This window comes from Pecten maximus, chromosome 3, assembly GCF_902652985.1.
Source record: "Pecten maximus chromosome 3, xPecMax1.1, whole genome shotgun sequence".
In the NCBI taxonomy this organism is placed as follows: domain Eukaryota; kingdom Metazoa; phylum Mollusca; class Bivalvia; order Pectinida; family Pectinidae; genus Pecten; species Pecten maximus.
The window spans coordinates 15,713,213-15,828,820 of record NC_047017.1 but is presented as its reverse complement, the minus strand read 5'-3'; the positions used below and the strand labels follow the sequence as shown (position 1 = coordinate 15,828,820).

The following is a 115,608-nucleotide window of genomic DNA, read 5'->3' as shown; positions in this document are numbered from 1 at the left end:
ATAAACACGCGTGTTTATATTATTTGAAATTATTATTCTACCGAATTATAAGTATGCTTATCGGAAACCATATCTTGAATGATTTTTAACGAAAAAGTGTATCATTCACAATTTACTTTCGACTCCACATTCATGTTTTCAATTCAAACAAACATAATTCACATTTTTTGTCGACTCCACATTCTCGCTTTCAATTCAATCAAACATCATTCACAATTTTGTCGACTCTACATTCTCGCTTTCAATTCAAACAGATATCATTCACATTTTTTTTTTCGACTTAGCATTCTCAATTCACACAGAAGGTATACCCGGCTTTAATAATATCTGTTTAACACCCTAATGCATATCGTCTCATCTTATAGGAACAAAACATCGCTGTTTTGTTATTGTGTGCTGTTCAATTTTTTTTTTTTTTCGTTTCAAAAAGGGTTTTGTCGTTGTAACATGAAATAAAATTGTATATTTCCGTTGATGAAATAAAATCAATTTAAACCCAATGAGCTGTCTTTGTTCGATGTCTTGAAATCCAATCATGCCGTCCGGTGAAGCGCTTTGAACGTTCCTTTGTTTCCACGAACACTGGAAATCCATTCAGCATAGCTCTATCCTTAGATAAACCGTCCAAGTGATCATTATCGCCCTGAGTTAAACGATTACCAGCCCGATTATCTATACCTATATCTCTTTATCTTCAACCAAGATACAATGTCCTTGAGTATGTCCACTGGAACCATGCGTAGGCTTACCATTGTGTTGAAACAAAGAGAGGCCCGTTAATTTGGGTGCATGTATGTATTAACATAAACTCGTGCGGCTCTGTTACTACCTACCAAATGTATATATAAAATATGAAGAGATCCGTGGTAAAGTAGACGACGATCACGATTGTAAGCTCGGAAATAAACTTGGTTACACTATGGTATATAGAGTTGATCACAAGTGTGTCGTAAAACTGCACATATATATGATTTATAAAAAGCATGCACAAATAGATGATAATTTTTTTTTTTTTTTAATTCACAATTAACAACACGAACATTTTATGTAACGTGCTACAAATTGTATTATAAATTTCTCACTGAATGAAAACCCAGCTTGGAATATTTAAAAGGGGCACTACATAATTAAGATAAAACAAATGTAATGACAAACCAATAATGTTTTACCGTCAAACAATTTAACAAACAGTTAAAAGGCGATTATTTACAAACCACAGCAAAGAGGTAATGTGAATGTACAAACCATACATTTAAATTCGTATATAATTAATATCTCATTGTTATCATATACACAGGAGTCTGATTTCGAACGTTAAAATTAATCTATTTCTTGAATATACAATAAACAAGAGGCCCACAATGCTTTTATTGCTCACCTTAATATTTCAGTAAATATGGGAAAATATTCTACAGAACAGTACAAATTTCTACAGAAGAAGGATACAATGAATAATTTGGTCCCGCCCCTCAGGACCCAGGGAGAAGCTAGACCCGACGTTTATATAAAATTGTTTCTCTTTCACATAAGGATGTCACAGGCCACTAATCCTTCAAAGGCACTGCTATATATACCCTGTATTGGGTCCCGTCCTTCAGACCCGCCATTTATACAAAACTGATTTCCATTCACCTAAGGATGCTTCAGACTAAATATGGACCGAATCCTTTCATTCCTATAGAAGAATGCCCCGCACCTTAGGCCCACCGTTTATGCAAAACTGGATCTCCTTTACCCAAGGATGTTCCACACAACATCAGCTCAGTGTTTCATGACTAGTAGTGTAAAGTTGTCGGACGACGGACGACAGACGCATGACAGTGGATGTCGACAGACGCCGCACCATATCATAATCACACCAGTCCTTTGGAACTGGTGAGCTAAAACTACTATATAACAAGTTTAAAGTTGTCGGACGACGGACGACAGACGGACGACAGACGCATGACAGTGGATGTCGACAGACGCCGCACCATATCATAATCACACCAGTCCTTTGGAACTGGTGAGCTAAAACTACTCTATAACAGGTTTAACTACCAGTATGGTTTAAGTATTCTGATACTTCATTTTTAATTAACACACCATTCGTCTGTTTCCGATTGCAGCTCCCCCTTTTTGGATTGACAAACATGACACGAGAAGTACTACTAGCGTAGGTAAACCTAACTCTTTTTTTACTCAACTATTGGGTTCAATTAGCGGTGTATCAACACAAACATGATTCGAGTAGAACGGTTATAACAAAGTAAGTTATGAGGTCGCCAAAATGGTACTCCATGCTACTTAATTCGATTTTCAGGTCGGATTACGAAACGGAACAATCTGTGATTCTTTTTAAAGCTTATGCAAATAACTTTTCGAAGATACTGACTAATTTGATTAACAATTTCAGTTATGAGTATCTACAATACTGACGGTTAGTTGATGAAGAAAAGAAACCAACATTATTTAACAAATATTTTTTATTTTGTTCTTGGTCTTTCTGGGTCGATCGACTAGTTATACGTTAAATAACTGCTACTTTATTTGGTATTTTTAAATGATTGTTTTAAATCCATTTTATGTTTACGGTAATTCATTCAGATAAACATGCTTTGTGCCCCCCGTCCCTCAAGTCTTATCTTTATTTACAAACAACAGCAGTAATTAAATGGTCATCTTTCAAACAAACGTGCCACCCTTTGTTAGGTTGTAAAATCCGCATAGCGCAGCAGGTCTGTCAATGCTGATATAGACATTTTCTGTCGCACTTTATCAGATAAATGTGTCTGGTAAATAAATAAATAATTCAAGTATGAAAATGATTTTATCCTATCAGAATATCTACTGAACAGATGGGAAACCAATCGTATGCTAATCTCGAATTCGACACATTTTATCTAATCGAGATACCTTTTCCCTACCCTACTAATGGTGTCGTTTACAAAGTCGTTGCAGACATTTATATTATCAGGAAATCTTGAGGAGAACCTAAGCCTGCATTGCTCTATGGTGTTTAATGATCCGGAACGACGAGGTACATGTACATACGAGAATACGTATACACTATTATAAAGATACAATTAAGAAACACAATACGGTGTAACATATACTTAGTATACGACTACATGCCGGAAGATCTGGACATTATAGTCATTATAGTACATATAGTATGTAAACAGAGAAGTCATAACGACAGTGCGGGCACAGAAATATAGCGAATTTCCATAGTAATTCTTCCTTTTGTAAAGACACAAATATGTCATTATTTCATTACGTTAGAGTACAGGGAAAAGAATTCGGTTATCCGTTAGTATCTAAATTAACAAACATAAAACAATTTTGCAATAAAGAATATGGAAAAGAAATCATGTAGATGTTAAATAATCTCCTTGGTTGGCTGGAAGACGAAGGCTAATTAAAATTTATCTAATAACCAAGAGAGTTTAGGAGTATTTTTCTTCTTCTTCCTTTCTGTATTGTTTATGTTGTACCTAACATTCAATATTGAGCAAAAGCATATATTTCTAAAATACGTCATTAACTGATCTTTTCTTTTCTGATTGGTTAATTTTGGTAAATATTTAAATAATGCAAATTACATATCTATACGTCCGAACACAGGTTGGTGGAGGGATTCACAATAACATTAGCTTTTCTTTGATATCGTCAATCCTATTTTACCTATCAATAACGGTTTGACTGGAACATGACGAGAAGTACAATAGATACACGTGCCATTACAGACGTAAACATGTGTATGCTTTGTGTGTGATTCTGTGTTGCTGTCAAGTCTTTGGGAGACCCAGTAGCTTATGTCCAAACTGAATTACTGACATTATCTCTCTTCATTCTGTCAAATCAAAATCATCGCATTAGCCGTTACTACGGAGAGCACAAAATAATCGTCAGCAAGTTCCCACAAAAACAAAAACAAGAAAATAATAATAATAATAATATCGCTCTAAAATCATAATTGAAGTATGATATAATTCCCAAAAGTAGACAATATTACTCAAAACGCATCATGAAGCATTGTTAATTCTTTTTGCATTTAAGGAATTCGCAACTAGCAAGAACTTTTAAAAATCCTAAAACGTAATCAATATCATGCCTTTAAATCATATAATTATGTTTATGTTATAATCATGTGTACGTTGCTGTCATTAGAATTTTTCTATAATATTATTTTCCAACAAAATATCATGAATATCAACTTGCATCACTATTATGATAATTGATACTGCGCACTTTCCCTGACGGATATCATTACACCATATTGAAATGGCCGATGATCGAAAAGTTGAGCTTGACAACTCAACCGATTGATTTAAAGAGACATATAATGAAGAATCAATGAGTAGACCAATGGAGGATTTCTGTTGAATCATCGTGACACCTGGCGGAATGCCAGACCGATCTGGTGTTTGGTAGTTCAATATAATGTTAGTGTAGACTGTGGGTGTCTCCTAGCAGTTTCTTCTCTTCCACGAATACAAAAGGATGGTGTGGAGAGCAAAAGGTAACCAATTTTCTGTAAATGTCATCACTTTCGCAAAGAGTTGATTTGTTTATATAATTCCAAAGGTAAGTGCTTCCTATGTAACTAATTTATGATTGATACATATATTGCTGAATCGTTTATCTTGAGGTTTCATGTATGTTACACTTTCCAATTGCTCAATCTTTGATCTTGAGATACATAATGTTGCAAAGTTTAACAGTTTTATAGAAACACAAACAATAACGTATTTTTCGGAAGAATATACTAGAATACATCACGAATACCTCAATAATATTTCATATTTATCAAGAAGGAGGTCCTGACAAATCGTTTCAGAAATTCTATTGATAATTATTGAAGTAAATGAATATTGTATCGTTACATATATCAATCTTTTATGGTATATTATTTACGTTGATGATGGCATTGTGATAGAATCAAATGATTTATGATAATTGGCTATTTAAATTAATAATGTCGAGGTATAAGTTGGAAAGGAATCAAAACCACCTCGTGTGCCTTTTGTCATCAAACACTGTTTGAATGATCATGATGTATACCAAAGTTTGTAAATCCCACTTATTACAGGGATAGTACGGGTATATATGACTGAACAGCGAAAACGCTACTAATCCCGATACGTTGAGGTAAATTGGTAGTGTCATTACAATTGTGTGGTTTTTCATTGAATTTGATTTCTTAGCTTTCTGTTTATATGTTTCTTAATCATATGACAAATATATGACAATCATCTTACGTAGTACTAAAGGCTACATATTAACATATTTATGTACCTAATATAATATTCTCAATTAATGTATTGCAGAGAGAAGCAGACAACAAAAGGAATGACTACTCCCCCTTCGAATGTCAAAGCAGTGAGATTCAATGAGGAAGTAGAGGAAACAGAGCTGACAGGGAGATGGAGTTTTCTGAGGTATGTGATTTATTTACATAGAAATATATATTTATATAACACATTTATAACAATATGAAGACATAAAGTAAAAGTAAAAGAGTGTTACCCTTACATGCGATATGTTATTGGTGGATTATATAAAATAGACAGATTTATCACATCAGTAAATCTATGAAATGAAATCACCAAACTAATATCTTATAATATATTGATTTATTGGTTCAGTATGTCTGTGACATCATGAAATGATACTAAAATAAAGAAGTGTTTTCCAGATTCCATTATGACGTCATAATGGCGAACATTTATATTCAGAAAATATCTCAGTTCAGATGACATGGAAATCAGTATGAGGATTTTTTAAGGCATGTGATTGCATTGGTCCTATTTTGATTTCCATTTCATAGAAATGAGAGAGAAATACGTACGTATAACATGACAGGTCTGCCCGGTATAAACATTTGTACTTAAGGCTGTTGATTAGAACCAAGAAACTTAATACAACGAAATAAGTTAATTAAATTACAATTCAACTGTAAGACGTATCCAGGAACATTTCTACCACGAACATATCTAAAATAGCTTGAAACCATGACAGAAAGTAACGATGAATATTGGATATCATACAATATATCTAAAATATATTCATGTTACAATCATACTCAATCAATATGTATACGGATATATATATGATATACAATTCATTCATCAATATATGTATTTAGCATCCAAATTCCGTCTGATTAATAGTCATTTCCAACCCATTTACGTATTACAGAAAACCAATCTAGGTATTCAGTACATTGATAATAGTGTACAATTAGCTGACATTATATTGAAATATATTCCACACGAATCTATTCACACAATCGACCTATTAGTCTTAAAGAATCTGTTACATTCAGTCAACTTATGAATCAATTTTACCAAATCACCCTAAGAATCTATTATATATTTATGACCGATATGGGTTGGGGAAATAGGTTTATTAGGACAATATTGAAATACCTTGATTTGATCTTGATCTGCAATCGAGGTGTCGTCTTTATAGCATATGACGCTTACCCTGTCGGAGCGCATGACCTTATTCTCCTTTTTAAACGGTATCCATGACAATCTGTTTTATTGTTTACATTTTGTCCTTGTTTAACTGTTTTTTAGTTATACATGTAATTAGGATTGCGGTTACATGTATATATGCCCTTTTTATACATTATATTATTATATTCTTTTGAGGGGACTAGGGTCTGATGGTGTTGTTGAGGGATGGCTCAGGTCGAGGGTACTATTCCATCTTGCTATTCCAGGGCATTATCAGGCCACAGTGCCCATATAATATCACACTTACATTTTACTTTGATAATTTCAATATTCAACTGAATATTTCGCTAAAGGGTGGACTGTCATCATCCATTTCTTTCTGTCGTCTGCGTCATTCACAAAAGTAACAGTGACGTCACAATAGGTTCACGTTCAGTCTCCCGTCATATTTGAGGAGGAACGGGCATTATCGCCTCAAAGTACCCAAGCGTTTATATTATAGGAAGTCTGTATTTTGTCATGTGCTGTACGTATGATACTTAATACAACAAACATGATCACTTAATTAAAAATAATCTCATACATAGTCGATAGGTAACATTGGTTATGATGATACGATAATGATGATGGTACATCAAAATGTCGAAATTTGATTTTCAATCAATCTTGTTTATTCTAATAATGTCGATGACGTCTTTACCACGATGTATTTGCAGTGTGTAATTCTTTTGTCTTCAGCAGATAACATAAATCGCATGATATTCGCAATGCGTGTATTTAAAAATAACTGGGAAATGTCAGTTGACAAATGACCGCCAGAACGTGATCAGGTATAAAACATGATGTTATGATATTATAGAGGAAATATGAACCATGCCTGTCGAGGGGGACTTGCTTTATGACCAATGATCCATAAAGGGCGCACATACATGGGTAACAGTTTATGCCCCCCTCCCCCCTCCCCAAACGCCACCACCTCTCATTTTTGGCAAGAATATGATATATGCATTATATATCAGTAAGAAATTACAACTTTAACGCATGAATCTATTAAGTGTATCTTTCAGGAACCACTGACGATTCCTACAATGTAGTTGTATCGTGCAAGTTAATTCATTATTAATAGCCATGTTGGCCACGCTCTGTTTACTTTGCCCCTTAGCATCACTGACGAGTCTTAGAAAGACGACCCAGCAGTATGTTTCACTTCTATATTTCGGTAATATAATTATTCGGTGGACTATTATTAATAAATTGAAATATATTCCTTTCTGTGTCTATTATATAATTGTTAAATATTTCAGTGAGTTAAGTGCTTAACTGTGCATCTATTTATAAAAAAAAGAATTGCAAATCATCAGAAAGAACAAAATAAAACAAGATAATACGAAAGTGAATAAGAAATAGATGTTCTGGGGGAGTTAGAATCTTCAGCCAAAGTCAAAAACGCTGGCCATGTACATAAATATAGGACTAAAAAAAGAAACGATATCAAACAATAGAACCAGGATGATGTTGACAAAACCAAAAGAAATATTTATATTGCAACATATCTCCATTTGGATTAAGATGGTGACTATTTAACTTCTTCACAAGCAAAAAGGAGAATTTACAGTCTCAAAGTTTTTGACTTTTTCAAATGATATAATTTCTTTGAAAAAAAATCACATAGAGATCGAGTATATTAATCAGTTCAACTGCTAAAAACGAGATATCAAGTATAAAAACCGTTTTCATTGTTAACCCTCTTTTGAAAGGTAAGTATGTAAGAAACATAATCAGGCATGGGTCTGATCCGTGGACAGAAATACTTCAACCATTGTGTAAGCCTGGTGCTGACCAGCCAAACTCTTACACTCGGGTAGAGAAATTCCTGTCCACATAACACACTGATGTATATACGATTCTTCTGATATTAATGCTAGAATAATACGTACGTTATATTTCTAAAGCCATGGGAAATACAGACGTGTGGGAATAAATCTATATCTGGTTTTCTGTATATAGATACAGAGTTAAAATATTCTTAAACAAGTAGACGATATTGTGTTGGCTATACATATGCTGATATTAATATCGATACTCTATGTGATAATACAGGTAAGGCAGACGGATCCTTCCCATGTGTGTGTCTAGGTGTCATTGTGTCAAAAGATTTATCAGATTGTCAGCTTATTGTCATACCAATAACTCCTATCGCTCTATTACACGTGTTGTTCGGTAACATGAATGTATTTGAGTAACCAGTGGTGCACTGTTGGAAGGTATATTATATTGTAATAACACGGAGTTATGAATGTTTTACCTACACTGGTATAATTGGCAAGATAGCAATATGTAAAATATAGTTAATCAAAGCTTAAAATATATGTATAATGTAGCAAACAAATCGTATATTACCCCAACGATAAGGTTAGATGGTTATAACAAAAAAATGTTGAAGAGATTTGTTGCTAAATATGCATGTATTGAGAACATACATTGGCGAAAAGAAATGCTAGTATACAAAATCTGACACATGGACCAAACCTGACAATGGGCTGACGGACTGACTGAACAGACTTCATGGATATTATACCAATTAACTATTTATAAATGTGATACTCATACTGTAGAAATATATAACATTACTAATATAGATAGTAATTTACCGTCATAATTTCATTATTCATTTTTTATGAAAATACTAAAGTAGATTAAGCCGGGGAACGTCACTCCTTGTTAAAGCTGACAACGCAATGGATTTGCAGCTTTCATTTTTGCTCACTTAAGATTTAGGATTGAACCCGTTCCTTAGGTTTCCCTGAACAAGACGTAAGAACGAGTTTTTACGTATTTACCAAATGCAAAACCTGATTTTAACCTATACATGCATGGCGTGTGACGTAATTGAGACTGGCGACGCTTATCCTTCTAGAACACTTGGTATTACTCTGCTTGTGCTTTTTCATGAGTCTCCGAGTAAATATATCTTATTCATATTTTGCGAACCATTTTATAGATTTACAGATTTATAGAATACCATCATGCAAATGAAATAATAATTTTAACTTTTATAAATGAAACAGGGGGGAAATAGGAATGAAATATAAACTTGCATAGAGACATTTGAAAAAGTACGAAAGAATAAGATCGAGTGTTCCGGGAGGCTAAGCGTCTTCTGTTTCACCGACGAAAACCGACAACTGTGTTAAAGTAAACATTACTTTTGACAGATACCTCCTCACTCTTAACGACGAACTGAACCTACAGAGAGTGGCGGATACTTTGGAGGACCGAGGAGCATTGACTCCGTCACAAAAAGACCAGATCCTACAACAAACTTCCGACCGGGAAAAGACCGAGAAATGCCTGGAGCTGGTAAAGAAGTCCGGTTCTAAGTCTTACAGTCTATTGTGTGAAGTATTGAAAGACTGTGGTTACAGTCATATTGTAGAATCCCTTCAAGCTGAACAAGGCGAAGACAGTGAATGTAAGTGTATGAGAGATGACGAAGCCTTCTAACAAACATAAAACGTAGATCCGTGGAGGTAGTAAATATATAACGTAGATCCGTGGAGGTAGTTAATATATAACGTAGATCTGTGGAGGTAGTTAATATATAACGTAGATCTGTGGAGGTAGTTAATATATAACGTAGATCCGTGGAGGTAGTTAATATATAACGTAGATCTGTGGAGGTAGTAAAGATATAACGTAGATCTGTGGAGGTAGTTTATATATAACGTAGATCCGTGGAGGTAGTAAACATATAACGTAGATCCGTGGAGGTAGTAAACATATAACGTAGATCCGTGGAGGTAGTTAATATATAACGTAGATCTGTGGAGGTAGTAAAGATATAACGTAGATCTGTGGAGGTAGTTAATATATAACGTAGATCCGTGGAGGTAGTTAATATATAACGTAGATCCGTGGAGGTAGTCAATATATAACGTAGATCTGTGGAGGTAGTAAACATATAACGTAGATCTGTGGAGGTAGTTAATATATAACGTAGATCCGTGGAGGTAGTTAATATATAACGTAGATCCGTGGAGGTAGTTAATATATAACGTAGATCCGTGGAGGTAGTTAATATATAACGTAGATCCGTGGAGGTAGTTAATATATAACGTAGATCTGTGGAGGTAGTAAATATATAACGTAGATCTGTGGAGGTAGTTAATATATAACGTAGATCCGTGGAGGTAGTTAATATATAACGTAGATCCGTGGAGGTAGTTAATATATAACGTAGATCCGTGGAGGTAGTAAACATATAACGTAGATCCGTGGAGGTAGTTAATATATAACGTAGATCTGTGGAGGTAGTTTATATATAACGTAGATCCGTGGAGGTAGTTTATATATAACGTAGATCCGTGGAGGTAGTTTATATATAACGTAGATCCGTGGAGGTAGTTAATATATAACGTAGATCTTGGAGGTAGTAAACATATAACGTAGATCCGTGGAGGTAGTAAACATATAACGTAGATCCGTGGAGGTAGTAAATATATAACGTAGATCCGTGGAGGTAGTTAATATATAACGTAGATCTTGGAGGTAGTAAACATGTAACGTAGATCTGTGGAGGTAGTAAACATAAAACGTAGATCCGTGGAGGTAGTAAATATATAACGTAGATCCGTGGAGGTAGTAAACATGTAACGTAGATCTGTGGAGGTAGTTAATATATAACGTAGATCCGTGGAGGTAGTAAACATGTAACGTAGATCTGTGGAGGTAGTTAATATATAACGTAGATCTGTGGAGGTAGTTAATATATAACGTAGATCTGTGGAGGTAGTAAATATATAACGTAGATCTGTGGAGGTAGTTAATATATAACGTAGATCTGTGGAGGTAGTTAACATATAACGTAGATCCGTGGAGGTAGTTAATATATAACGTAGATCTGTGGAGGTAGTTAACATATAACGTAGATCCGTGGAGGTAGTAAACATATAACGTAGATCCGTGGAGGTAGTAAACATCTTACATAGATCCGTGGAGGTAGTAAACATATAACGTAGATCCGTGGAGGTAGTAAATATATAACGTAGATCTGTGGAGGTAGTTAATATATAACGTAGATCCGTGGACGTAGTAAATATATAACGTAGATCCGTGGAGGTAGTAAACATATAACGTAGATCCGTGGAGGTAGTAAATATATAACGTAGATCTGTGGAGGTAGTTAATATATAACGTAGATCCGTGGAGGTAGTTAATATATAACGTAGATCTGTGGAGGTAGTAAACATGTAACGTAGATCCGTGGAGGTAGTAAATATATAACGTAGATCTGTGGAGGTAGTAAATATATAACGTAGATCCGTGGAGGTAGTTAATATATAACGTAGATCCGTGGAGGTAGTTAATATATAACGTAGATCTGTGGAGGTAGTAAACATATAACGTAGATCTGTGGAGGTAGTCAACATATAACGTAGATCCGTGGAGGTAGTTAATATATAACGTAGATCCGTGGAGGTAGTTAATATATAACGTAGATCCGTGGAGGTAGTTAATATATAACGTAGATCTGTGGAGGTAGGTAGTTAATATATAACGTAGATCCGTGGAGGTAGTTAATATATAACGTAGATCTGTGGAGGTAGTAAATATATAACGTAGATCCGTGGAGGTAGTAAACATCTTACATAGATCCGTGGAGGTAGTAAACATATAACGTAGATCCGTGGAGGTAGTTAATATATAACGTAGATCTGTGGAGGTAGTTAATATATAACGTAGATCTGTGGAGGTAGTAAACATATAACGTAGATCTGTGGAGGTAGTTAATATATAACGTAGATCCGTGGAGGTAGTAAATATATAACGTAGATCCGTGGAGGTAGTAAACATATAACGTAGATCCGTGGAGGTAGTAAATATATAACGTAGATCTGTGGAGGTAGTTAACATATAACGTAGATCTGTGGAGGTAGTTAATATATAACGTAGATCCGTGGAGGTAGTTAATATATAACGTAGATCTGTGGAGGTAGTAAACATGTAACGTAGATCTGTGGAGGTAGTTAATATATAACGTAGATCTGTGGAGGTAGTAAACATGTGACGTAGATCTGTGGAGGTAGTTAATATATAACGTAGATCCGTGGAGGTAGTAAACATGTAACGTAGATCCGTGGAGGTAGTAAACATATAAGGTAGACAATTTTACTCGGTAGTAAATACAACTGTGCAATGCTGACAGAGTTGCTATTCCATAGACCAGGATTTCATCAGTAGACACCATCCATACACGTACCCGGGAACCTGTTCACGACCTTAATTTGTTTTGGGCAGCTGTCTCCTTGGTTAGCAGAATTGTCATTTTGTACAGATTTCATTTTCGACCATTTTTGTAGACACTGCTATCTTTAATGTTTTCTTGTTTTTATTCATCACCAGCCTATATTTATATGATCGTTATAGAAACAATACAACATTGTATTCTACTTTCAGATACTGACGAGTCTGAGCAGCTTCTGTTAAATATTAAAGATTTAGAGGTACAGTATACATGTATGGCAGAAATTTGTTAAACAACAAAGTATAATACGGAAATTTTCATTAGGAAAAGAAAATTTATGAATTACAACTTTTTTGAAATCCTAATAAAGTAAACATTAGTTTCATCCCCCGATATCATGAGACTGAAAGTCCACGACTAGAAAATCGCTCATTGAAAACCTTGACCGGACTTGAAACAAATTTGAATTAACGAGACCAGTTTATAATGTTACAATCAAGATGAAAACCTGAACCACTATAGGATATCGCTCTATTTTATAGGATTTAAACCATGATACAAGTGCTCTATTTTGTAGAATTTAAATCATTTGATGACAAACCATAATAGGTGTGCTCTATTTTGCAGAATTTAAATCATTTTAAGACAACCCATAATAGGTGTGTTCTATTTTGCAGATCTCAAATATCACGTTCACACCAGACATAGGAACAACACCATCCGGGGATCTCTCCGTAGTAGGAATGAAAATGTCGTTAACCGATCTCGCCAAAGATACAAAAGCATCACAGAAAGACATCGCCATTGTGATACAGAAACAATCCGACTTGGAACACCATCTCGAGGAAGTCATGAAGTCACTGGACCACGCCAAGGAGGCACTAGCACGCGAACGCGAGGAGAAATTGCAACTTCAAGAGCAATTGAGTACCAGAACTGACGATTTGGAGGATATGCAGCGGAAATATCGCGAGTTACAGAAGGCTATGGGAAAACTTAAGGAAACTAACAATAAATATCACGAAAAAGTGACAAAACTTCAAATTGACAATGAAGAGTTACGAAAAAGCACAAAGGACAAAGGAAACTTACAGACAGAGCTAGAATCGAAAAAGGAAGAGATAACTTCCCTGAAGAAGCAAATTGAAGAACAGAAACTACAGATCACGGACCAGCAGTCCTTGATCAGCGACCGGCTGGGAGTGATCGATAACATAGCAACTGAACACCAAAAGTTAAGTGATGGACAATCAAAGCTTGAAAGTTTGATCAACAGACAAAGCGAGCAAATAACGACTCTACTGACAGAAAAGGAGGAGTCACAAGGTACATTTGTCCAATCAGCAGCAGCAACTCAACTTCCAACACAACTCCATCCTGATGCTGCAAGAGAGCATGGAAAAGCTGCAGCAGCAGCTAGAAACGCAGGCCGAGCAGAACGTTATAGGTATCTACCCGTCAGAACAACATCATCGCCCAAGGCGCGGGGCGCCCTCCAAACAACCTGTCTACTACAGACCCTTCAACTCTACTGGCAAACCAGAGAACTCCAAGAATACGTTCTGGAAACACCCACAAGATAACAGAGGCAGGCATAAATGACAACTTAAAATAGTTATATGAAATATAAGCTTATTGTTTATTTATATGAGGTACATTGCCGACAAAGTGTAATAAGGATCGATTGAAAACAAAAATTAGACTGATGTATATTTTTTATACAATACCAAAAGTTACATACTTCATGTTCTTAACACCACTGGGCCAAAAGATTTAATCTAAAAGTGGATTAATATTTAACTGTATACCAAAGAATTGCAATAAAACTTACGGTCCTTTTTTTTTTTTTTTATAAGTGACCATAATTAAGACGCAGCCATCATAATTTAACCTGCTGGTGCACGATAAATTTCTATAACGTGAGTGCTATTTTTTTTTTTTTTTATTTTCTTTTTTCATTTTTGAATTTTTGTAAAAAGTAGTGCTATATCATTGCAGAAGGGGAAGCATATTTAAAGGTATTCCAGCGATTAGAGACAAGTCGGGAATTAAATTACTAAAATATTTGACTTTATTCTAGAAAGTAAATATAGAAGCATTATGATAAGGAAAATACTTGTTTGTGCATAATATCATATAGTTTTCAAATTTACCATTTTCTGCACTAGCGATAATATGTAATTAAATGTTACTAAAACTACACGAAAGAAAGCCATCAGAACTGCTCATATCGTGACGCTTATCATAAAAACTTGAAAATAACTTGACAAGAGTACTACTTGCAATTTAGCCACATATGTTAAGCGTATTAAAGGATCTTCGGAGTAATCCTTCCATGTCGTCAGTTGGTTTTTAAGGCAAGATGGAAGTACGTAATATGATAATATATTTTACTTTTAATTCATGCAACCTGAAGACATCGAAACGTATTTAATTAAATTCCAGAATAGCAAATCAATAAACACGAAAGTCTGGACTTGTCTGATGACAAATATAGATGTTAAACCATTTTTTGTAGAATTCTTGAACTTATCTATAATGTCTGTCTATATTCAAGTTATATATGTGTTAGATATAATATGAACCCTCGTAATTTATTTCTATGGCAATATGTATCATATATAAGTAAGAACTGCTATTGTAAAATACACTGTATCACCTAAATATTAAAAACCATGGTTTCCATTTAGTTTCCATTTCTTTATTCCAAATCGTCGTATTTCGCTGGCAGTGCAAATTAGAAACCGATTCTGACGTCATATGGACAATGAAGTTTCATTATAAATTGAAGATGGATTAATAAAATAGGTACCTGCATTTGATTTTGTCCTCTTCATTATGACTCGCACATGTCAAAATCCAAGTTTTCTGTGTTATATGATATGAAGTATAATAAATGAGTTTTATTCTATATGAGATTTCATGAAACAGTAAGTTTTTCCTTTGCCAATGTAAAAATAATGTTTTTTAAAAGATATGTTTCATAAACTTTATGTAAAATAAACATCATGGATACTGGATACTGCAGGAATCTATATCTATCTATAGGAATATTGTTCATATCACAGCAAAGAGAATAACATATAAATCTATATTATAAATATAGGATAATAACCGCAACATACTAAAGTGTTACTTAGAAGTTGGATCTTTTATTTGTCAACTAGTTTCGACCCTGTCGCAGGATCTTCATCAGGACCCCTGAGATAGGGTTGAAACTAGTCGACAAATAAAATATCCAACTTATTAGTAATGCTCGAGCATGTTGTGGTTATAATCCTATATTTATAATTAGTTTATCCGCTCTAACTGCCCGGCATACTTCATGGTATCTATACTCAACGTGAAGTACCACACTTAGAGACCCACTAATTTCCAGCCGACGTTGGCTCATATCTTTAGTACTAAGTCTATGTTGGTATTACCAAACAATTCTGATTCAACTGCCTGGTGCCTAGTTTTGCCTTTTACTCTAGGTATATCAACCTTCAAGGCATAGGTCAAAAACAAATTCAAATGTGAAACTCTTTTCATTACAAATTTTTTTTTTGTCCAAACTTATCACGTACTTACCAGCTAACTTTATGGAAATATTGAACTACAATTTAATATAAAATCTCAGAAAAGATGCTTGTAAAACTCTGTAATCATAAAATTCTATCCAGACTTTGCCTTAAAACTTACATTTTCAATCAGTCATTAATCTATTTGTCTTCACCTAATACTAATGTTAAGGTATAAGCATAAAAAAACAACAAATTGATTTCAAAATTTTATTCATTTTTCCTACATCAGATTTAACAGCTTAATTTTGTCATTCTGATGATAAAGATTCCTTCAGTTTCTCATATTTTGCTTGATCCTGCAAAAGAAAGAAAAAAATCAATGAAAAATAAATATTATCATTAGAAATCTTAAAGAATAAAATCAGATTTAATTTTCTTTAGTATGCTAAGATCTTTCAGATGGTGGCTGGTTGGCACAGTGGTAGCAAGCCTTTCACCTGGGCAGGACTCCGAGGATTAATACAAGTTGTTATAACTTGTTTTAAAATTGTTGTAAAAAACACATAAAGTTTACATAAAACAGTTTTCAGAAAAAATCTTGGTAATTTTCTCCACTCTTCAAAATGTTGATCAAACCACCATTATATTGGTACTTTACCTTTGTTGAAACGGACGGTCTAACTCTTGTGAAGGCCAATTCAAAGTGTTGCTTAGTGACAATGAGGGAGGGCTTATTATCTGCTGTAGAGTTGATGATTGTCTTTAATGCACAAACTGAAGCCTCCCTCACCAATGCTGCCAAATCTGCACCCCTGTATAACACAAAAAGACTGCAGTAATGAGACTCAACGTCCAAAGGAAATATTGTCCTACAAGTGTCTCAGGCCACTTGGTATGCATGGGAAAAAGATATACTTAAAACAAGAAAATATCTGTAAGACATAAATGCCCCCTTTGCCAGTTCCTCGAGTTTCTGAAATTAGCTAGTCATATTACATTGGGACAGAACATAACGGGCGGACAGGGGTAACACTATAGAATTAAACTGTGTATTAATTGTCTAAGCAGGAATTACCATGCTATTGTCAAAACAAACAGAAGAGATCTGGACTCATTTAGAAAAAAATATTTGTATTTTTTACTGTATCTTTTGTTGTTTTTGTGTTTCAAAAAGTTGTGCTAGTTAAAACTTAATTTGTGTAAAAGGAGACAGGAGATTCAAAAGCATGTTGGGTATTGTTAAAGCAAAATACATGTCCCCCACCTGCCCCCACTAGAAAAAGAAACAGTGGCTTTGACCCAAAAACCCTGAAACTCAAACTTGATCTGTAGCTACTCATACTGAGCTTACATACCAACATTCATCAAAATGGCTTGAATCATGGCTGAGAAAAGTAGAGAAAACTGAGTAGACGGACGGATGAACGGACAGACAGACATTGTTCTATACAACAAACTTTTTTGGATCACAAATCTGAAGACTTGTTTGTGCATGACCCATACAATAGGTGTAAACAAAATCCAGTCAATAGCAGAAGACATTCTTTTCAACAACCAATAATACTGGCCATATTGTTAACATATGGGACACAATTCCATTGAAAATATACAAAACTAGATATCCAATTTTAAAAGCTTATTCATAGAACATTATTGAGTCATCATCCTCATCCTAAAAGTTATGCTAACAAATCACAGAAACACATAATGAAACATTCAAAAAGTATTTGGAAGGGTATGTGTACATACGTGTAACGCTGACATCTTGGGTCATTGGCCACATCCTCCAAATTCACATCCTCCTCAAGCTTGGGCTTCGTTCCCTTCTGTATTAATGTAAGAGACCATCAGTAATTAATTTCTTATCCAAAGTGGCATCCTTCTAAAATTCTTACTTACAGTTTAGTCAGCTGTCTGTTCATGTTCCAGTACGGAGGGGGATTTGAATACAGGCAGACGAAAGATTGTGAAATAAGAAAGAGAAGGGAGATACACGATATAATATGGTGAATTCTTTCACTTTTTAATAGATAGGTGTTTGCCATGTGGTTTTAACAGTGTGCAGTTGAAAAGGATGTAAAGACAGCTGAGGTTTTTAGGGCATTATTTGTTTAATTTAAGTCACTAATTTCATTGAAATTTAGTTTGAGATGCATTTTTATTTTATGATGAAATTTTGCAACACTTTTTATTGCAGCCAAGTCATCACTTTGCATGCAAGCAAGATATATTCCTGAAAGAATCTAATCTATATTTATTGTATAAATGAGCAGCATCCTTGTATGCTTACTTTGTAGGTACCTACACCAAACACACTTAAATTATAGTCATAGTACATCATTTTAATCAGATATCACATTCTTTCCAAATGTTCATACATTTCTAGTATCAAAATACCTTACTATTAGCTTCATTATTTGTCTTTTTATCTGTGAGAGAGTTTACCTGTTGTTAAATACAGTACCAGCAGAAACTGTATGCAGAAACTGTATAAATCTTAATTACCTTTGTAATGGTCATCAAGATATCCAGGCGGTCAGATGAATTGGGAAGCCCCACATAGATAGTCTTGTCCAGTCTTCCAGGTCGCAGGACAGCAGGATCTATTATGTCTGAAAGGCAATGTCATAATATCGTCAATACAATCAATCGAATGATACTCTTAAGAATATTGTATACAAGGAAACAATTGCCCAGCATAAAACATAATATCGTCCAAGCTTAAAACTATAATAATAATAATTGTTGTTTGCCAAGTGTTTAATTCATCAAGTACAATTTTTGTATCTGCCTTCATACCATTCAACTTTAACGTCAAATATAAGCCCTACTTTCATTTTTGCCATCTTGTCATGGGTAAAAATTGGAGTAAGTTAGATTGGACTGAATGTTTCCCTATAATGCGTATGTGAAACCAAATCAAACCAATCAAATCCTTAAGTTTTATCCTTTGAACAAGAACAGCTACAGCATTACTTTCATCAGAAAGGAAATAATATAGTTATACAAACCTTCAACTGTACATTACCAATATACGAATGGATTTTTTAATCTGATTGCAAGTCAAATGTCATATCAAAACCAAGTTCATTTTCAACAAAAAACATGTCATATAGATCACATCTGAATCTGATGGAGGAACATACAGAATTTTTGTTTTACCTGGCCTGTTTGTAGATCACGTCTGAATCTGATGGAGGAACATACAGAATTTTTGTTTTACCTGGCCTGTTTGTAGATCACATCTGAATCTGATGAAGGAACATGCAGAATTTTTGTTTTACCTGGCCTGTTTGTGGCTCCCATGATAAACACCTGCTTCCTCTCCTCAAGGCCGTCCATTTCCGTCAAAAGTTGGTTCACAACTCGTACACTGGAGCCACCCTGTACAGAAGTAGCCATTAATGAAAACGCTGTGTGGATATAGCTCACTGAAAAATCATAAATGTATAGTATCCTTCACAGGATTCTACAGACAGTAAAAAATCATGAATAAGAAATCTAAGAAACTTTATTTACATGTATTTAACCAAACTTACCTCCCCTCCATCTGTTCTACGTGGACAAAGGGCATCCAATTCATCAAAGAAAATGACACAAGGTGAGGAGTTCCTAGCCCGCTGGAATACTTGTCGGACTGCTCGCTCGCTCTCCCCTACGTACTGTGGTATAAAATGCAGATCTATCAATTAATCAATGTATCAACTTCTGAAAGTAAACACATCAAATTTTCTTCAATTGTTCAAATTTTCACAGTTTTACCAAGGAAAGATTTCGAGTAAAAAGGAGGTTTTTTCTTTTTTTATATTTGGAAACAGCAAAACTTTCTCTATTGATCTTTTCAGGAATTTTATCTGCTGCAATTTATTCTGTCATCAAATGTAGTAAAAATAGAATACATTGCAAATATCAATCCTTACACTAATGGTCAGATCTGAATTTTGAGCAAACCAGAAAGTATTGGTTAAACTATTATGTCTAAGCTCTTATTTTGACAGATACAGAGCTGAACGCAAAGTCAGAGGAATGAATAATAAGTCAACATGCATCAGACATTTCACACAATTTTTAAATGCTTTAAACTCTGCACTTAGAACAGTGAAAGACAAAAGTGTTTTACACTACATCAGATTAAACTTTTGAGATATATTGATATTTTTTCAAGGAAAAAATAAAACTACACAAAGACACACATTGTAAATTGTCAAGATAACCAAACGTACCATGTTCAGGAGCTCTGGTCCCTTGACAGAGATAAAGTTGATACCAGATTCATTCGCAACTGCCTGAAATCAGAGTCAAATACAACACTAAGTATATTTAAAGATTCTTTTGCGACTGCCTGAAATCAGAACCAAACATAACAATAAATATATCTATAGATTCGATGCATGCTTATCTAATGACTGTCTGATACGAGATTCGCCTAAAAAGTAAATACAAGAGATCCCAGAGGGATCTTGGCGCCCACCATTGAATGTTCTTCATTGGTTCCATGTCAGATTGATCTTTTCCCTACTTTTCTCTTCTTCTAAGTCTTACTAATCTGTGTAAATTCAGAAGAAACCTCTAGTACTTTTCAAACAAGGGAAACCTATATATAAAATTTAAGATTTAGGCACCAAGGGAAACCTATATAACATTTAAGATTTAGGCACCAAGGGGGGCCTATATATGGAATTTGAGAAAGATTCCTTCAGTACTTTCTGAGAAATAGCGATAACAAACTTCAATTGTCAAAATCCAAGATGGCTGCCTGTCGGCCATGTTGTTTTCCGATTTGTCTCAAAATGCAATATGCATAACTAGGCACCGAGGGGAACCTATATATGAAATTTCAAAAAGATCCCTTCAATACTATCTTAGAAATAGCGATAACAAACTTCAATTGTCAAAATCCAAGATGGCTACCTGTCGGCCATGTTGTTTTCCGATTGGTCTCAAAATGCAATATGCATAACTAAACACCGAGGGGAACCTACATATGAAATTTCAGGAAGATCCCTTCATCAGTTTCTTAGAAATAGCGATAACAAGTTTCAATTTTCGAAATCCAAGATGGCTGCCTGTCGGCCATGTTGTTTTCCGATTAGTCTCAAAATGTAAAATGCATAACTAGGCACTAAGGGGAACCTACATATAAAATTTCAGGAAGATCCCTTCATTAGTTTCTTAGAAATAGCGATAACAAACTTCAATTGTCAAAATCCAAGATGGCTGCCTGTCGGCCATGTTGTTTTCCGATTAGTCTCAAAACGCAATATGCATAACTAAGCATCAAGGAAAACCTACATATGAAATTTGAGAAAAATCCCTTAAGTACTTTCTATGAAATAGCGATAACAAACTTCAATTGTCAAAATCCAAGATGGCTGCCTGTCGGCCATGTTGTTTTTCCGATTAGTCTCAAAATGCAATATGCATAACTAAGCATCAAGGGGAACCTACATATGAAATTTGAGAAAGATCCCTTCAGTATTTTCTGAGAAATAGCGATAACAAACTTCAATTGTCAAAATCCAAGATGGCTGCCTGTCGGCCATGTTGTTTTCCGATTGGTCTCAAAATGCAATATGCATAACTAGGCACCAAGGGGAACCTATATTTAAAATTTGAGAAAGATCCCTTCAGTGCTTTCTGAGAATTAGCGATAACAAACTGCATTTGTCAAAATCCAAGATGGCTGCCTGTCGGCCATGTTGTTTTCCGATTGGTCTCAAAATGCAATATGCATAACTAGGCACCAAGAGGAACCTATATATGAAATTTGAGAAAGATCCCTTTAGTGCTTTCTGAGAATTAGCGATAACAAACTTCAATTGTCAAAATCCAAGATGGCTGCCTGTCGGCCATGTTGTTTTCTGATTGGTCTCAAAATGCAATATGCATAACTAGGCACCAAGGGGAACCTACATATGAAGTTTGAGAAAGATCCCTTCAGTACTTTCTGAGAAATAGCGATAACAAGAATTGTTTACGGACGGACGGAGGGACGGACGGACGGACGGACGGACGGACGGACGGACGGACGGACGGACCACGGACCACGGACGCAGGGCGATTTGAATAGCCCACCATCTGATGATGGTGGGCTAATAAACCATAACCTTTATCTTAGCCAGCATGTAAACAGGCATGTCCACAATGGTCATACAAGATTGGTGCAGAGTTAAAAGAAAGTCTACCTTGGCCAAAAGGGTCTTCCCACAGCCCGGGGGTCCCGCCAGCAGGATTCCCTGTGCTCTGTTTAATCCAAGTTCACTGAAGGCTTCTGAATGTTTAACAGGTGCCTGTAATACATAATAATCTCGTTAACTGTGATCAACACCAATGTCTGAAACTATTTGGCCAATATATTATACTCTTCTGATGTTATAAATCTATATTCATTAGATGTTCCTTTTATATTTAATTCCTGAGATGTTTACATGTATTTTTGACTTAATTGACAAGAAACAATTATGACTTTTCAAGAATCTAGTTAATATTTATGTAAATCATGCAGCTGTTTGGATTTCATGATTTTATATCCCTGGTAAATGGTGATGTTGGAAGTCATATATCACTGTAGAAATTAAGACAAACAGAATAACATGCATACTGACTTAAATGTATACTATTTGAAATTATATACTGATATGAAATAAAGAAATGATGTATACAGACAATATTATCTGTCGAGACATTTAAAAATTAATTTCATTTTTCATATGGTATATATAAGGATAGTTGTTGCATTTAAAAGTTTTACATTGTTTCATTGAAGAATTTTTTTATCATTTTTGAAATTAAATATAAACCTGTAGTGGCATTACATACAAGGATGGCAAGTTGTAGATCCTCTCGAACAGTATGCAGGGCTCCAATGTCGTCCCACGAGACATCAGGGATGGTAGCAAAGCCTTCTCTCTTGGCTGATGGCTGAACATACTTCAGAGCTTCCTGTATACAAAACAAAGGTCTCTGTGACAGGGAGACTTATATATCGTAGTACAATTTTACAAACATACTTCAGAGCTTCCTGTATACAAAACAAAGGTCTCTGTGACAGGGAGACTTATATATCGTAGTACAATTTTACAAACATACTTCAGAGCTTCCTGTATACAAAAAAAGGTCTCTGTGACAGGGAGACTTATATATCGTAGTACAATTTTACAAACATACTAGAGACTTATATATCGTAGTACAATTTTACAAACATACTTCAGAGCTTCCTGTATACAAAAAAAGGTCTCTGTGACAGGGAGACTTATATATCGTAGTACAATTTTACAAACATACTAGAGACTTATATATCGTAGTACAATTTTACAAACATACTTCAGAGCTTCCTGTGTACAAAACAAAGGTCTCTGTGACAGGGAGACTTATATATCGTAGTACAATTTTACAAACATACTTCAGAGCTTCCTGTATACAAAACAAAGGTCTCTGTGACAGGGAGACTTATATATCGTAGTACAATTTTACAAACATATTTCAGAGCTTCCTGTATACAAAACAAAGGTCTCTGTGACAGGGACACTTATATATCATAGTACAATTTTACAAACATACTTCAGAGCTTCCTGTATACAAAACAACGGTCTCTGTGACAGGGAGACTTATATATATAGATATCGTAGTACAATTTTACAAACATACTTCAGAGCTTCCTGTATACAAAACAAAGGTCTCTGTGACAGGGAGACTTATATATCGTAGTACAATTTTACAAACATACTTCAGAGCTTCCTGTATACAAAACAAAGGTCTCTGTGACAGGGACACTTATATATCATAGTACAATTTTACAAACATACTTCAGAGCTTCCTGTATACAAAACAAAGGTCTCTGTGACAGGGAGACTTATATATCGTAGTACAATTTTACAAACATACTTCAGAGCTTCCTGTATACAAAACAAAGGTCTCTGTGACAGGGACACTTATATATCATAGTACAATTTTACAAACATACTTCAGAGCTTCCTGTATACAAAACAAAGGTCTCTGTGACAGGGAGACTTATATATATAGATATCGTAGTACAATTTTACAAACATACTTCAGAGCTTCCTGTATACAAAACAAGAGGCCCATAGGGCCTGTATCGCTCACCTGGTTGGATTTGACCAAATGTCAAAATAATGTTCATGTTCAATTCCTTTTGTTTGTTAACTTCAAACAATGCTATATATGGTTATAGCGTGGGGATCCCAACTGCTTTAAAGAAATAATGGAGTCCAGACTCTCTGAGTTTACAACATGCATTTATAACTTTATGACTAGTAGTGATTTAAAGAAATTACCTCTATTTCCCATATGAGGCCCCGTCCCTTTTGACCCTCGGGGGTCAGAGTCACCATTTATGCAAAATCTGTTCCCCTTCCCCCAAGAATGTTTCTTACCAAATTGGGTTCAAATCCATTCATAACTTTATGACTAGTAGCAATTTTAAGGAATTACCTCTATTTCCCCATTAGGCCCCGCCCCTTTGGCCCCTTGGGGGTCAGAGTCACCATTTATGCAAACCCTGTTCCCCTTCCCCAAAGAATGTTTCTTACTAAATTGAGTTCAAATCCATTCATAAATTTATGACTAGTAGCGATTTAAAGGAATTACCTCTATTTCCCATATGGGGCCCCGCCCCTTTGGCCCCTCGGGGGTCAGAGTCACCATTTATGCAAAATCTGTTCCCCTTCCCCAAAGGATGTTTCTTACTAAATTGGGTTCAAATCCATTCATAACTTTATGACTAGTAGCGATTTGAAGGAATTACCTCTATTTCCCCATTAGGCCCCGCCCCTTTGGCCCCTTGGGGGTCAGAGTCACCATTTATGCAAAATCTGTTCCCCTTCCACAAAGGATGTTTCTGACCAAATTGGGTTCAAATCCATTCATAACTTTATGACTAGTAGCGATTTGAAGGAATTACCTTTATTTCCCCATTAGGCCCCGCCCCTTTGGCCCCTTGGGGGTCAGAGTCACCATTTATGCAAAATCTGTTCCCCTTCCCCAAAGGATGTTTCTGACCAAATTGGGTTCAAATTCATTCATAACTTTATGACTAGTAGCGATTTGAAGGAATTACCTCTATTTCCCCCATTAGGCCCCGCCCCTTTGGCCCCTTGGGGGTCAGAGTCACCATTTATGCAAAATCTGTTCCCCTTCCCCAAAGGATGTTTCTGACCAAATTGGGTTCAAATCCATTCATAACTTTATGACTAGTAGCGATTTGAAGGAATTACCTCTATTTCCCCATTAGGCCCCGCCCCTTTGGCCCCTTCGGGGTCAGAGTCACCATTTATGCAAAATCTGTTCCCCTTCCCCAAAGGATGTTTCTGACCAAATTGGGTTCAAATCCTTTCATAACTTTATGACTAGTAGCGATTTAAAGGAATTGCCTCAATTTCCCCTATTGGGCCCCGCCCCTCAGGCCCCTTGGGGGTCAGAGTCACCATTTATGCAAAATCTGATTCCCTTCTGCCAAGGATGTTTCTGACCAAATTTGGTCAAAATCCAATAAGAACTTTTTGACTAGTAGCGATTTGAAGCAAATGTTGACGGACGGACGCCGGACGCCGGACGCCGGACGACGGACGCCGCACCATGGCATAAGCTCACCGGACCTTCGGTACAGGTGAGCTAAAAAGGTCTCTGTGACAGGGAGACTAAGATATCGTAGTACAATTTTACAAACATACTTCAGAGCTTCCTGTGTACAAAACAAAGGTCTCTGTGACAGGGAGACTTATATATCGTAGTACAATTTTACAAACATACTTCAGAGCTTCCTGTGTACAAAACAAAGGTCTCTGTGACAGGGAGACATATATCGTAGTACAATTTTACAAACATACTTCAGAGCTTCCTGTGTACAAAACAAAGGTCTCTGTGACAGGGAGACTTATATATCGTAGTACAATTTTACAAACATACTTCAGAGCTTCCTGTATACAAAACAAAGGTCTCTGTGACAGGGAGACTTATATATCGTAGTACAATTTTACAAACATACTTCAGAGCTTCCTGTATACAAAACAAAGGTCTCTGTGACAGGGAGACTTATATATCGTAGTACAATTTTACAAACATACTTCAGAGCTTCCTGTATACAAAACATAGGTCTCTGTGACAGGGAGACTTATATATCGTAGTACAATTTTACAAACATACTTCAGAGCTTCCTGTATACAAAACAAAGGTCTCTGTGACAGGGAGACTTATATATCGTAGTACAATTTTACAAACATACTTCAGAGCTTCCTGTGTACAAAACAAAGGTCTCTGTGACAGGGAGACTTATATATCGTAGTACAATTTTACAAACATACTTCAGAGCTTCCTGTATACAAAACAAAGGTCTCTGTGACAGGGAGACTTATATATCATAGTACAATTTTACCAGCATACTTCAGAGCTTCCTGTATACAAAACAAAGGTCTCTGTGACAGGGAGACTTATATATCGTAGTACAATTTTACAAACATACTTCAGAGCTTCCTGTATACAAAACAAAGGTCTCTGTGACAGGGAGACTTAGAATTATCATAGTACAATTTCACAAACATGGTCCTGTATAGAAAATGAAAGTCTTTGGGAGAATAAGAAATCAAAGTACAATGTAACAGAGTGCCGAGATAACAGAATCGAAATGTAGGGTAGCTCATCTACCATCTTTGTATGACCTCAGCTGTTGTAAAGAACTAAACCCCAACTAAAACAAGTCTTGAAACAGTAAATTACAGTATATCCTACTCAATTTCATTTCACAGTTTACAAAACACAGCAGTATCCAGTCTCAAACAGACAGTATTACAGAATGAAATTTTCACAAAAACATTTTTTTCATTTGTAAATACAGAATCCATAAGCACCAGAGGAATGAAAATATTGACGAAACATTTCTGTAATTTACTACTTAATTATTAATTATGTCATCATATTTAAATGAAAAAGACTGGTCCCGTCACTCCCTACCCCCAAAAAGGACTCAGTATGTGGCAAGAAGAGGAAACCAAACAGTACCATAAAATCTTCCATTGTGATGTAGAGGTTCTCCATCTGCTGTGGACTCAGGGGAGGATGTTCCTTCAGCCAACTCAACACTGAAACATAGACGATCAGTTTTAACAACCAACTACTGTAACAGCATTACATTACTGCACTATCCAATGCATGTAAATAAAAGGATTCACGTTATATATACACGATAAACTTTTACCTGTTTCCAATTCAGCATGGATTTCTTTCTGTGTGTCTCGCTTAGCTGTTGTATCATTGGTCGATTCATTTGTACATATTTCCATGGAAACGTCTGTCTGTTCTTCCTTTGAGATTTCTGTCTGCCTCTCCTTAGAGATATCTGTTTCTCCCTCCTTGGAGGGTTCTGTTTGTCCAGTAGTGGATATGTCAGTTTGTCCTATTATGGAGATGTCTGTTTGTCCTTCCTTGGAGATGTCACTGGGTACGACTTTACTGACAGTGTTTTGACTGGATGTACCAGGTATCCCATCACTGGCTTGTAGTTTCTGGAACACTCTAGGTGATGAAGAGGAAACTCATTTTTCTTTTTCTTAAATTACCGTAATTCTATTTACTGACATCAATTTATACCTAAAGATATCGTAAATATTATGTTTTCAAGGTATAAGCTATTAATTACATATTGTCCTTCAATTGTTTATTAGACTTTGACCTGCTTCAAAACCATTACAGACAGTTTTTGAATTCCAAGAATTTTACTGCTACAGCAAAAGTAAAATGCTTGATGACAAGTTACAAGTCTATAGTAGTCCTTGTTAATAGTTAATGATATACAAAATGCAATCTGCTACTGATACGATAATTAGATATGCAGTTGGTAACTTAGTAAAGTAAGCTAAAAGTGTAATAACTTGTTTCACACATACCTGTTAACAGCTGTCATTGATGCCTCTCTTGCAAGGGACATAAGATCTGCCCCCACATACCCAGGAGAGTTTTTGGCCAGAAAGTCAAAATCAAAGTTCTCAGTCAGCTTCAGCTCTCTACACAGCACTAGCAATATTCTGTAAAATATCAACATTGTAAGAATTATTGTCAGTATTTTTACTTCGGGGGGAAAAGACATGCAATTGTGTCACATCTGTATTCATTTTGAGGTACCATGTAAACATACACATCATGTCCAAATTCATTATTTCATAATACAGGAATCATTTTCATAATTTGCTTGAATCCATTATTTGATGTTACAGGTAAAAGTTAAAAAACTTAAATGCTGCCAAATATACAAAAATACTGACAGCTAAAAAATCAGAACAAAAAACAAAAAACAAAACTCTGACAAACCTAAGAGGTTAATTTTGAAATAATATCTGCAGTATGCTTTACCTTTTCCTGGCTTTTTCATCTGGTATACCAAGACAAATTTCCCTGTCAAATCGGCCAGCCCTTCTGAGAGCAGGATCTATTGAGTCAGGTCTGTTAGTTGCGCCAATCACCAGCACATGGGAATCGGTTTTACTGCCAAGATCTAGAGAAGAGGGATGACTCAAATATCACAAACAACAATCCCTAGTACACATAGTTATGACTTAAACCAACAAATTTACGATGAGACATGAGTTAGTTAAACAAGAGGCCCATTGGGCATATATCGCTCACTTGGTTGAATTTGAACAAACTTTAAAATAATGTTTATGTTCAATTCGTTAATATGTATGCTTTATTTGTCAATGTAGAACAATGCTATATATGGTTATAGTGTGGGGATCCCAACTGCTTTAAAGAAGTAACGAAGTACAGACTCTCTAAGGGCGTGAAAAGACCTCAGGGATTGTTTTTACAACATGATTGTGTTCAAAGAAACCAAGTCCCTTAGGGTGGGGAAAGACCCTTGGGCCTATTTTTACATCAGAATTGTGTTTATCCCGTACATGCTATACATGGTTATGGGATGGAGGATCACAGCAACCATTTACGCAAAATCTGCAGTTCGCCTTTCCCCAAGCATGCTTCTGACCAAATTGGGTTTAAATCCATCCATAACTTTATTACTAGTACCAATTTAAAGAAATTACTTCTATTTCCCCTATTTGACCACCTTCAGTCCAGGTGAGCTAACAAAATGAAAGAAGATTTTTTTAAATGATATTACAGGAGGCAGTTCTCTAACCTTACCGTCCATACAGGTAAGGAGTTGGGCCACAATCCGACGCTCCATGTCTTTAGAGGCAGTCTCTCGTTTTGGTGAAATGGCGTCAATTTCATCAATGAACACAATGCACGGTGCAGAAGTCTACAGAAAATAATGTTGTATAAGAGAAATTTATAAAACATTTTATTCTAGTTGTTGTATTATTTTTATCAACATATTTAAATAGTACAAGGATATCAGTTATTAAATCAGAAATATATTTCATGTTTGTTTTCAATCTTTTTTTTTTATTTTGTCCCGACAGGATCTATAGCTCATGTTGTACATCAACCTCAAGGTTCATGATACACTGTAGTAGGACTAGACATATATCTATAACAGTACTTTATTATTTGATCTAAGACCTTTATATCTGGGATCTGACAAAATCCAATAAATAAGTTAAAAGTTGCTAATGATATATTGTCTAGTGAACTGTCAAACTGATAATTTTTGTCAATAGAATAATTTTGCTTTTTTTTTCGTAAATGCATATATTCATACTTTTTATTCACACATCTTTCACTTTTTAGAAAAAAAACAGTGATATAGGTCAAAGTTTGGAAAATATTTGACACCATTTTTGTGATTTCTTTCCAAAAAAATATGTCTTTTTTTTCATTTGTTTTATTTTTTTGTGGTTTTAATACCAGAACTGTTTTGCATAACACGTACATGTACTACCAGCTGAAAATTGGGCTTTCATAAGAATGAAAAGGAAGACTGCATATATGTCCTGCAAACACTGTGTGGCCAAATATCATCATGTTACCATACTTCATAAGTTCATATAATATAATTTTTTACCATACTAATCAAGTGAGGCTTCTCACAGAAATTCCAATTCATATTAAAGAATTTTCTGTGACTGAAAATGTTGAGATCATAATATATGCACCCACGAAAAAAAAAAAAATCCTAACCACAAAATTTAGCCTAGTGTCTGTCTCTTCTATTTACAGTTAAACATTTATTTGGTTATCTGTTATGTAAATGTAGAACTGCAGGATCTATCCCTGGAATTCGTAAATATCTTATAATTTAATAAAACAATTACCACAGCTTTGTCAAACAGATCTCTGATCTTCTCCTCGGATTCCCCAGACACACCCGACACCACCTCTGTGGCTGCTATCTTTATGAAAGGTAAACCCAACTCCTGGTCAAATAAAAACATAAATGGAAGAATAAAATTATGTTAACAATTTAAAGTTTGAAGCTGATACACTACAAAATTGTCTATTTGAAATTTCATTGTCAAAATACTGAAATTTAATTTGTATAAATTTAATACTGAATTAAAAAAATGTTATCTTTTTAATAGTGATGTAAATACATTGTACTTGCTAACAAAACAAATTTGACTAGTTAGAGATTTCAGTACTTTCACAATCTCAACCGCACCATACAAAATGTACATGTTTACTCAAGCTATTACATCAGATGAAATATTCATGGATGTTTTCCCCTGTTAGTATTTAGACCGTTTCATCATGGTACAAATTCCAATGCATACTCCATATTATCAAACTGTATCTTAACTAAATTCATTGTATTTATATTTGTGATTCCTTGTCAAACAAGAAAATTGCAAATACTATACACTACAAATATTTCATGTAAAACAGTAATACATATTTTGTTTACATCAGTATTCTCTCTGATTGGATGCCTCCAATTCTTCTTTGTCATCTCTCTAGTATGTTTATTTCTGCAAGCATTTTAAAGCTGTCAATTTTATCAAGAGTGCTACTTACCCCAGCAATGGCATTTGCCAGTAGAGTCTTGCCACAGCCTGGGGGTCCGTGCAGGAGGAATCCTCGAGGTGGAGTCACGCCTAATTGCTGGTATACCTCTGGATGTTTCATATGGACAAGCAGCTTACATACCTCCTGAAAAGAACATTTAGTTCATAATGATAATACAGAAAACATATCAGATTTGATATGTGACAGCGAGATAGATTGAAATTAAATCCAGATTAGGTGATCAAATGTTGTAATACAGCTAGAGTTTGACTTTGGTTTTATTAACACATCTAAATATTGTGAACACATGCTTCAGCAGACTTCAGTTTTTAATCCCTTAACCTTTTAAAACACAACATAAGCTCAAAATGATGTTAAAACAAGAAGTAACCTTGTATGATTAAAATGTAAATGAATAAATGACAATGAAATCTACAAAATACACTGAATTCATGAAAAAAAAAAATATTTGTACGCCAGTATTCAAAATATAATTGCTTAACTATCTTTTTTTGTAATTTTTCATGGTCTTTATATTAAGGGAAATAAAATCATACATTACCATCAAACACTCTTCATTGCCGCCGAAATCAGCAAATGTCGCTGATGATATCTGCACTTCTGGCCCTGATAATCAAAATCACATGACTATTGTCCGTTTGTCCACTTCAATCGATAACGTCAAAGACTTATAAATTAGTAGAAATTAATATGAACATTTGAACTATAGAATTCTTAATTCACAAAATTCTAATTCCAAATTCTGTCTGCATTCATCAGAAGTCTCTGTCAAGTATTAATCATCTTGTTTCAATTAATCTTCTTTTTTTTCTTCTTTCTTTCTCTTCCACAGTTAAGAAACAGAATAAAATGTTTACCTTTGCTTTTCTTTCCTTGATTTTCATCACCACTATCATCATCCTTCTTTTTCCTTTTCTTTATAACCTTTTCAATGAACATTTTAAGAATAATTAACGTATAAGGGAGATGGATAATAGTTCTCTCTATCATCAGCAGATTATATCTGCACATTTATCGGTGAATACTTGAATTTATGAAGACAAACTGTACTTTTTCATTTATTTGTATGAATTTCAAAACAAATAAAACAAATGATAGTCAAAAATGTGATTTCCCTATAACTATAGTATAGTAAAGTTTATCCCCTCCCATGGGGCAAACGCAAGACCCCAGGGCTAGGAAATTCACAATTATGGTAAAGCACCTTAAGACCCTTCGATCTGTGAAGAGTATTTAATTCTACCTTATTTGGGCTGTAAGAAGAAGATTTTTAAAATTTCTGTTAATTTGACCCTTTTTGGCCCCGCCCATCAGCCCCTGGGGGTCAGTCAGGGCCAACATGTACATACCATCAAACTGTCATCCCAAGCTGATAATGTTAACGAAGTTAGAATGAATTCCAATAAAAATTCAACAAATAATAGTCAAAAATGTGATTTCCCTATATAAACTATAGTAAAGTTTACCCCCTCCCCAGGGGCAAACATGAGACCCTAGGGTCATGAAATTCACAATTTTGGTAAAGCACCTTAAGATCCTTCCATCTATGTAGAGTATTTTATTTTACCATATCTGAGAGTAGAGAAGAAGATTTTTGAAATTTTAGTCAATTTGACCCTTTTTGGCCCCGCCCATCAGCCCCTGGGGGTCAACTAGGGCCAACCTGTACATACCATCAAAGTGTCATCCCATGCTGATAATTTGATACAAGTTAGAATGAATTCCAATACAAATCCAACAAATAATAGTCAAAAATGTGATTTCCCTATATAAACTATAGTAAAGTTTACCCCTTCCCCAGGGGCAAACGTGAGACCCCAGGGTCATGAAATTCACAATTTTGGTAAAGCACCTTAAGATCCTTCCATCTATGAAGAGCATTTGATTCTACCATATCTAAGAGTAGAGAAGAAGATTTTTGAAATTTTTTTGTAAATTTTACCCTTTTTGGCCCCGCCCACCAGCCCCTGGGGGTCAACTAGGGCCAACATGTACATACCATCAAACTGTCATCCCATGCTGATAATTTGATACAAGTTAGAATGAATTCCAATACAAATCCAACAAATAATAGTCAAAAATGTGATTTCCCTATATAAACTATAGTAAAGTTTACCCCCTCCCCAGGGGCAAACATGAGACCCTAGGGTCATGAAATTCACAATTTTGGTAAAGCACCTTAAGATCCTTCCATCTATGTAGAGTATTTTATTTTACCATATCTGAGAGTAGAGAAGAAGATTTTTGAAATTTTAGTCAATTTGACCCTTTTTGGCCCCGCCCATCAGCCCCTGGGGGTCAACTAGGGCCAACCTGTACATACCATCAAAGTGTCATCCCATGCTGATAATTTGATACAAGTTAGAATGAATTCCAATACAAATCCAACAAATAATAGTCAAAAATGTGATTTCCCTATATAAACTATAGTAAAGTTTACCCCTTCCCCAGGGGCAAACGTGAGACCCCAGGGTCATGAAATTCACAATTTTGGTAAAGCACCTTAAGATCCTTCCATCTATGAAGAGCATTTGATTCTACCATATCTAAGAGTAGAGAAGAAGATTTTTGAAATTTTTTTGTAAATTTTACCCTTTTTGGCCCCGCCCACCAGCCCCTGGGGGTCAACTAGGGCCAACATGTACATACCATCAAACTGTCATCCCATGCTGATAATTTGATACAAGTTAGAATGAATTCCAATACAAATCCAACAAATAATAGTCAAAAATGTGATTTCCCTATATAAACTATAGTAAAGTTTACCCCCTCCCCAGGGGCAAACATGAGACCCCAGGGTCATGAAATTCACAGTTTTGGTAAAGCACCTTAAGACCCTTTCATCTATGAAGAGTGTTTGATTCCACCTTATCTGAGAGTAGAGAAGAAGATTTTTGAAGTTTTAGTCAATTTGACCCTTTTTGGCCCCGCCCCTCAGGCCCCTTGGGGGTGGGGACCATATAATTCACAATTTTGGTTCACCCTCAGCCATGGAAGCTTCCTGTAAAATTTCATTGAATTTAGTTCAGCAGTTTTTAAGAAGAAGTTGAAAATGTAAATTGTTTACGACGCACGACGGACGACGGACGACGCACGACGCACACCGCACGACGCCGGACAAAAGGCGATTGCAATAGGTCAACTGAGACTTCGTCTCAGGTGACCTAATAAAATCATACATTACCATCAAACACTCTTCATTGCCGCCGAAATCAGCAAATGTCGCTGATGATATCTGCACTTCTGGCCCTGATAATCAAAATCACATGACTATTGTCCGTTTGTCCACTTCAATCGATAACGTCAAAGACTTATAAATTAGTAGAAATTAATATGAACATTTGAACTATAGAATTCTTAATTCACAAAATTCTAATTCCAAATTCTGTCTGCATTCATCAGAAGTCTCTGTCAAGTATTAATCATCTTGTTTCAATTAATCTTCTTTTTTTTCTTCTTTCTTTCTCTTCCACAGTTAAGAAACAGAATAAAATGTTTACCTTTGCTTTTCTTTCCTTGATTTTCATCACCACTATCATCATCCTTCTTTTTCCTTTTCTTTATAACCTTTTCAATGAACATTTTAAGAATAATTAACGTATAAGGGAGATGGATAATAGTTCTCTCTATCATCAGCAGATTATATCTGCACATTTATCAGTGAATACTTGAATTTATGAAGACAAACTGTACTTTTTCATTTATTTGTATATATATATTTATTCTTAAAAATTACAGGTACTGCCTGACCACAGTAGTTTTTCTACATGAAAATTTCACAATAAACTCAAAAACAATTCTATATTCTATACACCTTTCTAGCACTTCCTTCCTTCGTACGTTTCTTTTTAGACTTCTGGTCATTCAGATCACCAGCATCAGCACCAGGTTTATTATGATGTTGAGACTTATCATTAGGTGTGGAGTTACTTCCCTTTGACCCTACACGATCAATAAAGAATGCAGGACTGTCGCCATCAGCATCCATTTCCTCAGGTAATCCACTTTGATTTGTATTTCCTTCATCCTCTTTCGATACAAATGAGCTAGGAGAACCAGTCAAGTCAATTTGGTCACAAAATGAAATTGCAGAATCCTTTTTAGAAGTTTGTGAACTAGAATCGTACCAGGGTGAGGAAAGTTTGGAGTTACTGTTATCTTTACTAGGCACAGACCTGGGGCTTTTCTGGTAAAGACTTGTCATCATGCTGTTCATTCCATTTCTATCCTGAAATATACATACTGATTCATCAAATAGAAGTCGAATGGCAAAAACATGATTTGGTTAGGGGTTTTCAGGTCATTTATAACATAGCTTCGGTCACATGACAGTTAAGGTCAAATACCATATTTGCACTCAAATAAAACATTACAGTCTTGGGAAGACTTATTTGTGAACATTTGTGAAGAGTATCTTTAAATTAACAATTCTGCAAAAAAAAATGAAGGGGCTTAAGGTATTTGTGAGCAGGGATTAATTTGCAGATAAATACTTTGAAGAAAATATTAACTGTATAGAGTATTATATATATATATATATATATATATATTTTGTATCAGTTTTGTATGATTTACAGTTATGACAGGCACCACAATAATGTAAAATAACATTACTGGCAGTTATATTCAATGTTCCAATAATTGATACATGTATAAAGAGGTTGTCCATTAAACAGTTGCAGAATAAAATATCTAATAAACTTCAAAGTTACTGAATAGCATGTAAAATAAACAATTACTCACTTCATATGACACATAATTGTCAGGGTTGGAGGAGAAACTTGCATCTGAATCCGAGGAATCACCATCACCGTCGAATTCTGGCAAACTGAAAATTGGCATTCAAACATCATAGATATGGAGGAACATCCCTTAGCTCTACCTGTACACGATAATTTTTAAATATAATGTTACTTTAAGAATCTAAAGCTTTGAAATAAATATTGTCCATTTTGGTACTATATATAATATAGCATAGTATATATGCTGTTTATGTCTATTTATATTCGATTTCTATGAGATTCATTTGACGAAACATGCTTTTATACATATCGACAGGATTTACTTATATTTGATTTCTAAGAGATCCATTCGATGAAAACTGCTACTTGACATGCAGGTCTGATTTTCATCTACATCAAACACTCTGACACTCAGGTTTTAACTTCTTCATTAATTTGATTAATTCTTTAAAGCATTACCTTTGATTATTTGTACTAGTTTTTTGTCTTTTTCGGAGATGTTGGTCTTCCAGTTGGTTGGTGTTGTCCACATCGGTTTCCTTTAGGACAACTGTGTATGCTGTGGATAGTGAATTGACAGTATATTATGTAATACAGAGAATGCATGATGGAAGTTTGGTATTTCTTAAAACTATTTTAATATTACAAAAGAACTGAACTTCAAACAACCGCTGATAACATATTTTTTTCAATAGATTTTCTATGTACAAATAACAATATATGTATACATATATTTGTGGTAGCTTTTGATCATGAGGACCAATTTACATTGTTACTTTAATATCAAACCTTGTGACGTACATTGATCATACTAATACTGATACCTTTTTCAACTGATTTTGTGAAAGCATTTTTTTTCTTCCTGGAATATTCGCTGAAAAGAAAAATGTTATCAAAATATTGTAATTTTATAATTAAGTCAGACATAGATCCTATTAATAAATGCACCAGATCTAGATTCTAGACATAAAAATTAATTTTTCATAAACATGTGTATTAATAATATATCATGCACTTCTGATCAAAAAGTTATTACAATATAAAATTGTTTTGTGTAGATTTTACAGTGGGTTTGTTGAGAAAAAGACTGTCAACGTACTCTACCTATTATATGTTCTAGTGCCAGAGAAACTGTATGTCCATCTCCTTCGTATATTATACCGACAAAACAAGAACAACCTTTATGATAAAGTATAAAGCAATATGAATTTAAGGATGGTATTACCTGAATTGATTCTGTAGGTCATCTGCCATAACACTTGCAACAACAGGTTTCCTTGAGGCATTAGCATATTTGACATACTGAAAAATATGTACAAATAATTCAATATAATTTACATCATTCAGCTTACTTCATGATATGTTTTGATAAACTTTCAGCAGACTAGCAGACCATCTCCTGACCTCCAATTTCTTTGATGGTTTCTGTAAAATTTCATGCACAAAACTCACAGGAATATACAGCATATGTACATTGCATCTGGACTTTATTTCTTCAGCATGCACATTCTCCAAATAAATACATACATAAACCCTGGCTTCCAATTTCAAACTGTAGTGTATGTACCTAAATTATTTCAAAATTAGGTAACTAGCACAGTGGTCTGCCAGGCTGCTCATGTCGTTGGCATACAATTGTACTTTATAAATGAAGTTATAACAATAAATAATCTAGAGCAGATCCTTACATAGAATTATTCTATAAGGACCTGTATCATGCATTGTATACAAAAGCGTATATTATTACATAGAATTCAAGAATACAAATGTCTGCGGCCAGGCCATTGATAGCAGTAAAATCTTAGTGTCAATTCCTGAATTGTAAATAAATTAATATATCAAATGTTGATGTTTTTGTTTATAGATATATATAAAACTTCATCTTAAGCTACCAGAATGGGAATTTAGTTGTATTATAGCTAAGTTTGTGTAATATCTTAGTGCTAAGTGCAAAAAGGGTTTAAAAAATGAAGAGTTTATCCATAAAATAATAAAATTATTATTTGGTAACGTTATTTTGAGCTTTATATATATTGGTATATGGGACTAACGACGTATCTCCAATTAAAGCATGATGTGCAAGTGAAGTAAATTAATATTTTTAATGTGAGCATTTAACCAAATTAATGAAATAAATTATTATCATCTTATAACTTACTCCTTGAATTAAACACTAAAATATTGTACACACGTTATAATTAACGCAGTTATCATACACATAAATTACTCCACTAGATCCCATTCAGGTCCCATTCAAGTCCGCCATGTTTGCTGATTCAATTATCACCGACACATTGCTTGATGATACATCTTTTTTTTTTAATAAAAATGGTATTGTAATATCCTAATAGATTCTACCCCTTTGGGCCTTTTATGAAATGACACATTTATCATGATCAGCGATCGGTGGACGGTGAGCCTGTTGTATTCGCTTTTACGTACCTGTCGAACACGCGACAACAACCGTGGATCGCTGAAATAATGTCCCTTTTGCTTCTTTTGGCCCGACATAGTGGAGGAAAATCAAAAGCATTAATTCATGATAAATATTTCGAGTTCAGCTAGCTAGAAATCTTGACACTGAACCCACGAGTTTGTTTCCGGATGTAGCAGAACATATGTAAGCTGCTTCTGGAAAATGCGGATAAAATTTCCGGAAATTCCGATACAAAATTAAGATTTTTCTAATACTTTTTGGTACAGTATGTCTGACCGGTGAATAGCGACTGTTTTTAAATGCAAAACTGATTTGACCATCTCATTATCTGTTGCGATAAATTCTTTTGAAAATGAAATGAAACAAGAAATATCTTTAAAAAAAAGATAAACAGCATAGTTTAAATGCTGGTGTTAATAATATAAAATTACTGGTGAAATAAATGAACGACCTAATGTGTTTCAGCACAGATAACAAAATGATATCTGTTTGAATCATTTTGGTGATAATACCATCCGCATAGCCAAGTTATTTTGTATGTGTATGCAGAGAAATGAAATGAGGGGTGAATGAGTTAAGTTAAGTGTTTGGTCAATTTAAGTCCGTCATTTAACGATGTCCGAATAGTTACGTTGTCCTGTTTTCTTGAAACGACGAACCTTATACAGCATTTAGAATGATAATTTATGTTGACTTTACCTTATTTTGCACGCTTGGAACATGTTTACATAATGTCCGAATATGTGTTCAATAACCATACGTACATAACCATAGTCCATTGGGCAAAGCAATACCTTTCCTGTGGGAAGGGCTGTAAAAGAAAGAAATCAAGACCAAAAACCTGAGATCAACCTTGTATTTAAGTGGCGTTACCGTAACACGACGTTTTGGGATGATCATTGTGACAATGGGTGATCGATGTTTTCATGACGGTATTGTAGGTAAAATACATTTATATATAAAAATACAGTTGCAGTTATAAAAGTTCGATTCCAGTAAAGTCGAATTGAATTTAATATAAATGAAACTTTCAACTGTACCGGTGGTCATAACATAGCACGACATTTGTTCTAGAGTTAAGTTAAAAGTTGGAATTATAACGATCATCATTATACTCAGAGAGGAGTTGATTGACGAGGATTAATGTCCTTGTTCCGGTTATAGCCGAGCCTAGGACACTCTCACAGATAGGGGTCAGAGTTCAGAAGCTTACCTACAAGGGAACTGTGTTCATGTGACAACCCATGGCCAGGCTTTTTTTTTATTAAGTTTCATAAAATTTTATTCAATATTTACAGATAAAAACGTCATTCAATAATTGGAAAGTAATATGAAATCAACATTGTAATCATTATCAATACATAACTCCTTTAAAAAAACATTTTAAATAAATAAATGAAGCACAAAACCATCGATGTAATTATAAAAGAAACAGATCGGATACCAGTTTACCCTCTTGGATGGAGCAAAATATATTTGTAGTACACCAGTACTCAGAGAAAATCATCTGGGGAAAACGGGAAAAATCAGATTGCATACGCATACAGATGCTGTTAAGAAAATGGCAGACAAGAGAATTAGAAGTAGGTGACTTTTGGTACAATTTCTTGGAACAACGGATAAACCAAATCGATGATAGGGATTCTGCCATTAAATACAGAACAAGAGACTTTACTTTTAGAGTGAGACCCACAGGGGCATGAAAACGCCAAAGCTCTGAATCAGTAGGGACCTTTCCATCTGAAATCTGGTGTACCCAAGAATTAACTAATGCAACTAAAGGTTGAATAAAGGAGCATTCATAAAATAAGTGCGAAATGGTTTCAAAACCATCACAAAATGTACAATTTTTCGACGCATCGACACCAAATTTGTACATGCGAAAATTAACAGGTAATATTTCATGAACAATTTTAAAAACTACATCCCTAGAGCGGGTATCCAAAAACTTGTTGCATACATTCAGAAAAACAGACTTGAAGTCAACTATTGGAAAACGTCTAATAACACGTGGTGCCTTAACAATGCCAGACAATATTTGTAAATAAAAATCTTTAGTCGACGATGACTCAAAATTACTATCCGGAAAATCCGTTTTATACTTTTTGAACAGTTCATACATACAAGTATAAAAAGGGGGACACCACTCATTATGAGGGAAATTATTATCAAAAGAATAAAAATCACGAAACTGAATAGAGAGCCAATACATAGTAAAAAATCTCCACTTGGCTTCAGACTGTTCACAAACAAATTTTTGACAGTGCCTCAGCCGAATAGCTTGTAGTTTTACATTAATATTAACAATAGAGAGTCCACCACTAGCAGGATAACCATAAGCTACGGAGCGCGCAAGTGGCTCCGCCCTGGAATTCCACAGAAATCTAAACAGCGTTCTCTAATAAAGTGCCAAATAATACCTAGGCATTGTGACAATAGTACCAACATACCAAATTTTACTGCACGCCAGGACCTTTATAATAATTGATTTTTGTGTCAAAGATAAATTTCGCATTTTCCATAAATCTAAAGTCCTTGAAAATTTAGGAAAACCACACTTGGTCTCGTTTGGAGACGTTAATCCCACTATTTAGCAGCCTTCATATATGAGGCAAAACATTCGTGACAGCGTTGGTGTGCAAACCTAATGATTTAAAAATACATTAATTTACTAATTTCATTGAAGATCAGACAAAGAGTACATATATAATATCAAAATCTGTACATTTGAAAATTAGATTTCGATTCTTAAGCATACGTATAGTAACGTTCACCAAACGTTTGAAAGCAAACGATTTCCTTAAAAGTATTGATTTATTTCTGCATCTTACCAGCTGTCATGTAGTGAGGAAAATTCCAATAGTGAATTTTGTACTCTATCCGCATATATAACTCCGGACCTGTTCTTTTGGTTAATGTTTTATAATTCATTTAAAGATTAACAGTAACAAATATGTAAATCAGTCATCACCCTGGTTTCCGGTTGTATGTAGTCCTTTATAGGAATGACACCAAAGGGGGCTAGATCAGACCCCAGAAAAAAAATTAAATGTTACTATGCCCAAATTTTAAATCAAAATCCAATTTTCACTATTCGCTCATTCACTACAAGTACGTTTAACAATAGATGATATAGGCGCTTATTTTACTGTTCTTAATTGAGAAAGTATCAGATTATTTTTTCTACAAGTTTCATGCAATTTGTGCCGAAATACACCCACACATAAAAAATTATTTGAAAAAAAAAGTTTTCCGTGTTGTGTATAATTGTTATAATGGAATGAGTTAAATTATAATTCTATGTTGTATTGTGTTTCGGCATATTATCGTGATACCATATCTTATATAAGATAATGAATACATTTTAAGGGATAGGAGATCTAACAATGCTATATAGTTTACATTCAGCACGTATCTGAATATAGCCGATAGATTGTCTGACATGTGTAAAAGAGCTTTCAGATACCCCTTTTCCTCGTGGAATCAATTGAAATCTACTTTTACCTGAAATGGTTTTACATGTACGTCTAACTGCAAAAAAGCAAATACGTGTATTTGAGACATATTTAAAAATATAATCTGTTTAGTATAAAAAAGATATTCTGAATTGTATAAAATAAATATATATTGTAAAAGGGAATGGTAGGGGAGATAAACAGAAGAAAACTAGGAGAATTTAGAAAATAATTTGCTCTATTTTGAAGGTACAATACCAAATAGACAGATTGATCAAGACAAGAGAGGTGGAGGACGCCAAACCGGAATCAAGTTAATAATCATTTGGTGTACTAGAGTAAAGTTACAAAAAATATTATTGAATTATTCCATTTTTTTTCGTTTTATTTTAGTTTCCTATGTTTAGGACTTAACGTTTTTGTATCAAAGCTCATTTTAAACTTATCGAAACACTTTTAAGTCTATATTATGTTTTTAAGTCTTATTAGTATATATATATCTGGCATCTTTTTTATTTGACAACTAATTTTGAAATTATTTGGATTTATTTTCATTTTCCCATATTTTGTGTAAACCGTTGGATATCAAAACTCAGTTTTGTGTGCTATTTAGAATTTGCTTCTACACATATCTTAAAATGCACAAATTTGGAATTGATCTTTAATGTCCTGAATGCTCTAAAATGTTAGCGTAAGCATTTTGCAATTCTGACAACCACCAGGGAGCTTTGTTACATCAGGTGTACCATTTTGACTTGTTTCTGATGCTGATGGTTTCTGCGGGGCGAGCTGAAATTTCTTCCAAAGAAACAGGTCTTCGGATTTTTCTTTGTCCCACTTTAACCGACCGATTGATTGCGTTCCCTACCAATGACTAGTTATATCAATTAGTGGGTTTGACTATAGAACCATCACCTAGGGACAGCATTCATAGTTTGTGTATAGATAAACTCATATTTTATGACTATATTGTCTGAAATATCAAATGATTTAGAAAGTTTTGACGTCACTTATATTGTATATAGTACCTCTTGTTACACGAGTTGAAAATAATAAATCTTATAAAACGAACAGCGACTGTTTCACACTCTTATCCTCATCCTTTCCTTACAGGACATCTCCAATGAATGAAAACACCCACTTAATAGTTAATTAGGAAGTCCAATGGCTGCCTTCATTCAATGGAAGATATGCAAAAGTAAATTGTAGATGATACGGTGTACTAACAATGTGATACAGTGTACTAATACTGCATCACAGTGTTAGTACACTGTATCACCTTACATTTGCCTCATGTCAAGCATAGGAAAGGCCAATTGGGGCTTAGGGGACCTTTGATTACACAGCGGTACATATTCGCACCTGTGCTTGAAAATAAAAGTGCAGTTGTTATTGCAAAAACCTACACATTTATACCAAAGGAAATCGATTTTCCTATATGTACATATATTTTCGATATATTTTTATATCGCTGGAGCCGTTTCATGTTCAAAAAATTTGTTTAAATACGTTTCAGAGTATTCTAAACATTCACATATTAATTTTGTTTCAAGAAATAAAATTGAAGTACTGGGATGAATTGAATTTTACTTCATTTCCTGACAAAAATGTAGGAGGTAACTCTTGTTTTGTCCCCTCAGGTAGACTAAGTACAGTTCACCCCTCCCCAGTACTAATCCCTACCCAAGTCAGTTCCTCTATATACTAATCCCGACAATTATCTCCGCCGGACACTCCAACCGCCCCGGTAAACGGTGACGAACTACAGTCAGCACTCAATGTATGTAGTATTAATTATTTCTATTCTTTTTACATTTTATTTGAATCGCCCACTGCATCACGCGGTTCACGTGCTGATAATCGGCGTTGGTCTTCCAATGAAACTGACCCGGAAGTTCCACGACGTTCGTATCGCGACGCGGTCGATACTACTCCCACCTCTCGCCGTCCCGACTACAAACGGAGGAGGAGGAACACCGCCACTCCAGTTTAGGGGTGTCAGAGAGATTGCTCTCCGAACAGACTCTCTTGTGTAGATGGTGAGGTTAAGATTTTATCATGGAACGTGAACGGTGGTCTGGACAGTAAACTAAACACCCCGGCTTTTAAAAACTATATACTCACCTATGACATTGTGTTTCTATCGGAGTGCTGGATCCCGAACGATTACGAATTGAACATTGATGATTTTAACACCACAGTCATCCCCAGAAAATTGACAAAGCACACTCAGGGTGGTGGTATTGTTCTGTTAGTTCGTAAAAACATCAGTAATAACATATCTGTTGGTAACCCAATCTTTGATACTATAGTACCGGTGTGTTTGCATAAACAACTTATTGGTAAAGATATGGATATCATGCTTATTTTCGCATATGTCCCACCTAATTCTTCACAATACTATGTATACTATAATTGTGATGTGTTTGCCGAATTAGAAAATTTAATTTTGGATTTAGTAGGTTCAAAACATGTTATGTTGTTGGGCGACTTTAACAGTCGAACAAGAAATCAAGATGATTTTATATGCTATGATTTCGTTCATAATGGAATCCGTAATAATTTTGAATCTATATTTGATTATGTAGTTGATATAAGTGATGAAGAGTTACCACCACGAAACAATCCTGATGCAGGTATTAATGAATACGGAAACAGACTAATCAAGTTATGTAAGTCAACTGGTGTTAGAATTAGAAACGGTAGAGAAACTGATGGTTATTCATCTAACGATTTTACATTTTGTGGCCATAACGGTATGAGTGTTATTGACTATCTTTTAATGCCTTCTACCTTATTTGCAACTGTGAAAAAATTTATTGTTTCAAATTTTACAGAATTTTCTGACCATGCCCCTTTGCATGTTCAACTATTTTCCAAACGTTTAAGTGAATCAGATAATACAGGCGAGTCTAATTCTAATACCAGAACTAAATATATATGGAATGACGATTTTAAAGATCAGTTTCTGGAATCTGTAAATGTCAATGTGGACAAACTCAAAAATAGTGTTTTGATAGCTGATGAATTGAATCAAGAAAATATTGATGCCAGTGTTGAACGATTTACCAATGAATTACAATGTATTATGGAACCCTTTTTTATGAAAAAGACAGTGTCTGCTTCCTGTAAGAAGTATGTAGACAATAGGTCTGTGTATCCAAATGATCAAACAATTGAAGATAAGCCCTGGTTCAACGGCGAAATAAAATTATTGCGTAAACAATATTTATCTGCTCTACACACGTTCAATAAGAATAAAAATGCAGCAACGCACGCGGCTTTAGTTAACAAAAAAAGACGATACAAAATTTTGGAAAAAAGATTGAAAAAACAATACATGTTGTACGAAGGCGATATGTTAGAATACTTGCGAAAACACAACCCAAAATATTTTTACAAAAAATTCAGCAAAAGCAAACGTAAAAACTCGCCGCAGATGCCGATAAATCAATTGTTTGATCACTTCCAGGCCATAGCTAACAATGTTGATCGCACTGGTAATTCTCTCGATGATGATGATGTACTTTTAGTTGATTATCCTGTAATATATGAAGATTTAGATTCAGTTATTACCAGAGAAGAAATTGTAACAGCTATCAATAACCTCAAACGTGGGAAGTCGCATGGTAACGACTGTCTGTTAAATGAAGGTTTTATTGACGGTAAGCAAATGTTTCTTCCCATGTTGCAAATTTTGTTCAATAATATTTTAAATTCTGGATGTTTTCCGTCTGAATGGTCAAAAGCTGTAGTGGTACCGGTACATAAGAAAGGTGATCGTTCAGATCCCAATAATTTCCGTGGCATCAGTCTTATAAGTTGTCTTTGCAAATTGTTTACCTCTATTCTAAACAAGAGATTGATGGATATTTGTATAACTTACGATCTTTTAACGGATGCACAATTTGGTTTCCGACCAGGGGTTAGTACTATCGATGCTATATTTGCGTTGCAAACTATAATTACAAAAACGCTTTCAAAGAAAAAACGCCTTTATTGCTGTTTTGTTGATTTTCGGAAAGCATTCGACTATGTAGACAGAGTAAGCCTGTGGTATAAAATTTCTAAATTGGGTATACGGGGTAATTTCTTAAAAACAGTGAAATCTCTATATAATTCAGTAAAATCATGTGTCTTGCTAAACGGGAAATGCTCAGATTTCTTCTCAAATGAGGTCGGTTTATTTCAAGGGGAAATTTTATCACCATTACATTTTTCCCTGTTCATTAATGATTTTGAAAACTACTTTATTGAAAACGAGGCCCCAAGTTACGATTTCGGAGAACTGAGTCTCTTTCTCCTGTTGTATGCAGATGATCTTGTACTGATTTCCGAATCAGTCGAGGGATTGCAAAGCCTTTTGGATAATTTAAGGTATTACTCAGATAAATGGAAAATGACAGTTAATACAGATAAAACAAAAATCGTAGTTTTTCGGAAGGGCGGGGTAAAGTCAAAGATAACGAAACATGGACATATAACGGTATAAATATCTCAGTGGTAGACCAGTTCTGTTATTTAGGATTTCTTCTTAAGTTTAATAATAAATTTAACTTTATGTCTAAGCATTTAGCCGAACAAGGTCGTAAAGCTCTTTTTGCCCTACGTTCAAAGTGTAATAATTTGAACTTAAATATAAAAACTATGTTGCATTTGTTTGATACTTATATTAGCAGTATTCTTTGCTATGCCTGTGAAGTATGGAGTACTCATAATGCTTTGGAAGTTGAAAAGGTACATTTAGAATTTTGTAAAAACTTACTGGGCGTTAAAAAATCTACCTGTAACGCTATGATTTATATCGAACTTGGGCGACTCCCACTGAAGAATATGCAACTTAATAGAATGTTAAAATTTTGGTTTAAATTGTTGAATTCTGATAATTGTATACTAAGAGAGGCTTACAACTTGCTCTACATGGAAATTGAGAAAGAGAATCCAAAACAGAATTGGCTCTTGCATGTGAAGCACAAATTATTTGAACTTGGATTTGGATATATATGGTTACGTCAGTTACCTTCTGATTTTGTTTATATGCCTATTATAAAAGAAAGAATTAATGACCAGGCCTCTCAGACATTGTTTAACTCATTACATATGTCGAGTAAATGTGATCTATACAAACATATGGTTAATAAAGTAACACTGCAATTCTACCTCACCAAATCATTACCAAGTCAATTGAGAAAAATGATAACAAAACTGAGACTTTCAGCACACAATCTAGCTATAGAATCAGGAAGGTATAGGAATATTCCCAGGTGTCATAGGTATTGCATTAACTGTAATTCTTTAGAAGTTGAGGATGAATTACATTTTTTACTCGTATGTCAAAAATATTCAACTCTTAGAGGAAAATATATAAAGAAATATTTTTGGAAAAAACCTTCAGTCTTCAAAGTAATAGAATTACTGAACACAAATAGTCTTAAAGAATTGAATTTGCTAGGAAGATTTATCAAAGAAGCTTTTAGTTGCAGAATTGTGTAAATATACTCGGTTTGTGTAGGTGTTGAGTTTTGATGTAACACGTTATTGCATAATAGTGTGCTTATACATTGTTGAACCTCCCGGTGTCCGTCTGTCGTGTTTACCAAATGGTATTATCTGATACTTTGTTTTCCATGTCTCTCTGACTGACTGTTATAAAAGTTCTCCTAGAATCCTTATTCTGTAACAGTGTATTATAATTAGTATCAATTCTGTGATTGGGCGCAGCCCTTGTAAGATTAAGTGGTTACAATGTATTTTTTTTTTTTTTGCTGATGTTGCCAGTAGACAATATGGTTGATTAATATTCCTCATAATATAGTACATATGTCGGTTAATCGGTTTCCGTATTTAATTATAATAAGTCAATTACGTTTTGTAATTTTATTATAATACATGTTGTATTCATATATATATATATACATATATAAATACATGTATATTAATTTATGTACTGATGGGTCATAGACCTAAAGTCAATAAATGAATTGAATTGAATTTTCACGTTAACTGCAACTAGTCAAAAAAGAAAAACAGGGCATCATCTTAAAATAACCGAAACCATATTCAAAACAATACCTTGATGTACATCTTACAAACCCTTCACCGACACAATATCTCTTCTTTTGCAGAATTATTTCGTTGGCATTTCCCATTTATATAGATATCAGTCAGGTTTCCAATCAGGGAATATTACTGTTAATCTGTAACAGAATGTGGGAAACAGCTACTGTCTAGTTTTCTGTGACATTTACAAGACATTCAACAGAGTGTCAACTGTGGCGAGTAAATTATTGTCAATCGCATGCTTAATTTGCGATTATAATGCAATAATTTACTCGTCTTTAATGTAACAACATTTTGATTAAAAACTTCATAATCATGTCCACAAGTACATGTGCTTATATGCAGCCGGGAGCGGGTTCTTTAAATTGTTGAAACTGCATGGGGTTTTTTTTGGTTTTTTTTTTTTTGTTGTTGTTGTTGATAGATATGGATATTTAAAACACTATGAACTAATTTTAACACAATATATTGATATGTTTCATATTATGTGGGTAGCTCAGGACCATTTACAAGATCCACTGACAGAACCGGGAGGCTAGCTTGTGTGAGTGATTGATAATGCTCATTTTGATATAAAATGGTCATATCAAATAAATTGAATTAGTAAATTAGTATGACCTAGCTTTATCGAAATGATATAAAATACTGACATTGTTCACTATCATTTGGAAAATCGTGCCAAGCCCCTGTGTAAAAGACGATCTACCAGGATGCTTGTTATGTACATTTGTATATTTTTTTATTGCATATAATTAAGATATGTTTTCTAATTTGAACAAAATGATATGAAATGTTGGGATTCTTATGCATGACGCACAGAGTCTCGCAGGGCCAAAAGACGATTTACAGGTCGAGCAGAATCGGTCGGCTTATGAGCAGCATCGATCGAGCCTTTACACGTTAGTTATGCATTCATTTTGATTGTAAATCGTCATATTTGACACATAATGAGCCTTAAAAAATAACTTATGTATTCCTGGATTTTAAAATATCTTTCTTTTAATTTTTTGAATACATTTATTTTTTAATTCGAAAGCCAGCTGCTACGGTGATATAATTATGATAACCTTATATCAGTAAAATATCACCACATTGCCCAGGTCTCGGGATCGTGGACCCTGCTTTCGTTGAGACCCTTATTTCTTAAATGTACGTTTCTAGTAAGAATCAAAGAAATATGTTTATAGCAATCAGATACTTAATTATAAAAGTTTATTAAAATAAGAAACCAGAGAGTGCCCTTGAAAATCATACATCAGTTTTTATATTTCCAAAAAGTAATAAGAAAAATAAAACAATTGTGACATACAGATAGAGTTAGATTGCCGGTACTCATAAGCCGACGACTGCGAGGGGCCGCGGTGGTCGAGTGGTTAAGGTGTCCCGACACCTTAACACTAGCCCTCCACCTCTGGGTTGAGGAGTTCTAAACCTACGTGGGGCTGTTGCCAGGTACTGACCGTAGGTCGGTGTTTTTCTCCGGGTACTCCGGCTTTCCTCCACCTCCAAAACCTGGCACGTCCTTAAATGACCCTGGCTATTAATAGGACGTTAAACAAAAACAAACAAACCGACGACTGTGTATATTCTACAGTCGATAACTGTTCCCAGCATCTCTGTCGATCAAGACGAAATGTACAACAGGGGATTTTTTTTCTCGAGAATTTTTAAAGATCGTTTTTCATGTCATCAAAATCCCGGGATTACGACCTAGATTAGATATTTCGTCGAACGTGAACACTTTCACTGGAGTTTTTAAGATACAAATTTCATTCTAAACGTATTTCTAGTTTTATCGAGTAATTATTCTTAGAGAAACACACTTGCGGGGGATATGAAATTATGTTCCGCCTGTCCGTCCGTACTCGTACTCACTGCGATATACTTGTTGGGTGAATAACGATTCATTCCGTGCAAATATCTTCGTCGCTTATATAGTAGATGAAATTTAATGTTATTTTGTGTTTCATTTAATTCTCACTGCGCATGTGCATTTTAGCGACGGAATGAACGGAAATTATATGTGATGTCCATAGCTCATTAAAACTTGTGCGTTGCACCCCACAAGCTCACAGACAAAGGAATGCACCCCATAACTCAATCTTGTATGTCCGTTCGTCCGCTAAGCTTTGCGGGCTATAACTGAGAACCGTCCACCTTACCAAGTCTTCAAGGCTGTGTACACATATTAGACAATTAGTTGGGCGTTTTGCTTTTGTGATAATTCACTTTTGATATTTCTCTTTTAACATGGGAACAACTGCAATGTCGTCAGAAATACTAAAATTACTACAAGCTATTCCGGGCTTCTATTTTCTAATACAAATAGCCAGTAACATAAAGTTTTTTGTTTGTGAGCTTTTTCCGGACTACGTTTATTCTACTGATTTCTACAAAACCTTCTTCACATAGGCCTACATGTGCAGTATCATCCAAGTGCTATGGCTGTGTCTTTTGCTAACACATGGCGATATTTATTTCCTTAATACCGTTTGCAACTTGGGGTTGGGGTTAGGGGTTAATTTGGGGGTTAGTAAGGAAATCCACTATCTTGAATTATTATTAGCTATCACAATAATTCTAAGCATTCTGTAACAATATCGAAATGATGATTTCCCACGTTTAATGCCGGGTGTATACCATTTAAGCAGCTATAAAGCGTAGCTACCATGCGCCAATGGATACTCAGATGAAAAAGCTACTGACTAATTACTGCTGTTGGCTATACAATGTACATATGTAAGTACCTTTGGAAACTTAAAGTGTCTATTGCGATATCTATCTACAATATTTTCTAGTGTGCACTCTCGTTCTCTTCTCTTTTTGTATCATATTACCACAATGTTTACAATCATTAACGGAATAACTAATTTACATCTAAATTTATACGAGGGCTGATTGATATGTTGTGAGCCTCGTATTGAAGGAGGTACTCAAGGATGTTCTGTTTAAGTCCTACTATTCTCTGACTATATAGGGCCGTGTACCAAAGGACTGGTCTCATTTGGTTAGTTTATATTGAGGTGGTAGCACTCTGAAGTAAACAAAACAAACAGCTTTTGCAAATTGGACAAAATTGATAAGGGTTAGGTGTGAAAGAGTCTGTCATTGCCATGACTGCCATTCACGATTGTGGCTCAAAATTGATTGAACATCCGCCTTCTTTCATCTATTTCCAAAACCGAGAACACAACTATTTCAGGCACCCTAGCCCTAACCCTAACATGTAGTGGATGACTTTCGGAACAGCCAAAACAAAGGAGTTCTATAAAAGTGGCATCGAGGCCCTTAAACACCGCTGGCAAAAGGGTATTATGTTGAAAAATAATACAATATGTCCAGCAAAATTCAAATCCTTCAATACGATGCTCACAAGTTAGCAATCGGCTCCCGTAATTCAATAAGTACAGTAGAAATATCTAATTCGAATTAATAATCACTCACTTTTGTCCTTATTTGCCGTCATTTTGCCCTATTTTTCCTTGTTTGTCCTCATTTGTCTACTGCTTCTAACTATTGAGCTTATCGGACAAATTCAACAAGACATACGAGACCGCATGGCTACGGGTCCCCCGGGATTAATTTTCTTGTTTTTTTTTATCCCGTATTATCCGATCATACTCGGGGGTATCATCAGTCACCAACCGACTCACTGTTGCCCGCTTTTTCACTTTTTAAAGCTATTTTAATTTCCCCTTTTTATACATTGATAAATGGTCATTTACATAATCATTTGGTTTGGTTTTAATATTGCTTAACGTCCTATCAACAGCTAAGGCCATTTAAGGACGGCCTCCCCTGTGTGTGGGAAGCATGCGTGAGGTGGATGCGTATGTATTTTAGGAGCTTGTGATAGCGCGGTCCTCATGCCGACTTCATAGTGCTACCTCACTGGCGCATACTGTCAAAGACACCCAGCAGGACACCCCACTCGGTCACATTATACTGACAACCGGCAAACCAGTCGTCCCACTGCCACAATGCTGAGCGCTAAGCAGGAGTAGCAACTACCGTTTTTAAAGTTTTGGCCAGGGGACAGAGCAAAAAGCCTTCGTCACAAGGGCGAACGCTCAACCAAATGCCAAAAGTGAGGCATTTTTAATGGAGACATTAGGAAGAAGAAATTCGTTATGAAAGAAGAGAAAAGATAAGATACCAAAATTCAGTCTTACGATCATGCAATGGTTGCAGCAGGTTAAATTCTTACGCCCTACCAGCAGGGCAGTTATTTAAGCAATCCTCCCGTCATCCAGTCCGACTAGTCGATTAGTTGGCATTAGGAAACGCAATCGGAACACCTCGCCTCCGTCTGCGAACGTCTAGTTTCGGAGAAAATGACGAGGGTTCCGATTGTAGGAAACGATGACATCACGAAACAACTGATCTAACAAAGTCATCTACTAAATATGCATACAAATCCGTTAATAAGGATGTGACGTGTGACATTGCTTTTCCTTTTTATCTCTGTACTATGTAGAAAATGCGATGTTGCCCACACTATTCCGAGGAAGCGTTGTACATGTACTTCGTTATACATAACGTCCAACTTCGACACTGTTTGTCTCTGAAATTAGTGAATACTTTGTTCGTTGGTCGAAATCCGAAGGAATCATAATATTCACTTTGGCCATTAGCCTCCATCAGCACCGAAATTCTGTGTGTCGGGATAACTATTTATACTTTTGCACATGGCATGCCTAGTCACCAGGCAATAAGTGTCTGGCGTACACGACTTTGAAGAGGAGGTTTTCATTCGAACAAAATCTTTTTGTTATGTTGATTTCTATGATGTTGTCAAACTACATGGATTACAACGTTGACCGTCGCTATCAAAATCTCGTTGAAATTAAGATGTAAACTCAAGTTCCTGCTTTTAACGAGATGAAGGTGGCCGGGTCGTGAGGGCGAATCCGAGAACAGGATATTATAACCTTTTCCGAATTCTTCTCGAGATATGTTGTTTCCCTCGTCATGGTATTTTGTTCCCGTACCGCGTGCTCATGTAGCTGCGAATGTACTGACCATTGGTGAAGTCAAGCTTGACGGGAATCTGTTTCCCTTCCATATTCAGAGCCACGAAATCGATCTTGTGAGGTATGAAAGAACTGCAGCTATTACACTAAGCTGACCACACTATTCATAGAATCTGTGAATCCAAGACGATCCTCTTAGGCGTCTATCAGGACTATGAGCAGATCGTTCCGTAGTGAAGTCCATATCAAATCGAGACACGGATCCCGACGTAACTCTTTTATTTCGGAATTTTGGCGGGATTTTTTCCCGTGGCTTTGGCGTGACCAAGACGGACGGTCAGACGCACTTTGCTTGCGTACAGAAAATATGTTTTGCACGGTCGCTGTAAACGTATCGCCTTCGGTATTGAGACTGAAGTCGCCTTGCTGGTGACATGTTTATCTATACATGTCTACGTCGACGATGTTGACCAAGTACTGTTCCTGTGCGATCACTAACAGATCCGAATGGATTTTCCCTCATTAAATCGACATGCGGCTCTCTGACGACATCGCTTTCCTGGCGATGTGGCCTAGTTTTACATCATCCGTGGAAATGGCGGCGTCTTTGTACCACACGGCGTCCGCCTGCTGAGTTTTTAGCTGCCGTAAGAAATTATGTGAAAATTAAAATTAAACATCTTATATTTACTTAAAGGAGAAATAATCCATTATATACGCATAAAATAAGTTTAAAGGTGACAATTCTGTCAGTAATTTGGGGAGGCGGGGAGTAACACTTAGCACAATTAATTCCACCCCCTATATGTGCTTATCAACAAATTTTGAGAGGCTGCTGGATATGATTTGAATCGCCTGTATTTCCATTCTTGATTCCACATGTACGCTCTAATATGGCAAAATAACAAAAAGATAAAGTCTGGTTAAACCATTTTTATTCATTTAAAGCAAATTAGGAAATATCACAGTAATTACTACTACAATAGTGATACAACGAGAAGGATGAATTAATATTCATAAAGCTGGAAACAGCTGATTTAGGTTATGTCAGACAGTAGCATATCAAATATACTTTTATATACTAGACACCAAACAGCTATTGTTAACACATGATACAATTCAGACTACATAGTTGTATGTGTACAAATATTTACAGAAAAAAAAACACCTACTGCTCACAATTAAATGTGAATTTCAGTTTTGATTCTGTGTAGAGATTTTCAAAATCACATGCGGTCATCATTTATTACAGTAGAAAGCTTGCTAATTTGATATAAGTTGAAAAATGTTCAAAATAAATTGCAGTCTTGCCAAAATACAATTACTAACTGCAGGGTGCAAAGGAAGCTAAATGCTAATAAATGCATCACAAAACAAACAGCATGATTAAATACACAAAAGAAAAGCACAGTAAAAATGATAAAGTGTTGAACCTCTCTTGAAATAACAGTGGTATATTAACTCATTTTTAATGGACATAACTTTATGAGAGAAAAAAAATTCGGAAAATGGCACAGAAATTTTGACATCACAATACGGCAATTGACGTTGCATATTGATTTGTGAAAAAGAATCCCTTATAAGATCAGTTCAATTGTACATAAAACATGTATTCATCTTGAAAATCAATTTAAAAAATTAATCATAAGCGTTGATGTCAATTATTTTTTTAGTTTAATAGGGGTATGAAAAAACTTTTGTTTGCAAATCGGTTTGCAAACAAATTTTTTATCACTTTACCCTGCAATACTATCGTATAGAACTTCATTATAGTAGACATACTCAAAAAGTGTCCTTTATAGATAGGTGTCTTTTATACAGAGGTTAATTATATAGTAAATTTGAAGGAGTGGGTTTGATGAGTCTGTCCTTTATCGACAGGTGTCCTTCATACAGAGGTTTATTATATAGTAAATTTGAAGGAGTGGCTCTAATGAGTTTGTCCTTTATAGACAAGTGTCCTTTATATAGAGGTGTCCTTTATAACAGGTTTAACTGTGTAATTTTGATTCTCTCAGTCCCTGCTACATTAATACACTTGCTGGTTCATGTACATGTAGGTACATGACAAATTGATATGGATTCAACAGACCACATTTATGAGAACACTCAAGTCAGTTTGTTTCTTCTCATTCCAACTTAAAGGTACTGTATTCAAATGTGTATATCCTTTGTATATATTTTTCAGTCCTGTTTTCAGTATCAAATAATATACATCATGTACATATACATTGTATATACGTTTATATAATATGTGTGTGTATTTGAGGTGTAATTCAGTTTTGATCTGAAAGGTGTGACATTCCAGGCATCACAATTAAAATAAAACTGAAGATCTCCCGAAATATTGTTATTATAATACCAGATAATGAGTACCTTAAACTGAAAATCTTGGAATAAAAAAAAATTAATTTACATCTTTCAACATTATAAAATAATTTTGCATTATTTTGGCATATCATCATCATCCGTTAAAAAAAGAAACAAAAAAAAACTGCGGAACTTGTATTGTTAGAAATAGTATGACCACAATCTAATGGTACAGACTCGTAATGCATACAAATTAAATCTGCCTGGTTTCAGACGTACACTGAGTGACCCCTCTTACATCTAATACACATGTTAAAGTTGTTATGGTTTAGTCATTTCTTTGTCAGAGAAAACTGAAAGTTGGTTACAAGATAAAATAATCAGATACAAAAAATTGAAGTCGAATAATTTATAACCAACTCATAAAGAACCCTGCCAATCATTAAATCAGGGCCTAAAGAGAAACATGGACAGAGGTGTTATCAGCAGAATTTAAGATCCTAAAGGTAGACAATTTGCAGGTGAATTATAAAGCAAACTTTGCAAGGTACATTTTCATGCAGAACATGCCATGTAAAAGTCTCTGAAAGATTATACCCTACCTGCATTGCGACATTACTAGTCTTATATCATAAAATTAACCATATATATATATATATATACCAGAAGTTATTTCTGGCTAATTTTATTACACAAGACTATCATGTCCCAGTGCTACAGGTATGTGCAACCCTAGAAATCACCCATGAATGTGTTTGCAAACAAAATCATGGTTTTATAACAATACTGTTAACACAAACGATTTTATGTATACCCTGGTAATTGATCCTCTCTTTTATGACTAATTAAACAATTTCTTTGTCATAAGATTTTTCTAATTAATTGGTAGATAAGATTTGGCTAGTCTGACGACCCTAACATTGATAATATCAAATACATATACATGTATATGCACAAACACTAAAATTAATTCATTCATTGTGGAAAACATTATTAGATTGAGGTAATTGGAAAGCGTAGGCCTAATCACTCAGCTGACAGTTTAATCAAGATCGATGCAGAGAATGCAGATCGCTCAGTATGAACAGACAGTAGACGATGTGCCATGGTATTCATGTTATTCTTCAATGTACATGGCATTCAATTTAGTATGCAAGATCTGTCATATTCAACATCATAAGTTTAATACACACTTTACATTTTCACCTGATGACTAGTAACAATATCCCAATATACAGGGAAAGTTAACCACTTATCAATTGCAAAATTTTCAAGGCCACAGTAGACCTATGCAAAAGACTTACAGTAAGTTTTAGTGTGTAATATAACCATATATTTTGTTTTTTCTTTAATAATCTTATGTAGCGCCGAATCTGGGGTATAGCGCTGAATCTAGGGCACCATAATACGTTAGATGTTGATAAAACGAAAGACACAAGTGATACATAAGTCTCCGATATAACTTGTTACATGTTGGTAAATAATTCAGTAAAGTAGTACTGTACAATCTTTTTATATGACATGTATACTTTCTGTACTCAACACGTTATATTTTACTCACCAAGGTCTTGACGACAGCTATCCAGCTTTACTGGTGTATTGGTGGACTTGCATATCCGATGGTATTCATATCATGCACATTGAAGAATCTGGCTGGTGACCAATACAACAGAATAGTGCTGTCAAGTAAATTGAATGATCAGACAAATGTTTGATATACCGGTCACCAGCCAATGGATGCTGTTCCAGGTAGCTCTAAAGTAGAGAACGGCTTCACATACTCAAATACAAACAAAAAAAATACAAAAATATAATTATGTACATATAAAGTAGATAACATCAACGTTTAACATATGTATATGTATATAAAATATATAATAAAACTAAAAACAGGACTAGAAAACCTTAACAAAGGATAAAACACCTACCGGTCGGTATATTAGTAAATATATTACAAGTTGTAAATAGAAATACCTACATGTCCACCAAAACAACAGGGACAATTAGTTACAACATGATCATTTTATAGTAACTGGTAAAAAAACTTAAACACGATACTGCTTCAATTTGAATGTGAATGTCACTACATGGTATATTTACTGTCGTGATAAACAGTTAAAAAACACCGAACAAATGTATAGAGTTTGAAGTTTGAGACTGCACTAATTCAACGTAGGAGAAAGATAACCCAACATATTATTGTTTTATTTTTTGTTTGTTTGTTTTATTTATTTATTTTTGTTTTTTAATGTTTTTTTTTTTTGTGTAATCATCGTTATAAAAAATGAGGCAAACACAATAGAATGCGTCCTCATCATCCTTTTCACCTGACCAGGTACGAAGTGAAAACCTGTGAGTGAAAGTCATGTCAATTGGCTCACTAGCCCGAGTTTCCTCTGGCCCCGACACCATGTCTGGTGTAGGTGTCAGGGCCAGAGAAAACTCAGGGCTATCGGTTCACTTTCCTTTGTGATACACTGTATAATTACACAATATTTAGCAAAACTTCAATCATTTTATCTTAATTAATATATATACATTCTCAATTGTTATATGAAATGATCTCTCTGAGACAGCAAGTTGATCAGGTAACCCACAACACGGGCATTTGGCTTTGTTTTAATCTCTCAAAAAAAGCTGCTACTGATGTGATTTGTATAATATTTGATATTGGGCGATATATCCTGCATAACAGGAGGATTTCATAATGACAGACAGAAATGAGGCGTTTCCAGCTGATATACTGATAATTACCTTGTCAATGGCTTGGAAGATGAAAACATCATGTTGGTATGGGGAGTATGAACACCTTACTGTTGGGGTATTGTCAGAAATTTGGCTGAGCCCTGTGAAAATTCTGTACAAAACCTTCATACTCATATACCCATGAATCATACAGTGGCACAATTTACTCTTGCTTTAACATCAGACAATAATTTTTTTTGTTATTTTGACAGGTAGATGTCGATTCGGAGGCAAAACATGTATAGGTATCAAAGTCATGGCAATTTTAAGTCAAAGATTGTCTTCCTTCAGCATTTGTGTTTCATGCTATTTTCTAATTACAAAACAACGTATCATAGACACAAGTGTTGCTGATCTAAAGGTTTCAGAATGTGAATTCTATTTTTGTAAATGTACTGTGTCTTAATTGTCACCGACCTACATTGTAGTTCACAGTTTGAGAATATGACTTAACCCAGATATGACAAAGATTTGCATGGCAGGTGTCGTAGATGAAGTAAAAAAATGCTAAGGATCTTTTGGAACACCTGGGGCCACATTCATGAAACCATTTCCATGCAAAAAATATGAATTCTGTGCTCAATTCAACTTTCTTTAAACTCACTTAAATCATGAAGTAACAGTTTTAAAGAAAAAAAATATAAACATCAAAAAGCATATCTCACCTGAAGTCTTTCATAAATTCCTTCAAATTATTGAAAAAATGTCGATCGAGATATGTCTGTATTAGATTCATCACCAAAAATAGCCAGAGCACAAAATGTGTACTTGAGCATGAGAAGTTTCATGAAAGCAGGCCTGCTGGTCTTACTTTGGCAGTAACGTTTCAAGGATCTCCATGCAATCTTTATTTTTTGTTAATATATTGCCCTGATTTGACATTTTCTTGTTAGAATTAAAGTCTTGTTAACGTGTCAGTACATTGTATATCTCTGAAACCAAAATATTCACTGTGTTTGAATCAAATTACAAACTTTGTGGCACCCAGTGTTTCCTTGAAACATATTTTCATGGAACATGTGCATTTTGGCTCTGCGACAAATACCTGTCAAAATTTGCTTGGTGTTTGTAAGAGAGAAAACTGGATCATATTGTATGTCATTATTTTACAAAACACAGTCCAAAATATCATTTAAACAAAAATACTGGGATAAAACATGTGAAAGTAGAGAGAATGAGGTCCCCTTACTAGCTCACACTAGTGGGAATTTCCCTTTAGCCTAGTGATAGGATGTTTGCCTTGAGAGCGAAAGGTCGAAAGTTCAAAGCCTGGCATGGGCAGGGTATTTTCCATCAATCCTTCCTATTACAAACAGTTGAAAAAAACAACTTTCATTCATAGCTGTAATATATATAACTATGGTAATTGTTGAAAATATTTCAACATGTATTTCATTCAAAATTGTATATTGTAAATGGACATTACAGAACACAAAGGGAATTTGTCTAGAATTTTTCAAAACATTATTAATAATTTTTTTGACTGTGTTTAGTATAACCCTCATTATCCTGTTTTTAAATGTACAGAAGGTTATCAAGCTTCCCAACCACGTCAAGGTATCAGTCGCCCGGGAAGGAAACTGGAAGCGCCTCATTTCCTTTCTTTTAACAGCCAGATATTTGTCTCTGATGGAAGATGAATTCCCATGAAGGTACAGGTGTTGAAACATGGGGAGGAGACAAAGTGAAATTGGATATGGAGAGTGGTACATGAAAGATATGCTGCAGGTGATCATAATTTGCTGACTAAGAGAGATAGATTTCACACATTCACTGATTAAGCATATTTTAGTAACACCGCCACTATTATTACAATAATCATCAATGTCCTCCATATCGCAGGCTGCAAAGATAGCACAATCACCGTGCTTAAGGAAATGGGGCGAGCCTTTGTCAGGGAGGATTAATGCCATTAGTGTCCACTTCGATTTTGATAAAAATTGTGTCATCTTGAAGATACGTTCTCGTTTCCAGTACAGTATGAGAGACAAAAAGAGGGCAGCCTGATGCGATATTCATTTCTGTTTGTGGCTTTCGAAAGCTGTTGCTGTTGGGATCCGGTCTGAACGTGTCCGATAGGTGTCTTGTTCCGGCTTCCTGATCAAGCAGCATCATAATCACCTTCTGCTGGAACGGCCATCGAAGAAGACCGTCAAAATCGCCTCTCATCACCACGAAGAACAGTGACATATGTGTACCTGTGGTTCAAATACTGTCTGATTACTTTGTACATTACATTAGTTTAAACATAATTATTCAAAACAAGTTAAATACATGTACACATTGTATATACATTTTGTAGTTAACAACAGATTAAAAAAGAGCTGTTGGAGAACAGCATAGCTCGTCTCGCAAATGTTTGTCAATAAATAATTAAAATATATTAATTGGTAATGGTTTTGCAAATTTGCAGTAATATCTATATTGTTTACTTGATCAGTTGTGTATTGTGTATTCATGCAATTTTCAAAACCATACCAATATATATATACATATGCATAAATCATTTATTGACAAACATTCGGGAGACAAGCTATGCTGTTGTAAATTGAATAAATATATTAGATAATTGCTTTTAGACCTAGACACTATTTCTTTTAATTTTTGATGAAAACTTAATTATTTTAATGAGAGTTGTCTCCCTTGAAAAATGAGGAACAGTATCAATTGTCTAACATGAGCATTTTCCAATTGTTTTTTTTTTTCAGTTTCACTCCAAGAAGGGATCGTGTAACTTTAGAAGGACTCTTTTACCAAATGTCAGCACTCTAGTATATTCATAAAGAGATGGGTTAATAGCTTTCAACACTTACACAAAAATGTTTAAATATCTGTGTTTTTTTTCAATCTTTCACTTTAACTCCCGCAAAGGATAGTTTAACCCCCACAGGGACCCTAATACCATGTATTACTATGCTGCCTTTCAACACTTGCAACAAAAAATTAATGCAAAAAAGTTCTAAGTCCAAAAATTAAAAAAAAAAAATTGATTTTATAAACTAGCACCAAAAACTTGAAAAATCTGTTTTTTTCCCAAAAAAATCTTTTAGTTTAACTCCCGCAGGAAGTAGTTAAACTCTAGAGTGACTCTATTGCCAAATATCAGCACCCTAGTACAATTATAAAGTGATGTATTAATACAGTGCCTTTCAACACTTGCACCAAAAATTTAACGCAGAAATATTTAAAAAATCTGTTTTTTTTCCCAAAAAATCTTTTAGTTTCACTCTGGCTAGGGATAGTTTAACCCTCACAGAGACCATATTACCATAAATTACTATGCCTTTCAACACTTGCACCAAAAACCTAACATTTGAAAAACCAACATATATTTGAACAAATGTAGTAGCCTTTCACCCCAGAATACTAATGACCAAATATTAACTCCCCAAGCTTCTTGTTTATTGAGAAGATTTTAAGATTTTAGCCTATGTGACCCCTTTGACATTGAATGTAGGTTAAGGTCATTTACTCGAACAAAATTGGTAGCCCTTCACCCAAGCATGCTATTGACTAAATCAACTCCCCAGTCGTCTTGTTAATGAGAAGAAGTCGTTAAAAGGTTTCAGCCTATTTGACCCCTGTGACCTTGAGAGTAGGTCAAGGTCATACATTTGAACAAATGTAGTAGCCTTTCACCCCAACATACTTATGACCAAATATTAACTCCCTTAGCCTCTTGTTTATTAAGAAGACAATGTTTAAAGATTTTAGCCTATGTGACCCCTTTGACATTGAATGTAGGTCAAGGTCATTCATTTGAACAAACTTGGTAGGCCTTCATCCCAGCATGCTACTTGCCCAATATCATAGCTGTGGGCCTCTTGGTTATTGAGGAGACGTTGTTTAAAGATCTTTGTACATTTGACCACTGTGACTTTGAAAGTAGGTTAAGGTACAGCTGAAAGAGTTTTACCTTTGCCCATGCCATCTCCATTGAGATAAACACGAGCGCACATCTTATAGCCGAACTGACTGGTGTAGAAAGGCTGACTATACAATGAAAGGGTTCTGCCATTGATTGCTTCCTGTTTCCTTCTCGCATAATCCCTTATTTTCCACATCAAGACACCATTGAAGGAAGCAGTCTCATGAATCTGGAGTCTGAGGTCTAATTCAGCCAGACGAACATCCATCAGGCCAATCTGTCTCTCGTGATTCTGTACCTGATTAACAACATTGCCTACAAAACAAAAGGATCACATCTTTTAACATTGTTGAGGACTCCAATGTAATCTTAAATTTCTCTAAAATATGTATAAATCCAAAATGAGTGTCTGAGGCTTACATATAGATATCCCTCTCATCAACAAGAGACCCAGGGGCCTTAATGGTCAACTGCATTATATGTACACTGAAAGATATTTTGTTTTTAAACCAAAAATTAAACACATCTCAGCTGTGTGACCTTGAAAGTAGGTCAAGGTTATTCATTTGAACAAACTTTATAGCCTTTCATCTCAGCATGTATATACTGGCCCTGACCCTGGGCCTCTTGGTTATTAAGAAAAAGAAGTCGAAAATGTAAATTTGTTTACGACAGGTGTGTTATGTTATGTTATATTAGCTCAGAGGTTACATTAAATCTTTCATTCTAAAAGTGGTCTAGTGTGACCTTTGACCTTGATCGATGACTGTCAAAATCTATTCATGTATAGAACTTGGTGTGATATGTTAAGATATGAATATGGAACAATACTAAGTCCCCCACTGGATGAAAGGCTATACAGTTTGTTCAAATGGATAACCTTGACCTACTTTCAAGGTCAAATGTTCAAATGATGTTAACATGATTTCCACACAGTTCATAGTGCTCTTACTGATTTTGTAAGATGCTAGGTATATATGGACCCATTACTGCAGAAAGGCGACAACTCCATTTTTAATGTTGTTTTGAGAAAAAACGTGTTTTGAAGTTTTGATTTGTTGTTGCAGATAAACCATTCAGAGTATATAGTAATGCAAACGATGACAGCCATGCAACAAAATAAATATGTGAATAAAATGAAGCTCAACTATCAATAGGGATTTGATTAATTTGTACAGCATTATATAGGAAGCATTTGACATAGCGAGAAAATCGTAAAGACAGACTTACCATTTTATATAACTTTCCAAACCCGGTATATATGCTTGTTTATAACAATACCTATGTACTGATGTTCCATAAGTTGTTCAATTGTATCCAATTCATGAGGGATACATACAAAATATATAAGTGCTTCAGCAATAATTGTTGTGTTGATATTTTGACATTCACATCTATATGACACAGTTATTGTTCTACTTTCACTTTTAAATTACTGCCTCATTGTAGTTACTACCATCAATATCATCCAATCTGTCCTTCAAAACTTCGTTGTTTCCATGGAGTCATCATAACTATGAAATTCCTCTGGAATGATTTTTGATTCACAACAAGACAAGTCATTCTCCTTTGCCACAAAGGTGAGAAGTTTTGCCTGGAAGCAGTTGGTGAGCAGAATATCTGATTGGGGGTTGCAATGTTCTCCAGTGACATGAATCTTGAGGAACTGTGTAGGATTAAATGTATAATTCACAAACAACTATTCAGATGTTTCTTGACGAACTGGATTCACATGATATTTAGCCAATTCACTACCATTCAGGAAACCTTCACTTCAATGTTGCTGGCAATACCAAATTTCAGAGATTTTAAATCATAGAAGTCCTCAATCCTCATTGGAAGAACGACATACAGTTTATTCCGTCGCCCCATACCATCAATATTGCCCACTGACTTGGAACAAAGGTTTGTGTATTCTTCTTGTAGAGTGGACTGAATCCGACGTCATTTGACCACTGGCAATAAACTGATTTCTGTTTTAACCTACGCGAGTATCCAAGTAGAAAGTTATTTCTTTGACATTGTGTTGTTCCACAATGCTATCTATCACAGGATCCAACTTCATTGTAACCTCTATCTCCTTGCATCTCATCCAATAAATACCATGTCACTATTGTGTGGTTAGCCTTGAAAAAGACTGTCGTTTGAGTTAGCCTTGAAAAAGACTGTCGTTTGAGTTAGCCTTGAAAAAGACTGTCGTTTAAGTTAGCCTTGAAAAAGACTGTCATTTGAGTTAGCCTTGAAAAAGACTGTTGTTTGAGTGAGCCTTGAAAAAGACTTTTGTTTGGATAAGCCTTAAAAAAGACTGTTGCGTGGTTTGCCTTGAAAAAGACTGTTGTTTGAGTGAGCCTTGAAAAAGGCTGTTGTTTGAGTGAGCCTTGAAAAAAACTGTTGTTTGAGTTAGCCTTGAAAAAGGCTGTCGTTTGAGTTAGCCTTGAAAAAGACTGTTGTTTGAGTGAGCCTTGAAAAAGTCTATTGTTTGAGTTAGCCTTGAAAAAGGCTGTTGTTTGAGTTAGCCTTGAAAAAGGCTGTTGTTTGAGTTAGCCTTGAAAAAGACTGTCGTTTGAGTTAGCCTTGAAAAAGGCTGCTGTTTGAGTTAGCCTTGAAAAAGGCTGTTGTTTGAGCTAGCCTTAAAAAGGCTGTTGTTTGAGTTAGCCTTGAAAAAGACTGTTGCTTGAGTGAGCCTTGAAAAAGGCTGCTGTTTGAGTTAGCCTTGAAAAAGTCTATTGTTTGAGTGAGCCTTGAAAAAAACTGTTGTTTGAGTTAGCCTTAAAAAAGACTGTTGTTTGAGTTAGCCTTGAAAAAGGCTGTTGTTTGAGTTAGCCTTGAAAAAGACTGTTGTTTGAGTTAGCCTTGAAAAAGACTGTCGTTTGAGTTAGCCTTGAAAAAGACTGTTGTTTGAGTGAGCCTTGAAAAAGTCTATTGTTTGAGTTAGCCTTGAAAAAGGCTGTTGTGTGGTTAGCCTTGAAAAAGTCTATTGTTTGGATTAGCCTTTCAAAAAGATTGTTGTTTGAGTTAGCCTTGAAAAAGACTTTTGTTTGGTTAGCCTTTAAAAAAGGTTATTGTTTGGTTAGCCTTGAAAAAGGCTGTTGTTTGGTTAGCCTTGAAAAAGGCTGAGGTTTGTGTCAAATTTTGTTTTTTTGTACTTCTTTTTTGGTAAGCTAGTTGACAAAATTGGCTTTGAGCTTTAATAATACATTTATCAGGAAACAAAGTCCTTGGCATGCATGTCTCAAAATGAACAAGACAATTTGCCAAATTACAGCCCAGTGCCAAATGCAGGGTCAAAGTTTAAAATGTAAGTCAGAAAGGCAGGCTTTTGATACATGAAACACCACCTTACCAAGGTGAGCTCATGCCCAAAATATGAAATTCCATTAACAAGTAGTGCAGCATAGAGCACAGACAAGATTTGTCTTTGATGTAACTTTGTAACGTTAAAATGTATTGATGGATGGACAGACATGACACAATCCCATAGTCCCCCTCCTCACTATTCCCAGTGATCTCTCTCCTATTGGTCATGATTCAGTAAAGATTAAAATCCATAAAGGAAAACTGACATTGAAAATTATCAAAAATCATTAAAGACTTAATTATTAAAAGGTTTTTTTGACACTGAATTTTGAACATTTCAGCCTAACAGTCAAAAAAATGTTCATGTTCGAATCGTTATTAGCTTTATTTGTCAAACAATGCTATATATGGTTATGGGGATGGAGATATCAAATGCTTCAAAGAAATAACCCAGAAACGAAGTCCACACTCCCTTGGGGTGTGTGGAAAAGACCCCAAGGATTCTTTTTTCAACATGATTGTGTTTATCTCTTGATATTGACACAACAAGGAACCAAGGGGAACCTACACATGTAGTTTGAGGATTATCCCTCCAGTACTTTTTAAGAATGCAATAACACGGCCTTTTTATGGATGGACGGCCGACTGAGGGATCTAATATAGCCAAATTGCTTCCTTTTGGCCCCACCTCTCAGCCCCCTGGGGGTCAGTCTCGCCATTTGTAGCTTTTTGAATTCCCACCATCAGGGGATGCTACCAGTCAAATATGAGTGATATCCATTGCTTAGTTCCAGAGAAGAAGTTTATAACGCAAGCAATATAGCCAAATTGCTCGCTTTTAGCCCGCACCTCAGCCCCCCCCCCCCCCCCCCCCCCCCCCACCCACCCAAAGGGGGTAAGCTCACTATTTGCAACTTTTTGAATTGAGGAGGAGTTGTTTGTTAAATTGTTGATTGACAGATGACAGATGCCACTGACTGACAGACAATTGGTTGTTATATCTCAGTACCTGGAACGCCCTCACCGATTCCTCCTCCGCCTCCATTTCGCTCAATCTGTGTCACTCGGTCGGAAATGTTGGTCTGCCCATCCCGCAGGGTTTGGATGTCACGGCCTTGTTTTTCCACAGTGTCTTTCCTTGCCAAGTCTTCCACTCTTCTTTCAAGGTGGATAACTCTTTCAGTGAGAGCAACAGCTTTTAACTATGATATATAATTACATAATAATCAGAATATATCTTAACTACACATCTTAACTAAAATCAGAACACATCTTAACTATACATCTTAACTAAAATCAGAACACATCTTAACTACACATCTTAACTAAAATCAGAACACATCTTAACTATACATCTTAACTAAAATCAGAACACATCTTAACTATACATCTTAACTAAAATCAGAACACATCTTAACTAAACATCTGAATTAAAACCATTTGTAAAAAAAAATGAACAGAATTGGTATATATAACGACCAATATTGATTTTAAACAGTGTAGTCTAATGGACTTGTAAATATTGTAGTCCGGCAGACAAAAACTGTTGCTTAGATCAAAATTTTGTACACTTTCATGCTGCAGTATAAGTTTCATCAGTCACTTGATGACTGTAATACAGTGAATTCACTGAAACATGAAAGTAACAGAGTTGTATTCACTGAAACATGAAAGTAACAGAGTTGTATTCACTAAAATATTGTGCATAAAAATCATTACATATAACATACTTCCAAACCCGACAAAATTATTGTATACAATTGTATTTATATATTTTCTCTATAAATACCCAACACAAAAGAAAGAAAAGTGTTCACAGTGTTCACAGATATTTTTTTTTGTATTTGTTTTATTTTTGAAGAAGATCATTTATACATAAATACAAACAAATCACACATCTCTTACATTCTCTGAAATGTACATCATAGAATTCTTTCTTTTATACATTTTAATATTTGTCACACATCCATCTACAGAGGCTACTTACACACTTGCAAATATATAATGACATACAAAACAGTTTATACACATACACTTACTCACATGTCTGCTCATGTAGTTAGAAACAAACAATAGCCAAATACATATCACTCGCATGCACTTCCTTACATACATCTACATTCATTTAACAGACGTAAAGAAATTTTTATATACTTACAGTACACATATACACAACCAATCTTACACATGCACTCACTTACACACACAGAAAATAAAAATGAAGAAGAAAGAAAAAAAGAAAAAGAAAAAAAGAAAAATGAGAGGATTGAAATTCCTGTAAAATCAATTCTTTTACGAAAAAGAGAGAGAAAAAGAAGAGAGGGAAATAGAGCGAGAGAAGGATGGAGAGACGATGGCAAAACCTAGATATAGGCACTACTGACATATCAGGGCTGAGGTCATAGACCTAAAAATTATATAAATAAGATGGAGGAAAATAATTATAACAATGTTCAACTGGATGTAAGAAATAAACATGTCTTAACCAAAAATTTGTATTAGTTTTTCCCATTTCTTCCAATCATTTACAAATTTGTATTTTGTAACCTGGCATTTCTTGTTGGTAATGAATTTCTGTATTTTATAGTGATCTACAATAGAATACAAAAATGATTGAATATTTAGCGATTTATGCAAACATCTACACCTATAAATGTACTGCTTAATCAGTAAAATAATTAGATTGTCCACTTTAAAAGCTGGATTGTTGTTATTATCTATTTTACCAAATAACAAAGTTTGTTTATTTATTGTGAAAGGGATGTATAATGCAATCAACAGCTCATCAAAGCTTTCCAAAAAATTTTGTACTTCATCACACTCCCAAAATAAATGCACAATTGTTTCTCTATCCGAATGGCAAAGGTTACAAAAAGGGTTATTTAATAATTTTGTTTTAAACAGTAGAGAGTTGGTTGTTAGAATGTGATGAGAAATTCTAAATTGTAGCCACTGCAGTTTAGAATTTTTAGTTATTTTATAAGGAAGAGTATAAATAGTTATCCAATCTTCATCATTATATTCAAAGTGTTCTTCCCATTTTTCTTTGCCCTTGGCTTCAAGTGTGTTTTTGGTATTCAATAATTCGTATATTCTTTTCACCCCCTTGATATTTCCAAGGAATACTGAAATATGTGTTGGCAACACAGGATATAACAATTCAATATCACTTGTATCCAAATTTTGTAAATATTTTCTAATGGCAGATAATATTCCATTATATTTCAAAAAATTTGTATTAATGTTATATCTAATTGAAAATTCTTCATATGAGAAAAAAGATTTGGATCTGATATCTTTTAAAAAATCACTAATCAGATAAACACCCTTTTCATGCCATTTTGAATAAAAAACAGTCTCACCACCAATTCTTATATTGTTATTGTACCATACTGGGGTTTGTATGAGTGATCTCCCTTTGACTACTTTCATATTATAACAGTTTTCCAGTCTTGACCATGCCCCTAGCACATCTTTCCAAAATATATTACTTGATATTTCTTGACTTATATTTATAAAGTTTCCTCCGAATTTCAAGAGTTTATTTAAATTTACAGCTTTTGACAACAGTGATTTCCATTTTCCTGAGGATGAATATAATCTTTTTACCCAGCTAAGTTTTAATGAATCAACAAAATTGTGAATATTTAACATTTTTAAGCCACCTTTATTATATTCCTGCATTACAACAGATCTTTTCACCTTATCTACTTTACTATTCCACAAAAATTCAAAAAGTACGGAATTGATATTTTTTGTTGTTTTTTCATCTGGGTTAGGTAGTGTAATAAATAAATGATTAAATTGTGATATCATAAGGGATTTGATTAAGTGGATTTTCCCTATTGGTGTTATGTTTCTCCTTTTCCAAGCATTGATTATACATTTTAGTTTAACTATTTTTTTATCAAAGTTCATTTTAACCATTTTATGTAGATCCACACAGAAATCGATTCCTAATAATGTAAACCTCTCTTTCCCCCATTGTAAGTTATATTCAGGTAAAAAATTTTCCTGGCTATACTTTTTACTACCTATCCATATGATCTCTGTTTTATCAATATTTATTTTCAAACCTGAAATAGATGCAAACATATTCAATTCCTTTAATGATTCTTTCAGAGACTGTTCCGTTCCATCTAATGTCAAATAAGTGTCATCTGCATATTGCGATAGTAAAATATCTGTATTTTCAATATTAACACCATGTATATTCCTATTATTCCTAAATCGAATCGCAAGGATTTCTGCACATAAAATGAAGATGTATGGTGCAATCGGGTCGCCCTGTCTACAACCTCTATTAATTTTGAAAAAAGACGAAAGATTTCCCCCTTGATTTACAGTGGCCCCCACATTAAAATTGAAAAGTTTAACCCATTTTAATATGTCGTTTCCAAAACCAAAAAATCTTAAAACTTTAATTATAAAATTCCAGGAGACCGAATCGAAAGCTTTTTCAAAGTCAACCATTAAAACCATTCCTGGGATGTCATTTTCTTCTGTATATTGCATTACATCAAATAAAAGCCTAGTATTTTCCCCTATGTACCTCCCCGCCAAAAATCCTGTTTGATCCTTGCTAATAATTTTATTTAAAACTGACTTAATTCTATTGGCTATTACCCCTGATGCTATTTTATATATAATGTTCAATAGTGTTATAGGTCTCCAATTCTTAATACAAGAGGCCCAGAGGGCCTGTATCGCTCACCTGGTTTCATGAGATATGAAACAAGAATGATGCTTAAGTATATTTGTCGCTGGTATTGCTATGTCAATATATATCATAAGCATTTTATATGGGTACATGTACATTGGTTTTATTTTAATACTAAAATGCCAAAAGGTACATTAATCCATGAAATGAAATTGACTTTTGGCGCGACCCCATAGGGATGCTACCACACAAATGTGAGTGATATCCATAGCTTAGTTTCAGAGAAGATCTTGTATAGACCAATTGGCCCCTTTTGACCCTGCCCTCTGCCCCCTGGGGTCAGCTCCTTCCTTTATACAATTTTGAATCCCTACCCCAATAGGATGCTAATAGTCAAATATGAGCTGTTTCAGAGAAGTTGTTCATATCAATTTAGCCAAATTGACCCCTTTTGGCCCAGCCCCTCAGCCTCCAGGGGGTCGGCCCCATCATTTGTACAATTTTGAATCCTTAACCAAAGTGAATGCTACCAGTCACATATTAAAGATATCCATTGCTTATTTTCAGAGAAAAAAGTTGTTTATATCAATTTTGCCAAAATAACCCCTTTTGGCCCCACCTCTTAGGTCCCCTGGGGTCAGCCCTGTCATTTGTACAATTTTGAATCCCTACCCTAGGGTGTTGCTACCAGGCAAATATGAGTGATATCCATTGCTTAGTTTCAGAGAAGAAGTCGTTAATATCAATATAGCTATATTGACCCATTTTTGCCCCGCCTCACAGGCCCCTAGGGGGTCAGCACCACCATTTGTACAATTTTGAATCCCCACCCGATAGTGATTGCTTCCAGGCAAATAGGAGCAATATCCTTTGCTCGGTTTCAGAGAAGAAGTCGTTAATATCAATACAGCAAAATTGACCCCTCTTGGCCCCGCCCCTCGGGCCCCCCGGGGGTCAGCCACACCATTTGTACAATTTTCAATCCCCACCCCATATTGTTGCTACCAGGCAAATATGAGCAATATCGTTTGTTCGGTTTCAGAGAAGAAGTTGTTTATATCAATATAGCCCAAATGACCACATTTGGCCCCGCCCTTCCGGCCCCTGGGTTCAGCCCCATCATTTGTACAATTTTGAATCCCCACCCCAAAGTGATGCTACCAGGCAAATATGAGGGATATCCTTTGCTTGGTTCCAGAGAAGTAGTTTATATGAATATAGCTATATTGACCCATTTTTGCCTCGCCCCTCAGGCCCCTAGGGGGTCAGTCCCATCATTTGTACAATTTTGAATCCCCACCCCAAAGTTATGCTACCAGGCAAATATGAGTGATATCCTTTGCTCTGTTCCAGAGAAGAAGTCGTTTATATCAATATGGTAGCTATATTGACCCATTTTTGCCTCGCCCCTCAGGCCCCTAGGGGGTCAGCACCACCATTTGTACAATTTTGAATCCCCACCCCATAGTGATGCTTCCAGACAAATAGGAGCAATATCCTTTACTGGGTTTCAGAGAAGAAGTCGTTTATATCAATATGGCCAAATTGACCCCTTTTGGCCCCGCCCCTCAGGCCCCTGGGGGTCAGCACCACCATTTGTACAATTTTGAATCCCCACCCCATAGTGATACTTCCAGACAAATAGGAGCAATATCCTTTGCTCGGTTTCAGAGAAGAAGTTATTTATATCAATATAGCCAAATTGACCCCTTTTGGCCCTGCCCCTCAGGCCCCTGGGGGGTCAGCCCCATCATTTGTACAATTTTGAGTCCCCTACCCATAGGGATGCTTCTGACCAAATTTGGTCAAATTCTGATCAGTGGTTATGAAGAAGAAGTCAATTGTTGACGGACGGACGGACGACGGACGACGGACGACAGACGACGGACGGACGGACGACGGACGACGGACGCCACGGTATGGCATAAGCTCACCTTGGTCCTTCGGACCAGGTGAGCTAAAAATGACGTGGTTTGTCCTTTTTTGGAATGCAAGTAATTATCCCATGGCGTTGTGTAATAGATAGTTCCCCCTTCATATACCCATAGTTTAGAGATCGCACAATAAAGTTACCTAACTGCTTCCAGAAAAATTTAAAAAATTCTACAGTGTATCCATCAGATCCAGGGCTTTTGTTATTTTTCATTTTTTTCAAAGTTCTGCCAGCCTCTTCTACTGATATCAATCCTTCTAATTTTATAGACTCTGAAGCGGTAAGTTTTGGAATATTCTCAAAATCAAGTATAGAATCTAGAGTTGCGTCTTCTAGGTTATCATCTGAACTATAGAGCTTTTCATAAAAACATCTAATTTCTTGTAAGATTTCCTCTTGATTTGTTATAACTTTACCATTGTCAAGCTGAATTTGGGGAACAATTTTTGATATATAATTTCTGTTTTCTAAACTGAAAAAATAACTGGTTGGTTTCTCCCCTTCTTCTTCCCATTTAGCCCTGGATCTTACAATACAACCTTTAATCTTTTTTATTCTAATTTCTTCCAGGTCCTTTTTCTTATTATCAATTTCTGCTAAATTTAGTATATTTTGTTGTTCTAACTCTTTAATGGAATCTATAAGCTTATTTTCAGTCAAATTTTGTAATTTCTTTTTATATACTGCATGAGATATAGTTTTTCCCCTTATATTCATTAACAAAGTCTCAAGAAAAAGTTGATCATCAATAGTCATCTGTAGTTCTGAATCAGGTATATCAGTAATATTTTCAAGATTATAAACTGGTAAACAATATTGTTTTTTTGTTTCAAAAATAATGGTATTAACTACATCTATATATTCTTCGTCATATAGTAGAGAATTGTTAAATTTCCACAATCCTTTACCCTTCTTAAATTCATTAAGCTTAACAGTTATTTTTGGAAACGAGTGATCTGAACGGTAACCTATTTCTATTGTAGAGTCTTTTACATGTGATAGTAAATTTTCGGAAACTAAAAAAAAATCTAATCTTGACTGCTTCAATGGGTTTGATTTTCTCCATGTGTATCTAATGATTTCTGGGTGCTGCTCTCTAAAGATATCTACTAAATTGTAATCATAAATAGTTTCTAAAAATTTTTCCCTAGCCTTTGGATTGTTCACAGATCTATAGCTTTTATCATAGTCTATATCTGGATTGATGACAAGATTAAAGTCTCCACATATAATTACCCTATCATTTCCAAAACTATCAATGGTTTCACTAATAATGTCGTAGAACTCTGGCTCATCTGAATTTGGACCATAAATTGTTATAATTGTGTATTTCGTATTTTTCAACTCAACTGAAATAGCTAGAAAGTTCCCTGTCATATCTTTTTTAATTTTATTTACTTTAAATTCAAAGTTATTATTGAATAAAATTGCAACTCCTCTGGCATTTGATCTAAAAGAATTAAAGTAACAGTCATAGCCCCATTCACTACGTATAATATTTTCTTTTTCCTCTGTGAAGTGTGTATCCTGTAAGCAATATATGTTATAATTTTTAGATCTTAGATAGGAAAACGTATCCTTTCTCTTAATATATTCCCCCAGGCCCTGACAATTAGCTGTTAAGATATTTAAATCACTCATCTGTTATGCTCATAAAAGTTCACTATACAAAGGTTACTCACAGGGGCCTGCAATGAATAATAATGAAGATAGCAACAATCCAGACTCAAGACCAATATACAATTTTATTTAATATTGATCTCGAGCCCGGACCGCTACCTCCACTACTACTCACTACAAACTCCTGTGGGACAATTGTATCATACATGTTTGTCAATGCTAACATTAGCGGGTGAACGTTAGGGTTTACCATCGTAGAAGAAGGGATAGCTGAAAAGGTGAAAGACAGACAAAAGAAAAAAGATAATGTAAAACAAAACATTGGTGGTTACTTGGAAATCAACTACTGCTAACTCGCACTCACAGCCATTCTTCATCCGTACTAGACAGGAAGCCAATATTTACCGGAAGTACATTACTATTATATAAAACATACGGGTATTTTATCCGGACTTGTTAAAAAATATCAATTAATAAATAAATAAAAAATAACACCATTTTAGCAAATATTTTAAACAGGTGTTTTGACAAAGCAACATCTTTTATTCTTATAAAGCGTTTACCATCGACATTATATCACAGAAATTACTTCATATACAGTGTCATGACATTACCGGTTGACTGCCCGCGCCGGAAGGGAGTGTCTCAACGAAAAATACGACTAAACTTTGCTGATATGACCAAGTGTAAAAATAAATTCCGTAATTTATTAATATAACTTCTAAATTTAATAGTTAATTACACTTTTGCTCCCATGTGTACATATTTTAAATTACAATACGCTTTTAAAAATAGGATTGTAAAACATGGAATCGACTTCCCACATCAGTAGTAGATTCCCCGTCCAGACGGGGGCATCTCAAAATGATAATCGATATATTGCATATTGCATAGGAAATAACTTGTGATATTATTGTCATGTACTAAATAAAAAGAATATAGCCATATTGAACATTATATGCATCGCAATTTGTCCTCTAAAAAAAAAAAAAATCATAATTTTTGCTTTCTGATTCCGTACGATACGGCCATTTCAAAATCTTTTACCGATAGTTCAAGTGTGAAATAGTACACATCAATATAACCATGTAATCGCATTTTATGCAAGTCTGTACCATTAAAAGACTATGAATCATTTGCTTATACCGAAGTAGGCTCTTTTGAACAAAAATTGCATTTATGTTCAAACAACTCGCATTCATAAGATCTTATTACAAAAATAAATCCAGTGTACATAATAAAGATACACTGAACGAAATCTACAGATTTGAAAAAAAATTATGATGATTTTCTTTATTCATAATATACAGTATTAAATAAAACTTCAGAATTTGTTACAGAACCACATTAACGTAGGTAATATTCAAGGGAGAGCCTACTCAATAGTTTATCTGCCAGTCTTACAAATCTTACTAAATTATGCCGATAGTGGTACGGATAAAGGTTTAATCTGTAGCGTACTAATCTAACTTCTGTTTTCATAATACATGAAACTTTTGCTCCAATGTGTGCATATTTTGGAGTACAGAAACACTATTCTGAAATATACACACGGGGGCATCTCAAAATGAAAACAATACATTGTGTACTACAATAATAAGTTCTTATGATATATTTGACATCTAACGAAAACTGACTCATCTTTACCCTATATATACATCACAATTTGTCATCTTGGAAGTTTTTCCCGATTCTTTCTCTCTATACCCGCATGTGTAGCTAATAATCTGGGAAGGGTTTTCTCAAAACCAAATGGTCTTATATACGGCCATCTCAAAACGCTACTTATACTGATTTATTTTTAAAAATACATACGTATACAAATATGTTCTCGTTTAGGACTATCAATTGATAACATGTTATACATGGCAACATAAAATAAGTTCTTTTGAACAGTACTTTGAACTTATATTTTTCTAAAGTATTAACATCAGAATAATTGATATAGGTCTTTGATATAGGCCTATATATCTAAACTCTATAATATACAGTGCTGCGCATGTACATGTAAAGTCTCGTATTTAAATATAATATACGTATGGGCATCATTTTAAAATATATATATATTTGTATATGAACTATAATACGTACATATGTACTAACTAATATGATAAGCTCTTTGAAGTGTTTACCGTTTAATCAGGTTTACTGATACTTTTGTACCGGTTTGCACAGCTATGCACATTTACGACTAGTTACATATATAATTATATATATATATATAATTGATATACAAAAGTACAATGGCTTACCTGCATCATAAGGTATATGAATCCACGTTTAAAACTTCCTCACTGAAACATTTTCACAAAATAACACACAACCAACACTATAAACTATTCACAACCGATCGGTAAACTGGGCACCCAATCATGCCCTATTGTCACACACCGATCATTACAGTTAAGTTGACCTTCGTAAGAAGTTGGCGTCATCAAGTAAAAAGTTCTCCTCTAGCGGAGTGTCAAAGCGAAGTAGTCTCTTTTTACCATTGTGGAGTACAACAAACAATTTCCCATCTAAACTGTAGGAGGATTTCACACAGTTAAGATTAAAGGCATTGCGAAGTCTACTTTGGTTGTAGGGTGTTAAATCCTCAAAAATCGTGGTCCCAGATTGTCTCAGCTTTCTGCGTTCTTTGATGATCTCATGTTTCTTTCGTCGATTCATAAATTTTACTATAATGTTTCTGGGTTTATCCTTGGAGTAACGTCCTAATCTGTGTGCGATATCGATATCATCGCTACGTAGTGGCACTTTAAGTTTTTCGTTTACAAGTTTCACAACTTGATCAATACACTCCTCCACCGTCTCCTTTTCCGATGGGTCACTCAATCCTGTGATTCTGATAGAATTTTTCCTTCCGTGTTGCTCGAGATCGTTGTACCTGGCTTCCAGTTCCCTTTGTCCGAGTTCCAATTCATCCGACCTCGCAGCCATATTGGATATTGTCTGCCGTAGTTCCTCATTTTCTGATTCCAAATCAAAAATCCTGCCCTCGAGTTTTTCCATCATTTCTTTGTTCTCTGTCCTGATATCGGCCTTTAGTTTAGTAATCACCGTGTCCATGTAGTCTCGTGTTATGAGTGTCCTGAGTACCCTGTTTATCTCGTCTAGTCTATCGTCCGTACACATGTTTCCGAAGTCTACACTTCCACCACTTTCTCTACTAGCCTTCTTTCCTTTGGTTCCCGTTGTCGATGCAAGTCTCCTCTGTGTCATGACGACTGGATAGACTAGTATATAAATATCTATATGTATAAGTCTCTATAATACAATTCCTGGCTGTGTACGTATGTTTTTTTTTCCCTACATGTATAGTGCGTACATGTACGGTTAGCAGTAGTCACCGTGCGGTCAGGTTAGTCCATTGTTCAAAAGGAAGAAATAGAAGTTCCAAATCTCACTTTTCCAAAACGATTTTGGTCATAAATCTCCACTAGGTTGATTCAAGAGTGCATCATACACATGTCTGACAGAAAGAAGTGTTCCATGTTTTTTGTAAATAACACTTTTGATAGATTTCTGACACGAGCTCAAAACAACCAACCACCCGGATAGACCATACCGGAAAGAAATAATATATAGATATAATAGAATAAAATAACTATCAAAAAATGTTTTGAAACAGCAGCCATCCTGCAAGAGTCTGAAGTGTCATTTGAATATGTACAAAAGCAAAATTTCAAACTTTCATATCTTTGAGAGCTATTTTGCTGAGTTCCAGATCGCCTTTGAATATGTACCACAGTAAAATTTCAAATCCTCATATCCTTGGCGGCCATTTTTCTGACTTGCAGGCCATCTTTGTTTAAACATGTATCACAGTAAATTTCATACCTTCAAATCCTTAACGTTCATTTTGCTGACTTCCAGGCCGTCTTTTACAGTAGCCACTTCCCTCAGACATTGGTCAACAGTCCTCTTATAGTTGTCCCGACTCGCAGAGATGTCCTGACAAAATGTAAGATAGATAATGACTGGGTATATGCAGTCACTTGATACTAAACACTACTCCCAAAAGGAGGACTCCAGGTCAAACAAGTGCAATCAATGATTGCGAAAGCTCACCGGCGGCAGCATGCAACCACACTTTGCATTCATTTTTTATGTATGTATAAGCATGTCATTTTGAAATTGTATGTCACATAATATCGCTCCTAGACCTCTAATGGATGTATAAACCAAATAAGAAGGGTGTGGACTTACAAGCTTTTCAAAATCTTTTAAGTAAGTTTTTGTGTCAAAAAAAGTATCTCCACTAAATAGTAAAATGCCAAAATGCCAATTTTTTTCAGCACGATTTGCCACAGCATCACTCCTGGATCTCTAATGAATGTATAAACCAAATTAGAAGGGTGATAGGTGTATACTTTTGGACTTGCCCCCAAAACTTTACAGTGAGTTTTGGTGCAAAAAAAGTCCACAAAATGGTAAAATGCGAAAAAATCACAATTTTTTTCTGCATGATTTTGCCATAACATCACTCCTAGACCTCTAATGAATGTATAAACCAATTTAGAAGGGCATGAGGTGTATACTTTTGGACTTGCAAGCTTTCCAAAAACTTTAAAGTTTTGGGGTGGGACGCCGACACCGACGCCAACGCCGACGCGGACGCCGGGGTGACAGCATTAGCTCTCGGTTACTCGTAACCGGTGAGCTAATAACAAACACAGAAAGAAGTGATTTCATTTCTCTTCTTTTCCTAAATATAATTTTCATTTATTTAACAACAAAACAAGTTATATGAACTTCTGTTAATCACACTTGTTTGAATACCCGGAATTAATAACCAACGTGGTCAGGCACGTTACCCCATACCTTGGAATCGAACCCCGGCCATCTAGGTGAAAGACGTGTGTTAGCACTGTGCCATCATAACAAGCGTTCTGGAAGTTAAACATTTCATATAAAGCAAGTTTGAAACCCATCCTAAATCAGAAGTTTGACAATGACTAAATACCATTATAGTCAGATAGGGTTTACACATGTTCCAAATACACAAAAGCATTCAACTACAGACTTAATAGGAGGATTTTTCTATGTTTACCTGTATTTCCCTCCGGATCTCCATACTCTGGAGGTCAATGCTTGCTGTGTACACAGTGGTCAGCTGCAGGTGATGATCAATAGACTCCTTTTCATGTGTTTTCACATCCTCTCGTGATCCCTGCAATAGAGTAACACATGTTTTTTACCTCAGGTATGTGGGAGCATGCATCTCTCTCTCTCTCTCTCTCTCTCTCTCTCTCTCTCTCTCTCTCTCTCTCTCTCTCTCTCTCTCTCTCTCTCTCTCTCTCTCTCTCTCTCTCTCTCTCTCTCTCTCTCTCTCTCTCTCTCTCTCTCTCTCTCTCTCCTCTCTCTCTCTCTCTCTCTCTCTCTCTCTCTCTCAAGAAAATTATTTAAATTTTGTGAGGAGAAAATTGTATGTACTAAATGTCTAACTCATTCAGAGCACCAATTAATTCTATCCTAGGTTCTTCCAAGAATGGAATTAATTCAACCGAGTCATTTCGTCGTCACAAGTAAATAAAGTAAAACACCAAAAACGGCACACTCTTCATTATTGGAATCAAAACATTTCTTGACGAACAGAACATAGATTTAGTTCCGCAAAGAAGATGCTTGCAAAAGCTTCATCTTTTTTTTCTGATGCTGCTGTGTCAGGCTCCAAATGTAATACTTAATACACTTCCAGCCTCTTTTTTCGAACATTGTTTTCACATAAGTGTTTTTCCTTGTCCCTAATAAAACATCATTTTTTGTTAGAGGCTTATTTGATGTAATACATGGATGAAATATGCGCTTAAGGATTTCAGTGTCAGCTTTGGTCCAGGGCACCGTTTTTTTTTCTTTCTTTCTTTTTCCAGTGAAGGCTCTGAAATTAAAACAAAATATACATCAGTATATGAAAATATGCATTTGCTGATCTATTGCGGGGTCATAAAAATACATTTTATACCACAATATGTGGGTGTTATTCAATTCTCAGTGTATCAAATAATTACTTAATGCAACTGTTGAATAAGTATATAAGTACATTTTGTATACATATTGCACAAATAAATTTTAATGGTAAAATGAGCAAGAAGTCCATCGGTCACAGTCAATTATTAAATAACTTATTGCTACTGAATGGTTTCAAAATTTTGGTGAAAGTGATCATACTATGTTTGTTTTATGAAAAATAAAAAGACTCAAATATTATTGACCCAGGTGCCATGTTTAATGAAGTCATTAGTCAAGGGAACCATCATAAAGGTCAAATAGGACTGCTGGTCACCTTAAACACAAGTTAATGTAACGTACGCCAGGTTTTGTAGTTGAATGAAAGCCGGAATACCCGGAGTGAAAACACCGATCGCGACCTACATTCAGTATCTGGCAACTAACTGCCCCAAATAATCTTAAACATGAAACCTAGAGGTTAAGGGCATTAAGTTGTTGTGATCTGGATTTAGTGGCTGAATACAGGGTTTCTGTAGTGTAGGGGGATACAAACTTTGAAGGTATTTGGTTGCATTAGACAGTAAGTCGATATAAACAGGGGTTCGTAAGACAGGTTTGACTCAATTGATACCTTTCTTTTCTTGGTGATGGTCAATGCACTGGAATCATTGTGGTCACTTGCATCTGTCTCACTGAAATGTATTAAAACTGTTTTTGTTTAAGAAGAAACAAGTTGTAATGTTTCTATAGCATGGAATTGATCTTATTTTTTCAACAATGAAGGGTTAGACAGGGAAGAACATGTGCAGTATGCAGTATGCCTTATAGCGACTTTGATTCTAATAACAATGACAAATTGTTGTGTTCATCCAATATTATAGTATCAGTAACCTCACCAAGTTTCGATTCAAATGGATGGCAATAACACTGTTTAAAGTAGACTTTAATTTACGCAAATACTGATGTGGCCGTTGTTGCTGTCGCCGTCGTAAAAGTAACACGGTGACCTTATGTTTCACTTTCCGCGACTATTGTCGAAGGCGAGACCAAAATCATATTAGGATGTGCATGTTTTTATATCATTTATATTAGGATATCAATAAAATACTGAATGAGAAAATATTTACATTTTCTGAACAAATGTCTACATTCCTAAAGCTATGCCTTATACAAGAAACTGCCATGTTAATGTTGTGACTATACAGGAACATGAAAATATGATGGGTTCAGACTACATTCCTAACCTAAAACATTTGAAAGAAATGGTATTTTCAAAAACAAATAATACCGTCAGTATTACTTAGATGTGCAGCATAATCATAACATGCTAATTAAATCACAGATCATCTGGATAACAGCTGCTCTCTAATGATTTGATTAAGATTCAAAATGTATATCTTTACTTATTCTAGCTAACTGTCATCTGCTTAACAATTCAAATACATAATAATATCTTAATTACTTCCACACCAGGACCAAATTGTTTTCATTCAATGTGTAGTTAATATCTCAGTTTTAGTATATGCTACTTGTATATATGTACCTTGTATCACAAAGATTTTTAAATGTTTGATGATCCTGTTTTGGAGTTGAAATTACAAATACATGAATTGGCTTTATAGTCCACAAATACTATCATAACATTATCCATTCTCCAGTCCATGTTATGTTCAGATATAGATCAAACAAAGTTAAAATAACAGCAAAGAAGTAATTGTGTAGAATATCCCACTGAACCTTTCAGAAGAGCAAAATTGCTTGCAGCACAACATTTCAGAAAAATTATAAAACAAAATGAAATTTGATCCACATATCTGTAGATCCAATACATCCATGTTCTTATCACCACAGAAGGCAAGGATTTCACTAAATTGAAAATCATTTCCAAAACAAGCAAATCCACCAGAAGGAAACTCCATATCTCAATCTAAAACTTGTTCTAGATTCCACTTAATCATATTAATTTCAAACATTTTAATGACAATTTGCAAACATTTCAATGACAATGATTTCAATAATTTTGTTCCCCATAAATTCAGAGAGAAATTAAAATATTTCATATCAGATTAAAGAATCCACATCAGGCCTGACCTGATTTTTCAACCAATCTTGGTAAGAGTAAGCTTGATTTTCTTCACAAATTTGACAGAAAAAATAGGTTGTAGATGAGAGAATGCTTGATAATCTGATATTTCTCACAAACTTGACAGAGAGAAAGTTTAAGGTAATATTCCTTACAAACTTGCCAGAGAGAAATCTTGATATTCATCATAAAGTTGACATTTTGATTCTTGATCCTGACAGGAAAAATGTGTTTCACAGTTTGAGATATAAATTGGTCAAGGAAACGAATACAGCATCTTAAATTTGAATTGTGTAAAATATCTATTGAAATGCATGAAGCCAAAATTTTACACAAAAATTTGAAGTCTAAAAGTGCACTTGACAATTATTAACAACATGAATGCAAGTTATTTGCAGGAGTTTATGAAATCTCTGACAAATAATTATGCTGATTGTGTAAATGGTATAAACATCCATTTGTAATTTTATGTGACCATTTCATGCAAGTTTTACATATTTTTGTTCATTGCATGTATACATACCCATCATCAAGTCTATCAGGCTTCTGTGGCTTATAAGAAGGGTCTCTGCTGTCAGAATCATAGTCATGAACACTACTATCACTGTCTTTATGTGAGCTACAAAATAAATGTATTTGTATTTAACATCAAAAGAATTTTTGTTTTAAAAATAAGTTTGGTGCATGGTTTGATATCATGTGCGAAATCATTCAATCATTGATATTTTTTGTTAAAGCTGCATGCACAATTATATAATCATTAAAATCCCAGCGCAAATCACATGTACCCGTGATGTGACCTTGAACTTTGACCATGTAAATCAACGGGAACCTTCTTCTGTTAATACATTCATAACATGTGATGCACACCCATAAACAATATACTCACTCATTGGTTTGCCATCTCTTTAAGATTCTGGTCTTTCTCAGACTAACACTCTGTAATGCACATAATAACAAATCATAAAATATCCATTAATCGGTTATTCGGGTTAACTAGGTTATATGTTAAAGGCACTTTAAATGTGGTATTTTAAATGGGGTACACTTACACTATACATACAATTTATATGGCAATATCACTGGGATATTGTGATTTTATAAAGGAACTAGTAGAAAATCATATCTTTACTTCTAAATGTATGTGTTTTATCCAGTATCTATGGTAAGCATCTGCAGTGCTACACAATGGATGATAAAAGACTCAAGTGTTAATCATATGTAAATGTAAACAGCTGTGACCTAGGCAGGGAGTAATTAAACTTTTTACGGGTAAAGCTGTACTGGATTAAATTCATTTCTTTTCAAGTCATGGAGACAACTTAATACATACCAATATGGGCCAAATCAGCGAGCAGTTGCTGTCCTCGCTGCAAGAATCCATTACTTGCTCCAGATCCGGCTTTTCTTTAACAGCTGTGTGAAAGAAGAATAATGTAACATTCATCATAGCATCAAACTACTAGAAATGATATGTACATAATTGGAATAATTGAATAATTTAAATGTAACGGCGAATAATTAAATATTTTCTTTAAGCATAAAATGATGTCATTTTTTCCAACATGCAGATGAGATTGTGAGCACCAAATGAAAGTCTTTTAAAAGAAATTCTTTCTTGAATAACTTCCTAAAACATTGCTGACCAAAACTGCAAGTTAGCTTTCCCTAAGTACAATAATAAAACAATTCCTGTAGGGTATCTTAACTTTAATACATATCTGATAGATAAAACATGTATAATTTTACCAAACTACCAACCCTACCCTATCCACACCCTTTACCAGTAGTATAAGTAATGAAAAAGATACCAACCACTAAAGGCTTCTCTGTTTTCCTTCAGCATGACCATGTTTCCATCATATCTGAAACTCATGTTTCCATCATGACCATCTGTTAGTGTTATGCTCTCTAGTTCATCATCTGATCTCCATTCTAGTTCATCATTTGATATTCTTTCTAGTTCATAATCTGACCTCCTTTCTAGTTCATAATCAGACCTCCTTTCTAGTTCATCATCTGATCTCCTTTCTAGTTCATCATCTGATCTTTCTAGTTCATCATCTGATCTTTCTAGTTCATCATCTGCTAACTCTCCATCCTCCACCAATATCTCTTGGTCATCGTCCTTCATCTGTCCATCCATCACAATCTTCTCTTGGTCATCATCCATCATCTGTCCATCCTTCACAATCTTCTCTTGGTCATCATCCATCATCTTTCCATCCTTCACAATCTTCTCTTGGTCATCATCCATCATCTGTCCATCCTTCACAATCTTCTCTTGGTCATCGTCCTTCATCTGTCCATCCTTCACAATCTTCTCTTGGTCATCGTCAATCATCTGTCCAGCCTTCACAATCTTCTCTTGGTCATCATCAATCATCTGTCCATCCTCCACTATCTTCTCTTGGTCATCTTCCTTCATCTGTCCATCCTTCACAATCTTCTCTTGGTCATCATCCATCATCTGTCCATCCTTCACAATCTTCTCTTGGTCATCATCCATCATCTGTCCATCCTTCACAATCTTCTCTTGGTCATCATCCATCATCTGTCCATCCTTCACAATCTTCTCTTGGTCATCATCCACCATTTGTCCATCCTTTACAATCTTCTCTTGGTCATCGTCCTTCATCTGTCCATCCTTCACAATCTTCTCTTGGTCATCATCCATCATCTGTCCATCCTTCACAATCTTCTCGTGGTCATCATCCATCATCTGTCCATCCTTCACAATCTTCTCTTGGTCATCGTCCTTCATCTGTCCATCCTTCACTATCTTCTCTTGGTCATCATCCATCATCTGTCCATCCTTCACTATCTTCTCTTGGTCATAGTCCTTCATCTGTCCATCCTCCAATATCTTCTCTTGGTCATCATCTACCTTGCTATTCTCTTCAAGCCTTTCTTGTTCATCAATGTTATCATCTACTATCTCTTCTTGTCCATCAGCATGTCCTGTCATTCCACTGCCTTTCTGTAGATATGAATTGGTAGCATTTTTTAAAGACATGGATGTGCGGAAAATACATAAAAGGAAAATGCATGTATATATCAGGCCAGTAACCACTATATTAAACTAACAATCACCTTTTCAATTACATTCAAACAACCTTTTTTTAAAACCATAACAGGACGTAGGGTGCTCTATGTACATTTTAACAGGAACCTGGACATTATTTTCAAAAGAATAATATTTTTTTGCCTTATTAGTGTGTTCAGACTCTTCCTAAAATATTCACTAATATTAGTTGCAGTTTTGTAACACATATTTATTAAGGCTGTTATGATATACTTATGCCATGATACTACAATGTATATACCACAATATCTACTCGCGATAAAAATTTTAAATGAGTCACCATATTTGATGGCATCGGCGACGCATATTATTTTGGTATATTGACAGGGATTTGCAGTCTGGAAAAAAGGTGTTTGAGGGAATTTAGTTTCACCCCCGCCAAGTTTCATATCACTATACATGTACTTATTGTACAAGGACGCATGTTTGTTACTTGACGGCATCTATCACGAGAGCCTATCAAATTTTACATTACATGAAATATTATTTCCGGCAAAAATTGGATCCATACTAAAAAATGGACCAGATCAGACCAAACTGACTCAAACAAAAATACCGAAAAATGAAAAGTGTACCAAACCTAAGAAATTTATCATAGTTTTCGGTGCACCGCAGTGTATCTTTACAGCCCTAATTTTTATTGTCTCATTCTTCTATCTGTGAAAGTGCATACATGAATGGAAATCACATGTATAAATACCAATGCGTGGGAGCAGAGCTATATACAGTGATTTTTGGTGCATACAATGTCACTTTTAAACTCATTCAGAAAATCAAAATGTGATACTCTTACTAAATAAATATACAAAACATTCAAATTCATGGTGTTGCCAAGTATTACCTTATAAATGCATGGACAATTTTTATAAAAACTAACCTTTGACTTTGTTGCTTCCAAATCATCAAAAAATTTCCTTTTATTTCTACCTTTCAGTTTGTCTGTTAAAATATAATTGATTCTCATAACATCACATGGGAATATAAAAAACAAAACAAGTAAAACATCTCATTCTGGAAAGGTCAATTAAGTTAAGCTCTTACATTAAGGCTTCAAACAGAATTTAAGGAGTTTTCAAAATATTGTCAACCAAATTCAAGCACCATTTTGTACTTATAAATGCTATACAATTACATCATCACTTGAATAGTAAAGCTTGAAATGTTTCTATATCGAGAGATATTTTTAAGGAATTATTGTGATAGTAATTAACTGTCATGCAATCTGTATAAATTACATGTTTACCTCATGTTTTTGTAATGTTATTTCTTAGTTTTATTTTTATTTTTTTCAAAGAAAAAGCAATATGGATAAATACTACATAACAAAGCATAACAAGATTTTCAATTATCTTTAAGGGGTTTTTCAAGACTTTCATTAATGTTCAAGAATTTTCCAAGATCTGCACCCGCCTTACTCTTTGATTTATGAAAACAGATTAATTTATAACAAATTAATACCTAGTGATTTCCTCAGCTGTTCATCACTGACTGTATATTTCCAATTAGATTTGTTGAGGGTTATGCTGTAAAATAAAACAATAAGTCCATGAGCTTTAGCAGTCTACTGATTTTGAAATTATTCTGTTAATTTGAACCTTTTGGTCAAATCCATCAGCCCATATAGGGCCTATGATTTCCTAATATAAACTATAGCAATTTTTCTCACAAATTCAAGACGTTAACTGTACTCTAAAACAAAATGATGAAACAAACGAAAACCAGCAAGAGTAAACAAGAGTTACGCGTAATTATATGTCTCACCTTTCCTGCTTTGTCAATAAATCACAGATAGCTATATGTGATAGGTGTTAAGCATGATTGTATCAGCTATATATATATAACCTCATCAAGTCTCAATTCAACAGGAGGGCTACAACAATGAATATTAAAAATGTTTTCTGCATTCGTTCTAAGGCAATGTAAAAAAGGGTCACTTCAGACTTCAAAACTAATAACTATAAAAAGGAATGCGATAACGTACTTATATTCATCTTCATCATAGAAGTAGCCTTTTCCCTCCGAGGCATATCCTGGCCACCACACTCCCTTGTCAAGCTTCACAAATATACAGGATCCATCTGAAATGAAAAGAATGATACTCAGAAGAAGTTTGAAATGTGTTTTTCAAGATGGCGACTGTAGCGCACTGGTAGAACTTGAGAAGAAGTTAAAAATGTGAAAAGTTTACAGGCGGTGTACGGCGGACAATAACAAAAATAAATAAGTAAACTATATAGTTATATAAAAATTATGTCTTCACTCTATTCCACATAAATGAAAAATCAAGATTAGTAAATGTATGACTGGTACCTTTAGGCTGATTTGATTCAGATTGTTTTCTGTAAGGCTTGGGGTTTTTTTTGCTTCGTCCCATGTTCTGTGAGTAAAGAAAATACAAGTATTAAATGTATGCATACTTGTCTACATTGTATTATCATAGATCTATACAAGAGGTGAAAGGGGACAAGAAATTTTGGCAGTGTTGAAAAATTATTAATACACGTCGTAATCTCTAGTCATAATACCATAGGTACATATACTGTGGTTATTTCTAGGGGTGCGACAGTTAATTTGGTTAAAAACCAATAAACCACAGTTCAACGTTGTCGGTTCGGTTTTCAGTTTGTATACTTATATTTTGGTTTGATTCTAAAAATTACTCAATGTCATTTATGCTAGTCTTGGTCAATCAGACGCTTGTAATGTCTGCATAGTTACGTAATTATCAAGCGTCTAGCTGACTGCGACTTATACAATGGTGGTGAATATGAAGCGTATGTCAGAAGCGTGGCATTATTTCCAATTAAACCTGGACCTGACAACAAAAATGGGAAATCAACAGCGTATTTAACATTACATACATGTGCAGAAACTTATTTAAGTTTTATACAACGTCAAGCCACTGCACTACATCTACTGTCATATGTAATCCTATCTAAAATGGAAACGTGGTGCACTTTAAGTCACTCTAAAGTCGATCTTTGGAACGAAACAAAATATTCCTTTATATCCAGTCAGGTTAGTCAGTTCTGCAGTTGCGTTTAGATTGAAAAACAAATAAGAAGCATCTTCACTGTGACCAGGTCTATAACTGTGTTTATTAAAACTGATTTATTGCCCTATTCTGTTGTAGAACAGCTGGGTTTTCATCAGACGATACATGAACTTGAGCCTCGATATACAATTCTCTATCGTAAACATTTTTTCCGAAAATGTAATTCCAAAGTTATATATATAATGAACAATGAAAATCTATGCTGAAGCTTGCCATTTGATAGGTACACGTGATGGACTGAAAAATACTTATGTATGAATCACTATGTTGGTTGATATATATCACTGCCTCACAGTTACATGTAATTTATTTATTGAAAACGAGCCTATGGAATTTTAAAACTAATATTCATGTGGTATTGCATATTGGTGCCCACCAACGGCATTGTGATATCTTGAAAATTTTTAGACTATAATTACAGCCTCTTGGAAATCATGAATATTAAGCAATCATGCACGATCCGACGTTCTTTTACAACTTCAAATGTCAGGAAAAAATACTTGTCCAAGTCTCTAATGGCATGGTATTGTGTTTCAATTTGCCTATTTAGATCATCCTCTAACAATGAGTAACATGTAAAAATCTAGGCAAATGGAATAAAATTTCTTGTTCTTGTCAGTAATCAAGTGGCAAATCCTCATCCCAAGTCAAGTTTATTTAAAAAAAAATGTATAATAAAAATATATACCATCATCTTATAAATTTTGCATAAATACACACCATGGTATTATGTTATCTAACATATATTTAATACCATATTGATATCACAAGATTTCTCTTTAAATGTAAAATTTAATTAGTTAGCCCTGTTGTAACAGGAGAGGAAAAATGCACGGCTAGACCGGGTTCAAACCCGGGACCTTCAGAACTCTAGACGGACGCTCAACCAATTGAGCTATCTGGTCGCCGACTATCAACCCGGTCTAGAGCCGCTACACTGTTATCAGATGAATTTAAACCTTTTGTTTTTTAATACTAATCATTGAGCCACTCGTTAATTATGTAACAATGCCTACAGTAGTACATTATCAGGTCGGGGGAAACCACAAATTTGCGTGTAATACGCCAATTGGCCTGTTATACACCAAATTCAGGCACAGGTGCCCGACTCGTTTTATAAAATAATAACATATACAGTACATATAAATGAGACTTATATGTACTCTATATGTTATTATTTTATAAAACGAGTCAGGCACCTGTGATTCATGTATGGATTTGTTACTAAAAATAGCTCAAATCAATTTAAACTCACCTTTTTCATTTTTTTTTATCAAAGTCGCATTAATTTATGACAAAATAAATAATATTTTGCTGAAAGATGTTTAATTGAAGCATTGGCTACTTAGAAACTTGATGTAATAATCGCCGCCGTACTAACACTCGTAACAAATCCATACCCCAATTAGCGTATAATAGGCCAGTTGGCGTATTATACGCAAATTTGTGGTTTTCCCCGACCTGATTATTACACTTTTATACAGCGCTAGCTTTCAGGATCTGAGGACATTGCATTTATATTAGTAGAATCTACTGTACCTGATTAACTGTTTACTAACCCTCGCCCATAGGTCAAGGCAAGATATATTTCATCGCTGCTGGTACAAAAATCTGCATTTCCGTCATTCCGTAAACAATGTGAAATAGTTTGTGATCTTGTAAAGACAGCATTACAATTCGAAAGTCAATATGCTGTTTAAATGTTATCAAAAATCCATTTTGGTATTCACTCAAAGAAAATTAATCGGCAAATGATTTTGCAACATCAATTCCGTCAGTGTCAAAGAAAAAAATCTTGCATTCACATTTCGAGTCCACACAATGTAATGGTTTCGCCATGTCTTACATTTAATACTTTCATTTGATGTTTTCCTCATAAATCGGAGAGAAATAACGTACCTTGCTTGTTCTGCTTTCCTCGCAATACCCTAGCCTGTTCAGGACTCCGCCGAATATTTTCGCGCCAAAATCATGACGTGTTAATGCTTCAACTTAGAAGCATTCCGAGTAGAAATTTCCCATGATTCCTACACCTCAATTTCATGGTCGTGTGATAATATGAGAGTGTTGAAATGGTCTAAAAATAGCATTTTTCTACTTTCAGTTTTTTATTAAAGATTCGCTCACGCTGATTACGAATATATGGGGGAGCGATTTGTGGGGAACGACGGGAATCCCCATAAGCACCGTTTTTCCCCACAATGTTGGTCTAAAAGACAAAAATATTCCCCATAAGCTGTCTAGCTCGGGTGCCTCCTCTCTCCTCTCTAATAGCTATTCGCTCTTCTCATCTAGCTCTCTTAGCTCTCTCTCTCTCTCTCCTCTCTTCTTCTGTGTTTCTCTCTCTGTATCTCTCTCTCTCTCCCTTCTCTCTCTTCTCTCCTCTCTCTCTCTCTCTCTCTCTCTCTCTCTCTCTCTCTCTCTCTCTCTCTCTCTCTCTCTCAATTAACTGGCATTAACATATTTACTTTTCATTCTGTCCCTCATCTCTGTCTTTTCTTACATCATAATGCGTTTTAAGTTGCGATAACTTGTGTCCTATTCCTGTTGTTATATTTAACAATAAAACTATGTTTAAATCAAATCAGGCAGCAGGATAAATATAAATTAACTCTGCATGTTTTAGAAATCATTACAGTAAAACCAACTTAATGTTTGTTAAAAAAATATCTGGAGCCACATCTTTACACAAATCCACATTTACATTGACTTATACCAATCCACATTTACATTGACTTAATATATCAATCCACATTAACATTTACTTAATACAATAATGTATGTCAATTCACATTTACATCGACTTAATATATCAATCCCATTTACATTGACTTAATATATCAATCCACATTTACCATGACTTAATATAGAATTAAATACTTACAGTAAATTCACATCCGACGTTGGCAAATTTACAATGAATTGGCTTTTTTGGACATGTTAGCTCTACATGCTCTCTCATCTATAAGTAAAATAATAATATAAAGTGATGTGATTGAGCCAATAATAAAATAGCTAAACAATATTCAGGTTAGCAAATAGTTAATCATTTTAATATGCATGCAGTGTACCCTCAACATCTAGTGTTTGTGTGTGCATGCGTGATTAACGAACACCTTTACATAATGGAGCACATTGTAATTAAGTTTTTGCATATACAGTGGAACTTCGTTAACTCGAAGTCGACGGGACCACGAAAAAACTTCGAGTTATCCGAGTGTTCGAATTAAGCGAGTTATCGTTTTTGGTGAAAAGTTTGGTCAATATTTGTCAACATTATATAATCATTATAACTTCGCTCTGTCGCTCATCAGTTTAGTATGAAGACTGGTCAATACATGTAAATATATATGTAATGTTTCGTTATGTCACTTGTAATTTGGTGTAGTTTTGCCGATATACAGTCACGATAAAGTTTCTTTTACTTAGTCACTTCAATAACGATCTGATGTGCAAGTCATGTTTGCAAAAGGTAAACGATAAAACGGAATTCGACAAAATAACAAGTTATTAATGTCAAAACAAATAACCGTTTAAGTTTAAAACGTAACAGAACCATAACCTTTTATTGGACATATATAAAATACTGTTTGATCGGCCTACTTACTTTTTATTGATAACCACGCCATTTCCATGTGTATTAGCACCGGAAGTTGGGCTGCGCATGTGCGTATAAAATGTTACTGTAACTGAGCTGGCGTTTTATCCGATTTAATAGACAGCACTGACCGTTACAGTTGTACTCTGAACACCTCGGCAGTAATTACGCTATTGTTTCAGCAGTTTAAAGATTTAATAGGCGCCGTGACTGTGTCATTTCTACACCTGTAAAAACATCAGCCGGGTAGATCTACCGGTGTGTCAGAGATTAGTTCCGCTTGAGCGAACGGGTAGATGAGTTGTTGACTATCGTGTGTACTGATATCGGCGACCGCCTTGGGAAATTACCTGATGTAAGTAAAGCAGTACTTTTTATCACCAAGACTTGTTGTTATAAGATTCAACCGACAATTTCTTTTTTGAATTTATGAAACACTTATAATAGCGTCAAGTGCCGATATGTTCAGTATTACAAACGGAATTTAGCTCTTAAAAAATGTCGGCGTTTGCCACCGATCGACGAAAATTATACTTCGAGTTATTCGAACATTTCAAGTAGGATTTTTATTGTTGGGACCAAATTTTTACTTCGTATTATCCGAGTTTTTCGAGTTATCCGAATTCGAATTATCCGAGTTTATTTTACTAAGATAAAGAGAGAATTCGGCCGGGACCGGCGAGGGTACTTCGAGTTAAGCGGGGTATTCGAGTTATCCGAGTTCGAGTTAACGAAGTTCCACTGTATTTATTTATCTATTTATACCACGCTGATACATGTAATATCACTTCAAATCGAAGAAGGCATATGACGTCGACCATTTTGATTTATTTACATCTGTTCCGCATTTCCCCATTGACACAATGCTAAGAGGCAGTTGCCACCATACGCCTATAACACCCAGTGCCTCAGGCTATAACACCCAGTGAGTCATGTGACTTTAAAAAAGGCAGGATTTTTTTTTGGTTTACTTTTTTTCAAAGTTGATAAAAATGGTAAGACAATGTAAATATAAGTATTGAACAGTGGTTTTAATGTTGTTATAGTCAATATGGCAGCAAGATGTATGGTGGGCAAATGGCATGGGAACCTGTATCGACTATAACAACATTAAAACCACTGTTCATTGTTTAAATAAAAAGGCTTGACCTCAAGAATATCACTTGATTAGGATAAGCATTTCAGAGATTTCATGCTGAGCCAAAATGTGCACTGCAACTTCTAAGTAATCGAAACAATCTTTTATCAATCACTGCTTCAGTGTCATAAAGGCCATCTTGAAACTAAGAGTGAAAAACAAAACGGTTACCTAGATATTTTAGTAATCATGGCAAAATACTATCATTTAAGTTATATTACACTGCAACAACAGTTCAAACTGAAACCAAATGTGGACCACATCCTGTTATTCTTAAAGAAAAAAAAGGATTTTAAGTTTTGTGCAATATTTCTCCTTTTAAGCCCCAACTTTCCAGCCCCAGGACAGCCACACCATCCATTTATACATTAGATTCACTTTGCCCAATAAAGCTCCAGACTAAATATCAAACCCCATTCAGGCATTCAGAACTAGTAGCGATTTACCAGTAAAGAGTTGGCTATATTTCCTCTATTATTTAGACCCCACCCCTCACGGACCTGGGGGCCCAGACCTGTTATTTATGCAAAATTGGATCCCCTTATGAGGATGCTTCATAGATTCAATTATGGACAAAATCCTCTCAATCCTACAGAAGAAGGATTATAAAGAACTTGCTGCTATTTCTCCTATTGAGACCACCCTCAAGGCTTCATTTGGCCCCATCCCTCAGGCACCTGGAGGCCAGACCTATCGTTCATAAAGAATCGGTTCCCCTACACCTAAGGATGCCTCAGACCAAATATGGTCAAAATCCTTTCATTCCTACAGAAGAAGGATTTTAAAGAATTTGCTATAATATTTCCCCATTTGGCGCGACCCCTCAGGCCCCTGGGGTGCCGACTCATCATTTATGTAAATTCCCTTCCCCTTCACTCAAGGATGCTGCAAACCAAATATGAACCAAATTATTTCATTCCAACAGAAGACTCCTGAGACCTCATTGACCATGGTATTACCAGGTATATGTACCTGTGTAGTTACATGACGAATGCAGCCAACTGCAGTACACATACCTCATCTCGTGGTAGGTTCTCATGACCACAGCCGTTTGGACATGGGATGGGGAATTTTCTGCATTGAATTGATTCATGCTCCTATAAATACATGTCAGAAAAATTGTATGAAATATTTAACCACATCTCACAAATAATTGCTTGATTATGAGTACAAGCTGTATTTCTAGCAGAGTAAGAAACCAACAGTTTCAACTAAACAATAATATATATGCTGTATAAATATACTGTATTGATCTGGTAGCTGGTACGTATCCTCATATATATATACATTTCTGCAAGGCCTTTCTGCCTTCACAGGTGTCTTTCAGGGCAGGCTGTTTATTTCTGAATATGCCTCTGAAGGCAGAAAGGCCTTGCGGAAATGTATATCTATTTTTACATTTTCTATACATAAAATTGTTCAGAATGATGCCTACGGACTAAATAATACATAAGGAAAAAGAAAAACTAGACAACTCGGTCAGTGTAGGAATACAGCTCCAAGAATTGTAGGTTAAACAATGGCCGCCTGTTACTTTCGGCCTAGAAAGCTTTGGAATGCTAGCATTTATTTACAGAAGCCACAACGAAAAATAAAGCAACGTCACAAGTTATGAGAGTATTATTTTATAATTAGAAAAATGTAGTCAACATGAAACAAGGATGGATAGTCCCCTGCCTGAACCAGGAGTGCAACTATTTATTTTCCATTTTTTAAGCTATACGTGTTATACTGATCACGTATACCAAGTTTCGTTAAAATCGGAGTAGTACTTTAGGATTGTCCGGACACACCTCAACCAATGAGAAGTCGGCGGCCATTTTGAAAATTGGTTTTTCGGGGGAAAAAAAAGTAGGATGCACAACTACATGTTATACTGATCATGTATACCAAGTTTCGTTAAAATCGGAGTAGTACTTTAGGAGGAGTTGTCCGGACAAGCCTCAACCAATGAGAGCCAGCAGCCATTTTGAAAAATGAATTTTTGAAAAAAAAAATGTGGGATGCACAACTACATGTTATACTGATCATGTATATTAAGTTTCGTTAAAATCGTAGTACTTTAGGAGAAGTTGTCCCGACAAGTCTCAACCAATGAGAAGTCGGCGGCCATTTTGGAAAATGAATTTTTGAAAAAAAAATGTGGGATGCACAACTACATGTTGTACTGATCATGTATACCAAGTTTCATTAAAATCGGAGTAGTACTTTAGAAGGAGTTGTCCGGACAAGTCTCAACCAATGAGAAGTCGGCGGCCATTTTGAAAATTGGTTTTTCGAAAAGAAAAATGTGGGATGCACAACAACATGTTATACTGATCATGTATACCAAGTTTCGTTAAAATCGGAGTAGTACTTTAGGAGGAGTTGTCCGGACAAGTCTCAACCAATGAGAAGTCGGCGGCCATTTTGAAAATTGGTTTTTCGAAAAAAAAAATGTGGGATGCACAACTACATGTTATACTGATCATGTATACCAAGTTTCATTAAAATCGGAGCAGTACTTTAGAAGGAGTTGTCCAGACAACTATTGCGTGACAGACAGACAGACAGACAGACGAATGGACGGACGGACGGACGGACGGAGGGTAAACCTATAGTCCCCCCGTTTTCAAATGGCAGGGGACTAATAACTGTAAGTGCCATTCTTGATCTGTACGAAATATGATCAAATTGTCAATGTCGTCACACTCACAGGGGCTCGTTCAGAATTTTCAGAAATGCAAGACACGACAACAATAAAAGTTAAAAGTTAAGTATTTATGAAAAAAAATCTTGTATAAATATCTAGAGTATCGAGATGGTTTCCAGTTGTGTATGTGTAGGCCTACTGGATTTTAGTTTTGTGGTTATTCACTGATGTCAAAGGCCTACCTTACAAAATTGAGCCCCTGTGAAGTTGAAAATTGTCTAATAAATTAGCGACACTGACTGGTAAGACTGGAATCTGTTTCGAAAGAAATATCCTTGGAATCGTTTTCCCCTACTGTCAAGACGACTTTCATTTAGAATTCAAGAGCTGATATTCTTCTTAAAATAATGTAAATCCAGTCGATAGAAACAAGTGTTTCCGAGGAATCGAGTCTGTCCTGGACAATGCCCGTTCAACGCCGCATCACTTCTACATGTTAACTTATATCATTACGCAGAAAAAAAACGGTTTCGATTTTTAACAATCAGAAATTATGCAATTGTGAACAATTTGACGATACCTACAAACGTATATGAAACAAGAGGCCAATGGGGCCTGCATCGCTCACCTGGTTGGATTAGGCCAAATGTCAAAATAATGTTCATATTCAATTTGTTTTATTTGTTAATCTCTAACAACGCTATATATGGTTATAGTGTGGGAATCCGAACTGCTTTAAAGATTAATGAAGTCCTGACTCTCTAAGGTCTTTCAGACCTCAAGAATTGCTTTTAGAACATGCATTCATCACTTTATGACTAGTAGCGATTCAAAGGAATTACCTCTATTTCCCCTATTGGGCCCCGCCCCTTTGGCCCCTTTGGGGTCAGAGTCACCATTTATGCAAAATCTGTTCTTCTTCCCCCAAGGATGTTTCTGACCAAATTGGGTTCAAATCCATTCATAACTTTATGACTAGTAGCGATTCAAAGGATTTACCTCTATTTCCCTTTTGGGCCCCGCCCCTTTGGCCCCTTTGGGGTCAGAGTCACCATTTACGCAAAATCTGTTCTTCTTCCCCCAAGGATGTTTCTGATTAAATTGGGTTCAAATCCATTCATAACTTTATGACTAGTAGCGATTTAAAATAATTACCTCTATTTCCCCTATTGGGCCCCGCCCCTTTGGGGTCAGAGTCACCATTTATGCAATATCTGTTCCCCTTCCCCCAAGGATGTTTCTGACCAAATTGGGTTCAAATCCATTCATAATTTTATGACAAGTAGCGATTTAAAGGAATTACCTCTATTTCCCCTATTGGGCCCCGCCCCTTTGGCCCCTCGGGGGTCAGAGTCACCATTTATGCAAAATCTGTTCCCCTTCCCCCAAGGATGTTTCTGACAAACTTGGGTTCAAATCCATTCAAATCTTTATGACTAGTAGCGATTTAAAGGAATTACCTCTATTTCACCTATTGGGCCCCGCCCCTTTGGCCCCTTGGGGGTCAGAGTCACCATTTATGCAAAATCTGTTCCCCTTCCCCCAAGGATGTTTCTGACCAAATTGGGTTCAAATCCCTTCATAACTTAACAACAAGTAGCGATTTAAAGGAATTACCTCTATTTCCCCTATTGGGCCCCGCCCTTTTGGCCCCTCTGGGGTCAGAGTCACCATTTATGCAAAATCTGTTCCCCTTCCCCCAAGGATGTTTCTGACCAAATTGGGTTCAAATCCATTCATAACTTTATGCCTAGTAGCGCTTTAAAGGAATTACCTCTATTTCCCCTATTGGGCCCCGTCCCTTCGGTCCAGGTGAGCTAATAAAAAATAAAGCCAAATGTGTACAAAAATTATCTTATGTACTTGCTATTAATAACGACATCAGGGATTATATTATTCCTTCTGGAAATTTCGGCTGTTCCAGTATTTGAACTTGATGACGTCAGTGATAGAGAAAGCGGCAAATTTAAACGCATCATAACAAGAGGCCCATGGGCCTAAACGGTCACCTGAGATTTGAAATATTTCAGTTAATCTAATTAACCCTTTTTGGCCCCGCACATCAGACCCTAGGGGTCAGTCAGGGCCAACATATGCATATTATCAAACTTTCATCCCATGCTGAAAATGTTAACCAAGTTAGAATGAATTCCAATAAAAAAATCAAACAAATCAGTCAAAATGTGATTTCCAAATATAAACTATAGTAAAATTTACCCCCTCCCCAGGGGCAAACTTGAAACCCCAGGGTCACGAAATTCACAATTTTAGTAATGCACCTTAAGACCCTTCAATCTATAAAGATTATTTGATTCTACCTTATTTGGGTCTTGAGAAGAAGATTTTTGAAATTTCAGTCAATTTCACCCTTTTTAGCCCTGCCCATCAGCCCCTGGGGTCAGTCAGGGCCAACATGTGCATACCATCAAACTACAATCCCAAGCTGATAATGTTAACCAAATTAGAATGAATTCCAATAGAAATCAAACAAATTATAGTCAAAAAAGTGATTTCCCTATATAAACTATAGTAAAGTTTACCCCCTCCACAGGGGCAAACTTGTGACCCCAGGGTCACGAAATTCACAATTTTAGTAAAGCACCTTAAGACCCTTCCAACTATAAAGAGTATTTGATTTCACCTTATTTCGGTCTTGAGAGGTAGATTTTTGAAATTTCAGTCAATTTGACCCTTTTTAGCCCCGCCCATCAGCCCCTGGGGGTCAGTCAGGGCCAACATTTGCATGCCATCAAACTGTCATCCCATGCTGACAATGTTTACCAAATTAGAATGAATTCCAAAAGAAAGAAAACAAATAAAAGTCAAAAATGTTATTTCCCAATATAAACTATAGTAAAGTTTATCCCCGCCCCAGGGGCAAAGTTAAGACCCCTGGGTCATGAAATTTACAATTTTGGTAAAGCACCTTAAGACCCTTCCATCTATGAAGAGTGTTTGATTCCACCATATCTGAGAGTAGAGAAGAAGATTTTTGAAATTTTAGTCAATTTTACCCTTTTTAGCCCCACCCCTCAGGCCCCTGGGGGGTGGGGACCATATAATTTACAATTTTGGTCGACCTTTAGCCATAGAGGCTTCCTGCCAAATTTCATTGAAGTTGGTTTAGGGGTTTTGGAGAAGAAGTGGAAAATGTAATTTGATTACGGACGGACGACGCACGACGACGGACAAAAGGGGATTAGAAAAGGTCACTTGAGACTTTGTCTCAGGTGACCTTAAAATCTTTATGAATGTAAATATAAGCATTGAACTGTTACCAAATGGTAGTATACAGTTGATATAAATACAATTTGGGTGACAGATAAATATTTCATTTCGCCCTATCGGGCGACAATCTATTTATCTGTCACCCAAAATGTATTCATATCGACTGTATACTACCATTTGGTAACAGTTCAATGCTTAAATATTTTCACTGCAGCAATGAACAATGAAAACGTAAGAAAGATTTTGAAGTGAAAATATAAGTTTTGCAGTGAAAAGATAAGTTTTCCATTTCTGACCAATCATATATATAGTTTTTGACAAAATACTCACCTGACATTAACTATTTATGCACAGATTCTCCTATAACAGCAGAAAATGCTTAAATTGCATTTATCAGTCCTTTCAAAATGGCGCTGTCAAGTTGACGTGTAGTAACGTCACAAATAGATGACGTCATTACTGATTCCCACACTTTTTGACACTATTAATATTTCTGTTTTTAATTTTGTTTTTAAGTTTATGAAATGCAAAAAAAAAAGAAAATTGAATAGATTAATTCGTATGACAGAATATTTCGATATTTTTCACTTGTGCTTCGCACTCGTGAAAATATCAACATTCTGTCATACTCGTGAAATATATATTATATTAAATGGAAAACCATTCAATATCCTCTATGTATGCGAGTTAAAAAAAAGAAAAAAATTGCAGTCAGTTTCGTCATCACCACACCAGTGTTAAATGATGAACCACGCTACCAATGTAGCTACTAAGGCCATCGTATTTAACTGTGTTCACTGTCACAGTCTGTGTTGCATTATATAATGTTGTTACCAAGTCATAAAAGCAATCGCCTCAAGATAGCTTCTAATTAAGCGCTGAAAATGTCAGCAAAACAACTACCATGTTGATTTTACCTTATTAAACATATATACATGTATATATCTATAAATATATAACTGAACTGTAATTAACATTGACAAGATTATTTCCTACATCACAGCTGTTTAGCTGTACTGCACTTAAATTAACAGTTTATAGAGATTTGATTACAATCTGCAAAGCCAGCCATTAATGTATAATAATATATTGTATGGTGTTAACATAATGGTCTCTTTTCCATTCACCTAAAAAACTGTTATCTATATATGTGAACGTGATTACCTGTTTTTGATTGAAGATGACATCCTCTCCACAGTATGTACAGACTACAATTCTGTATTCACATCCCTTCAAATGTTCCTCCAATGCCTGTCTGATGGTTTGTACACCACATCCATTATTCATATAGCTACACCGTACGGGCTTGTAATCACAGCTTAGTTCATGCTCCTGTTCAAAGCAGGAATTTTCACACTTTTACTTCTGTATCTCAACAAGAAAAACAAAAGAAAAGTTTCTGCCAGCTTCATGCCACCCTGGGTAAAAGATAAATCTGTACCAGGTCACCATCCAGTCTGAAATTAATGATTAATTACAAATACTTCTAAGGATCATCAATGTAAAGTTTGCCCCAAAGTTGCCACAGCATCATTTGACAAGATTTTATATGACATACTTTCACAGACCAATATTATATAAAAAAAAAAAATTTCTTCACCAAAAATAAATTCATGTAAATGTATGACAAAGCAGGAAGGATAATAAAGCAATACCATTAAGGATAACCTGTCAAATGTTAAGTTTTGAAAGGAAGTCATTTCAATATGAAACAAGGCATCGCAAACGATACAAATCCCCTCGCATGCTAACACATGAACTCTGACACAAAATGGGGGGTGGGGTAATTGCAGGACATTGAAATAACATCAGTTGTCATTTGCACTGAACTGCAATAGACATGGATGGGCTTATTATCAGGCATGGGCTCATTGCCAGATAAATATGGTATACATTGTTATGCATTCAACAGTATCTGGTTAAGCATCACACTAGCAACTTCATTTCCTGATAGTTATTATAATTATGGTCAGGATCCATTCAAAAATGAAGTCGCAACACTGACAAAGATTTTCTATAAATAGTAACGCTGACCTTAACCTTGACCTTGGCACCCTGAAACACGAACTCGTTCGAGGTATTCCCTTGCTGGACCCATATATGAAGTTTGGTCAGGATCCGTTCAAAATTGAAGTCGCAAGAGCGCTGACAAAGATTTTCTATAAATAGTAACGCTGACCTTGACCTTGGCACCCTGAAACACGAACTCGTTCGAGGTATTCCCATGCTGGACCCATATATGAAGTTTGGTCAGGATCCGTTCAGAAATGAAGTTGCAAGAGTGCTGACAAAGATTTTCTATAAATAGTAATGGTGACATTGACCTTGACCTTGGCACCCTGAAACACGAACTCGTTCGAGGTATTCCCATGCTGGACCCATATATGAAGTTTGGTCAGGATCCGTTCAAAATTGAAGTTGCAAGAGTGCTGACAAAGATTTTCTATAAATAGTAACGCTGACCTTGACCTTGACCTTGGCACCCTGAAACACGAACTCGTTCGAGGTATTCCCATGCTGGACCCATATATGAAGTTTGGTCAGGATCCGTTCAAAATTGAAGTTGCAAGAGTGCTGACAAAGATTTTCTATAAATAGTAACGCTGACCTTGACCTTGACCTTGGCACCCTGAAACACGAACTCGTTCGAGGTATTCCCATGCTGGACCCATATATGAAGTTTGGTCAGGATCCGTTCAGAAATGAAGTTGCAAGAGTGCTGACAAAGATTTTCTATAAATAGTAATGGTGACCTTGACCTTGATCTTGGCACCCTGAAACACGAACTCGTTTGAGGTATTCCCTTGCTGGACCCATATATGAAGTTTGGTCAGGATCCTTCAATTGAAGTCGCAAGAGCGCTGACAAAGATTTTCTATAAATAGTAACGCTGACCTTGACCTTGACCTTGGCACCCTGAAACACGAACTCGTTCGAGGTATTCCCATGCTGGACCCATATATGAAGTTTGGTCAGGATCCTTTCAGAAATGAAGTTGCAAGAGTGCTGACAAAGATTTTCTATAAATAGTAATGGTAACATTGACCTTGACCTTGGCACCCTGAAACACGAACTCGTTCGAGGTATTCCCATGCTGGACCCATATATGAAGTTTGGTCAGGATCCGTTCAAAATTGAAGTTGCAAGAGTGCTGAAATTTTCTATAAATAGTAACGCTGACCTTGACCTTGACCTTGGCACCCTGAAACACGAACTCGTTCGAGGTATTCCCATGCTGGACCCATATATGAAGTTTGGTCAGAATCCGTTCAAAAATGAAGTCGCAAGAGCGCTGACAAAAAGTGAACATACGTACGTACTTACGTACGTACGAACGGAACGCTATATCCCCTCCCCGACTTTCGTCGCGAGGGGATAACAAGAGGCCTATAGGCCTAAACGCTCACCTGCTGTGATTATAGCCCCGTATCATTTTTTTACATCCCCCTATGAACCACTTGCACAGTATCACTACATAATATATATTTAGACTATCTCCAAATTTGATTAAATTATCAGAAGTTTTCTGATATTTACCATATTTACACATTAAAGCTAGACACTGGGTAACTGGGCAGCTCTGGAGATAGGGCTCCATTCCAAGACCTCTGCTGCCCTTTATCTAATTAATTTTATTGTTTTCCTGTGTGACCCTAAACCAGCAATACTATGGTTTCATGCAGAGATTAAGCTAACAGGTTTTCTCATCAAAACTAACTGGTATCAGAGAGTAGAAAATCCAAAAGCCTAGTTATCTTAAACAAAGAAATGTTCTACAGAACCCCCCATTTGGGACCCCTAGCAGCAATGTTCACACTGAAGATATATACAGTGTATACAGTGTATACAGACAGGTACAAACCATACAATTAAATTAATTAAAAATCAACCACTCATTATACTCCAAATTAAACTCGACTCTTTATCATTACTATCTGAACCTTCTTATTGAAAATCAACTCTATACGATGTTCCAGTCATTAGATATCTTGTTCACAAACAAAAAATAAAGTGCTTTTCCATAGCTCATCAGATGATAATTGCTGTTGTGGCCATCTTGTAAATTCAATGAATTTTTGAAACAACACCTCTTATTCAGAAATGTCACTAGAACATTCCTAGAAAGTCTTCTTACTACGAAGCTAATAATATTGGAGTTATAAGTAAAAACATAATTTCAAAGATGGCGATCATGGCAGCCATCTTGAATTTTATTTTCACTTAATGAATACAAATATCTAGTCAGGACCTTCTAACTAATCATTCAATGCGAATTTCAACACTCTCGGTTAAAAAAAGTTAACGGACGACGCACGACGCACGACGCACAACAGACGCCGGATGATACCCCATTGCAAAAGCTCACATGAGCCTTTGGCTCAGGTGAGCTAAAAAGGCTGTCATAAACTTGCTGTCTTGGTTTAAATACTCACCAGTGTATTAAATTTTGTTCCAACAAACTGAATCTTAACAATTGTAAACAAACATGAAACTTTACACTAACTCTAGTTCAACACAGAATTTGTTTTTAAGATGTCAGAAATGATGAATCAGTAGAATCTGTCAAATAAACGGTATGCAGTAGATAAATGCTATCAAATACATTGTATGTACGATTATTTAATGATTTTTGGAGTCAGAGAAAGAGGTCCTCTCCTCCCTTGCCCAAGAGTGGCATAGTATGTGTAATACAAACTGATTACATATATGTAAACGAACAGGTTTTAAATGACTGAGATAGTATATCTACCTCTTAGTATAAAATAATAAAATATCAATTATTGTTATAAGCTAGAGTGTGACCAACTTTAGACTTATCACAATTCAGCAAAAGCTTTGACCACATCAGTTTTTCTTGAAGATGGCCTCCCTAAGGCAAAAAAATGTTGGTAACTACTGTAACCAATCAGCGGTTAAACTTATTAGAATCCTGGCAACAGGTGTCAATTGCCTCTCTTCCCTTTCTTGTTTTTATTTCAATCGTAGTTATGTTCCTGTAAGTGTAAATGACAGGATTTACTGGGGCGTAAAATCACTACAGCTACATTAGGAAATGCAGCTAAGCACAAAGTCTGAAGAGTCAGTGAGTTTATAGTAGGTCATGCTAGCTACACTGTATAATCTCTTTCTAGCATATAATAGCTATAGGTCTTAGTAGTTACAAGTCTACACTTATTATTATAAATATACATGTACTGGATTATGAAAAGTCCAACCACACAAAATGGTTAACCCTGATTCGAAAAAAAGACAAACACTTCTTTCTAAAAGCCTTTTCTACTACCTGTAGGAAACATATATCGTAACCAGTGCAATCAATGTTTGTGAAACTTAATGGTGGCAAACATTGTGTACTTTTAGGATTCAGTTTTTCAGCAGTTCATCCCAACAAGTGTCCGAATAGAAGTCTTTGTTGAAAGATATAAATCATGTTACAGTACATTTTGTTGTTTTTGGCAATGAATATGAATTTCAAATTCTTACCCTTTCTTTACAGTAATTAATACATTCTAATAGCAAGAGCACCTAGCATTTTTGTATTCAATAACAAATATTTAAGTATCTCATTACATTTTACACCTGTCACTTTGAAAGACAGCAAAGGTCATCTTCCAGGTAGTCCTTCATGCTACTGGCCCTGTATCGTAACTCTGGGCCTATAATGGTAATTATTGAAAGGAGTTCAGTTAAGTATTCAAACCTCTGTGAACTTGAAAGTTGGTAGAGCTATTTCATCTGAACAAACCTGACAGCCCTTCATCCAGGCATGCTACTGCTGTAATATCTTTAATCTGGACCTCTCAGTTTGGTAGATGTTAAAAGTTTCAACACATTTAATCCCTGTGAAATAGCCCAAGATCATTCAACTCATAATCTTTTCTTCTCCATCATTGAGAATATGTTGTGACCCTGCAAGTGGGTCAATGTTCATTTGAACACAATAGGTAGACCTTCATTCCAGCGAGCTGCTGACCTAATGCAATGCATATAAGAAAGGTGGTCACTTAACACAGGTGGCAATTTGAGGACTGACTGATGTACAACATATATAATACCTGTATACCTACCGCTAGTTTTTTCCATTGCATTTCCATCTGGCATCCATGATCCTTGTTGGTACAATACACAGGAAGTGCTCCGACCTCACGCCGCGCGCTTGGATCTCGAAATATCTTCAACATACACATGTAACATATGAACATGTACTATAATTGTACTTAAAATAACACAATGTATATAAATGTTTATCACTTACCTATTTACTCAGCTCAATACTCAAGAAATTATTGAAATCAGGAATGGTTTATGAGTTGTATGAAGATGGGCGGTTCTGACTGAAAGCTTTTCTATGTTAGATTGATGTAATTGTCAAAGTTTCCTGCCTTAGAAAGGTACCTATCGATAAGTTTAATATTCTGTCTTAAGTACAATTGTATTGTTTTATATATCTGTGTTTTGACAATGGAGCAGACTGCCTAAAAATTAGTCAATTTTCTTTGTCTATAACCATAAAATGCCTTCCAATGACCAAATGACAAAAAAGAATAGCAAGACATCACAACCATTATAAATCCCCTTGCTCAAAGAACTATAATCATGAATTTAATTTTGACCCAAAGTGGCTGAAATGCAAACTTTTACAAGATGACGGTTCTCGTTAAGTGCACAAAATTTTAGGACAATCAGATCATTCATGAAGTAGGTAGAATAAGGTCATCGAAAACCTATTCATAGCAACTTTGACTTCATTTTGACTCGAGGTAGTTGAAATGCTGACTCGAACAAGAGATGATGATTGCGAGTAAGTGTATAAAGGTTCGGGACAGTTGGGTTATTAGTAAAGCCAGTAGAGCAGGAACAGTTTTCGGTTACATATGCAACATTTCGTCGAGGGTTAAAAATGTGTCAAACAAGCATGCTGGGTATTGCCTAAGTAGTACATGTCCCCTACCGGCCCCGCTAAAAATAGGAACAGTTACCTTGACCTTGACCTTGACCCAAAACTCGAACTTGATCTGTAACTACTCGTACTGAACTTACATACCAACTTTCATCAACATACCTTGAAGCATAACTGAAAAAAGTGTGGAAAACTGAGAGGACAAACTGACAGATGGACAGATGAACGAATGGGGAGGAATAAAATGACCAGCTGAAATTGATGTTAAAGACGGGAAGATAATCATGTGTCTTACCCAACCATTCCCTGTAACCTACCTCTTCCTTTTTTAAGATTGGTACACATGATTCTTCGTTCCCAGGACACCTGATAGGAGGTGGTTCATCAAACACCTTGAATGCACAGACCTCGCACATCCTATGACCGCATAAAGTTTGCACAGCATCTCTTAGTACCTTTCTGAAATCGTAAATGTTTTTGTATACATCAATCAAAAGCCAAAATAGAGAAGTACAAATAGGTATTGTCTAAAAACTAGCACAAAATCAGAGCTCAACAAATTGAAATGCAATACAATTGTTGAAAAATGAAATACACATCTTAGGTTTACAATCCGTAAGTATTTCTATTATCAAAATTTAAATATTTCAGGTCCCTGTGATATGATACTGATTGTTGTAATATTCCATTTCGTATCTCTGATCAACTTAGACCTTTCCATCTATGAAAAGTATTTGATTCTACCTTATTTGGGTCTTGAGAAGAAGATTTTGAGTCAATTTGACCCTTTTTAGCCCCGCCCCTCAGGCCCCTTGGGGGTGGGCCATATAATTCACAATTTTGGTTGACCTCTAGCCATAGAAGCTTCCAGCAAAATTTCATTGAATTTGGTTTAGGGGTTTTGGAGAAGAAGTCGAAAATGTAAATTGTTTACGGACGCACGACTATGGACAAAAGGCGATTAGAATAATGAAAAAAAATTGAAACGATTGGACGAGAATTTTAGGAGAAAAGTGGTTCACAATGAGGTATACGTAATGTAGTCAACTCGATGTCATCTTGCTACGTCGTTACAAACAGATATATTGAGACAGTTTCCAATCCCTGTATGTAACGTCCCTGATTATATCATACAAAGTTAATAAGCATCAAACCAGTTTTCTTTTACTACACTTACCGAGTACTTCAGCGTTTTATGGTTCAACCTTTTCCATGTGTTAATAATTATATAGACTTGCATTTATCCCAACCAGTATTAGTCTGAAACATGATGTTTCAGTGACTATACTGTCATCTTCATCGAACAATTTCTTTTATCTGATGTAGTCACAAAAACTTTGCATTTAACATACTTACGTGTGCCTATAAATTTAGCCTATTGACTTTCATACAAACCTGAAGAAAATGTTTAATAACATCTTTTCTTGCCAGTTCCTTAAAAAATGCCGATCACATATATCCAAATAGCTATTCTCATTCTGGTTCCCCATCCGTGATCTGGCCTAGCCTTTTACCCCTGTTCTCATGTTTTAATTGCAAATTACTGGTTCCATAAGACCTGGTTTTGATACTGCATATACAATATTGTGAAATCCTGGTTCCGAGTTATAAATGATCTCATCTTTTTTAGTCTTTTCTGGTTTTCATTGACATTTCTTTTGATTTTCAAAAAGCTGGCAAGTTTCCAGTTTTCAGCAACCAATTGCAAGTGTTTGATGTATTTAATTTCATACCATACCTGCATTTGAGGCATTTATACTTTGAGTCAAGATTGACAAAGATTGGATTCCCTGGAGGTGTCTGTTGTATAGAAATTGATGATGAGCTCATAGACCCCAGGGAAATCGCCATTTCTGAAACATAAAATTGTAACCAAATAATTGCTATTTCCATCACGGAAGCCCAGACTACCTATACATTTTACCTTTGAACTTCAAAAACAACAGCAAGCATGCAAAATATGACTGTTATTATCAGAAATTTTCTTTTTTCAGATTTAAAAATATTGCAAAAATAACTTGAGCAAATTCTAGATTTTATTGATTCAATCTCAAGGACATATATATCAGTTATAAGTTATTTCAGAACTGTAACTCTGGCAAATCACTTGCATGATTGCTATAGCAATGGAATCAAAAATGTAAATTATTTATGGACGGACGACAGATAAAAAGACAGTTATATAATTCGCTTGAAACTTTGTCTAAGGTGACCTAAAAATGATGATATATTATTTTTCCACTGTATCAATGTGTTTGTTGAGGAAACAACAATTCATTGTTTTGTTTGATAACAGACATTGGTAATATGATAGACAACAAATAATAATAAAATAATTATCAATTTTTTAACATTTTTTATTACATAGCACTATACAGTAAACATAATTTCTTTATCACCCAAAAACCAAACACATCACATCAAAACTAAGTTGTTTCCGTGAAAAAAAAGGTTAAATTTCCGACCAAAACAAAATACAAAATGTAAATGGATCCAAGGTGAGACTGCACTTAATGTCTCCTAATTTAACAATTAACAGCATTGCTTAAAATGCACATAAATAATTATAATTATGATCAGACTTTTGCCTTAGCTTCTAAGGATTGTACTGACTACAATTTGACAGTCTACACATATGATACTTGATACAACATAGAGTGATTCAGTTTAATATGCAATCATTCTAAGTACAATGTACTGCAGTAAAATCTTGAAAATAGTGAAAAATATTGAAATATTCTGTCATACGATTGAAATATATGTTATATTAAGGAGGAAACCTTTCAATTTTCTTTTTAATGCATTTCACATACTAAACAAGAGATCCCAGAGGGATCTTGGTGCCCACCATTGAATGATCTTTATAGGTTCCATGTCAGATTGATCTACTCTCTATTTTTTCCTTCCTAATCCTCTTACTTATCTGTGTAAATTGAGAAACATCCGTCCAGTTGAAGTATAACAGGGCTTTTTCTGGGGGCTTTTGGGGCCGTTAATGGGCCCCATTCCCAATTGGATTTATTTCATTTTAAAGCCAAATTCCCAAAATTTGCAGTTTACTCCTGAAAAACTCTTTCCCAATTCACCAATTTTCTTCCCAAAATGAGACAAAAAGGCCCCATCCCAAACAAGTGAGAAAAAGCCATGTATAATGATATACATGTATTTTAAAATCTACCAAAATTTTTAAGATTACGGAAATTTATATTCAGAGGGCACGGTATGTCCAAAGGGCAATATATGTGTAGACGTGGTTACTACCTGTTGACACGTACACTGCCCCTGGGTATATAATGCCATTTACATCAGAACTCTGTCTATTTACCTAAGTATTTAGTGTTTTGGATTATGTAATTCACATCGTCCCTAGTATATATAGACACAGAGAGACAGACACAGAGAGACAGACACAGAGAGACAGGAGGCACACAGAGAGCCTTTGGACCATAGGTGACTGGTCCTCGGGTCAGTCCCGGCCAGTAGGCTGGTCGGGGATACACTTTACAACTCTATCTCTCTCACTGAACATACATTGTAAATACCTGACATGTATATATGTATATGTGAAACATATACATAATAAATATGAAGAAGAAGAGTCTATGGCGTCAATCATCAATTCATCTCATCATACAAACAACAACAAAATTATATAAAAACATGGAAATATTATACAGTACTTTTCAAACAAGGGAAACCTATATATTATGAAATTTGAGATTTAGCTATAATGGCTCTCTGTCAGCCATGTTGCTTTCAGATTGGTCCCAAAATGCAATACGAGGGGCCAAGAGGAACCTATATATGAAATTTCAGAAAGGTCCCTTCAGTACCTTCTGAGAAATAGCGATAACAATCTTCAATGGTCAAAATACAAGATGGCTGCCTGTCGGCCATGTTGTTCTCCTACTGGTTCAAAAATGCAGCATGCATAATAAAGGAGCAAGTGGAACATACATATTACATTTCAGAAAGATCCCTTCAAAACTTTCTGAGAAATAGCAATAACAAACTTCAATTGTCAAAATCCAAGATGGCTGCCTGTCAGCCATGTTGCTTTCCGATCGGTCCCAAAATGCAATATGCATAACTACGGACCAAGGGCAATTAACCTACATATAAATTTTTTTCATAGAAACAGCGATAACAAGAATTGTTTACGGACGGATGGATGGACAGACCATGGACGCAAGGCGATTTGAATAGCCCACCATCTGAAAAATTAAAACATCGAAAAATTAATAGTGTCAATCAGTAATGACGTCATCTCTTTGTGACGTACGTACGTTACTTCAGGTCAACTTGACGGCCCCATTTTGAAAGGACTGATCAGTGCAATCTAAGCGTTTTCTGCTGTTATCGGAGAATCTGTGCATGAATAGCTAACATCAAGTGAGTATTTTGTCAAAAACTAGTCAGAATATTTCAGAAATACAGCAAAATAAACCAATGAATCCATATCTGCTTCAACTGGAAAATCAGCAAGTTTCAATGAGATGAAGACAAAGGTTAGCTCTGATTGGTCAAAAACGGAAAACTTTTATTTTCAGTGCAAAACTTATATTTTCACTGCACTTATATTTTCACTGCTTATTAATATTGCTGCAGTGAAAATATAAGTTTTATCAGGGACATATAACGTCCCTGGTTTTATTAGTTTGATAAAATTTCCATATTTCACTGGCAAAAATGCAATTAAGAAACTTTTCGTATTTTTTCTTTGAATATAGGCCTATACTTTATATAATTATTTTAGGATATATACATGTATGTGTAGCAGGATTGGTTCTGTTTGTATTTTAACCTCCGTGATCGTCTGTCGGCCATGCTGGGTAGTAAGAACTAGCGCCACCTAGCGTTGGTGACGTAGGGTTTTCCCCTGGTTATATTTGGTAACAGGGTACGTGTAGCCTAGCTGGTTCGGGTAGTTGGCTACGTATATGCGCGTGTAGCACGGGAAAATACAGACTGGGGGTGGGGCTACTGGGGCTATATATTCTGTTTCGCGGGGTTCTCGCCAGTGCTGGCTAAGTTTTGGACCACGGAACTGGTCAGACACTGAGACCCTGCATGGCGCAACGTAATTCCGGTAAGTTTAGTCTTATTCCTATTCGGCCTGGGTCGCTAAATTTATGTTTCGGTGTGATGTTATCAGCGGTATCTGCTGATTCCCGGCTGAAGTTTAGATAGGAACTGACCGAGAATCACCAGATACCGGCAGTTAATGTCTCTTCTAAATTACTGTCGTCTACACTATAGTACATGTATATAATATGTCTCCGTCGTCTATGTCCAGTTATGTCCCTTTGTTCGTCATCTATAGTAGGGAAACACCTGTAGCCCTAGTCGGGGGGGTTCTTGTTCCGTATCACGTTATATGAGGGTGCAGTATGCGAGTTGTTTGTGATTGTATTTGTAGGCCTTGTATTGTTGTATTCCTGTCGTGTAAATAAATATATAAGTGAATATATCTGCTCGTTGATTATCTTTTGCAATGTCATGATGCATACCGGGGTGTATATAGTTCTTCTTCTTCTTTGGTTGACTAACCTCCATCAAAAATGACGATTACGGTTGTGAGAAGGATTGTACTATGCTTTAAAAGAATTAAAAACAGTGCAGGGATTTGGTTACAGTGAGAGGGGTTTTTTTTAATTTAATTTTTTTAGTGGAAACTATAAGATAAAACATTATGAGGGTGTGTTTATGGTGTGTGTTTGAGATCATCAAGGGCTGCATTGTGTATATGTGCCTTGAAGATCTCTAGTGTAGTGCATTGTACTGCTGCCACCGGGAGGAGGTTCCATTGTGTTATTGTGTGTGGGAAGAAGGAGTATTTGTATGTGTCATTGGTGGCAGATAGGTGTCTGAAGGTGTAGGGGTGTGTTTGCCTTGTCCTAGGGTCTGCTGGGTGCATGATGCCGTGTGGGTCTATTGCGACATGATGGTGAATGATTTTGTATAATAGTATGAGTCTGGTCTTGAGTCTACGTGTTTGAAGTGTGGGCCAGTTGAGTTTGTCCATCATGTCTTGTACTGAACTTGTGTTGTGGTATCTGTTTTGTACGTATCGTGCTGCTCTGCGTTGAATTTTTTCTATTTGGTTGATTTGGTTTGTGTTGTGTGGGTCCCATATGGAAGAGCAGTATTCCAGTTTGGGTCTCACTAGGGCTTTGTATGCATGTTCTTTTATATGTTGTGAGTTTATTTTCAGGTTGCGTTTTAGGAAGCCTAGTGATCTGTTGGCGTTTGCGGTGATGTTGTTGATGTGTGTATCCCATTTGAGATTTTTCTGTAGTGTGAGTCCTAAGTATTTGCTGGCGTCGACTTGTTGCAGTGTGTGGTCGTGCAGTTTATAGTTGTATGTTGTTTTGGTGCGTTTGTTTGAAGTGGATATGATATTGCATTTGTTTGGGTGAAATTTCATGAGCCAGTCTTGTTCCCACTGTCCTGCTGCGTTTATGTCTTGTTGTAATTTGTGTGCATCGTTTATGTTGTCGATTGTCTTGTAGATGATGCTGTCGTCAGCGAAGAGTCTGAGAGTGCTGTGTTTGATGTAGTCTGGTAGGTCGTTGATGTATATGAGGAAGAGTATGGGGCCCAAGCAGGTTCCTTGAGGTACTCCTGAAGTGACTTGGACTTTGTCCGATTGTTTCCCTTCAAGTAGTACTGTTTGGGTGCGGTGTGTTAGAAAGTCTGTAATCCATGTGAGTGTGTTCCCTGTAATTCCGTAGTATTTGAGTTTGTACTGGAGGCGTTTGTGTGGGACTTTGTCAAATGCTTTGGCAAAGTCCATTATGACAATGTCTGTCTGTTTGTTTGTATTGTTATTAAGTGTTAGGTCGTGTATGAATGTGGCGAGTTGTGTTTCGCATGATCTTGAGGAGCGGAAGCCGTGTTGGAGGTTGTAGAGTATGTTATTGTCCTCTAGATGTTTCATTGTTGCGCTTGTGATGATGTGTTCCATGATTTTGCATGCGATGCAGGTGAGTGAGATTGGGCGGTAGTTAGTGGGGTTGTGTTTGTCTCCTTTCTTGTATATTGGGTTTACATTTGCGTGTTTCCAGTCATGTGGTAGTGTCCCTGTGCTGAGTGAAGTGTTGAAGATTTTTGTGAGTATGGGTGCTATGGGGTCTTTGAGCTGTTTAAGAATTTTGCCGTGTATTTGGTCAGGTCCTGTCGCTTTGTGGGGATTTATGTTTCCTAGTAATTTGTCTACTCCGTTGCGTGTTATGTGGATTTGCGGCATGGTGGGGTGTGGCGATGGTCCTTTGTCTGGTATATTGTTGTTGTGTTCTGTTGTGAACGCGGCTTGAAATTCATGATTGAGGGTGTTTGCTTTTACGGTTGGGTCTGTAGTCAGATGTCCGTCTTTGCGAAGGGATGTGATGTCAGTATTTTCTTTTCTTGTGGTTTTGATGTAAGAGAATAGTTTTTTGGGGTTGTATTTTCGGTTAGAGTGTGGGGAATCTGGTTCGTTTATGGGTATGTCTTTGATCATTTTCTCTATGTAGTTTAGGTATGCATTGCGTGTTTGTTTCTGTACTTCTGCTTTTATGGTTTTGTATTTTTGTGTGAGGTGGTGGTTAGTGCGGCTTTTGGAGTGTAGACGTTTGGACTGCTTTATGAGGCAGCGTAGGGGGTGTGTCATCCATGGAAGTCGGTGTTTGTAGGTCAGGAGTTTTTGAGGTATGTTTTTGCTTACTGATTCGTGGAGTGTCGATTTAAACGTGTTCCACATGTCATTTGCTGTTTTGTCAGTCTGTTGGTTAAGTGCAATATCAAGTTTGGCGAGGTCTTCTTTTATGTTGTCCCAATTGGCTTTGTGGTAGGTGTATATGTGTCGTGGTTGTTTGCGTGTTCTTTTCAGTCTTACATCTATTTCTGTGTATATTATGTCATGGTCTGCTTTGCCAATGGGTGGTGCTGTCTCTGTCTTGTTTACTATAGATGGTCTGTTAGTTAGTCCAAGGTCAAGTATGGTATGTTTGTGGTTTGGGTGAGTGAGTTGTCAGCTATGATGTCAAGTAGGTGTTGGTGTTGGATTTGGTCTGGTTTACCTGTTATAGTTTGATGTGTCTGCCAGTCTATGTGGGGGAGATTAAAATCACCACCGATGTATATGATTGTGTTGTTGTTGTTGTTTGAGTTGAGTCTGTGCATGGAAATTTCTAGTTGTTGGAGTGAGTTGCCTTTGTCTGTAGGTGGTCTATAATATGATGCTATTGTGAGGTTATGTGAGTTGGACATTGTGATGCTGGCCCATATTGATTCGTTGTCTGTTTCTAGGTCTGGCAGTTGTTGTGACATGTATTTGTTTGTGATGGCGAGGAGCACACCTCCGTGACTCTGTCCTCGTTTATTTGGGGTGCGGTCTTTCCTGTAAACATTGTACTGATCGATTGGGAAGTATTCGTGTGAGGATATGGAGTTGTTTAACCATGTTTCTGTACCGATGATTATGTCTGGTTTGAGTGTGTGTATGAGTTCGTCTAGGTCGTGTTTTTTGTTTGATATAGATTGGAAATTGATTGTAGCTATTCTGATTGGTGTTGTGAATCTGTTGTTTTGTGTACTGTTAGTATGGGTTTTTATGGGGGATGATGATGCTGTGGGTATTCCAGGGCTGGTAGGGTCATCTGATATGGTGCTAAGATTTGTAAATCTGTTGGATGTGTTTGTTGTGTTGTTGTCAAAGAGTGTCGATGAGAAATTTGGCATGCCACAGCTCAGGCACTCCCAGGACACATCAATGGGCGTGTAGTGCTTAAGGAATGACCTGTTCATTCCCTGGCAGTCTACATGGAACCAGGTATTGCATGTATCACAGCATATTGCGCTGGATTTCCACGAGACCGCCTTCCCACACGACCCACAGGGGTACCTAGGAGCCCTTGGACCGGGATTTGTTTCAGTGTCTGCAGATATGGAGTTGCAGCTAGGTCTTATTATTTTGTGTTTTAGTCTAGTGGTGAGTGTCGGACAGATTACGTGTGTGTCTAGTTGTAGCACACACGGAACCCAGTCGTAGGACCTGAGAAACATCCACTATACGAAAACTGTTACATATGTATTTCATTGAGGTATTTATTCACGTTATCACTCCAATATACGCAAAGATTCTATTTATAAGTTCAATACGAGTTACTTCCCTTCCATTACTGGACATGTATATATGCACAATATTGTAACGCGCAGCAGGTGTACCGAAGGGAGGGCACGTGTGTTAACAGCATGAGACAAAAAAACAATGTAGCAAAATCTTAATCAAAGAATTCATGGGCCTGAAAAACATCTTTGGACACTCAAGTGTGCGAGTGTGCCTAACGAGTGTCCAGTGACGAATGCGCACGCCCCGCAATGGCGCAAATTCGTTAAGAAACGGAAGCAAATGTTTAGATGCTTGAAAACATGGCCAGGATGGAGCTTTGTGCCTTATGTTAGGAATACTGGATACTGTGTGCGAATGTCATATAATGATATATTAGTGAAAACAGATCAAATACCTTGCACAGATTTGAAACAGACGCCAAAACGAACCGGATATCCGCTAAGGGGGATAATTCGATAGTGATAGTACAACATTTTTTTTCAATATCACTTAACAAATTGCGGGGGGTGCAAAAACACTCACCCTATGGCATATATAGCGTATATTTTAGGTGTCCGACACGTGATCTAAAGTAGGGGAGATCCATATAATACCGGACAGCATATATCACCGGACACTCCGCTAATATAAAGCTTTATAAGCCACTCCCAGGTTGTCGTCGTTCTTCGTCGTTCGTTAATAGTAGTGTCGTTTACGATCTCACTCGGAACACCTCGGCCGATTCTCTACGGTCATCTAACGGTTAGCAATCGGAACCCCTCGTCATTTTCTCCGAAACTAGGGGCGAATTTGTTCTCCTAAAACCAGTTTTAGTTTCGAACCGGTTCTGTAAACTTTCCATTTGTTGAGTAAACCAGTTTCAAACCACATTTAAACTGAAACCGGTTCATTCATTTGTTTCTGATAAACCTAAACTAGTTTATTAAACCATTCAAACCACCACCGGTTGTGGTTTGGAAGGTTTCGTTTCTGAAAACAAGATGGCGAATGTTGTCAACATGCAAAATGTGCTCTTGAAGTGCGCTACGTACTCCAAACTTGCCAGCTATGGCTTGTAGTGTCATTTGACTGGACAAATAAAATATAAATTATAAATATTAATAATTGTTTTCCCATTGGTATGACAGTGTTCCCTTGTGTTTGTCATTGCATTGAATTGTGGAAGTATGTCTTCAACATAATTTGGGATTCGGGGATTTTTTGTGCGTTCAGGAGGTATTAACGTTTCAAATACTGCTCTGAAGCTTTTTCTCCCAAAGACACCATATTGAAAACTAGAATTTCGCATTTGTTTCTCAAGAGCAAACTAGTTTTAGTTTACAAACCGTTTTGAAAACCAGGTTTAAACCATAAACCCAAACCTAAACCAGTTTATTTGCAACAAATTTGCCCTTAGTTCGCAGACGGAGGCGAGGTGTTCCGATTGAACGGTTAGATCACCGTAGAGAATCGGCCGAGGTGTTCCGAGTGATCAAATACCGTGATACATCCGAGGTTAGATGACCGTAGAGAATCGGCCGAGGTGTTCCGAGTGTTACGATCTAAGAACCTCGTTAAGCACCTTGCTCTGATTGGCTGAAAAACACACTACCAA

General features: G+C 35.6%; 4 protein-coding genes across 5 annotated transcripts; 1 reads left to right on the top strand and 3 right to left on the bottom strand.

Annotated features, from left to right (window-relative positions):
• Positions 1–5,322: 5,322 nt before the first annotated feature.
• On the top strand, positions 5,323–15,366 carry LOC117324639 (golgin IMH1-like). Its single transcript, XM_033880564.1, is given in 5 exon segments — positions 5,323–5,423; positions 9,662–9,918; positions 12,903–12,949; positions 13,368–14,005; positions 14,007–15,366. Coding segments are annotated over 5 exon segments (1,317 nt in total). The 5' UTR covers positions 5,323–5,334; the 3' UTR covers positions 14,293–15,366.
• Positions 15,367–16,449: 1,083 nt separating this feature from the next.
• Positions 16,450–38,555, bottom strand: LOC117323344 (nuclear valosin-containing protein-like). 2 transcript variants are annotated; one of them, XM_033878503.1, is made up of 24 exons: positions 38,315–38,555; positions 37,098–37,174; positions 36,697–36,746; positions 36,332–36,431; positions 35,874–35,958; positions 34,945–35,358; positions 34,631–34,697; positions 34,315–34,379; positions 31,119–31,253; positions 30,419–30,520; positions 29,346–29,463; positions 28,557–28,698; positions 28,094–28,231; positions 27,406–27,722; positions 27,210–27,289; positions 23,016–23,138; positions 22,382–22,486; positions 20,420–20,482; positions 19,736–19,858; positions 19,481–19,580; positions 18,702–18,808; positions 17,946–18,022; positions 16,855–17,008; positions 16,450–16,552 (listed from the first exon to the last, which is right to left on the bottom strand). In XM_033878503.1, exons 1-24 carry the CDS (start codon positions 38,381–38,383, stop codon positions 16,505–16,507), a joined length of 2,859 nt encoding a protein of 952 aa, XP_033734394.1. In that variant the 5' UTR covers positions 38,384–38,555; the 3' UTR covers positions 16,450–16,504. The 2 variants fall into 2 exon arrangements, with proteins under 2 accessions (XP_033734394.1, XP_033734395.1); XM_033878504.1 differs by lacking the exon at positions 34,315–34,379 and adding an exon at positions 31,672–31,736.
• An 18,994-nt stretch (positions 38,556–57,549) lies between these two features.
• LOC117323342 (TNF receptor-associated factor 3-like) lies at positions 57,550–99,329 on the bottom strand. Its single transcript, XM_033878501.1, has 8 exons — positions 99,166–99,329; positions 93,158–93,238; positions 90,290–90,367; positions 78,284–78,403; positions 77,071–77,184; positions 66,042–66,219; positions 61,769–62,035; positions 57,550–60,050 (listed from the first exon to the last, which is right to left on the bottom strand). Exons 1-8 carry the CDS (start codon positions 99,286–99,288, stop codon positions 59,746–59,748), a joined length of 1,266 nt encoding a protein of 421 aa, XP_033734392.1. The 5' UTR covers positions 99,289–99,329; the 3' UTR covers positions 57,550–59,745.
• LOC117323343 (aspartic and glutamic acid-rich protein-like) lies at positions 78,774–83,742 on the bottom strand. The gene is made up of 6 exons (XM_033878502.1): positions 83,081–83,742; positions 82,599–82,681; positions 82,155–82,204; positions 81,789–81,884; positions 79,814–79,874; positions 78,774–79,111 (listed from the first exon to the last, which is right to left on the bottom strand). Exons 1-6 carry the CDS (start codon positions 83,733–83,735, stop codon positions 79,055–79,057), a joined length of 1,002 nt encoding a protein of 333 aa, XP_033734393.1. The 5' UTR covers positions 83,736–83,742; the 3' UTR covers positions 78,774–79,054.
• Positions 99,330–115,608: the final 16,279 nt, after the last annotated feature.

What these genes read in the sequence shown, in the direction of transcription:
- LOC117323343 (XM_033878502.1), bottom strand. Translation starts at nt 83,735, where the DNA reads ATGATGGATGATGACCAAGAGAAGATTGTGAAGGATGGACAGATGAAG. An exon ending in CGCTGATTTGGCCCATATTG is followed by an intron (nt 82,205 to 82,598) that starts GTATGTATTAAG and finishes TGTGCATTACAG; the next exon opens with AGTGTTAGTCTGAGAAAGAC. An exon ending in CCATCACCAAGAAAAGAAAG is followed by an intron (nt 79,112 to 79,813) that starts GTATCAATTGAG and finishes TTTTAATTTCAG; the next exon opens with AGCCTTCACTGGAAAAAGAA.
- LOC117323342 (XM_033878501.1), bottom strand. Translation starts at nt 99,288, where the DNA reads ATGAATAATGGATGTGGTGTACAAACCATCAGACAGGCATTGGAGGAA. An exon ending in AGAACCTACCACGAGATGAG is followed by an intron (nt 90,368 to 93,157) that starts GTATGTGTACTG and finishes TTTTACTTATAG; the next exon opens with ATGAGAGAGCATGTAGAGCT. An exon ending in ACGTCGGATGTGAATTTACT is followed by an intron (nt 78,404 to 90,289) that starts GTAAGTATTTAA and finishes ACTCTATTGCAG; the next exon opens with GGATCACGAGAGGATGTGAA.
- LOC117323344 (XM_033878503.1), bottom strand. Translation starts at nt 38,383, where the DNA reads ATGTCGGGCCAAAAGAAGCAAAAGGGACATTATTTCAGCGATCCACGG. An exon ending in ATCTACAACTTGCCATCCTT is followed by an intron (nt 22,487 to 23,015) that starts GTATGTAATGCC and finishes TATGTATTACAG; the next exon opens with GCACCTGTTAAACATTCAGA. An exon ending in GGAAGACCCTTTTGGCCAAG is followed by an intron (nt 20,483 to 22,381) that starts GTAGACTTTCTT and finishes CTCTGATTTCAG; the next exon opens with GCAGTTGCGAATGAATCTGG.